The 144179-nt window shown below is 40.6% G+C and overlaps 4 protein-coding genes across 24 annotated transcripts in view; 2 read left to right on the forward strand and 2 right to left on the reverse strand.

Annotated features, from left to right (window-relative positions):
• The first annotated feature begins 1877 nt into the window (after positions 1 to 1877).
• On the forward strand, positions 1878 to 57732 carry nrg2a (neuregulin 2a). Of its 5 annotated transcripts, XM_071516001.1 has the most exons (11): positions 1878 to 2072; positions 12807 to 12972; positions 13632 to 13750; positions 38891 to 39011; positions 43839 to 43897; positions 47640 to 47663; positions 49875 to 49977; positions 50290 to 50413; positions 50577 to 50704; positions 50950 to 51171; positions 57075 to 57732. In XM_071516001.1, the coding sequence occupies exons 1-11, from the start codon at positions 1985 to 1987 to the stop codon at positions 57727 to 57729; spliced, it is 1809 nt and encodes a 602-aa protein (XP_071372102.1). In that variant the 5' UTR covers positions 1878 to 1984; the 3' UTR covers positions 57730 to 57732. The 5 variants fall into 5 exon arrangements, with proteins under 5 accessions (XP_071372102.1, XP_071372098.1, XP_071372099.1 ...); XM_071515997.1 differs by lacking the exons at positions 43839 to 43897; positions 47640 to 47663 and adding an exon at positions 43335 to 43411 and having other exon boundaries at positions 38864 to 39011; XM_071515998.1 differs by lacking the exon at positions 47640 to 47663 and having other exon boundaries at positions 38864 to 39011.
• Positions 57733 to 58046: 314 nt separating this feature from the next.
• Positions 58047 to 66820, reverse strand: slc22a6l (solute carrier family 22 member 6, like). The gene is made up of 10 exons (XM_071516004.1): positions 66416 to 66820; positions 66204 to 66307; positions 65792 to 65946; positions 65315 to 65483; positions 65059 to 65182; positions 64841 to 64956; positions 64513 to 64727; positions 64280 to 64388; positions 63516 to 63719; positions 58047 to 58095 (listed from the first exon to the last, which is right to left on the reverse strand). Exons 1-10 carry the CDS (start codon positions 66818 to 66820, stop codon positions 58053 to 58055), a joined length of 1644 nt encoding a protein of 547 aa, XP_071372105.1. The 3' UTR covers positions 58047 to 58052.
• A 3554-nt stretch (positions 66821 to 70374) lies between these two features.
• Positions 70375 to 88131, reverse strand: pygma (phosphorylase, glycogen, muscle A). 2 transcript variants are annotated; one of them, XM_071515983.1, is made up of 20 exons: positions 87793 to 88131; positions 85403 to 85504; positions 85146 to 85224; positions 84888 to 84991; positions 84525 to 84656; positions 84233 to 84344; positions 84046 to 84128; positions 82912 to 83055; positions 82575 to 82667; positions 82030 to 82176; positions 80698 to 80861; positions 80372 to 80486; positions 80099 to 80200; positions 79293 to 79440; positions 78960 to 79018; positions 78689 to 78830; positions 78164 to 78371; positions 71857 to 71991; positions 71427 to 71493; positions 70375 to 71250 (listed from the first exon to the last, which is right to left on the reverse strand). In XM_071515983.1, exons 1-20 carry the CDS (start codon positions 88033 to 88035, stop codon positions 71101 to 71103), a joined length of 2529 nt encoding a protein of 842 aa, XP_071372084.1. In that variant the 5' UTR covers positions 88036 to 88131; the 3' UTR covers positions 70375 to 71100. The 2 variants fall into 2 exon arrangements, with proteins under 2 accessions (XP_071372084.1, XP_071372085.1); XM_071515984.1 differs by lacking the exon at positions 85403 to 85504.
• A 40978-nt stretch (positions 88132 to 129109) lies between these two features.
• nrxn2a (neurexin 2a) overlaps positions 129110 to 144179 on the forward strand; it is a 91238-nt gene continuing 76168 nt past the window's right edge. For 5 of the 16 annotated variants that reach the window (XM_071516013.1, XM_071516020.1, XM_071516014.1 and 2 more), the window contains exons 1-3: positions 129110 to 129768; positions 136203 to 136252; positions 144036 to 144179. The exon at positions 144036 to 144179 is cut by the window's right edge. In XM_071516013.1, the coding sequence (XP_071372114.1) occupies positions 129110 to 129768; positions 136203 to 136252; positions 144036 to 144179 (853 nt within the window). Of the gene's footprint in view, positions 129769 to 133602; positions 133607 to 134320; positions 134333 to 134570; positions 134585 to 135216; positions 135231 to 136201; positions 136253 to 139859; positions 139882 to 141388; positions 141418 to 144035 lie in introns of all 16 variants that reach the window. The other 11 variants (XM_071516009.1, XM_071516021.1, XM_071516023.1 and 8 more) reach the window with 8 other exon arrangements.

Here is a 144179-nt window from a genome sequence, read left to right on the forward strand (position 1 = left end):
AGGGGAGAGGAGAGCAGAGGGGAAAGAGGGAAAGAGCAATAAGTGTTTAAATAGGAATGAATTAGGAGCAGCCACACACTGGACCTGATTGGCATTTGGAACCTTGGCCTCTGTTTGGCCTCTCCGGTTTTCTTGCCTCCAGATGAGGCTTATGCTATTGAGCGCGCTGACCTGTTGAGACATGACCCTTCTGCTGCCCCCTCCAATCCCTGCCGCTGCCTCCTCCCAAGCAGTGTCAAGAATTCTCGGAGGGCTGGACTGAGACAAACCCCGGGAGGGCCCCGCAGATGAGTCATCCACAGGGTTTTTTTAACCCACGAGTTTCATTCAGAGTCACTCAGCTGTTGTTTCTACATATTTTATTTTGTTGTCACTCAGCAGGACAGTGGAATTCAGTCAGCATGAAATTAGAAAAGCTTACTGCGACATAGCGGCTTCAAATAATACTGCGATCATAGAGTCGGAGTTTTAGCTATGTCAAAAGAAGGTAAACAGATTAGCCGCAGCATTGTTGTTGTACTTCTGCCGAAGTTATGTTTACATTAAGTATTGTTTCACAGAAAGCTGCGCAATGGTAAAAGGCCTTCTTGTTATCATAGTCAGGCAAAGAGTCTTGCCACTTTTAAGAAAAAAGACGGTGGAGAGGTTATTGTGCCACCTCTGGAGCCCCAGGTGTGCTCTTGCTGGCCTTGGATCGAATCCTGCCCCGACTTTCTCTCCGGTGTCTCCCTACTCTATCACCATTTCTGCTTCCCAACTGTCTGAACACATAGAAAATACTGAAGGTGAGTGCACTGCCCACTCCCCTTTCAGAAACAGAAAAACATCAGTATAACATGGGCCACATGATATCTCACTCCTGGATTTAACTTAATTGCAGAAGGGTCTAGTGTCACACACATAAGGCTGGGGCTCTGAAAGATATATGTGCATTTGTGTGGGTATAAATCCTTACAGCTGTGCAGAGCTGGTGACACCCGGCTACCAGCGACAGGAGAGAGAGAGAGATACAACCACAGACATGCTGCAACTCGCCTGTAGTACTGAGTGGGGGACTGATGGAAGAGGGAGGTGAGGAAGGGGAGCAGTGAGGAAACAGAAAAAAGGTGATTTTGTGTAATTTTCAAGGAGCAATCTCTGTCATGGGTTGCGATCTGACATGCTGCATTTCAAACATTTCTTTCGTGCACATAATCCGCAGAAACTGTGTTTTTGCTCGGTAAATCTGAACCAGATGTCATGTGTTTTGGGACCTCGACATGCTTAGTGTGTAAGACCCTCACATCAACCTGGCAAGGGCGGGTCTCCGCCTGAATTAGCTGGGTGGGGTCAGTGCAGGGGGACAACTTAACTGGTCTCTCTCCACTTTTGCATGGGTCATTTCAAAGCAGAAGATGCTCCAGGGTAGGGGGGACAGGCTTGGCTACAAGCAGGGCCAGGGAGCCTGAATGGGCCAGCTCCAGCTTTTTGTGTGGATTCCCTGGGACCAGTCCCTTTCAGTCCTCAGTTGCGGTTGCAGGGCCTGGAAGAGCCACTGCTTATCTGATAAATCCAGTAAGGGAACAGTTGATTGCCTTAAAGCGATGGGAAATGCCTTCTTTGCTTACTCCCTCTCTCTTCCCTCCCTCTCTCCCTCCCTTTTTTTCTTTCTCTTTCCCCTCTAAGTTTCTTGAGCTGTGTCTCTCTACCTTTCTCTCCCTATTTTTCTCCCCACTCCCTCCCTCCCTTTCTCTCTCTCTCTCTCTCTCTCCCTCTCTCTCTCTCTCTCTCTCTCTCTCTCTCTCTCCCTGTCACTACTCTCTCTCCCTCTACCCTGCTGTGAGTAGGTGGTTCCTTGCTGTAGTTGATTGGTGCGAGTCTATATAGGAGGAGAGACGCTCTAACAGGCTCAGAGTCTGGTGCCCGCTTGCCACACGTTCCCAATAGGACTACCTGTTTTTTTTCCTGTGTCTTTTCCTGAGAGGATTTACTTTCTTCTGACAGCATGTCGGAGGGCAAGAAGAGGGAAAGGAAAGGGAGAAAGAAGGGGGGTAAAAAAGGACAAAAGAAGGAAGAGAGTGATCCCACTAAAGGTAAAAAAAAAATGAAAGGTGGTTCTGGTGATTTTGGTGTAACATTTTATATGTTGTGTATATGTTATGTGTATGTGTGTGTGTCAGAGAGAGAGAGAGAGAGAGAGAGAGAGAGAGATTTGGAGAGAGAAAGAGAGAGACTGAGTTTGTGTTACTGTATTACGGAAGTGCGGGACAAAGTATCCCCTCGTCTTGTCAAAGCTTGCCGCCAGGTTGTCACATGGATGGGTTTCCTAATGTGGACAGCATGTAGAGGCACATCTGCTTTTGGCAGCACATTGGAAGTGCACTGGAGTGAAATAATATGGCTTTTGTGTAAAAACCCAAATAAAACCACTGAAACAAGCTCTGGACCGCACAGCACCAAAATACTATTGTATTAGGAACCCTCTGAAAACTGTCACTAGCTGTAACTGCTTTTTAAAAGTTTTTTAGTTGCTTTAGTATGCTCTGACATAAACCACAGTTTTAACACAGAGTTTTGTTTTAATGCTGTCAACAAAATAATTGTTTCCAGAGTTAAACTTGATGTTTATAGTGCTATACAATATTGCATTATGGATTATTTGTGATAGGTCATAGCTGAGTAACTGTTACAGTACATTTAGTGCTCATCTTTCCTCTGAACCTGTCGTGAGTCATCCAACATGAAAATGTATCTGTCTTTTCTGTCTTTTTGCTGGAAGCTACTTTGACATTGGGATAGCATGGCAGCTGCTTGTCTTTCAGAGTCACAAACGTAGCAATGTGCTGGCTCAGTGGTGGCTGCTACAAGCCGCAGCATGTCACTGTAGTCTGACCTCAGGTCATGGGGAAGCCCAACCCCCGTTTCAAAGACACTTAAAGGACAATACCAGGATTTTCGATATGTGGGTACTACGTCATTCCTGGCTTGATAGGAGTCAATATCTGAGACTGCATCTTTACACGCTAACAAGGTATTTGGTAGCCATTTTGTAAGGATTTGTCACTCCTATAGGCTTCCACATCTTACAAAGCACCACATTTCATGAAAATGCCAAGCTAAACTCAGTTGTGTTACTTTGTTTTTATAAGTTACTCCAAAATGGCTTAGTGCAACATGTGAAGAAGATGCTCTTGGTCGGAGGCTACATGGAGGTAGTTTTCAGAAAATAGGTACAAGACTGAGTTTAGCATGGCATTGTCAAGAAATATGATGTTTTTTGTAGGGCTTCAGGGTTTTGAAGTCGCACCAATTTGTTTTTGGCTTGGGTTAGTGGTCTGTGGTCAGTTTTCCTTTATGTTACAAAAACAAAGTTGAATATATAAACAATTAGCGAGTCCTTATTGCAAGTTTGGAAGTGATCTCCAAACATGTAAAATAAGCAGCTAAGGCTCCAAAATGGGTTGTCAGGAGAGAAAGAGAGAAAAGGAACGACACAGGTAGAGCTGTCTCTTCTACTCAACCATCGCACTATTTCAATGTCAGACTACTTCCTGTATTCGTACCTCGTTCATGTAATTCTTTCATGGTGGGTAAATGTATTTCTCTCACTTTGTGCACGTAGCACGTATTGATATTTTAAGACATTGTGCTCCATGCACAAAATTTAAGTAGATCAGGCTGGAAAGGAAGAGAGAAATGGTATAAAATTTTCAAAACTGATTGTACAGCCCACTTGACCTAATGCTCCAATCATTCTAGGTCTAGCTCTACATACTGATTGACTTATGCTTTTTCTGGTGAAGACATCTTATTTTTGCTGGACTAAGTCTTAAAAATTGCATTATTATTATATATTATATATACATATTTTGCAAACAATAACTGGCAAACTCTATCTCTATGCAGTTGGCAAACTAAGTACAGCATTACAGTCTAGAAAACATCTATAAATATGTATGGAAGTGCTCCATTTATTTGGGTCTTTTGGACAAAGTTCACTTGTGAGCTAGCCAGCAAGCAGGCAGCACTATAGCCCACATCTCTCTTTTTGAAGCTGTGTAACTTCACGTGCGGCCGTTTGTCGACAACCACAAATTGGTAAGAAAACAATAGTCCTCTCAAGCATGGTTCTCAGCGAAAATGTCTACTGACAGGTCATGACACACTTTTATTTTGAAAATACTCTGCAGCTGGGACTGTTGCATCTGCCAGTTTATGAAAGAATTTCCATTTGTTCTGACCTGGTGGGTCAGTCAGAACCCGCTGAAAACAAAGGCCATGAATCGTATTTGAACACAGCGTTATGAGTGCAAGTTATGCACCTTAGCCTGCTGAGCCACTATGACACCCCGTTAACTATTTTTGACAGTTACAAGGGGTTACTTTCTTTCACAATTTTACAATGCCAACAGAAATGAAATCACCATGTTTTGCAAGAAATTCCATCACAAACAGTTTTTTTTGGTGGGAGCCATAGCTGATATTAGTGCAGAAGGAATCTGAAAGTGTCATACGGTTTAGTTCCTCATCATTAGCGATTTGGAAAATTATTTTGGAATTCCAAAGGTCACCTGGAAAAAGTAACCAAAACCAGTAGGACAAACAAGGTAAATGAATGTGCAAAAGTTTCATTATTTTGGCTACTGGAATCAATGTTGCTATAGCAGCTTAGCTCTCTGTGTTTTGATAATAGGACAGGTTCAGAAAATTCCCTTCCATACTGAATACTGAAATTGGGGTTTTAGTTACCTAGGATCCACAAGCCAATATTTTTATCACAATAAAATTTGTTCATATCAGTCGATAACGATAATTATCACATATTAAATCATGATGTCTGTTGTATAAAGGGTACAGCAGCTATGGAGGAAAACCTATTTTCTGGCAATGGTGGAAAGAAGAATGGCCAATTGGTACCATTTTTTAAAATGTTCAAAGCATTGAACTGTACATTTATACCAAATTTACTGCTTTTACGCAAATCTGAATGGTTTGGCCTATTCTGTTCTAATTCACTTGGAGTAGGCTAATGCCATTTGTGATGGCTCTTGCTGCTGAGGAGCAGTGCTTAATTTGGGCCGGATCCTGCCGGAACAGGATCCGGCACCTCGCGGTTTTGGACTACCTACATTAGTTATTTGCGTGGGCGGGTCCTCTGGCACCTTGTTTTTTTGTCTGCCATGTTATAATCCCAATAGTTGACTCTTCCTTTCCCCTCCCTTCCAAAAACCTAATTGGCTCATTTCCATATGAAGACAGGTGATTACCCTATTAGAAAGTAGCAACAAGCGCACCTAATCACGTCACACGAATGAGCTGCTCTGCAGACTGTGTTATGGTAAACTTCAGACATCGTCATGGCTAAAAGACAGTTGAATTTGCTGTTCATATGTCCGCTGTGTGGACTATTTATTTGGAAAATTAGACAAGGTAAGCATGTTTTGTTTTTGTTTTTTTTTGTAAACGTGTTACAGTTTTCTGCTGGGACAGTAACATCTAAATTCATATTTGCATAGATGAAAACATCAATTATTTGGAGTGTGGACCTGTAAGTCCCACAGTTACATATGTGGGCAATTGCGCATGTTATGTTGAGTGTCCAGAAATAATTGGTAATATAATTGGTTGACGTGAAGGTCTGTAAGCCCCACATCAATGTGGGCATTTCAAAACCAGCGCGGTCCAGCTGAGTATCGCGTTTAGGTCTACTTCTAGCTGCATGGCACGACCATGACACGTTTTATTGCTGTCATTTCATTATTCACTGACATTGTTTCCTAAGGTCAAACCAGATATCCTATGACAGTATTTGTGTTGAATATTAATGCGTAACTAGGCCTACTCGAACCAGAATTTGCCTTGTAAATGGTTGAAGCCATTAGCCTATCAGTTTCCTTGATGTGTTTATGTGTGATTAGCATAGCTCACAGCCAAGTATGTGGGCATTTTGATGTTGTGCACAGCGCAGTTATAGCCTACATTCCACTTGCTCTAATATTGTTTCAAATGATGAAACAGATTCCTAGTAGAACCTGACTTCGTTGACACGGATCTTTGCCACAGTTTACAGTGCATGCTTCACTGTTTCTTGTCAGACTAGCCAACATATTTCCAACAGTGTCTTCTTCCTTTGAGGTAAGGTTAGGTCTCTTTATCCACTGTCACTTGAACTTTAGTTGCAAAGGACATGCATTTTGTTCATCTTCCTTGCTAGCACTACTCAATGTTAGCAACCAAAACAGTAGTATGTGTTGCTCTGGTGGATGTGTATTTTTCACTGTGCAACCAAACTCGCCTAATGGTTAGCTAATTGATTCATTTAGAATGGTAGGAATGTAGCTCAAGATGTGACAGAAGGTGCTAGGAAAGTCAAAGTACGGCTATTTCAGTTAAAAAGATTAAAGTAAAAGTGTAGTTTACTAAAGCAATACTCAAGTACTGTACTGTGGTTACATTGGAGCTCAAAGACAAATTAGTTTTTTTAGTCTTAAAGGAATAGTTCACCTAAAAATTAAAATTTAGTCTCACCCTCATGTCACGTCAACACTGGTGAGGTTTGTATGTCCACATAACACTCAGTGAGTTTGCTAGCGCAGCTCCATGTTAGCCTTCTCCAAAAGTGAAGTGGCTGGGAATTGGTTCTTTAGAGTTCCTAAAAGGGCAAAAAATTACCATAAACTTTCTCCAAACAGCGTAAGTCCTAAGCGTAAAGTGTTCTGAAGCCAAATGATTGCACTGTGAGTCCAGAAGTCCAATATTTATTGACAAATGTGTGTTGAAATATTGTATGGACAATATAACTGGCAACAATTATTTTTTAAAAGTGTATTGGTTTCAGTGGCCGACTACTGTTGAAATGGTACATTTAAAAACATTAAACCCATTAGTGAGCAGTAGACCATCAGTGTTACAGAACTGTGGACGGGGAAATACAAATGTCAAAAGTTGATTGCTGGAAATCCAAGTGTAGTGCAAAAGAACTGATGTTTGGCTTTTCAGTGGCTATTCGAATTTCTAGTCTTTTGCATCTTACACAGATGTTTTGTTACATTTATAAGTGTGCAGTGTCTGAGGACTATTCCCACATGCAAGGCCCGTTTGTCTGGTTGTCTCACCATGCAATGTGCCTTTTGACAGTGGGCAGTAATGTAACATAACATGAAAGTAATGTGGGATACTTTGTCTTGGAAAGAAAACACAAGGGCATGCCTCAAAGACTCCTTTTCCAACCTCCTGGTAGTAAAACAGCCATGTTAAGTCAATAATGCGAGCAATGCATTGTTAATTCATCGAGTGACTTTGTTGTTTGAACCTCTTTCTGGGGTGAGTTCTGAATTTTCCAACTGTTCCCCAAGGCATGAGCTGTTGACACGCAGGATAGGCTTCTATTCTCGAATTTGATTTTTATAGTCCGTGTCTGCAGCTGCCCCTCCGCTTCAAAAAGAGAGAATTGGGCTGTTGTTAAGGCAAGGGTTTATCAATGTTGTCTTACACTTTTTTCCACTTGCACAGTGGAAATGAGACATCCATTTGTCTTAAAGAGATTATTCTATCTCCGATTATAAGAACTATTTATTGGCTTGTTGGCATACACTATACATGCAATTAACATGTTTCAGTTCATGTACTTTCAGTTTTCACTGTATTGTATTTGAGTTGTGTAAATCAACCCGCTCTCATGATGCTGTTTGTTCACATCTCTGTCAGCCCAAAGATGGGCAAATATCTCACTGAGATATTCAGTGAGATAAGTTTCTTTCTTGTTGTCTATACTCCTTGGCACAATAATTAAGAATACTGACCACTTCTAACCTGTGGTCAGTATTCATCACTGATATTGATCAGTGGTGTGCTTAGTCCTGCATAAATAATAAAGTGGTCACATGTACAAATAGAGCTGTAAACACTTATTTCATCTGCTCTTAATTGTTTCTAGCAAAATGGGCTGTTAGAAGTCGCTGAGGTAATCCAAATATCTCTGCTCCTAGTTTCAATACCACACAGACATTTATGCCATGTGCAATGAATGTTCTATTTACAGCATTCTATTTTGTATAAGTATTCTCTTTTATTCTTCGGAATCTTCTGTTCTAGGAGGATTCTATTTTAAGAATTTTGGATGATGATTTCAATATTGGGATATTCATAGAGTCTGTAAGGATTCAGTCAGTGAACTATGAGATGTAGTCAGGTTATAACATTTTAGAAGTAATAGCCTATTTCATTTACTCATGAAGTAATATTTTATACTTCTTTTGTTACTTGATAGGAAGCTGTCTGTTTTTTGGCTATATAGTGATGGGTTCAATCCTTTTGTGTTACACAAATGAATGAGCTGAATTAGACAGACAGTGTTTAATGTAGACAAGAAGAAGAACAGAAATGTACTCACCATGTAAACACAATGTTCAATATCTGTATCTCAAAACTAGAGTGTATGGGTCATACACTCTAGTTTGATTAGTTTGACCAAGTCCCGTCTTAGTTAAAACTGCATCCTGTAGATGGGGCAGACCTTCATACACATGTGGTTTATTGGGTTGATGAGGAGTGCAATGTTTTGTTTCTGAAACTTTTCCAGGCAAGGACAAAGCTTGTTTAATTTGCTTGGCAAAGACCGAGCTGCGTCTAGGTGAAGTACTTAGCAGTTTTCTTTATGGTCTAACCTCATTCCCCCTGTTCTCTGACTATGACTAACAAGGCTTTCCTCAGGCAATCTATGCTGGGGTGAATCCAGTAGAGATGAGTGTATATATAAATCATGTACAGTAGTTCATTTGTACAGACTTGGTACCATGCGCTTCAGGTAACACATGAACTCTAGTTTACATTCAGTGTCTGAACAGGACCTTGATTAAAACGTGGCACATTCCTCAATATTATTTCAATCTTTACGCCAGCTTTTGTTAGGTCAAGGAATACTTTGGTCATTTGAGGCATAGCAGTAGGGTCAAGTTATGACCCTGTGGAAAATTTCAGCAGAGATTTCAAATAACATTTGTGCTGGCAAAAGGCATTTTTAACTGAAACAATTCATGAAAATATGTGTGATGAAGCTATCAAACATGCTACAGCAAATGTTATAGTATTCATGAATGTGCCATGCAGTTATAAAGCTCTGGGTCAGGTGTAATGAGTGTCAGTTGAATGACATGCTACCAAGTTTGAACAAATAAACTGCTGTACATTATTGTATTCTAAGTGTTATAATGTTTAGTTGATAAGGTTAAGCACTTTGCCATTAGCCTAATGTGAAAATTAGGGAGATGAATGGACCATGGGTCATTGTGAGGTCTGATTATTTTTACACAGCATGCCTCTTACATCACGTGCTGGATTACAGATCATTGGTTATCAGTTGCATCAAGAACATTGGGAGCCTCACATTTAGGATACTGTCTTGCTGTAGGCCTCTGATAAATCTGCACCATTTGCGGAACTGATTTTAGATCGCCAAATATATAATGTCTATTCACCCTATATAATTTTATGACTTTCTGCAAACCGCATTCATGACATTCTGCAAACCCAATTTCCCATTTGGGACAATAAAATCTTGAGGTCCGTCCTGAGGACAAGCTCATTAAGGTCACTAAGCACCAAGGTCCAAAGGCTCATCGGCCTCACTCCATCATTTTTCTATGTATTTGTCTAACTGTCGTGAGAATGATCACTCACCTTGTCCAACAGAGAGCTGCACAGATAAAACTCATCCTCCTGAAGCACTGTCTAACCAGCTAAAATGTAATTTTAGTAACAAAGAGCTGCAATTGAACTAAAAATAGATGCTTCTCCATTGATCTGTGCTGTATGGGAGCTATTCTGATTCTGACATTTCACTGTCTGTGTTTCCAGTGGAAATCAACATGCTAGCACAAAGACTAAGTCAAACAGACAGTTCCCTTACTGTATCTTGGCATAATCATGACAGCTTGAAGTGGCAATCGGGAATTGTGTTTGTATTTCAAAGCTGAAGCTCATTGGCACTCTTTAAATTGGGCAAAATCAAGTCTACTTGAAGTCAAAGACTGAAGCAATTGACATTGTCACTTAGCTGAGCAAAAAGTGGCAGTAAACTTCAAAGCTCACTGCTGTGAATGATCATTCTGACATTACTATACAAATGAGCTAATCGCTTAATAACAATCTTAGAAGTTATCTGGTAGACTACATCTCCTTCAGTTGGAGCTGTCAGACTTTTTAGAGAGACATTTTGACATTTGGTAAGTCATTTGGTAATATGTGAATACCCAATTTGTTTCCATGTTTAGATGCCATACAGAAATAGGGTATACAAATAGGATGATTGATTGTATACTTACAGAATATTATGGTCACAGTTCTGCTATTCAAACATTGACTGAGAACTAGTTTTGTGCCTGTGATGATAGGATCCATCGCTGAAACAGAGATGTGACCTCTGGCTCCTGTCAGGAGTATTAGTGCCAAGTGACCAAGGCTGGCAGAGCAGAGATTCTGTGTCAAGGTGCAGAGGATACACTGTCACAGATACAGGACAGAGCAGGCCAATGCACTCACAAGGTACTTGGCTAGAGTAGACAGGGCCATCTGCTTTATATCCATATCTACCAGGCTTTACCAGCTTAAAAAAGATGTCTGCTGTTTGTATGTGAATAATTATGGATGTGAAATACAGTGAGCTGAGTGGGGATCAGCAATAAGCACTAGAGACCTCTGCAGAATTAACACAGAAAGGTTCCCGCAAAACATAGTATCTACAGGGCAGAAACATGTATGACTATGACAATGTAAAGATTACTCAATAGGTAACTTATATGGTTTCCTGAAATTGAAAATCGAAATTACTTTCTAATGTCTATACTTGAGAAAATGGAAAAATGCATTTAATTCTTTTATTTGCCTTGGAAGAATAGTGCATTTTTCATTTCCCTCTAGTCTTATCATCTGAAAATTTGCACCATTTTTGAGGGTTTAACTAACTGATGTCTGAACTTACCACTGACTGAAGTGGTAGGCATACATAAGTGGCAATAATGAGCTTTGTTTGAAAGTGCTGTTGAAGAAGCAAACAATACTGTGTAATATTTTCAGCTGGAAATGTCTCACTGAACAATCAGATCTTCTTCAATCCTAACCATATCCAAAGACATCACTATTGTCCATTAAACTCCACAAAGAAAATGAGAAATGCAAGCATCACTCAGTTTTTCTTTCTGCTCAGACATATTGCCTTTACCAGGTCAGTGAAATAGGCCAATCTCTCAAAAAGGAGGACAACTGGGGATAATTTTGGTGCACCTCCATTTCAATTTAATTGCAGTCATTACCTATTGTATACTTCATTTTGCTTGTCATGGTTTGTTTGCCTTCGTTTTGCTGTCATCTTTTAGTGGTGACTGAGAGCAAACAGCTGTAATTTGGAGGACCATGCAGTTCACCACATACATGGAGGTCTAAATGTTTCACATAAGGGCAAAGAACTGTGAATTCTCTGAGAGACTGTGTGTGTGTGTGTTGGGGGGGGGGCATCTTGGCCAGCCCCCGGCTGACCCTTGTTCACCCCTTTTCTCTTGCTCCGCCCTCGATGAGTCTTCTCCTAAACATGTGTGCAGCTGTCAGCTGGCAAGTGTTTTAATCCTGTATTCAGACAATGCACACACACATCATTTCAACAGATTTTTTTGCCTCTTTGAGTAAAAATGTAACTAGTTTGAGACAGTGTTTCTTGTTGAAACTTAACGTCTTGTAAAACATTTTTAAAAACAACTTTTTTTCAAACAGATATCTGCCAGAACAATGTTATAATTACACTAATAAAGTTTAGAAATATAAAAAATAAGGTGTTCAAGTCTGAATACAAAATATAAACACTGTTTTTCACTATGACTTTTACGTTACATTCCTTGCATGCCGTCCTTCACTGACCATAAATGAGGACATGCTCTTTGTTTTGTTTTGTCCAGTCGGGACATAATGACTGATTGGGAATCCCCAAGCCCTTAAACTGGGGCAGTGGATCATCCAAAGCCAAAAGATTAAAGCCGAAGATGACATCTTTGTATGCATGAGATAATGAGGTGAATAATTACAAGCCTACTGTATGTTAGTAGAAATTCATATGGAACTTATTGAAGGTACTATTGGTTAGTAGTGAGGAGTTTTTAATTGTCAGAAGGAAACGTTTATTCTAACCACCACTTGTATTCCCTGACTTTGGTCATGAATTTCAAAGTGCAACTGTGATGACTACCTGGGGACTAGATTTGCTCCAGCACTTGTCAGGGGAAGATGATTGAACTATTCTGTTATGTGGAAAATATAGATTATCACAAAGGCATCACAAGTATTTTTTTCTTTTTTCTTTCTCTTTATATATTTTCATCACAACCTTGGTCTCATCGATATTGTCACAGTCTCATAGGCTTTTCTTGGTCTTGTTTTTACTAATTGCCAACTATCTTGCGAGTGTTTTTTGCATATATTTATGTTTCAGTAGTATTTTCCTCATCAGTTTGTGGATGTTTGATAAATACTGCTTTAGGTGTTTTTACAGCAGCAAAGCCAGGATGAGATTCAGCCCGTTTATTAGTCTGAGGCAAAGTAGATAATGTCTCTGGTGACAACATCTGGTGGTCACATGAGAGAGTTGTTGGCTCCGTCCATAGAGGCATGATTTGGCTCTACTGCTGTGTTATCTCTCTGTCTCTCTGTCTTTCTGTCTCACTGTTTCTCCCAAAACACAAACACATTCATCTATATAAACCATGCTAAACAGCCTATAGTCAAGTATAGGTGCATATTGTAGTTAATAACGTGATTTTTTTTCTCTTTCTCTCTTTTCTTAGCTGCTGCTCCAAAGTTGAAACGGATGAGGAATCCATTAATAGTGGACGAGGGAAGCAGGCTCACAGTTAAGTGTGAGGCCACGGGGAATCCTGTCCCCAGCTATAGATGGTTCAAAGATGGCAACGAGCTCAAGAAGAGCAAAGAGATCAAAATAAAGAACAGCCAGTGAGTATAAATCACCCATATACTGTAGACCTAACACAAAAAACGTAAGATAATTACAGATGAAGGTAACCAACTTGGTCGCAGCTTGGTTGTAATTATCAGTAGTTTGTGCCAATGCATTTATTAGGTGACTAGTATTTGAAGCTAAAAGTCAAATATCAACATTGAAATTAAATGAAAATATATTTTATATTTGGCATTGTATGAACTTATTTATTCTCATAAATTTCATTAAGTTAATTTAATCGTTTATTTATGAATCAATCATTGATTCATAAAAAATCATGAGGAGAAAAATACCCAACAGTGAAGTTGGTATCCTTGTAGAATTCATAGATTCTCAGAGTTTTAAGCTACAGTATAGTAGTAAAGCGTCTTACTGGTGTAAGGATATATTGACACAGGGTGGAGCTATAAAACCAAGGACCCTTTTTAGAACACGCTAGGTAGCTATAAGACTTGGTCCTGTTGTCTTATTGTAAGCAGTTATTCACCCTCAAAACTGCCCCAGAGTAACTGACTGAGCTGTTGCCATGCTGGGGCTGCCTGCCCTGTTGTCTGCCTCTCTGTCCCCCATGTTTCCACTTGTTGTGTTTCCATGCTATTTCCTCCTTGCCCCGATTCCCCTGACTCAGCTATGAGAGTGTTGTCTCCCACAGGAAAAACTCCAGAGTCCAGATCAGCAGAGCAAAACTGGAGGATTCTGGGAATTACACATGTGTGGTGGAGAACTCGCTGGGAAAGGACAACTCCACTGGCACTGTTAACGTCCAAAGCAGTGAGTATTGTGTCCTAAGCAACAAGCGAAGTGCCACAGTTTTACTGGCAGTGTTATTGTTGCCAATGTTATTGTAACTGTTGCCAATTGAGAGATCCAAAGGAGCCATCACAAACAGGCATGTAACAATGGCAATATGCGTGAAGAACAACTGTCCACACATTTGGGTGTTGCTCATTTATCAGTAGAATATGAGGTATTTGGAGGTAAATGGAATTTACATACAATATATTGTGTGATTTCTCACAGTTTGAGTTACTCAGTGCTGTGATTTCATTGTTGGCAGAGTGAAATCATATGCAATCAGAGATGCACAATCTCTTTGGCCTGCAATAGTACACAACAAAAGCAGCAGACAGTAGAGTATACAACCTAAAACATAGCTAAATATGAAAGTTGTACAAAACTGTCTAGTGTCTTCATAGTCTGTGTTACAATTTAACAGAGACTTTCTCAGTAGTGGTGTCTGTGCATTGCTGAGTTTAGCGAAGTAGCAGATGAAAGAGATTTGATAACAGCTGCTTCCATTTGGTGGGGTGGTGAGTTTGTGTTTGTTGCGAGTAGTGCGGGTAGTGAGTGTGGCTGCTGAGGGTAGTTTGTTGTCTAAGTGGAGGGAGCCAGTATGAGAAATGGGAGGCAAAATTCATGCAACTCTGGTTTTTGCCTCTTCTCAAGGGAGGACTTGATGTTATCTGGTGTTGGACAGTCAAAGAATTATATGGCAGGTTGTCTTGCACACATGATCCAAAACCTGCTTGATGTGCTTGAGGAGGTGCAGCTTCCTGCTGGCACTTTGAGTTCACCTGGTTGCTCCATCTGAAGTCTGCTGAATAATGTCTGAGGACTTTGATTTTCTGCAGCACTACCAAGGGGCTGTGGTGCTGATAGAGTGAGGTGGTGCAGGTGCTGTTCTTTTACTCAAAGTTATGTGCATGGCTACATATTCCTTTTCATGCTATTGCGGGTGGACCAGGTGTTTCATGCATTGAGCTGCTCCAGAAATGAGGAGGGCCACACTGTTGCAATCTGATTTCCAGCAGATTAATATCACCAACATGCTTCCACACCGCATTTGGAGAATCAGTGACAGCTAGAAATAAGATAGGGCCAAGGAGAATTCCTTGTGCCTCACCACAGTGGAGATACTCCCATTCCCTCTGCTGACCTTGACAGCCTGGCAGGTTTTGTACACATCCCACACTGGGATGGAAGGTAGCCGGTGAGGAGAAGGGGGGCCGAGGAGCTGAGTGGTCACTCAATGTCCTCGCATTCACATTCAGTTACAATAATCGCTCCCTCTGCTCTCTTTACATTTGTCAAAGCCATCTTTTAGTGCCATTGTTTAGGGTTAACAGACTTCAGTTGAGCAACATTATCAGAGTAGCAGCTCTGTTTCGATGAAGAAAGAGCCCATTGTGTTTTAAAACACAGAGTGTCTCAGTGGTTCAAACATGCTAGTTTGATTGCCAACTAACAATTGTGTAGAAAAGAAGTCATCCATCTTGTATTTAAATGAAGCTGAATGTCACCTCATTTTATTTTCTGACGTCTAAAAAGCTTTGGTTAAGTTTTATAGCCACACGTTTTTTCATGTTGCTTATAGGCATATATTGTGATTGCCCTTACTTGGCTTCATTCCAGTGTGGTGATGTGCAATTTTTTCCTCATGATTGTGCAATATTTAAAGGGTCAGTTAACAAAGATTTCAAGCTCTAGAAGTCACACAGTGCTCACATTTATGAAAAATTAATTGGATAAACAGTGATCACTGAGAGATAATCATGTTTAATGACTACTATAAATATACAATAGATCAGGTTTTGCTGTGGACCCTGAAAAGGTCGGGACACCCTGGTGGTACCACCTGGTCACCTGAGTGTGTAATGTAGGTCTATGAGCATGTGACTGGAGCCCATGAAACTCTAAATTATGATCTTAGGATGCAGAAGTGGTGATAATACAACAATATCTGAGAAAAGATAACATTGCAAAGCACTGAAAAGTGGGCCAAAAGGTAGTCATAATGAATGAAACAGCTGAGCAATTTAATGGTTCACTATACAACGTTTTCACCTCCTGGGAAAACTTGATATGCCCACATCTGGTGCAAAATATGAGTTACCTTTGATGACTGGGGTGTTAATAGTTGCATTTAACGTGAAGGCACATTTGTGCATGTTTGCGCTCATGTGCATGCATCTCATATAGACATTTGTGCGTCTGCGCGCGCGCGCACGTGTGTGTGTGTGTGTGTGTGTGTGAGTGAGTGAGCACGCATGTGTAAATGTATGTAAGTGCGTCTCTATATGTTCTTCGGTATATGAATATGTGCGTCTGTCAGCAGTGACGTTTCCTCAAATCTCTTCTCCCGGTTATTCAAACAATGGCATCACTGTATGTCCTATCTCGTGCCAAGATCAGTGATTCTGGTACAAAGTCGACGTGTGTGTGTGTCTGTGTTTGTCTCTGTGTGTGTGTCTACAGTACAAGTGTGTGTGTGTGTGTTTGTGCACTATTCAATAGACAAGCCCCATTGTGTTACAACAACACGCCTAGTTCCGTCGTGCTCCAGGGGAGAAGGCAAGACAGGGCGAATCAGGGGTGGTATGTCCATAGGCTGGGGGAGGGGCTCGCTCAAACTACATCAATGAAAAGAAATGGCAGCAATCAGTGTATGTTGTTGTGTTTATACAACATTGAGGTAGTAAGACTGAAATCAGCAGGTGTTGAAAAAAAAAAAGACATATTTCCTTTGCAGAGAATGTTTGTGATAATAATGAGCTGTGTTTTTGCTTTCTCAGCCTTTTCTTGTGTGACATGTTGGATTTAAAAATGTCTGTACAATCCACACATGCTATCTTCTTGGTTTTTATGCAGAGGATGTATGATTACCGAGGACCAAGGACTGCTTTTCATCCTAAGGTCATAAGAGAAATGGCTATTGTGGTAAAGGGCTGCAGTGGAGTATGCTTGCCTGCTGCAGTATGTTGCCGAAGCAGTATGTAGCCGCAGTATTATCTGTGTATGTGTGCCTTCTAGGGAGGGAGAGGGAGGGAGGGGACGGGTGCAGATGTAGATGGACAGAGAGAGCAAGAGAAGAAGAGAGAGTGGGTAAAGAGGGGGGGGATAGAATGAGAGAATGCATGACAGAAAGCAGATGGAGACATAGGGAAAGAGAGAGAGAGAGAAAGGGACATAGAGGATAAAGGGAGAGAGAGAGAGGGAGAAAGAGACAGAGTAAGAAAAGTATGAAGAGGAGGAAGGCGAGAGCCTGCTGTGTTGCAGAGGAGACTTTCACACCCATTTTAGAATGCAGTTAGCGCTTGCTAGCTTTGTCCGAGGCGCTTCCCCACTGTATCTGATGCCCACAGGCACCCAGGTGCTGCCTGGGACACCCAGTCTTTTTCTGTACCGCTGACAGTTCATCAGGCATTGTAGTACTGACATATTATTCAGGCATGCAAACAACAAACACACACACATGTACACATTTGTGCACGCAATCAGACACGCACACAGTTTTGCTGAAATCTACTGTATCTAGGTAATTCTGTGCGGCAATTGCAATCATTCGAAATGTTGGCTTTCATTCTGACATAGAGGGAGAGACACTGAGAGCTAAGGGTCATGGCTAATGAAGACAAACAGCACCAAGGCACAGGAGCATCATCCTAACCCCCCAGAGAGAGCCAATGTAGCACACGGCTGCCCCTGACCACTGTCTGTTCTGGTGGAGGCAGACTCTGGGAAAGCATCGCTCAGCTCCACCACATGGTGAACAGAGGCCACCACAACCCGGCTCAGCGGCTCACACACTGCATCCCCCTGCCAGCCTTTCACTTCTCTTTATGTCTGGTTTGTGTGTGTGTGTGTGTGTGTGTGTGTGTGTGTGTGTGTGTGTGTGTGTGTGTGTGTGTGTGTGTGTGGGTGGGGGTTAGTGGTGGTTGGGTGTGTTGTATGGGGGGAGGGGAGGGTGCTCAGAGGGCAGACAGTGGCAGCAGACTGAGATCTTTTCGCATTGCAACCACTGACCTAATTTCCCTTTCCCTTTCTCTTTAGTAGTTTTATTGTTTTGGAACGCTGAACAGTTGAAAACATTTCTGACAGAGTGATTACTCTGTTATTAAGCTTAAGGAATAGAACAAAATAAATTACAGACGAGTTTGAACATACACACATTTGATATGCATTGCATCAATTAGACAAGGAGTGCCAGGCCAACCCGACACACGGCTTTGAGGTGTGATGAAATAGGAGTTGACTTAACATTCCTTACGATGAAAAGCGGCATCTCAATTTATTGCAAAACTCATATGACAGAGAATGTTAAAGATGGGGATCATTGCAACTCACTATGAAGAGCAGAAGCATATGGCCCTTCATTGATATTACACATAATAGCGGGTCATTATTCAGTCCAGCCATCCCATATCAGTATTTGTGTAGAAAGACAAATGTGACACCCACCTCTAAGGAACATGGTGTGCAAAAAAAAAATAGGCGCTGTGTTCTGGGGAGAATCTAAACTTACAGTGAACTCCTCATGCATTTTAAAACAGGCAATACATAGTGGCTCCATGCCAGCCATGCAGTTTGCCAATAATATTGAATGGTTGGACTTGTGTGGGGATTATACTCATGTCACTTTGTTTGACCAGTAGAAAAGAAATGCACACTGTCAGCTGATAAAGTGCCAGTTATAATTATTCAGCACAGATGGTTGGATGTTCTGCTGAGTTGAATATTTTAGTTGCTTGCTATCACTGTTTCTGCCTTCAGACTACTTACTTAATGCTCCTCGCTCTCTTTAGAGCATTAGGCTGCATTTGGGCTGCTTTGAAAGTTTGGTACACGGATCAATCAGTGCTGCAATTTTGATGCTCTTTTTTGAATCCAGGAGGCTTCTTTCACATTTTTGCTTCTTTTTTTTTTTTTGCATTTTAGTCGGAAAAAAATCATTATGCCAACGTCAGCTTTGTGACTGTATGCAGAATAGTATGCAGTATGTGTATGAGCGAGTGTATGGGTGTCTCCTGGTGGTCTGGAATATCATGTGCTTGTTGCAGTTTCTGAAACAAATGCTGCCTTTTCCAGAGTGTTGTTGTCAGCCCCATGCCCAACCCCCAACACAGAGGACCAGGGACCATTTGTTGTCCATGTGGTCTGACCTCCACCCTGTAATCTGTCTGGCATGGTTAGACCGGCTGCCCTTGTGCAAAATGGTGTAGTGTATCACCGACTACAGTAGTACACATATTTTCTGTAGGGCCGGTTTGATGGAGCCACACTAGTGGAAGTTTGCATTGCTCCACGTGGCTTTAGATTAAGGCCTTCCATTCTCCTACAGGCTGCTGTGTTGTGATAAGCGCTTGCGAGGCAGCCATGTGTCTACAGGCTGCAGGTCACATCCTTAGGGGGTGCTGTGCACAGCTCCACTGAGAGAGTGTGTGAGCTTCCAGGAATGTGTTGATGGAAATCGCAGCTGAACATATGATTGCTCCAACCTCAGCAGTCATGCTGGGGCCCACCAGCAACAATTTTGTGCATGCATGCACGCACGCACACACACACACACACACACACACACACACACACACACACACACACACACACACACACACACACACACACACACACACACACACACACACAAAGGCACACACCTTTACATGCTTTCACTCCCCACACTGAAGCCAAACACAGTTGCCCCGCTCATAGAATGAACACTTTACTAACTAAAAATTACCTAATAACTATTTAAATTGCGTGTACAAAACATTAGGACCACTTTAACATTTAGTTGCACTGCTGCTTGTTCTCACAGCATCCTCAGTTTGTCGAGGCATAAAGTTTACAAGGTGTGCTACAGGCAAGCTGGTCCAGGTTGACTCTTACCATGGTTGCGTCAAGATGGCTGGTAGTGGATCTCTGTTCCAAATAGCTTGTTCTGTCTCATCTCATAGATGCTGAATTGGACTTAATTCTGGTGGCTTGGCAGGCCACTGCAGGAAGCTGAATCCACTGTCATGTTTGTGCAGCCACTCATGGACAATCCTAGCCTCGTTAGCATGGGGCATTATCCTGCTGAAAAAAAAAAAATCCATTTGTAGATGGATACTGGTTGCCATGAAGGGATGCACCCGATTGGCTATGATGTTTTGATATCCTGTGGCGTTAAACTGTTGCTCTGATTATCAAGGGACGCAATGTGTGCCAGAAAAACACACCATACACTGCCACCCCATCAGCCTGCATAGGCATGGCCATGGATAGGCAAATGTTTGTTTATTAGAAATATTATTCTAATTATATTCGTGATACTTCCAGAAAAATAAAAAACAGCTGAAAGTGATATGTGAGATCAAGTCTACACTGAATACATTTTGCATTTATTAAGAACAGAATATAATATTTGTCTTAATCAACAAAATGATTTGAACTTACCTATTAAAACTGTACAATAAATATAACTGAATATTGTGCATTGTGGCATTTGAGTTTTCGCAATGTACATGTGAATGTGTGAATCAATAATCACACATTCACCATAACCTAAGCTATTGCATAGTGACATTGCACATAGCTGCCATATGGTTGACACTTTTATGCAAAGTGCCTTGCAGTACCATGAGTGCATGCTCTCTCAGCATTGGTGGCTCTGGTGGGAATCAAATACCTAACGCTGGCAGTGTGAGTGCCATAATCTACACTCTAAGCCATACAGGAGCACAAAAATAGAATTTTAACTAGCAAAAATGCAAAACCTGATAAAGCCACATAGAGTATATTTGTAGGACAATAAGTAGAGCAATAGCAAGCAAAGATATAGTATTTTGCAAATGTTATCAACTGTTAGCTGAAATGGAGAAAATAGATTCTGATGTATGGAGGAAGTGAAATAAAGCCTATTACTGTGTGCATTGGCAGCTGTGTCATATTCAACTCACCACCAGACACACTTAACACATTTAGACACACCTATGCAGTTTGTCACTGCATCAAATTGCTTTCTCTCTGACTCTGTTAAAACTAGTGTGTCTAATTATTGTCGGCAATAAAGAAAGGAATTGTAACCGAGAAGAGTTTTGCAGGGAAATTTCCATTTCTGCAACATCATTGGTGAGATGAGATTGAATGAATGTGCAGAAACCACACAGGCCTGCTAAGGGCTCTGATTTCTCACTCTGACTCAATCGGACCCATTTTTCCAATAAATTTGTAGAATGGAATCATGTCATTTGGTTGTTTGTGGTACAAAGTATTTTATGTACTAAATATCCCTTTATGTAGCATAATATTTTTCATTGGCAGCTGTGGTACAATAACTGCTACTCGCCTGCTCTACTTACAATAGACATGATCAGAGAGGAGAAGACTGTTGAGAAGATTTTTATTTTGTTGTATTGTTGCATATTATTTAAGGTAGTAATTTTCTAATTTCCTAAACTGAGACTTTCAGTACTACTTAGTCATCATGTTGTTTGGACAAGTTTGGGGGCAAAAGGCGAAAAACAGCATGTTATGATACTTTGATTCATACTATGATTCATTCAAAGTAATGACTTTTAGAGGGTTATTTAATTACCCAGGATTCTAACACAAATAAAGCTGTACTGTACAAAAAACTGTGTTTTACTCACAGCCTCCCTCGTTTTCCTTCCAGTAAGTCTTGATATCTGTCCTACGTAAATTAAACATTAAGTACTACTTTGAACTAGATAAACATCCCTCCTTCCCTCCCTCTATTTCTCCCTTTAATCTGCGTAGTAAAAACACAACTTACTCACCCTGACTACGCAAATGACAAGATAAACTCAGCTCAAATGACGCTAAAGGATGTTAGTTGCGGCCGTGGCTGAATGTGAAGTATCTGTAAGCCAGTCAATGGCATTGATTGGTGTGGGTAAGCAGCAGCAGCCATGTCTGAGGGGAGCGGGCCCTGACACGTGCCAAGCGCTCTGTATTTACAGGCCGCTGGAGAACAGCTTGTCAGGTTCCCTGGATCAAACCCCTGTGCCATTAGTCATGCCCACTTTTTCAAAATTAGGCTCAGTCCTGACTTTCCTCTGAGGTGGCAGTCTGATCACACCGGCATCTCAGATTGGGATCGGACTTGCCAATTTATGTGTTGGACCACAAAATCTGAATCCGGCTCATTCTCTGTGGACTGGATGAAAAATAGGGTGTTGTAATCGAAAAGACTCACACACAGCACACATGACAGAATGTTGCTAGCAAGGATCATATGCGGTTTAGAAATGTTGCCAAATGACTGCTGGATAGCTGAATGTGCGCTATTTCAAATTAACAATGACGCAAGGAATTGATCCTAGCTGGCCTTGGCCTTTCGAAGCACTAACCACTACATTATCATTCTGCAAAGTATCACAACAAGCTGCAATCACATTCATGACTACAAGCCCCTTAGTTCTACACATTATTCATAATTGTCTTAGCTTCCCACAACACATGCAAATAAATGCAGAGCCTGAAAAAGGTCAGGTTGTCAGTGGTTAGCCCTCCTATAGAGGTGATAATTCAAATGTTTTAACTAACAGAAGCCTATTTTCTGAGCAGTCGCCCAACACTGACCACAGATAACCTAATAGTGTAATTCAATCAATCAATTAATAAATAATTTTCACAGTCCAACCTAAACTTGTATCAACTGTAATCAGCCTGTTTATAATTCTATAATTCTGTCTGCAAAACACAACTTCATAGCTTACTACAAAACAATTAGGGTATCAAACTTTGTACCTTACTGTATTTTGAAGTTCAACACCAACACTACCACGAAAAGAGGCAATTTTTGCTTAGTTCACTGACTAGTCACAATATCGTCACTACACCTACACTGCATTTGTTTTTATTTATTTGCATGGCTTTGCTGCATTAGTGGACAGTATCCGGTACACTGGGGAGATACAGGAGAGATGGAAAAGAGCTTATGTCATGAGCGGATGGACACCCACAGCATTGTAAACACACAGCGTGCGCCCCAGCCACACTGAGTCACCAGGATGTGTTGAACTGGAAAAAATCCTGACAATAATGACATTTTTCTTTTCTTTCTTTTTCTTTTCATCATCCCTTGAATAAATTCTGATACAGAGAGATTAACAGGCTTTGACATTCAGACTGTCTAATTGCCCTGTCAGACTGTATGTAATGTTACAAATTGGCTCAATCTATACATGTACACAGTACAGGACTGAGAAGGATTCGACCACTACACTTCAAATATCATCCAAAGGAATAATAAATCAAAGGGAAATATTAATTCAGGATGACTATCAGGCTGACTGGACCCTAGTTCAGTAGAAATTTCTGAGGCTCAGAAATACTAACATGAGACAGCAACACTGCTAGGTTGTAGCGCTTTTCAAGAAAGATAGCAACGCCGGCAGGTTGTTGCAGCCTTTTGGCATTTGATATTATAACTGCACATTTATTTTTTTAATTGGACATGTTTGTTGTAAGAATGTGTGTGATACAGATATTTGGTAACGCTTTACATGAACTAATAACACCTGAGCAAGACCTCCATAACCGCCGCAAGGCACATTCATGAATACTGATGCAATCCTCACACTATCAAATTTCATTAGATGTTCACATAGTATTTATGTCATTTGTGACACAGCAGAGGAACATTATTGAAAATTTATTGAGCGATCCTTCAGTTCCAACAACCCCAAGTGAGTATAGCAAAATACCAGTAATGTTAGACTCAATAGCTTTTTTTTCTTGGTCTTTGTCATGCCATCAATAAGAGTTTTGAAAATAGAAAACACATGTCAATGCCTAAATATGTAAGTAACTCATAGTCTTATGACGTGTTGGCTATATGTATTTGTTACTATGTTAGAGAGCGGGCATGCTGTTGAATCCTAATCAAATAATTTGAAAACACTGTTGAATCGCAGGATATATAGTAAAAGACACTGTCGGCTAGCAAGCTAAGCTAGTATGAGCTGGGATTGGAGCTTGTTTGTTTGGTAGCTAAAGCCTCGTTACTTTTAATTGACTATTATTTTCCATGTAATGTGATCTCAGGGTATAAGTGGATGCCTTCAATAAGATTTTTGCAAAAAATAAAGTGGTTGAAAATCAAAACACATCTCACTGCTTAGGTTATTCAGTAATCTAACTATGTGACATTTAAGCCCAGTGTGAATGGATGAGGATATTGCTATGTGTCTGGAAGGAAGCAGCTGTTACACTTGAAAAGCTGAGTGAGGTGAGCGGGGGTGGACATGGGGTTTTGCTGTGTGCAGGGCCGTGTTAAGTTTTCCAGGGCCCGGGACAAAACGTAACAATTGGGCTCTAAGAGTTAGGTTAATAACATAGTGGAAGATTCCCTTTGGGCCCCCTTAGGCTCAGGCCCAGGACAGCTGTGCTGGTGGTCCTTCCCTGACAGTGGCCTTCGCTATGCGTGACGGTGGAAGGTTGTGTGTTTCAACTTATCAGGAATCCACAGCTTGCCAAATAACTAACAAACACCACGTTGTATGACAGCATATTTAAAGTGGAAAAGTTACGGCCTGCTAAGTGTGACGTAGTATGAGCTGGGACAGCGACATGTGTTTTGCGTAGGTTTGTTTGTACTTAGTCAGTGATGATGTGCAGAACGTTACTGGGAAGTCCAGTAAATAGATCTAACACTTTGGAGAGGGGTCCATGTGTGCGCTATTGTTCACTCCAGTTTACTCAAATCCCGGCTCCTCCCATTAATTTGCATTTTTCAAAATGGGATGTCATCATGCTTTAAAGGTGTCTTTGGGCACAAGAGGAACATATACTTACCATTCCATTGCTTAATGCTCAGGAGTGCAGTACTATAGTTTGCCTGCCACAGCTGTCTCTCATCCTAAACCTCCCATTACTCCATCACACTGCTTCCTTTTGTTGGTGATTTTGCAACAGTATTCATCACATTATTACGTCTGTTGGGGTGAGCAAGTTCTTTCCTGAGCTTCTATATCAGCGTGGATTCACAGTCAGGAGTGTGGAAGCCATTGAAAAATACAGAATGGGCAGGACCTGCATGACTGCACGAAACCAAGGCCCATTGTGTGTGTCTGGGTGTAAGCGCAGATGTGGACAGTCATACATTCACAGTGAACTTGTCCTTTAGTACGAAGAGGGCCAGCATCATCTGCCTCACAAAGCAGCAGCGCTCCAATGCCCATTTTCGGGGACCTACAGAGTGTGGGTGGTGTGTGTGTTTTTGCGGGAAGAGGGGGCTGAGGCATGGGATACACACAGATACAAGTGTTGCCTGTCTTTCTGGGAACAGCGGGGGGAAAACCTGTATTCCTACAAGCTGGCCACTAGCTGTGAGCACAAGACCCAAATATGGAGCTACGGTGTGCGTCTTCTGAGTCTGGTAGAGGGTTGCAAAGCCTGCGCTTCTCTAGAAACAAGGGCCAGCTGTTGAAGATGAAGGGCAAATAGACTTGGATCCTTCAAAGTATGCTTTTTAAAGAGATGATCTGTGAGATTGCTGTTTTTATTTTATTTGATTCTATTTTTGGTGACATCTTTGTTAATAAGCTGTCATCGCTGTGGTGTTGTTACACTACACTTCATCACTTGGCAATCAAACATGGCCCGGCACTGTGACACCTTTCTCAAGTTTGAGTTTCTGTAGTTACCGGCTTTTTCTTTTCTTTCTCTTCAGCCATGGTGGCTATCACTGGTCATGCAAAGTACCGAGTTCTTCTATCTATTCCAAACAAACCACTGTTGCTGCTTCTGGTGTTCAGCCAAAATTTGTGTCCCGTAACATGTGTTTCCGCTGGTGGTGCGTCTTTGTCTCGATTCCAAGCCAGAGAAGAAAATAACAAAAACATTTTGGTTTTCGTGGATTGTTTTCCTGTGACATTTTTAAAACATTTTATGGGATTACAAGAACTACTTTTACAGTGGCAAAACAACACCACACACCGCGGACAAAATGATGACAAACCACCAGGGGAAACACATTTTTGAGGGGATACAAATTTTGGCGCGTTGGTAACGTAAAAAGCATCAATTCCCGTGTGCCAGAGGATTTTTCCCTGGAAAGGTTTACTCGATACCGAGTGTTTAGAACAGCAAAGTAACTGGGTATCGGTGGAATCACTATTGATTTATATCAATTGGTGACAGAGTGTAGCAAACTGGAAATTAGTTTAGATGAAAATGTCACAGATTATTACTTATTACTAACCTTTATTTGTCCAAGGAAGGTTAGCAGGAGTAAGCATGCTCATTTTCATTTATGCCCTGCTTCACATTCATACAGTTAACCACGTTCAGATTTTGGAGCTAAACACAACAACTATCTCCTACTGTTGGCCACTGAGCTGCTCGAATGGAGTAACTGTGTTGCCCAGTGACACTGCAGCAGTAGTTGTTGAGGGAGGAGAGAGTGTTACTACCCCTCCTTGCACAGATTTTCCCAGCTGGTCTGGGGGTTTCCATCGACCCTAACAGAAATGCACCAGTGTTGCTGTCTGTCAGGTGGGCTGGGACAAAAGGTGGCACCAGGCTGGGTTGCCATTCACTGTAAAGTAGGGTGACCAGACATCCCTGTTTTCCAGGGACTGTCCCGGATTTAGCGCTTTGTCCCCAGCTGGCACTATTATGGAAATGTCCCTGGATTTCCTCCTATCCTGACGACATTAGTATCACCAGGGGAGGGAGGTCTGGTGATTGGTAATTTTTACCACAGGACCATGGGAATTTTGTCCCACATCAGTATAACTTGAAAACACAGGAGTGATCCAGTGATTTTAATCCTGTGTGGATCAATGTGTGGATTAATCATTTGTGATTATTTCCCCAGGAGTAATAGTTACCAGGCAGATAACAATATGGGGCAAAAAATCTGACTGGCTTGTTGATGGTGATGTGGGACAGGGTCTTCTTGTGCTTGTTCCCTCCTGCTGGACCAGGTGCGAGCTCAATGATGTGACAAACCCAAGTTTCTTTTGTCTGAGAGGGGGGAAGGAAAGCAACAGGTACCCTCAGACTCATAGTCACACCAAACAAGACAGCAACAGAAGTGAGAACCACAAAGCGAGCCTGAGCTGCCTCTGAAATTAAGACAGAGTGGGGAACAGCCCCGTCTGGGACTCTGCTTCACAAAACACCATGTGTCACTTTGCTGCCAACTATGCACAATGTGGTCCCCACCAGCACCCATACCAGGACCCGTATTAGCACCCGTACCAGACCCTGCCATTCCTAAGTGCACTTTGCTTCTTTCCAGTGCTTGAGCAGCTGTTGTGCAATCACACACTGGGGTGCTCTTTGATTTCACTTCAATGCTGAGACGATTGAGGCAGGCAAGACCAGGCATATCAGCTATGTGGCTGGAAAATGGTAATAGGAGACAAGAATATAAAAGAAGACACACTGGTTGAGGTGGTGGCGGTGGTGGTGAAGAGTGGGTGGTAGATTAATGTTCTTGGCAGGCTCCATTTTGTTCATTTCTAAACATTCCAGTTTCAAATTGAAGGCCCTTGAATTGTGGATAATTTTCTATTGAAAAAAGCTTTAAGTGCACTCTCATTTATAATGTATTGTTCATGTGTCTTGGTAAAGATGTCATTCTGTTCTTGCCTCCTACCTACAGTAAACAGTAATTTAATTCCTCTTTGGTTATTTGACATCAGAATTCTGATCTCCCTTGCTCATTTTGAACTCTGTACAACCGCAAACTGCTTGAAGACATACATGCTAGATATTTGCATTGTTTGGGTGTGCCTATATGTGTGAAAGGAGGTGCCTGCTTGTTTTTTTGTTGGCGTAGGCAAGCTGAAATATCTTCTTACTTCAGATCCCGTGTACAAACCCACTTTTTTTACCCTGTCCTGTCCTTATAAGCCCCATCTCTTTCCTTAATTATTCCTATCTACCTCTTTTTCTGCCTCTTTTATTTCTGTTTTTCTCTCTGGTTGTTACATTTGTCTGTTTTCTTGTGCTCCTGTGAAATCTGCCATGGCTTTAAATTGATCAAATCTGAAATGGGAAAACATGTATTGTCCCTCATTTCTCATTTAATTACTAAAATTCAGATTGTAAAACATCAACTAATATTTCACAAATATCACAGCAAATACTTATATAGAGCAAATCCTCCTCACAAGCCTGTATTGTATGTCTGCAAGCACGGTTGAGAGAGAGAGATTTTGTTTCATTATTGGTTTAATTCATCTTGTGGAGCTCCAGTTTCTGTACAGCAATGTAATAAAGTAAGAATAAATGTAGAACTCCTACAGTGTAAATGACTAAAATCCACAAACATCGTATTTTTTTCTTGTCAAGCATGAATCATCTCCATCCTCCCTGCCCCATCCTCTTTCACCACATCAGACATGCACCCAACTGTCAGCGACTTCATGTTATTAAAATTTTAACCAGTGTGTCTTGTAACATACTGAAACCACCTCTTCTAATTTGATCTTTTGTGCTTTATCCATGTGGTGTCTGCTTATCTTATTTATTTATTCTGCCTTATTCTGAGAGTTTTGCAGCATTTCACAAGGATGTTACACATAATGGAATCCACACAAACGTAGCAGGAATGCATGCAGTATAAATTGGCCCCTAGTAGAAAGATAAAAGATCTCGGTCCCAACTGTAACAGGAGACATGTCAGAAATTTCCTGCCAAGAGTCGGGAGGTGAGGGGGGGCAGGGGGGCATTCAGGGCTTTTACACTGGTACATAAAACTGACTTGTGGAAAAGCGTGTCTGGGTGGCAGAGCTATTATACATACCACCCTCTTTTTATGTGTCTGCTTAAGGGTCTATACTTAAGTCGCTTATCACCATCAACTTTTTATGGCCTGAGTTTAATTCCTCTCATCTAAAAAGTTTGAATTATGATGAATTATATAATCTGATCGCAGAATGAATTATAGGCCCAGGCGGGAATTGCAGCACGGTGCCACCTACTGGCACACTACTCCTCACTACGACGTTTATTTCATTGATTATTTATTGGATTGAACGCTTTTCACTCTGAGATGCACCTTTGACACAATTAGTGACAGCTAAACATGAGTTTTACATGTATTCTGAGGCTAGAAAAACTTAGTTAATATTTGTAATATTTGAAAATACAGGAGTAGTGAGAGCCAATATTTCGCGTTATTACGGTTAAGAAAGTTCCAAAAAGCTTCTTTTGTATCTTCATTTTGAGTATGAATATCCCCAAAATTAAGATGGCTTGATAAGTTCAGGACTGTATCTTTACGTTGGAAAAGAATTTTAGTTTTGAACTTTCATATAAATTTCCCCTTTGTTTATGTTGCCTCATTTCAGAAATATATTACTCAGAAATGGAAGCTGTCTGCACAGTGTTCTTGCTCAGTGACATACTCCTGAACAGGGTATATAATTTATACATTTTATCCTGATAACTTTGCTTTTAAGAGTGAAAACACAAAGCCATAACAAAGACCAGATGGAACCGATCCACCTCTTCACCATGGGTTGAATAACTGCCTTGGTTTTCCCTGCGTAGAGTCTGTCTTGTGTTTGAGATGACTTCCCTGTTGAAGTACAATGCAGGAGTGAAAAAGATTAACCCAAGATGCAATAAATCATAAACATTTGTCATAAATTAGGAGTACATGAGTATAATTCTGCACCACAGACAGGCCAATTGAAAATGTATTTCATTACACAATTCAATGTTTGAGGCTGGTTTGTGAGGCGCAGCGCAGGGATTACGATTCAGTGTGTGCACTTTTCTGTTTGCTGCATATGCACAGAGGTGCCTCAAGAGGAAAAAACTGTGCAGTAGGGACCTCTCTTTTCATTTTTACGATTTTCCTAGAACCCTTTGGAGAGCGTGGAAAGACAGACATGTTTATGAAGGTTTCCAGATGGCCCTGCTTGCACCCCCAGCTTTTCTTTTCAGTTCTTGAGCCATGAAGGATTAATCAAAGTCAGTGGCAAGGCCTGATGGCTAAACACTGTGGCTCTCACTAACTCAGAGGAAACCTCTCTTCAGCCTCAACTCAGATTCAGCCCTTGGGCTACAGGACCGAGGAAAGTTGAAACCTGAGGTTAAAAGACCGAGCAAACTCACCTAAACCTTGGAGGAAAACGTGCAGATGAACGGACTCTGCCCCTAACTCTGTCTAGCAGACGATCTGATCTCCACCTTGGGTTAAAGGAATTTGTCTCCGTCATCTAGCCAGGAAAGCAGGGTTAACCTTGACCAACACACCTGAACTCTGGTCCCCAGTGTGAGGAGGGGGATTGTGCAGCTTGACTGTAGACAGACAGTACCATATGGCACAGAGCCTGACAAATGCACCAGAACAATATTTTGACAGTTGAGTCATCTATACATATTTATGCATTCTCTACTACATTTAAAGGATTTAATGGAGTTAGATGCTGACCATTACCCAGACCGTGGCTCTATGACTCATTGATTTGTCACTCTAATGCAAGACGAGTGGAAAATCTCAGTATTTTTGTGTCCTGTACTCTATGATCAGGCGAAGGCCTCTCTTTTGTCAACCATTTTTAGCCTCTCCATTACTGTCCTGCCTCTTGGGGATAAATGCAGATAAAAGCACCGTCTGTGGAAAGAGGACAGCAAGCAAGAAAGAGCCACAGAGGTGGAGACAGAACAAAATTGTACAATTAAAATTTCCAAATAAGACAAAACCTATTTTTGTTAATAATACAGCCCACAGTTGCCCTTCCTTTAATTATCACTTCAAATGCTAAATAGAGAATACAATCCTTCAGCTGTCAGGACTCACTGGAGCAGGCAGAACAGAGATCCAGTCAAGTCTCCCCATACTGTTCCTGAGGTGCAGCCATTCAATCGCAAAAGGCACTCTTTCAAATCAGCGGAGATATATAGTTTATACTTATTTCTTATATCAACTGTAGCGTAAATTACAATATTTACAGTATATGGTATAATGGTCGACAGTTGATCTAAAGCAAAATAACTTCTGACTCTGATCAGTTTGTCTGGAATGTATTGCAGATACTGTTACCATGCCATGAGCACACGCACTTGCTCCTGAGAAAGAAACACAACTCTTTTTGTAACAAAAACCTGTCACAGCAAAATAATTTCTTCTTCCTGGAATATACACAAGATAATGACTGTACAGTATGATACAACACAAATATGTGCTGTTAATAGAGGCATTCCAAATGAGCTTTGCAGGCAGTTACACGACGAAACACTCTGAAAATTAGAGTTCAGATAAGAGAATTTATATCTTGCGCAAGTAAACACAGGTACGAACAATAGTGCCAGCTTTCCCACTGTCAAGACAAGTATGAGTATGTGTCTTGATGGGTTGGTAATTGGGCTGGTTGAAATGTGCATGTGGTCGTCCATTAAAGCTCAATTTGCCAAAAGGTTAACATTCCAGGTAAATTCCATTTACCCATTCCAGGCTACATCCTCCTGCAAGAAAACCTCATGCTGAGAGAAAGCAGCATCATTGTTTGTACTTACTGTTGGATTGCTTTGCAGAGCTCATAATTAATTATGAAACAGCCTGGCAAATCAGCACCCTAGACCCTGAGAACAATCATGTGTATTTTTTTTTTAACATTGTAGGGAAAGCAATCAGATGTAGGCTACAAAATGCCTTACACTTGAATCAGAGTACAATTTAAGAACGCACATATTCTGGTTGATGTTTTGTATGCTGTCAGGCATGTGTTCAAGTTGTATTTAGGAACTGTTTTCGAAGGAATATGAGATAAAAGCATGGACGTATACAAAGAGCCCAGATAGCACCACAAGGCTAGCTAGCTAGCTAACTAGGCATATGATTATCACAAAAGAAGAGCAGATAAATGCAATACTGACATAAACCAATAGCATCACTGAACCTAGCATAATAACATGTATAGTCAGTAATTACTGACTATACATCTTCAGTGTTTCTTGGATTGCCCAAACATTACTTTTTAAAATCCATTCATAAATCATGGTTGCTTGTGGTTGTTCATTGTGACTGATGATGTGATCCAGTCCTTCATCTATGAGTTTTTGGGTGGTTGTAGAAGCCAGACATTCAATTACAGACATGAAGGCTTGGTTGGGTGGGATAGCCAGTTGAATTATGAAATGTAAAAGTATTAAGAGTTATTATTCCAGACCAATATACTCCATACAAATCTCAATACGTTGATATGTAATTGGTTAACCTTTCCCTGTGCTGTTGATGTATTTTTTGCAAACCAGTAGCCTCCACTTCTGATTTGGCATACATCTAAATCACCAATAGCCTATAAAAAGATCATAATAATATGTGAATGTAAGACTCTTTGTAAGAATGGTATGTGATGGTTATATATGCAACCCCGGCTCCCTGAAGAACATAGCTGCAGCAGTGACAGTCAGTTGAAAGAAAGCTGTGAGGACTGTTTCATGTCTTAGGTGTTATAGAATCAGCATAATATCATGTATAACATAAAAATTAACACAAGCACAGTTGTCACAAGTCACATAGTGTAGTCCAATAAACACAGTATCTTGACAAACAAAAGCCTCCCTAGAGTCAGTGATTCTCTGCTACTTGTTTTGACCTTTGAACTGAAGGTTTGTTTAAACCCTCAGATTACTGTTGGTGCACCAATTTTATTTTTATGTGTTGTGAAACAATAGGATTAGGAATTATTCCTCTATCAAAGAACAAAATATCTGTATTAAAGACCACGCTGTGGGCGTAGTGGGATTATCTTGCAGATGTGTGAAAATTCAGCAGGAGACAGTGTAGCGCCATAGGGCTACACTAGCTTGAAGGGTAAATGTATTCCCACAAAATACTATTGTAGAAAGACTACTGACATCCGACTACTGTTTTAAAGTACATCAAAAATAAATTCTGACTAAAAATTTAAAGCAGCATTTTCAAAAGTGATTTTGCAAGCTACTTTTACAACCATCCTATCTATCACAATGATTTCAGTATAATTATTTGTCCATGTCGTACATCCCTAAATGAGATGTTCTTCTGTTATTTGGAGTTTATGTGTATCTCTCACCATGTCACTAAATTTCTAGGCCTTGTCATTAGTTGTAATCTCAAGTAAACATGTTGTACAGCCTGCGTAAACACTGTGCTGGCTGAGCCAGAGCACCTCAGAGAGGACAGAGCACACACTCCCCGCTCCATAACTGGGTCCGGTGAGCACCTCTCCTTGTATGAACTGTGTAGTAACTGACAAAACAGTGGAGATTGGGGTGCTTTTGCTTTTGTTTCTGGGCAAATCCTCTTTCCGTTTTCCTGGCATGTTAAAGTGTGGTCAGCCTTAAGTCAAGGTGCCAAAGAGAGTTCTGCAGGTCCAATTTGTACTTCACTATATCTATTGCTGTCCATGCTTTGTTAGTAGAGATTGCTCAGGAAATTGCATTGCACATGGAGAGCATTGAAGTCATTTCATGTAAAAATATCAAGAGGAAGATAGATGGAGAAAGAAATATAGGGAAGGAGAGTGGGGGTAGGTGTGGGTGGAGGCTAATGATTTTGATCAGTTTTTAAATTGAAGTGAATAAGGGCATCTTTTTTGGTGTCAATGGATGTTCTTCCACTTTTTTTTACACAATAAAAATAAAAGTCATTTCCAAATAAAAAAAAATTTGTTAGAATTTCAATATTGTAGGAATATTTACAATTTATGTGCCCAACTATAGGCTTTAGCCATGTTTTGATACAATATGATGTAATGCGATTCAACAGTTTAATTTTACTTCTATAGTTTGGCAACTGGCTGGGAGAAGTATTCTTTAGCCATAAATCAAAGCAGTTATGTGAGAGAGAGAAAGATGTACATTTCTTCTTCACATTTTGATGACAATGACAACATCAATCACATTTGTTGATAGTAAAAAATTTGAATTAGTCAACTTAAAATAATCCTTTCAAACAGGCTATTGCTTATTAATAATGCCTTGATGCTATGTTTACATATGCAATGTCTTCGGTAATCAATTTTGTACAGACTGTACCAGCGAAAAAAACATCTTGATACCTTTTCTCGTTGCTAACGCTACCGCTGACTACAGGGACTCTCTGTCCCACAGCGACTCCATGGCGTCTCATGAGACAAGCATGAGACAAGCATGTTGACTCAGAGAGAGAGAAACACAACAAGTAACAAGGTTAGGTGCTAAAATAAAATAAAAAAGATACAAGTGTCATGTCGGAGAGAAGCCCGCATCAAGTTAGTTGCGATTCTCTCCCAACTTTTGCCCAATACAAGCTGTTTGAATTGATGCAGCCATACCTTGAGCCCGGCACATCGATGTGAATCAGTGAATTGTTCTACTCCAACTGGATGATGGTTTATGGACTGGAGGAACAACTTTAAGTGCAAACTAGCTAACTCCAAATAAGTGATCTCTCATCATAAATGATCATAGCCCCAGGACACAAATACTGTTACTATTATAATTCAGCACAACACTGCAAAAAATCTCCACCACTTAGTCTATTATTTAGTCCTAAAATCATAATTTTCTTAAAATAAGTGAAAAAAATATATGCCAGTGGGGTTAGATAATTTAACTTGTTTCCAATGCAAATCAACTTGTTTCAAGAATTTTGTAGAATCAAGTGTCATTTTCTTGATAGTAGTGCAGTGATCTGCCTTATTCTGACTTGTTTCAACATACTGACACTCATTTCTAGAAAACTGAAACAAGTGAAACTGCATTGCAAACAAGTGGAGTTATCTCTCCTCAGGCTGAATATGAGACTAAATGACTCATTAAGATGGAGTTTTTTTTGCAGTGAAGACAGAGAAAGTTATGACGAACATGCCATTAGCAACTGAATCACTAAGTAGCTTTACCTCCACCACCTCCATTTGTCACACATCTAGCTATGTGTATCTTATTTTGAAATACATGAAGGCATGCAAGTCGCTGGATTCCTGTAATTGTGCAGACTGTGATCATGTCCAGGATGTTGTATCATTTTGTTAACAATTTCCATGTGCTTTATAAAGAGGTATTGCCTTGGCCTGGGGCAAGGACATAAGACTGAACAAGTTGTACAAGACATGGGGTGCATCCAAAAACTTTCCTTGCTCCCCTATGTTCCACGTGTCTCCTACCAGGGAGTTATTGTAATCGGAGGACACAAAGAAAAGAAGGGAGGACAGCAGAAAAAAAGGAGAGGATACAAAATTAGGGCATCCTCTGTGCTCAGTGTCATAGATTAGATGTCAGTTGACCTCAGGCCAATAAATGTCCTCTAAAAGTAGCTTTTTTTGTCAGTATTGAGCTACATGTCATCAACTTTCGAGCAACTGAATCCGGAAGGTTTTTTTTATGCTTGGCAGCAGTGAAAAAAAAAAAAGAGAAAAAAAAGGGATTATGTTACATCTTGTTGAATGTTGCCAAGCTGTGAAACAGATTTCTTAGAAAGTTTTGAAAGGTGTTTCGATGGTGCACCACTGTCTCTCAGTGACTCTTTTTAAAATCTGTTATGATTTGTGACTGTTCTCGATATTATTACAATATATCAGCCTTTTTTGAGATACCATTTACATAGGATATTTTTATTTTATTTCATTGTTGTTTTGATATTGTTAGAGCTGCCATTGAACTTAATCTGAGATGTCAGGATGCCAGTCGTGAAGACATTACTCATAAAATATCTGTCTGAATACCAGATGAGCCCGTTTTCTGGCTGACTTACAAATGAGTGGGTACAGAAAGTTAGAATATATTTTCTCTTCAGCTGTTAGAGTGTGAGGCTTGCCATTGAGTAGATTGATGTTAAAATCGTCCAAAAGAAGACTCGCTTTATTTTCTTTGTTCATCTTTTTTAAGGTACATACAGTACATGGCTGTAATTGAATCTTGCAGTGTTGGAGTCATGTGACTTGTATAAGCAACATCATTGATTTACCAGGAGATGGATTTCAAGAAAGAGTGATCCAAGTGATCCATCAACAGAATCTGATTCGAGTGCAAGGTCTACTTATACTGAAAATCCTTATTTTCAAAAATAGAAACTCTATCAGCAATTGTAGATTTACCACACCAACCAACAAAATTGTACAAAGTTGTTGATTCCTCGCAAGAATTGAAAATTCATGATTATTATGATAATAATCTGGGTTTGGCAAAGAAGGCAAAGCCCTTGAGAAGCTGGATAGCTTGAAAGCTTAGTGGCTAGCTCTCGTTATGTCTATGCTACTACTTTTTCCCTTCCTCCAAAGTCCAGAAATGTGTCCAGAGGAATAAGAGGCGCCTTCAGGTTTTCCCAAATGTTTGTTGTTTAGGCAGACGAGCCTGATCTGCTGTTGGGATGGGTGAACAGAAGGCCTCTCCACCTGTAAGCAGTCAGATGGGCAGCAACACAAACTGAGATGTGGGATCCTCCTGTTTGGGTCTGAACTCAACTCCGCAGCTCTGAAATCTGCCCAGACTGCAGCTATTGTCCTCTCCCCATGTACACACCAACATTTCCTCAGCTGAATAAGAATTACAGACGTTCTTGACAGTAATGGAGAGGAATGTGCTTTCTCTGCGCTCGTTCCAATTAGCCTGAAGGGGGCACTGAGTGGTGTGACTCATTACAAATATTGCCCATAACTCTACAACGATTGGTCCAATCATCGCTTGACACATATGCCGAGTATAGGTGAGCAAAGATATCTGCAAAGGCATTTTAAAATTTACAATTAGCAGGCCCCACAAATGCTAAAAATGTCTACCTCTTACTCTGGCCATTTAATAAAAAAAACCTCATATACTTGAAACCAAATTTCATGCAAAATTGACCAAGGGAGTGCAACTGGTGGCCCTTTGAATATTTAATCAATCGCAGCAATGTTAATGCAAAGATCAATGCCTATGGACCCGTGGTGTAAAGAGGAATCTGTGACTTTAACCTAGAAAAAGCAGGTCATGGCCAATTAGAGAATATTTGGAGTTCTCAGAGCATAAGCATTAAGTGATGTAGCAGTCCGCTGATTACCTTCTTCAATGACAACTGGGTAGAATCATCATAAGCTTCTAGGATAAGCTAATTTGGAGCATTATTAACATAATCACCTGTGGAAACAAGAGCAAAGCCAAGCTGACTTTGAGTAACTGTAGTAAAATAATGAGAAAATAGGGAATCTATGAAGTTAAACAGGTTGAGGACGATCTGTAGCCAAAGCATCTTTGACAGCAGAACATCTGAATGGATATTAAATGGATGAGATATTAAAGGCTGGAGAAAAATCATTACAGTGTTTTGATAATTTTTGTATTAACAATGTATGCCATGAGATATGTGAACCACACAACTACTTTCAAGGTATTATCATTATAGTTGAAGACCCTATTTTCTGCTGTTTCTGTTTGGCGTATTAGACATTTTGGGGAACCTTTTTTTTCCTTACTGCTTTGTCTGTACTTTTATTCGCCAACATTTCTGTGTGAAGACGTGTGTGTGGTGTAAATGTAACATGAACCAAAAACAACAATGTCTTATTCAGGTTGTTCTCATTAACTGGTGAACTGGGAAATTTATCACGGCAAAGTTGACGGTGTTTGGGTGCCTTGTTAGGTTGGAGTCAGGTGAAGTCGGGACCAGTGAGACATGAGGTCGCAGATTCAGCTAATTTTCTTTTAATGCTTGTCATTACTGAGTTCTAGCCAGCCAATATCATGATGACTCAGGATTCAAGGCCAAATATGATACCTTGTTTTGACCACAATAAGTGAAAGGTCAGTCATACTGTCTAGTCATACTGTGTCATCAGACTAAACCAAGATTACCTCATGTAATGTATTAATCAGTTGTATGTCTGCATGTCTGCCAGTGTATGACGACTAGCTGAATGGCTAAGATGGGAAGACTCTGAACTCCAGATGAGAACCAGCCAGCTGGACTGGATGTTTGAAAGTCATGCAGTAGTTTTTGCAGAGCTGTGATATCCTCAACTTGGCATTTGATGATATTTACCAAAAATGTAGTAACATTTGTAGTTTTAGATTCAAAATATTGTGTTTGGAGTGAGTTAAGTGCTTCCTTATTCATTGTACTTCACAGACTCATATTAGCAAGTGAAGTGCAAATTGATGTCAGCTGTTTGCTTTGTTATGCTAACCAGCACGGACATTAACTTCTGTTGTTTGAGCTAAGCCAGAAGTGTACTTTTGAACTAGACAAAGCTTATTTTTTCAACCAGAGGAGGGAGTTGAGCTGACTTCCTCCACTGCGTTACAAATGGGAGTTGTGAAATCTTGTCCTCACCGTGGCAAAGAGCCTACTATATGTCAGAGCCACAGGCCTGGCTGAATAAAATCTCGGCGCAACTTCTTGTCACAACATTATGCATGACATGAATATTTGGACGCTGAAGCTGATGTATTGTAGTTGTAAAGGTCTTCCAAAAGAACCACAGATTGGAAACCTCTGTATGCCTACCAACAAGCTGTCACATCCTGGGAAGGTGCTAATAGCAATCTGACAGCAGGTACACAGTCGCAATCACCTCCCAACATCTGACATGGAAGTATACTCCTCCCTTCTCCCTTCTCTCAAGCCCAATCCTGCCACCGTGCACCTCTCTCAGCACTCGCCTTCCTTCAAACTTCCCTGCTTTCCTCCTGATAAGCAGACTTCATCCCAAACATATTATATCTATTCAGTCTGGGGGATTAAGTGTAGATACATGACATTTCAGGCCATTCCAAGGACCTGAGTCATTGCATAAACAACTCCTACGCTATGTCAGGGAAATATTTATCTTTGCTCATAGAACTTCTTGAGATAGTGTCAACACTGCTTTAGAGACACAATTAGATCTGTGGATGGAAAACAGAGTACTCACGAAAATACAAGTGTGTAATATGAGGAAAGTTGAGAATACTTGTAAAGATGCGAGCATATTCTACTGATAAAAATAGTGAAAGATGACCAATTCCATGACATCCAAGTGCTTATTAGACTAAAACTCTTTTTAGAATATGTGTGTGACCGTATATCATGATGCCTCTTTGTTTTGGCTCCAGACTTTATTTTTAGATCATGATTTCTTTGTCTTTACTGCTGTTTATAATGGAATAAAACTGACACTCCACCAATTATGATTAAGATAATGACCATGGTAGTGTGTGATTTTTCTGTGTCTTCCTCAGTAACCACAACGCTATCTCCAGGCTCAGGTCATGCCAGAAGATGCAACGACACAGAGAAGGCCTACTGTGTGAATGGCGGCGACTGTTACTTCATACATGGTATAAATCAGCTCTCCTGCAAGTGAGTAACCTCCCCTATTTCTGCGATTCACACAGTATACTGAATTTTGATTTTGGCTCCATTTTGTCGTCAGCCTCTCTTGTTTTATCTTCTGTTTAGAGATTCCCTCTGCCGCGGTACAGCAGCTTCCCCAGTCTCATTTCACTCTAGCTACACTCTTCGACATCCCAACCACAGTTTCCTATCCTACGGTTTATTTTCATGATTCCACTTCATAATGTTCTTCTTTCTTACAGCAACAGCGGCACATTGCATGAAAATGCTGCCAGCGCATCTAACTACCCACCTGTTGTGTTCATTTCTTGTGTATTTTAACGCTAATAAGGAGATGAGATGGTGGTGCGCTCATCCTTTTTAGTCATGTTTAGTGTACAAGAGGGCTGCACATTAAAAGCCTTTTCAAAATGTCATGAGTCACTGGTTTAGTAGTGAGCAAATATTTATGCCTGTTAGAGGCCCCCAATGAGGTAAATAGAATCATTGCTTACATTTAAGGTCCTTGGAAAGGGGGATCAGGACCCATATCTCCCGTGTCCCGCAGAAACCTTGTATTTCATCTTGTCAGGGAGAAAACAGGTTGATGTTATCATTGAAACAGCTTCTTTTTTTTTTTTTCTTTTTGACATTTGAATCTCCAATAGTTTGTCTTAGACCCAGGATCGTAAAACATTTTGTACACTCCTGGGGGATGATGTCCAGGATAAGTTATAGTTTTTAAATGAAGGAAAAAAAATAGATTATTTTCAGTAATGCATCAAAATGCATCAAACTTTTAAGAAGTAACTGATCTAAGATCTCTGGTCAAGTCACATAATTGCATAAACTTCTCTTATATCACTTGAAATACCTTGTATAAGAAATGGAAGTTATATAGAAGGGAGAAGGATAGAAGAAGGTTTATAGATCTATAAATGTAGAAAGTATATTTTGTTTTCTTTTTTTAATGGACAACATAATAGTGATTGGTCTGTAAATCAGGCAGATGTGCACTGAGTTTTTATGTCATCATTGCATTGTGGGAAATTATGTTTGTGTGGAAACTGTTCTCATTCACCAGGTATGTCATGGAACTGCCAAAAGCATACAAAAATACAAAATATGTACATTATTATTACATTATCATTTGGTACTGCTGTTAGACATTATTATGTTGTATGTTCTGCTCCATCATCAACATGCCATAAGTCCTTTGGCTCGTCTCATACGGAGCAGCACATTGGCTCGGCTTGTGCGCTCAGTTGGCCCAAGGAAGAATGCTCGACAAACAATGAGGACATGGCTGCAACAGCCATTCAATAAGCTGTGTACAAATTGGAGGCAGCAATAACTCAATTGCTGCAGCTAATTCACTCACGGCCGGGGCATGGGTCCAGAAAAGTTGGATAATGCAGTGAAGGCCTGCAGGGATTTGTTGCCCCAAAGCCATCTCATTCAATATAGGCCAGGCTTCAGTGGGTATTACTCACTGGCTAAACAAGTCCTGCAGACAGCTAGCCCTATTTTTATGCCCGGCTCCTTCACTTTGAAATATAAACTTTGTTTGGGGAAAGGAAAGGTTAACAAATGACCCAAAGTAGCCATTTCCTTGGCATGTAGATTATAGGACAGATGTGTATGCAGTGGAATAGCATGCTGCTTATTATCAGCCAGGTCAAAGCATGAAAAGCAGCGCAAAGGCACTTACATACCAAAGTACTCATCTAAGGTACCAAGGAAATTTGATTTTCAGTGGATTCCAGGCAGCTGCCCTTGATACATGTTAAATATTATCATACCAACGTTTTCAACATTAATTGAAAAGAAAACCTGAGCTTCTCTTAGATTATAATAAGGGAGTGTTTTTTTTTCCAGCCATATATAGAAAAAAAAAATCACTAGCCAATCATTAAAATGATCAATTATTGCAGATTTTGGTAAATATCTAAACTTATGTAAACCAAATTATTGTATGAAATTTGCCCACGTGCATTTTACAGTTGCATAAGTCTTGAGTAGCTTTCACAACGGATTATTGACCATTTTTGGCAAATGTCTCATTCGATAACCAAAAACGTGGTAGAAACTAAAAAATTCGAATCGTGCTTTAGAAGATCATGACCTTAATGTTTTTGCACACATCAAAACTGAATATTCTGGATCTATTAACCAGGCAAACAAACATTTTGCATGACATGGGGAAAAAAGTGGATGAAAATAGTGGATGAACACTGAACAATCCATTATATAGCTCTTGCTCATATGGGCCGGAAAAGTTTTATATCATCTCTAGTTTCAAAACTTTCATTAGACAAAATGCATAGAGATAGAGACAAAAATCCATTCTTCACAAAAAAAACCCAACATTCAACAAAGTGCAGTGGGAACTTGAAGCAGCGGGGAGTTTTGGTTCACTTCTCCCGCTGGGGCTCCACTACTCTCCAACGGCTCCTTTCCCTCGAAGAATGTAAGCACAAAACACATGAGAAAGAATGACTAGTGTAAAATGCAGAGTGTTTGCAAATACAACACATGCTAAAACTATCAAGATCTCTTCAAGAGTTCATTTATTGTTCTTTAGATTTAAATTAAATGTAATGTATGTGAAGGGCCCAGTTTGGTTTTTTTGTTTTTTTTACTGAAGATAGTTAAGTTTGCAGCCAAACCACACTGAATATTTGCACACTCATCCGATATTTAAATTACGTAGCAATAGTATTTCTTTCATCTTTCAACCAGTTTTCCTTCATCTAGGTGGTGCTATTCCCCAGTTAAACAAAATCACTCAGCATGAGTAATTTAACATTGAATGTCATAATACTCCTGGGAGGCTTTGTGTAAAACTCATAAATCATGAGCAATGACCTTTGTTGGACTGGTGGTTAAGTTGTGAATGAGAGAGAGTGGAATGTCGGTACCCCTAAAACACCAAGCTGGTGAGTAAAAAAAAGATAGCTGCACACTTCTCCTCCATGCAAAAGAATAAACCTTATCTTTTCTTTGCGTAGAGAGAAGTGTGTGGCTATGTGTCTGTTTTACTCTTTATTCCGACTTTTCTGACGGCCAGCACCTTGTTTGGGTGAGCGTTCTATTCTTTTCCCGCTCACCCCTAAAACACCAGCCCCACACCCTGATGGGATTATAATGAGGTACGACTGTTGGGCCCACCAGACACAATGAGTCTGCTTCAGAAGGACCTGGGGGATCTTTCCTCAAATATAAGCCTCATGCTAGAAACCTTGGGGTCGTTTTTGACTCTGACTTATGAGGCACAAGTAAAGAATGTTGCACAGTCATGTTTTTTTTCTAGTTGAGATTCTCCAAAGTTAAATATTTTTTGTCTACTCAGGACTGAAAAATGGTAATTCATGTTTTTATATCTTCTTGATTGGACTACTGTAACTCTCTATGCTCTGGTATCAGTCATAAAGCTCTCTTTGCAGTTGGTTCAAAATGCAGCTGCCAGGCTCTCAACAGGAGAAGAGATCACATTACCCCGATTTTAGCTTCCCTGCACTGGCTTCCTATAAAATTTAGAATTGATTTTAAGATGTTATTGATTACCCACAAAGCAGTACATGGTTTAGCCCCATCCTACATCTCTCTCTAAGGGAGACCGAGTCTCTAAACTCTGGAACGACGTGCCACTCGATATAAAGATAGACAAGACTGTATTATCTTTTAAGTGTCTTTTTAAGATCTGTTTTTGTAAATTCGCCTTTTATTGATTTGCCTTTTATATACTGTTGTTTTTATTGTTCTTACTTTCATAACTCTTCTTTTATTGTTTTGATTGTTCAACTTTTCCCTGCTGTTTTTACTATTGTTCTGTAAAACACTTTGACTGGCTGGAAAGCAATTTCTAAATGTTATATATATTCTAAATTAGAAAAGTGATATATAAATACAGATTATTATTATTATTATTATTATTATCATTATTATAGGAGTTAAGAGAGGACTGGTGAAGGAGACAGAATAATGGAAACAGGTCTATGACAGGGTTGCTGGAGCAGTTTAGATTATATGGACAGGTGTCACCAATTATCACTGATGAGCAAGTGAGTATTATGTGATGAGTATTAATGTACTGCTTCCATTTTCTGTAATTGGTGCCAGTACCAAAACTGAATACAGTCGTGATGAACAGATTAACACAATGGTCACTCCTGGAAGAGACACAGTAGTTGTGTGTGTTTTTACCTATTTCTCCCTAAACGATATATAATTTCTGGCTTTACTGTGACCTGAATCTGTGTGATGGGAAATCCATAGTATTCACAATATACATCCCCTCCTGTATTTTTTTATTTTTATTTTGTATAACACTTCTCTGCTCCTTCCCAGATGTCCGGACGGATACTTTGGCCCACGGTGCTTACAGACTGAGCCGCTGCGGTTGTACATGCCCAATCCTTTCAAAAGTATGTCCACTTGATATGAGCAGCTGAGAACAGAGAAAACAGTTGTCACTGGATTACCTCTGTGGACTCCTGCTGCCCCCAGTTTCCTTCCTCTTTCTCCTTCTCTTTCTCCTTCTCAGGTCGACACGCACTGAGCTGTGCACGACACAAAGTACACAATGGTGTCATCCATGGGAAACTCTACCTCTGCCGCCTGTAGTTGTGCTGTTGTTCTAATACTGTTTCTCTGCTTCTCTCCCTCCTCTCTCTCTCTTCTCTTTCTCTCTCCCTCCCTCTCTCGCTCCTCACCCATTTCATATACATATTCTCTCAATTTCACTCCACCCTTGCCCTCTCTCTTTCTGTTCTCTTCCTCACTCATCCATCACCCTCCTCCTCCTCCTCCTCTCCCTCTTTTTGTGGCTTTGTTTCTTTTTCTTTCCATCAGGTGTCCAAATGACTTTACTGGTGATCGCTGTCAAACCTACGTTATGGCCAGTTTCTACCGTATGTCAATTTCCTCTTCTGTCACTCTGTCAGACTGTCCTTGTGTCATGCATGTTGGATGTGGAGAGATTGCATTGATCGATTAGTTGTGATTGATTAGTGTCTCTACCGTCTCTGATGACTCATTCATAAGCTAGCGTAGTCGAGTGTAGACTGTTAACATGTCTGGTCTGCATGTGATATTGTATGAACTCGTAGTTTATTGCATGTCTACACTCAGAACAGAGAGTTGATAGTGAACTTGATAGTGACAAGTAAGGGGCTGAATTTGGATGCTGAATGGAATAGGATTAAGTCAACTGCATGTAACAACACAGTCTAATGAGAAATCCATTATCAATACCTTTAACTTGCTCAGTAATGATGCTGCAAACAGAATCATGTATGATGCTATTAGTGCTGATCCATGGACAGAAAGGCAAGACTGATCAATTAGCTTTAACTAATAGGCATGACAAATGGCTGATTCTGTTTGGTCGCACACAGACTTAACTGATGAAAAATGTTTGCTTAGGCCATTCAAAATGAATTTGCTGCGGAATTGGTCAGCCGACACTCTAAATGGCAATTTAGTTTCATTCTGTTTTATCTTGGCTTGATTGCCTCTATGTAGACCCACAAGATGTAGGATTTCTTCATAAAAATTATATTTTGAAAGTATGATGCATTCTAATACTCATGCTTCATTAGCATGTAGGTTATACACAAGTCAACGTGCCAAAATTTCAGTTGGCACCCATATAATTATTAACAAATTTGGCTTGATAGTAGGCACTAAGCTGGTACATGAGATGCAGTGGCTTTTTCACTATCACAATATCAGCCGATAACTCGCTTTCAGACCTTAAGGAGAGCCTCTAGTCTCTAGTGGCTTGATTGCACATTGTTAAGCTCACACTAGAACATTGAGCAAATTGCATTTGTTTTAACACACAGTGCTTCAGAAGTAGCAGCAAAAGGTTCTCTCACAGCGGAGACGCTGACTGCTCTCACAGATGTCCTTAGCACAAAGTTCATGCACTATACTAGAGCGCTGTGTCAAACAGCTTCGCTAGCCTGGGGTAAGAGAACTGAGCCCTGCACCACTCCACGTTGGCAACATCAGCAAACACATCCATCAACTGCAGAATTATACCCAGATTAGACGAAGGTTTGTGGAGAACTACAGCCTGACAGATCTTGCCCTTAAGCTTTTTCCCTCTGAAAAATATCCACATGGTCTGGAATAATGTTTCTTTAGGTTATCTACTTGTTACTACAGTCTTTATTGTTTACACTTCAGTATCACTTGTATGTTGACTGCTTGTAGTATTTCTTACGCAGTGGGTGACACTGAAAGGTGAGTATGTGTAACCAAGAAGGGCAGACATCAATGAAACATAAATTCCTATCGGCCTCTTCTCATCCAACAATTGAGATTTCATGTAGCTTGGACTTGGTTCTCTGAGGAAAACATATAATATACCAATCATAGTCAGTATATCATTAAACATGCTTCATACATTCCACGGTGTGTGATGGCCAAGAACTAATTTATTGCTATATTATACTGCACGTCTATTAGCATCATGTCTTTACAAGCCCATGTGGTTTTAGTTTAGTCTAACAAAACAGTTACAAAATTACTAATTGAATGTGTTTTTGGAGTGGCCTGATGCGACCTGCAGAGCCTCATCACTGCGGCCTGACTCGTGTAGCCTACACATAATGTTTACTGTATGTTGGCTCAGAGTACAATGCAAAAACCCCCATCTTAACTACAAGTAATTTCATCTCACATTAAGTCATAATGCACTGTGTTGAAATTACTTGTCTTTTGGCAGAGTAGACGGTGGTATGTGGGAGCTCTTTCCCTTCACTCACAGCTTTTTCTGCATTCTGTTTAACCCCAGTGCAGCTGTGCGACTGTATTTCCTTTCAAAGAGAGCATTGATTTCCAGCTCTCATCCAGCCACATGAACATAGACAAGGCTTTGATTACTCCGTTTATGTGCTTATACATTCAAAAGGATGAGCTGAATTTTTGTAGACCACACACGAGTAAAAGCCATTAGCATTAGAGAAACAAATGATGAGACATCATACATGAATATCTTATAAACTGCACACCACACAAAGCAAAAAAACGTCTGTCTTTACATAAAGCATTTATCTTCACCCAAGCCTTATGCCCCTAAAAGTTGCCACCCACCCATGACACTATTGTGGGAGGATCTTACATATAGAGTAGATATAGTAGGAGCAAATTCTAGGCCACCTGTAAACCATATCTAAATGAAAGGCTGTGGATTCAGATAGAAAAGGTGACGCCTCCACTCTATCCTAGTATAAGATCTGACACATGAAATTGATTGCAGAGCCATCCCTGTGCACCATTTCCCTCCAGATGGCCATTAACCTGTCTGTCATTGTTTCAAAAGTGCACATCCACCGTAGAAATCAGGTCCGTGAAAGCCACATCGCAACTGCAATAATGTAGTGGTGACTGCTCATTGCGAGAACTGAGGCACATCAGTGTAATGTATAGCCTTTAAAGTGACGATTACTCCAGCAGCATTTGTTTTTAGAAACCTACATAACTGCTGTAACGGCCTTCAGATAGTTTGCCTTATTCAATTCACAATTAATGAGAATGAATTATATTTTCTTTCAAAGGGCGCACAGCTTCCCTCAAACAAAAGCACACATGCACACACACACGCACACACATACACACTCATATACACACATACTAAAGCCTCATCCATTCCATATTTTAAGTCCCCACCTCCTAGAAGGGCGCCTCCCATCCCCAGAAGAGAACGAGGATGGCTTCAGCTCCTCAGCCATAAGGGCTTGGCTTAACAAGAGCATGTTGTCATAACAACAGCTGGGATTTGCTTCAACCCAAGTAAAGCAAGTGAGCTGCCAGAGGTATGGACTCAGCTGGTCGGCGCAGCCTCCCTATGGTCTCACTTTCCCATACACTATAGAATCCACCTCCAAATCTTCCAATTTAACATAATTATTCAAATACTGTACAGATGCACTCCTTTGCTAGCTGAGTTGATTCATTTGATGGCTGTGGAATGAAACTGATGATTTAGTATTCTGAGAGAGCAGAAAACTGAATGCACATGCAGGTAGTCTCAGCAGACGCATATATCCCCCATAGAATGATATTGGCTATGCACTTAATACATTCACGTTGGTCCTATTATCCATTAGGTGATTTGGTTTGATTATGTATTCAAATAGCATACAGGGAAGGTTTGTCTGCGAACTTGAAATGCCTAACAACTATCATCGGTCAAATGTGCAAAAACAGTTGCCTGTACTAAAGCATCATTAACATTGGACTGTGTTGAGACATGCAGTAGATAGAAATATATACATACAAGGGAACATCCACAATCACAGCAATACATTTTTAGTTTTGGTAGTACTAGTCTTAACTATTGGCCCAGAAATGAATTTACCCAAAATGATAGCTGTGTAGTCATGTAGTTGTATGCAGTGTGGTTTTGTAGACTGGTGTTGCATGCTGTGACTGTTTTCTGGCGTCTTGTCACTGAGGTGCTTGTTGAAAGTGGACAGTGTCTTACTGACCACTTTGTTATGACAATTACGTCTCAAGTGTTTGTTGTCTCAGTTGCTACAATGCCGATTTTTATTTGTTCAACTGTATGTTGGAAGGTGTCTCTCTCTAAATCTGTTCTTTTGTTTCTTTTTTCTTCCAACTGTCAACCCTCTGCAATGGCAGAGCATCTTGGGATTGAATTTATGGGTATGGAACAATCCATTTTGATTCTCAGTCTAAGCATAGCTACTAAATAGATGTCCTTCATTTTGACATGCTCCCGCTCCCTCTATGGTGTGGGCTGTAAAGCAAATAGTCCCTTGATTAACCAATCAATCTATCAATCAATCATACAGTAACTCGTTGGTCTGAAAAACTCTTAGTCAATGCAACTGATCCTCCATCAAACATTATTAACATGGATGCCTTCACCTGCAGCTCTCATGCATGTGCATTTGAGTTGATGATTTTTAACATAGAAACTCTGAAGATGTTCTTTCTTTTTAACTACCCTCCACAAACCACTTAGTCCGTATTTGAAATCAGTGATATTACACATGTGAACTATACTCCAATTCTACTGTCGCATGTTCCAGCCCAAATTAGTAAAAATCACACAATCAGTAGCTGGATTGTTGATATTCATGAGTTGCAGTGTGAGTGCTGCATACAGGACACCCATTATTCTATCTCACTCACCATAGTACATTTTCCATAGGACTGAGTTTAGGTTTTTCACTCCATTTATAGCATCTATTAAACCCCGTAACAAGCATGCTATATCATGTTTGTAGTTACCGAACGCCTTTCCTCGCTCTTAAACTCTACCTTTCTAAACAATCATCCATCTAGTCCCTTTAGTCCCATGCCTTTAGTGTCTGTCTTTTCCTTTCAAACCTCATTTTTTTCTTTTTTATTTATGTGTGACCCTGTCCCATTCTTTTTGCATCCTCCAATTACTTCAGTCTGGTTGAAATGTAGCTTAGAAGTATAAATAAATCTAAAGATCTTTTGTGTTGCTGGTTTGATTTATCCTTCAAGGAGTGGATGCTGTGGTATGAGCATGCAATGCTATATTTAGAACATACAGTCATGTTTTCTTCCTCTATCTTCACTTTTCCTCCTCCTTTTATTGTTGGCCCTTGTTTTTTGCTACCTTTTCCAGAAGAGTGCCTTTGAATCAAATAATGCAGTTGGTGAGAGTGCACAACTAATATTACAGGCATCTTGTCTGACAACTCATATAATTTTAGGTACATTTGTGTACCGCAAGAATACTAGAATATTAGTATGCCAGCATCAACATTGATTTACCTCTGTTGAAAATTTTTCATCACTAGATAACAACCAATAGTGGTGAAATATTACCCAGTTTGCTGCTATAAATAAACTGACCATGGTGATTTATTCATGGTGTCAGAAACTTGACTCAAATTGGCATGCTGATGTAAAATGGCTGCTGGTGAATGAAAGGACAGGGCAAGAGGAAACCTCAGATGGAAGGAGTTGTACAAATTCAATTCATTTTTATTACATTATTTATCACGGACCACGACTACCTATTTGCTCCATCACTCTCCCCAGGGGAAACAAAGGGTCCTGCTCAGCCTCACACAGGCTCTTGTCTGGAAAAGGAAAAAGGCTAAAAACATCAGCCAAGATTTCTCCAATTTCATGTTTTCATGATATGTCTATATTTTTTAAAACTCTTGTATTTAGCAAGATATTTATTTACAGTAAGTGGTATGGAGAATGCTCAAAACTGTACAGTATCATTATGAGAATGCCTGAGTAGCTATATAGGCTAGTTATACTATAAATGAGCAGAATGAGAGTATTGATCATGCAGGCTCCCTGATAGATTTATCAGAAGAAAAACAAGGAACCTTTAGAATTAGAGGATCAGATTTGGTGCAACTTGAATATTTTGACCTACATTTTTCCCCATCCAAGACAGCTGCATATGTTAGACCTTGCACCTACAGTATATTTTACATGGGTACAACACTTCAGTTTGCAGGTCCAATTAGTCAGCCATTTCAGTATCTTACACATTTTGCAATTTGTAGGAATTTAGAGAATAACACTGCTATGAACACATCAGTCTAACTATTGCTATGCCCCGTCCCCTGCCTACACCCCCCACCCACGCCGCCTTCTATTACTGCAGCATAGGGAGCAAGAGCATCTGTTGTATTTCTGATTACAGGAGAGGAGAGGTGTGATTGTGAGATGAGTTGTCAGGGAAGAGAAGCTTTACCCTATACACAGGATTTAGTCGAGGAAGAAATGTAGTTGTACTGTGCAAAAGTGGGAACTTACACCTTCAAGAGACTGATGTTTTTTTCCTGGTTATTTCTTACTGTGTGTATGTGGTGTGTGGGTGCGTGTGTGTATTTGTGGGTGTGATGTTGACAGAGGCAGAGGAGCTCTACCAGAAAAGAGTCCTGACAATCACGGGTATTTGTGTGGCTCTGTTGGTGGTGGGCATCGTGTGTGTGGTTGCCTACTGTAAAACCAAGTAAGTCATCCACTCATGAGTTATGAACACAATGCTTTCCTTTCAAATTGCTGTTACTACCTGCCATGAAAGTTTGCTGTATACTGCCCATAATATGCAGCGTATGTGGGAATAAGAGGGTTATTGTGTCTGCTAATTATGATCTTTTCAAATTATTATTCAGAGGACATTTAGGTAATACAGCTAATCTCATTGTTTCGTTTAAACCTGTTAATGTATGTTACATCAAGCAAAAAAAGCATGATAGGAGGTATAACCATTCCCTCTGTATCCTGTCACCAAAACAGAGAATGACTGAGATTTGCTCCACAGGAAACAAAGAAAGAAGATGCACAATCATCTGCGACAAAACATGTGTCCAGAACACCCCAATCGGAACCTTGCTAACGGACCCAATCACCCAGGACCAGGCCCAGAGGAAATCCCCATGGTAGATGTGAGTTTAGTGACCGGAAACGTAACTAAATATGTGCACACAGACACACACACACACACACACACACACAGCAGCGGCTTTATGTTTAGTTATGCAATCTAACGTCCCCTCCCCATGTGTCTTTCACCACTTACCATCTGCTGGATCCATTTTTTCATCACAGTACATATCAAAGAATGTCCCTGCAACTGAGCGAGTCATACGGCCTGGAACAGAGGGCTCCTTCCCCGGCAGCCATGCCTCTTCCAGATCTCACAACTCTTCCACACGAGCCCATTCATCAACTCACAGGTAAGCCTGCAATACGTATGTCTTTCCCATCAAATTGACTTACTTTTACGACTATATACTACTCACAAAACAAAGAGATAGTCAAGTGGTTAAGCCCCCTGCCTCTGGAAACACATGTGCATGGATTGAAACTCTCCTTTTTTGAAGAAAGAATAAAAAGAAGACTCACAAATAAAGAGAAACACCCAGACATAGACACAGAGACATGCTGGGGGGCGTGTGTTAACACCATTTTTGTTTGTCAGACATGAGGAACGGACATGGAGCCTGGAACATTCTGACAGTATCCTCTCTGACTCGCCGGGAATGATGTCATCATCTGTGGGGACCAGTAAATGCAGCAGTCCTGCGTGCATGGAGGCACGGGCCAGGCGTGCCGCACACTGTGGTTTCTCTGACCCCCATCGGCCGGGCCTACAGTACGGTGACTCCTTTGACTCACTGGGAGACTCTCCGCACAGCGACAGGTGGGAATAAGGCCTGCGTGGCTCAATGTGGCACTGGGTTTCTCATGAACATTTTGAGAAGCTTCCTTTCTCTGCTGGTTCTCTCTCAGCCTCGAGAGGCCAGTCAGGGCTCTGTGAAAGGCTCAGTGGGAAATGACACACAGCAGACATGATGATGAGATACGCTAAGGTAGGCAAGAGTGAGCAACAGTGCTTCTTCTAGGGAAAACTGTCTACATACAGCTATTGTAACGTTGTTCACTAGCCAGTAGTCTGACTAGAGGGTGGCCATTCATTTCCTTTAACATGAGCCATAACATGACAGTTCGAGCGCAACTGTTTGACTCTAGTTAATGTGCTTTCTAGACTTCCACAAGCTTTATATAATGACATGATGAGAATAAATGCCGTTTTAAGTTGCTTTTTTAAATGTCCAAGTTAAGGATCAAGGCTGAAAGTTGGTTTTATATTATTGGTAATATAACAAAGGTTTTATGAAGGAAGGGAATGCCGGCAGTGTTAGGTAGAGTGAGTCTGCCTTAGTAGACCCCGTAGTCACTTTACAGTCATGTCCAAAGAGCAATCATGCTCAAGGTCTCTGTACATCAGGGGACGTCCTGCCCTTCCCTTTATATATATATATATATACAGGTGCTCACTCACCTTAGTTTAGTCTGGCACTTCACCAAGCCTATTCGTGACTTCAGAAGGGCCTCCCACCATTACACTTATTCCCTTCCTTCATGGAACTTGGATTATATTCATAACCAGCCGCTCCATTTCAGTTAGGTCACTTTGTTCAACAGTAGGTAAGGTCATGTGCAATCATATCCCAACACGACCTAAGCAGTAGGCTAGAAGGAAAAGAAGGATAGGATAGGATATGACAGCATGTGCTGTGCTTGGGCTGTCATATTCAGATGGTAAAATCTAGTGTAAGCGTTAGAAGAAACCCAGTTTGCTGCAAAGCAAAGGTCTTTCACTGACATTCCTTTAAATAATGCCAAAGAATTGGCCATACCACTAGTGGAGTGGGTTCAGATATTTTAGGCAATTTAACCCTCATTTCATGTGCTGCCTCGACAGTAGCTTGCCCTGAACAGGTTTGTCAAAGCAAACAATCACACAAGTGCAAAGCCCAGGTGTCTTCCATTTAAATGTGCAGTGTGCACAGGACATGAAGCCTTCTTTCTTTCAGAGTCAAAGAGTAGAGATGAAAAAAACTCTAGGTCAAATTAACCAATGCTGTGAAGTTTAGAATTACAGACAGGATCAGTGTGCGGAGTGACCTCAGATCATCTGGAGCAATGGTGGTACAGGAGGGGAGAACCAACTGTGCATGTAAATCGCCTATCCTTTTGGCTGATGAAAGTTCCATAAGCAGTGCAGTCTTAAAGCCGAGTCCAATAGAGCGCACATAGGACTGGATTCAGACTTTTTTACACACACACTCCACTGCGCCAATTCCAGTCTTGGCGTTATGCAAGGGGTACATGACCTCCTGCTCCTGCACGATAAGTACTTGAGGTGATGAATATGTAAATCAGCACATGTCCACCTTCACATTATGATAAATAGATTCTGACTTCTACTTAAGTTCATTTGTATGCTCCTTTATTTACACACTCGAAACCTTGCAATGCCTAGCACTACTGTCGGTTTTTATGATGTAAAACAAGAAATCTGCATACTAAAAAACTCAAAGGACATCAAATATGATATGAATTGTTGAGTCAGAAAAACTTAAAGGAAATTAATTAGACTATGCAACGCTGGTGATTGGTCTCTGAATAATTGGAATGGTATTTAAAGCACATGCCCAGAGCCTCATAAACTCTCCAAAACTAAGCGAACAAGATATGCCTTACCATATATGTACTTTAAGGGATCATCCAAGGAGATGATAATACTAGGATGTATGAAGGATGCCAGGAGTTTAACAGGCGCTTAGTGTGCCCAGCATTTGCGCATGGATAGGGCCTCGGTTATTGAGCTGTGACGCTGATTTGCAGAGCCAGATTGCACAACCGACATCCCTCCTGTTTCACTTCAGGTAACAAGCGCCCTTTCCGTCCTGGCGACAGGTGCTGCATCAGCCGGACAGGGTGTCTGGGAATGTTGTGGGAATATCTCCGGCCTCTGTCTCCCACGGCCCGGTGCAGTTCTTAATGGCAATGTGCAGATGCATCAAAGAATATCTTGGCCAGACACTGATCCGCAAAGATGCACCATCAAGGACAAATTCCATCGTGTTGCTTTCCAAATGTTATCGGTGCCATCAACACTACGCACGTGACCATCAGGTCACACAAGAACAAATTTATAGGAACAGGAATGAACATTAAGTTGGTATGTGATGCATGATGGTCGTAAGTTTCATTGCAATGACCAATGCAATTAGAGAGTGACTTGTAGGTGAGTTGAAAGAAGTTGTCATTCAGATTTTCTTCTTAGATTTTAAACAATATTTTTCAGGTATTTTCTTATAGACAAAATACAAAAAAGCATGAATCATTTAAGATTTTTCTCAGATGTCTATTTTTTTTTTAATGTTTTATCCAATTAATGTCCCATGGGCATGTTGCCAGTTCAATCTTTGTGCACTGTCGTCCAACCCAAAACTGAATTAAAGGCGCACAGTATTTAAAGTCAACACATGAGCAGAAAGACATGAAAATGAGAGAAGTCCATGGCCTCATTTTCCACCATTCCAATGGGAAAGACAAAGCAGCCAATGTTTTGAATAGACCTGTGTGCAAGTGAAGGCACGCCCCAAATTGTGTAAACAGTCCAAGTCTGGAGAGAAACACCTCACATGTGCGCTTCTCAAGCTATGTAAGACTCCCATAACTTTATATCAGTGGTCTCCAACCATTTGCTATTGAAAGCCATGTGTATGCAAACTCTACACCAGCTGATTTAATTGATTAGCACATCTTCAACCTTGGAAGACAGGCCTCAATTTATAAAAGGTTCTTATGTCTTCGTTCATATGTTAGAATATGCAGTATATGATACGGAATAATGTCGCTAGCATCGTACCACATGTCAAATGTATGACACTGAAAAGAGTCAAAGTTTGGGCCTGAGAAAAAAAAATCACCCTTGGCCTGAGTCAAAAGAGAAGCATGAATAAGAGCTCCAAAGCTTCACCACACAAGAGCACAATTATCTCAAGAAGCCATGCTGTCTTGGGCCACCATGGAGCCACTAAAATCATGGTCAAGTCTTCCTGATATGCACTTTCTCCAGCCTAGGCTTAATCAGCTCCAAAGGGTTAAATGTGTAAAGCAAGCTTTTGGGTCACAGATAAGACAAATAAGAGCATCCAACCCCAGCTCCATATTCATCCCTCAGCAAGAACAAAAAAATAAGTAAAATCAGGAAATTGCTTTATAGCTTAGAGCTTATTCAGTAGTGATGCAGTCCTGGTTAAGGTTCAGGGGAGGATTAGGAATAATAATATGCTACCCAGTCAATTTACCAACATACTACAACAAGACCAATATAGTAGCAAACATGCTAACTACAAAAGGGAAGGGCAAATGCACAGGATAACAAAAGCAACAATAGAAACAAAATATAAGCCATAGTTCAAGTAAAAGTCAGCCTTAAAAAAGTTTGTTTTTGAAAGTAGGACACCGAGTTGGCTAGCTGATCTTGTCGGGCAGGTCGGTCCAGAGCCTAGGGGCCTGAGGAAGACAACTCAGTCACCCTTAGTCCTCAGCCTAGACTGTGGGGCTGCCAAAAGAGCGCTGCCCGAGGATCTCAGGCTGCACTTGGGCTCATATTGTGTGAGAAACTCAGAGATATAGCTAAGCGCTAGTCCAAAAAGTGTCTTAAAGGTAATCAATAAAAATTCCATTCAAATCCTGAATTGCACTGGTAACTATTGATGTAAGGCTAAAATGGGGATAAAATGCTGTCTCATCTTAATTCCTGTCAGGTGTGTCACTGCAGCATTTTGGACTAACCATAATCAGGATACTCTGCTAGGTAGGACAGGTGTAAGAGGGAGTTACATTAGTCAAGGCATGACATCATAAAATCATGGATCACAGGTTCCTGGTGATTAAAAGACAAGATAAGCTTTGAAAAGTCTGAGTTGTAAAAATGTAACCAAAAATCTGTCTTAACATGTTTGTACAGGCTTGGATTGGAGTTTGCGGTTGGACGAAATTGATACAGATTTAAGCACAGTAATGGGCTTAATAATAACTTAAGACTTATCTGTATTTAGTTGTGAGAAATAAGAGACCTTTGGGTTTGCTGATCATCAGCATAACAATGGAAACTAATATTGTGTTTGTAAATTATATGACCCAAGGGCATATATTGAGAAAAGGACTGGACCTAGTATATATATAGGGACACCACACGTAACTTTTGCCAATAATGACCTGGATTCCCCAATAGCAACAGTTCTATTCTGCAGATAGGAAGAATACCAGTCTAGCACAGTACCAGAGATACCAACCCAGTGTATAAATGCTCAAGTGGGAAAGAATGATCAACCATGTTAAAAGCACTAAGATCTGGAAGCACTAGAACAAAGAATTTTCCCACATGAGCCACTTAAAGCAAGTCATTCCTCACCTTGAGAAGAACTGTCTCAGTGCTATGAAGAGCTGTAAAATCAGATTGAAACTTCTCAAACAGACCATTACTGTTTTCAAAAGTAACTAAAAGTACCTTGGATGAGCATGATTGTGAAAATGAAAATTCAACTGCAGGTTTCACAAAGGCACAGTCCCCATGCCCAGTGTTGCATGAAGTTACCTAACTAAGAGGGAACAGTAGTTTAAAACCAAGTAAAATTCTAAACTAAATCTATGTATGTGGAAAATAATTTTTTCCAGCAAATATCTTAGTCACCAGTTCCAGCTAGCAAAGCAATTTCACATTTTTAGGTGCATTATTCATTCAGGGAAGAGAATGCCTGTGAAGCATTTTGGCTTTCTAACACAGCTGTCAAGAGCCGAAGGAGAAGGTGTGTGCTTGTTGCTAAGCAGCAGCACAATATTACTAAGGGACTGTCTTAAAGTTAGCAGTAAACAAGCAATGTCAAATAATATTTCACTTCAAGGAAACATGAATGAGCATGAATCTTGTAAATGGGATGTTACCCAACCTTTATGTTCCTCTGTGCCATCTATTCAAATGATTTCACATAACACCGGATACTGTAACTTGTAACTGTTACATATGTTTGAAATGCAATGATTAAGTTAGAGGAAATGTAGTCCACTGAAAGCTGTTTATCATAGGCCAACATTCTTGCCTCTGAATGGCAGCAGACTATTTTACACCTTTAGAGCCCCATTAAGTCACTGGGGTCAACAGACCATCTCAGGGGAGTTGAGGCTCTCTGATGTGTGCAATGGTTTTCAGCTTAACTCCTCCCATCTGTGAAAGTTTTAAATCCTTTAAACTTTTGTTTTGTTAGCAACTATGAAACTGAGAAAGGCTTAAGTGACTGTACAAAGTTCAAAGCTTTATTAGTGATCCAAATGCGGAGAGGAAGAAAATCCATTCTGAAATACTTGACATTAAAACCTTAGTTACCATTAGTACCTTAGATTCAAAGGTTTTGGATTGCGTGAGGTACTTGAAGTTTGTATGTTTGCCATTGGATCATTCAGGCGCTTGTTTCCTATATTCCACTGTGGCTCTTTTCCATATAACATGTGAAAGTGTAGTATTACACTTATCAAAACAAAAAAGTTAGTATGCAGGATGTATTTGGCCCATTTAATGGTCATGTACTCAGTGAGTTCGTCTTGATATCTGGCATAGTGACAAAGATGTGCAATTGATATTGAGTCATTATCCCTAAACTGCTGCTGGCACGGTCCTCCTCTTTCTCACCTCTGTTCTTTGCTCTTCTCTACTTAACTATTTCCTCCCCCTCACCTTTACCACAGATACGTGTCAGCCCTGACGACACCAGCCCGCCTCTCGCCAGTGGATTTCCATTACTCACTGCCCCCGCAGGTGCCTACCTTCCAGATCACCTCCCCCAATGCCAGCCATGCCATGTCTCTCCCTCCCGCTGTCCACAACCCCTACCCTCTGGAGGATGACCAGCCTCTGCTGCGCCGCTACCAGGTGCCCCTGCACGACGCCCAGTGTCAGGAGCCCTACCGGCAGCAGCGCCGTACCTATCTGAATGACAGCAGGGGCAGCCTGCCCTCCAGCCCCTACCGGCTGGCCGAGGACGAGGACTATGAGACCACGCAGGAGTATCTCTCCTCTCGGGAGCAACCAAAGAGAAGTGGGTCTAGCGGATCCGGGAGCCGGCGCTGGCGGAGATCCAGACTGAACGGCCACGTGGCCCCGCGTGGATACGAGGCGTCTCGGGACTACGGCTCTCGAAGCTGCCTAACAGATAGTGAGTCAGAGGAGGAGGGTGAGAGCACGCCCTTCCTCAGTATGCAGAACATGAACGCCGAGCCCTCCACCATCTACAGGCCGGTGGACAGTCGGACTTCTCACTCATCGGGGCGGCACAGTGGGCATGGGAACATGCATACAAGACTTACACACTCACGCTCCAAACCGGACAATACACCCCATTAAAGAGAGAAAATGAACCAACAAAAATCAATATACTATAGACCTGCATCTATAAGAAATATTTTTATTTTATATAACTGACAGATATTCTAAACAAATGAAATATTTATTTTCATTTTAGCAAAAGTTGTCTACTAGTTAACAGCAAAGACTTTTTATAGGGAAAACTCTATTTATATGTACATTTTGATTTACAGCATAAAAAGATGTGCCAGTTTTTTCACAACGTAAAAAATAGAGTAATATTGTGGTGCCTTTTGCTGTATGCCGATGCCAGAGGGCCAGTGGAGGTTTTTGTAGCCTTTCTTATATGGACGCCTCATTTTTTATACACGTTTATGTTTTTTTTCTCTTGTTTTCCTGTTTTTCCTTTCTTTCCAAGTTGCGTTCTTTTAGGAATCTAGCCCCACTGGAACATTACCCCTTCCATATCACGCAATATAAACCACTTCAACATAAAGTGTATGTTTACATTAATATGATTCGCCTGTAGGGTTTATGATTTGGGATCTATCTAATAGAACGCCTGATAAATGCAATGCAGATCCTTTTTGCCCTCTGACTAATGTCTAGAGAGAGAGAGAGAGAGAGAGAGATTGTGTGTGCATGTGTGTGTGTGTGTGTGCGTGTGCGTGTGTGTGTGCGCATGTAAGTTTGCTTGCATGTATTTGTGATTGTTAGATGAATTTCATTGTTTGTTGTGGTAACATCAGATGTGTGGGTCTACTGGGCGCACAGAGCAGGGTGTCTCAGTAGAGCTGACAGAAGGGAGTCTCACTGAACAGTGCTTTACCAGAACTGAAACCCCCAGCACAGGTGGATAGGTTGAGCTGCTGTAGGGTCGTATGTTATGCAGGTCATTGCTTGATGTGTTTACAGCTACTCTGCCCCTCCCCAACCTGCCCCAGTCAAATCCCTTGTTTCTCAGCAGGTTTTTTCCCATGATAGCCTCCAACTTCTTGGCCTGTCTGTCACTCTCATGAGGCCAACAGCCGGTGAGTCGCTTGGTACGGGGCTGCCCCTGCCGTCAGTGGCAGCGGCTCACAACAAAGAGACAAAACAAAAAGATTGCATCTGTTTCTCTCCACTCCACCCCTAATCCCATGCCTCATCATCCTCGTGTGTCCATTCTGTTTTTGTGGCCAGAGTTAAGGGCCACACAGTGTCTCAGGATTTCCACATGCCCCCCTTATACCCCGTTCCCCTTCTTCCTCAACTTAAGGTCTACCTAAGACTAAGGTTCTCAGATGTTGAGGGCCAAGATGTAAACATCCAGTCTACCAGTTCCCTGAACACTCCCATACAGAGAGAAGGAAAGCCAGTGGAAGCAGCTCAGTGGAGAACAGTACAGAACATACTAGACAATATAAAAGAAATAGCTGTGAAACTTTGGAGGATCATACAATGCAAAAATATGCAAACTTTCTATTTTGCTGTTTGATTACATCATTTTCTAAGAGGTGACTGTAGTGTGTTGTGTGTGAAAAAACTATGTGATGCCTATAGTGTAGAAGATGAAATAACATGATATAAATGCATATTTACATTAATTATTTTTTAAAGCCGTTATGCAGCCATCGCTCAGACTGTCAGCCTTCCTTGTTCACATACTCATGCTCATTGAATGACTGTGTCCATGAATTATTTTTATCACTTGGTTCAGACCACTCCACTTAACATGCACACTTCCAGTAATGTCAGATAACATCCAACTGTAGTGTCTCCTCCAATAGTACTGTGTACTGCTTTGTCTCGTTGACAAATCTAGTCATTTAAAAATTTAGTCCGTTACTGATAATAATTTTGAAAAGTAAACAGAATCATTTAAGCCCTCTGTCCTCCACTGAAGGAAAAGTAAATATTTAAAAGATGATTCTAGAAATGTCAAATCCATTAAAGCGATTCAGTGAGAGAGGACAGTTGATGATACTTCATCACTGTTGGTTATGTTTCTACTCTTTATTAAAAAAAACAACAGAATGCTGAATTATCAGATGATTATTGGTTAAAAAAATCATCTTAAAAAGATTGATCTGCAATCCTAACTGCTATATGGTAAACGCACAGTGGCACTGTTATAGAGAATGGTCTTTGGTCACACCTCACTTACAGATATTTCATTGAGTTTCTCACCTCTGGGTCTAATTTTGTATGTCTGAAAAATGCAAAAGAAGACAGTGCTCCTCTAGTTTAAATGTGATACTTCCTTCACTTTGCCACTCCTCTCACCCAATTGAGATGTTACCAGGTACGTCCTGCCAGTCTCTTCTGTTTTATTTTATAATCCCCCACCCCACCTGACCCCACCCTCGCTTGAAATGTTTGAACACCTCTCCTCTGCATGTCCTTGTGGTCAAGGTTAGATGGGTGCATGGTAAAAAAGCAGCAGACAATTATTTTCCAGTCAGTGAAAGTGTATTTCATTTAACATTCAGCAATAAAAAAAGAACCTTCCCCCATGTCATTCCTGAAATATGCTAGAAAAAAAGAAAAAAATGCGAGATTGTCATAGATTGTAAAATAAAATGAAAAATGAATCCACCTGTTCATATGAGAAAATAAATCTTTATTCATATCATTTTATGATGTAGTCATTTGTGTAGAAAGCTTTGCTGTGCATTTTAATTTCATCTTTTATCTTTGGCTTTAAGGTCTGATTGTCTGGCGAAATGCATACATGAACAGTCTCTCTCTGGAGTATATACACAGGAAAACTAATTTCTAAATGAGCTGTTTACTATGGTGACCGGGTGTTACAATCTTCTAGATATTGAAGTGTTGTTTTAGATCTAGTTTAAATCCTGTCAGTGAGATACCACTTACTAGTCTAGTATATGTGCAGTATTAAGGGTGACAACCAGAGAAATATGACACCACCAAGTACAGAGGTAGCTGGGTATGTGAAGTTGCAGTGAAGTGCCAGACACAGAAGCACATGTGCGCACACATGCACACACATACATACACACATTATTGATACCATTATATATATTAAAGTCATTTAATTGTCAAAAAAGGCTATAACTTCATTCTTCAATAGCAAATTATTTGTACCTCTGGTTTTCATTTTATGTCTCAGTTTATAGTTTTTCAGTTTATTTATATAGGTGTCATGCAGATATTCCAATGATTATCAATGACTAGATTTTCATTCCGAAAGTAAGTAAGTTCCGAAAATGTAAGCGATTCCTGTATTGTTTGGGTTTAGATGATGCACTACCATTACTACACCACTAGATGGTGCCACAGCAGCAAGACTGAGAAGGCCCAGCACTGATACCGCTGTACTATTGTGAACCAGGTTTCATTCCAACTGAACACTACACCAGATCATTTCACTGCTTTACTCCTCTCTGGTGGAAGGTGTGCTGGGTAGTGAAATCGGCTGCTGCAGTGTTTGAGTTGAATGAAAACCTGTAGACTCTTGGGTCACCATGGCACATGAGTGACAGCTAGTGGTTTAAACAATTAGCAAACCTACACATTCTCAAATTGACTTAATTTATCCACCTGTTCACTTGCATTTGAAACACTTCCATAAACACCACTTCAATATGGGGAAGTATTTGTGCCTCCCCCAAAAAATAAAACATTGTGAATTTGACCGACTACTGCAGTTACTTTAGTGGCTACCAGCATGAACTTGCAGCGGTTCACTTGCTCAGGGTCTTGCAGACATTGTTCACCCTTGCCACCCTCTTTACTGAGAAACTGGGCTCTGGCCCCCTGAATACTTTAAAGTCACTCAAGTCATGAGTTGTTTCCACCAGAGACCTCTCTTTAACCCTTTGATGCATACAGCACCTTCTTGAGAGTCAGTTGCAAAACCGCCTCTGTGGAGCTTGTTAGGGGTTCAGTGTCCTGCTCAAGGACATTTCAGCAGAGCGGATGCACTGCCATCTTGGGGGCTTGAACCAGGGTGCTCCAGTTGAAAGGAAGCCGGTCTAATCTCAGCTGCCACAACATGCATTTCACACTTAAAGGATAAGTTCCACGATTTAGGACCGGAGATATTTCGAAGATATTTTGACACACCCCATTTGGACTCATTGTCAACAGCAAGAGGCCTAGCAATGGGAGTTCACCGTTTCAACTGACAGCTGACTCAGGAGCCAATAGCATATTGTTTGCGGGTATGTAACACACAAATTATATATAGCTCCAAAATCGCCAAACTTATCCTTTAAAGATCAAATTTAAATATTCATCTGTAGAAAGGACTGATGTTGAAATGTTTGTGAAAAAGCTGTGAAGTGTTTCCCATAGGAAGCACTACATTCAAAAGCAAATGTAGGTCAATGATTAAATACTAATTTCTCTATACCTCAATATATGTCTTTCAGAAGTACAATCCCACGTTAAATCTTGACCAGTCAATCATCCGATGACCATATGGGTATCTATATATAAATGGATATCCATGATTCAGTGTGTCCATGAGACATGCTGCAGACATTCTTTAGCCCTCAAATAATGTTTACCATTATAAAGATAAGGGTCATTTTGACTTGGAAAACTTGTCAAAAGGTGAAAAATATAAACCCAGATTAGCTCATGAACATGTCTGCGAGAAATGCCTGTAATATAAAGTAGATACTTTTTTGTGTTAATATCTTCAAACAAATACCATTGCAAGACTTTTTGACCATTTGTATGCTTGTTAATATGATATGACATGAAGTATTTTTTTTTATCATTATTTTTTGTCTTCTATTAGAAAAAAGAATGATGTAGGTTCACAGTGGAAGCAGGGCACCATTAAGAGAGGCCTCTTGGTTGGTGCTGTGGGATCATTTTGTCCCACTGGGTGGCGCTGTTTTACTCGACTTGAACACTTCTCATCCTCTCCTCACTGGTCAGTCAGTCTTGATCTGACTAGATTCAGTTAGCCTAGCTGCCCATGCCTCAGCACATTAAAATAGGATCTATCTAATGGGATCTAACCAACCATCTATGCTTCAGCCTTCAGTTTCAACAGACTGTAAGGAAAGAGAGACGCAGCAGGCAACATAAGAATATTAGGTGCTGATTTTAATGAATATACATTGCATTTTGGTTACAAATATACAATTGTAGATAAATGACTGCGAACCTAAAGAACACAAAAGAAAACAAAGGTACAGTCTTAAACCTACAGAAGACTTATAATACAGCAATCATTCCGTTTTAACGGATGATATTTAAAATATAAAAAAGGAATTGGTCCACATATATAACTAATATGAAAGGTCCTCAAAGCTACTGTATAACAGATAAACACAGGTCTGACTGTTGTTTGCCACTATTCATTCCACTGTATTTGACCAAAATAACATAACTCCATTTGTCCCAGTAGTCATATGACTCAATGAACTCTTTATGCAAATCAAACAAGCAAACAGACCAGAGATAAAGCAGTACCCGCTCTGTTTTCATCAACAATATCAGTAGCATAGTGAATGTCCTCAGGTAGCCAACTTTAGCAAATTATCCTGGGTGTCTTGCAAGGATACGGCTTCCTTTTTTGGCAACGTTTTGGAGCTTCTCCCAGATCCCCTGCATTTAAAATAGAAAATGTTATTTTGGATACATCTGTGTTTTTCCTCTTCCACTGTACTGTTGCTTCTTTCTTGACTAGACCATAATGATGGGCCCTTTCCAAAAGGTTGTTTTCATACCTCCTATATGCCAGACGCTGTACACCATTGTTTACATTTATTTATTGATTTATTAAATTTGATGTGTTGATTTTTGGACACATAAGAAAAGCAACTTTATGGATAGGAATACAACTTGTCTCTGGGTCTTACCTGTCTTCCACATCTTGTATTGTGTCAGGTAGGGGTGAACCAAGTGTTTCTGGTAGAAATATTGCAGCCACCCCACTTAGGATTGGAGCTGCTCCATAGATTAAACCTGGTAGCCAAGCTATATAATCCCCAGCGAGAAGCACCATGGGTGCCACCATGGCCCCTACGCGAGCCGTCATGGACACCCAACCCATGCCATTCTGTCTGTTGAACAAAAAGAAAGCCCAACCATAAAAAACCATGCTGATAGTGCAGCAGTTATATTGTCTGTCCCTCATGCATCCAAAAGTCATTACTGGCAAGCTTTACTGATCACAAGTATTTGCGTCAGTGATGAATATCAATGTCAGTGATGGTTTTAAACAGTAGAAGTGGAGAGATTTATAATTTAGTGTGTGTGTGAAAACATTCATTCTCATTTGCCTAATTTTCAATAAATTTTAACACAGATGTCCTAAAATCAATCTAGTATCCATACCACAGGGAGTCCAAGAGCCCCTCAAGTCTCTGAAATCTTTTTTTTTCTGTTTTTCAAAAAACAATAGTAAAATCTTTCCTAAAGGTCATATAGTCATATAAAACAACCCCAATATATAGTCATAAAGGTCATATAGTCATATCCCTAAAAGTGGTTAGTTTAAAAATGCTGTCTATCAAATCAAATAGAAAATCACAACCAAACTTCAGAATTGTGAACCCAAGAATTTACATAGAAACAATTCATGACATCCCTGCTTGTTCCGCTCTTTAGAGAAAAGACTTACCGAATGACGGTCGGGAACAGTTCCCCAGCGTACAGATAGCAGCAGTTGAAGGAGGCAGCAAGGCAACCTTTACCAATCACAGCTAGACAGGTGCGCACAGTCTGTTGCTCTGCACAGTAATGAAACATCTATCAGATCACTCCACCGCTGTAGCAGTATAATACTACAGTGGTATGGTAATCATATGCTGTGTAGCTGTGCAACAGTCCGGCTTCACTGGTATCATAACATACCATAGGGCACCAGCAGGTTGGCCAGAATAGTGACTCCAGACAGGATGAGTGCAGCACATTGTGATAGCCGGCGCCCATAAAAACTCATAGACACAGTTATGACTACTTTAGCAGGGATATCAACAGCTCCGAAGATCACTTGGATTAAGTAGATGTCCACTCCAAACTTTTGCAGATCCATGGCAAGACCATAGTAGGCAAAACTGGTTGATAACCTAAATTAGGAACATATCAAAGGTATTTATGGTGTAATTTGATACACTTGAAAACTATCCCATAGTACTGAGTTCTCTATCACTGAGTTCTAGCACAAAAGCAGGGAATCTACCAGACAGCGCTGAGGCAGATGGTCATCTTCCTCATGGTGGGGGTGCGGAGCAGGTCCAAGATGGAGTAGTTGCCCCGTGAACAGGACATCTCTTTCTTCATGGACTCCTGCAGCATCTACACAGGAAGACAGATCATTCTCAATCCAAATTAATTTTTAGACATACCTGTGTACGCAGATAGCTGGTGCGGTGACACAAACACACAGCACTCCCTTACTTCAATGTCAATTTTATCTCCTTCTTCACAGCGTCCATTAACCCGGGCCACACTTTTAAGGTTCTTGATGGCTTGCTCAGACTTATTGTTCAGGACTAACCATCTGGCAGATTCAAGAAACCACCTGTAAGACAAATGTGCTTAGTTCCCTAAAATTCTGATTTTCAAATTTGAAATAATGTAACATCAATTACACTAGCTGCTTTGTATTTTGGTAACCCAACTTTTCTGTGAAGTTCAGTGCTCCACATCTCACCATGAGTAGAGGAAGGAGACGTAGAAGGGCAAAGAAACAGCCAAGGTTAACCATCGCCAGTCCCGAATGAAGTAGGCTATGGCTGCCAGGATCAACTGTCCCATTGTGTAACAGTAACCTGTCCCTGTGCCCACCACCGTTCGCACACGAGTGGGAATCCACTCCACAACTTGAAACAAGAGAATCACAGAACAAGAGATATTTTAGAGGTCTTAATATTGTTTATTACTGTGACTGTGAGCATGTGTTGGGATTAGCTGGCCTATTGCCCTCATTCTATGACCAATTCCAATAACCAAAGTATATCTCTCCATTAAATGTAACTCTTCTGTTCTGTTGTGTTCTATTGAACGTTATTGCTTAACTATCAGCATCGTTACTCATTTCAAAATTTGCCATTCTACACAGATTTACAGGTTTCATAGTGTTCAGAGTTATTTTTCACAATACAACACTGACTGCCTCCCACTAACTTACTGAGGGAGAAGGAGTTGAGCCCAAGGCCAGACAGAGCCATGCCACAAACGAACCGGAACAGACAAAAGAGGGAGAAGGAGGTAGAGAAAGCAGCACAGGTCCCTCCCACTGCCATCAGCAGGTTAGAGATTAGCAGAAGGATGCGGCGACCATATCTAGGAGCCAGGTGCATTTGTAAAGAGAGGTTAGAGCAGCCAGATTAAGGATATTTGTTGTCACAATACTTTTGAACTGTTACACATGAACAAGTTGGGACCTGCAGGACCTGCATGAACAAATTAAAAAATAAAACAAATTCTCAAAGACGCAACAGAAAACATACAAACACAAACTGTAACAGTGATATATGGCTGTTTTATATATAATAAATAACATACTCTAAATGTAACAAAAGTAGTATCTTGGATGTTACCTGTCTGACAGACTTCCAAAGACCATAGCTCCCACAAGCACACCTCCCATGTAGACGGTCTGTCCCATCTCCTTCAAAGGGCGCAGATCACACACCAAATGCCACTGACAAAAATTAAATACAAAAGACACAAGGAAACACAACATTTAAAAGCCTGCACCGTGTAAAAGGTTGACTCTAAAGCTTTGAAAAAAAAATGCATATAGTCCTACGTCGGATATGATTGTGGAGGTCATCTCAGTCATATTGTATGACCATCCATCTGTGCATCCCTGCAGGTCAATATCAAAACCATCCTCAGCATCTCTCTCCTCCTCTGGGCTGGAGGTCCCGTTCTTTTCCAGGAGGTGCCACTGTGGAGCAACATAACGCTGACACCTCTCCGGCTTCCCACTCTTGTCTAGTGGCACTGTGATCAGCAGGGTGTCCTGTGGGCTCAGCGGGGACCCGGACAGGTTTCTGTGTGCGCTGCAGTAGTGAGGGGGCACGTTAGCCACAAAGTTCTGCAGCAGGTTGTGACTGGCCATCATGAGGACGGGCATGCAGAGGAGGGTGACATGCAGGATCTGGAAGCGTCCTGTGCTGCCCACCTGCTCCAGGAGGTCACCAAAAGCCATAGCAGCGTACAACCAGATCTCAACAGGGAGACTCGATACTAATGTCACTAGATCCTGTTGTGGTCAGGTCCCTTTAAAACACTTGAACGTTCCGGTAGATGAAAACAGTGTATGTTGTTCTAATGGTGATGGATGTCTGATAAACACCTGTGAAAACATTGAGGCAAACACATCAAATACAAGAACTATCCAACAAGCATATTTTCATCATGCATTCATAGTTTTTAATTATTGCCATATTTGATAGACTTACCTGCTGGAATATTCCTCTCTCATTATATAAAAATGTACAAAAAAGGATGAGAACGCTGGCTCACAAAGTGTAACACTTTCAGAAAAAGAACCAACACATCATAGCATCCATTCAAGTGAAACCATGCAAAGTGTTTTAGAAAAGTTCCAGTCAAGGAGGGGAAAAAAATGAAAAAGAAGCAAAGGTGGTCTTCTTGCTGGAGTGAGTAATCAGCTCTCAAATTCCAAAGGCTTTTCTGAACTTTGGATTGTTAGTAGCGCAATTAAACCTCTTGAGGTATTAGCAGCTCGTTTCATTGAACACTGAGGTAGAATGTGAGTCCTTGCTGTGAAGCAACAATGCCTGGTTTTAAGTCTTTCAGTGCAAGTGAACTCCGACATCAGGACCATGCACAGAAGTACGCCTGACTTTTTCTCCCTTTGGATGGAGAGATACTCCCACTCTTTCTTGGTTACTCAGTATGAAGGACAGGGTGGTAGACTATGTGTGTACGTGTGTGTGCGTGTACGTGTGTGTGTGTGTGTGTGTGTGTGTGAGAGAGAGAGAATTTTAGTTTGCGTGTCTCAATTACTGACCGTTTTCACTATTTTGGAAGTATTTATTTATTTATTTATTTGTATGTTTTAGTTGTCTCAACAATGCCAAATTTCAAAACTCATAACCCACAAGCGCACATTCATGTCATTAATTTTTCATGTATCTACCAACATGGCTTGGTTTTTTGGATGACGAACAAACAGAGAAAAGAGACAATCAGCCAGTGAGAGGAATGACAATGATTAAGCATTTGAGATGCATTGCAAAAGATGCTGATCAATATTCAACCATTGGTGCACTGAAGCGCCTTTCTTATCTTCTGTCACCTTACGTTGTAAAACAGATTTTGTGGTCAATGAGTGACCATACAATGTCTGCCCCACAGTCTCCTTGATGAACTCACTTCATGTTTGAACTCGGAGTGGTGTGATTCAGCAAGCTCTTGGCACTCTGAAAGGAAAAGACTAATGGTCACATTATATAAGAGGGAATTATAATGGCTGAGGGGGGGCTGCCTAGCGTCTATAATTTACCTAAGAGAGAACCTAGGGGGAAAAGTAAAAGAAATACAATAGTTTTCAACTATTTCATATACGTCATCCAAATCACAATTACAAGCATTACATGAGAAGGAGTACATTCTTTTGTATGGGGATGCTGGAGAACATGTACCTAAAATATAAGAGATTTAGCCTGTTTTTGTCCTGGTGATTAGTCTTGAGGAATGTGTGCTGCTTGTGTAAGGACCAGCATGAGATGTCAGGCTGAATGAAGCTGCAGGTGCAACGAGAGAAATGCAAAACAATCCAGCCAACTTTTTTTTTTGCTCTCACACATCAATCACGAAATCATTGTTTTTTAAAAGTTCTACTCCTTCAGGGTATTTTGGAACTTGAGAGCCACAAAGTAAGGCATACATACAGGTAACGGCCAGAAAATGGGAAATAAGCATTTTCCAAGAATGCTTAAGGTCAACTTAAGCGGGAAAAAGTGAATGCTGATAACTACAAAGTCACAGTGAATGATTACCTTCATCCCAGACATTTGAACCATTTCTATGCTGATGGAAATCATCTCTGGGTGACCATACCTCCATCCACAGGACAACAGTGGTGAAGTGAAAAATGTGCTGAGCATGAAAACGATGCAAACCATTCTCTGTCTCGGTCACTAAATCTCAGCTCTCAACGCATTGAAGACTTGCAGGAGATTCTGAAGAGATGCCTGAGATAGTGGTTTCCTTTACCATAAAAAACCCCCCAAAAAACATAAAACAATGAAAGTTTCTCAAAAGAGAAGGGTCACATTCTTCCAAGAGATTTTCAGAGCCATGTAGACTCATACGTTGACGTTCTTTATGTCAGCAGGTATCCAGAGCTGTTAGATACTTAATGCATGGTAAGTTCAGACTTTAGACTGAGTTCAGACTCAAAGGCAAATATTGTGTAAACAATTGGGCTTATCTTATTGCACCAGTTAACCCTCAGTAAAATGCAGCAGTCACGTGGACAACAGTGACCTATTACATGCTCTTGTTCTGCCACAACCAAAGTGAAGAGATAAAACTTTTGGCCTTTGTGTCAGTGCACAACCAGGAATGTGACAAGGTTGATTGGGTGATATTTATGTTTTGATGTGTGTAAGGGGTGAAAGGGTTTACAAATCACAGTTCAATAGATAACTTTAGCTGTTATTATTGTTATTATTACTTTTATTATTATTATTATTATTTTGAATTGCATCAAATGGGCAATACCATCTTGAATGACAATTTCACCAGTGATGACAACAGTAGTAAAGAACTTAAGCTATTAGTATGTAATTTTTCTAAAATTATTTCAAGGGCATCCTGAATTGAGAGTCCATTTTTTTTTTACATATAACATTTCACCCTTGTGGGATTTTTTTTTTAAAAAGGCCTGAGCAGGATGAATGCAAGCAGGATGAATGCATCAAGGTAATGGTAGCAAATATGTGTGTGTGTGTGTGTGTGTGTGTGTGTGTGTGTGTGTGTTTTATTGTGGCAATGTTACATGAACATGCATACTGCCATATACTCTATGCTACATATAAGAATTTACCTTTTTTACATATGTAATGTAGGTTATATTATATTATATTATATTATATTATATTATATTATATTATATTATTATATTATATTATATTATATTTATTAGATTAGATCAGATTAATCAAATTTAAGTACAATACCCATGAGGCAACTGGACCTGCAGCAAGTAGTAATGGAATACATGGAAGAAGAATAGGCATAAATAAGAATACAGCAAATGGTGTAATATAAACACTATAAATCACTAAACCGACAAGCAGAAATGTATGAATGAAAATGTGACAAAAAAAAAAAAAAAAAAAAAAAAAAAAAATAGGATGTGTGTAGCAACAGAATTTACTGAGACTGTAACATATCAATAAGTCAATATAAAACAAGAGGCATATGGGAGTATGACACAAGACTATACCTTCCATACATTTTCACTTCACTTAACAGATGTAGATAATATGTAGAGAAGTGGAGATTTGTGAATGGAGGAAACCTACGAACAGACAAAATGACAATGTGTCTGTATGCATAGATGTCTGTATGCACTGTATGTGTTATGTCATACTCCAGGGCCAAAACCTGCAGGACAAATTTTGCAAGCTCATACTATGTTTACATGTGATGATGGAATGAAAATGGGCAGAAAAAGAATTTTGTATGTAGTTTAATTTATTGGTTTGGTGGTTTAGTATGGCTGGACAAAACCATTTGTAGATTGTTGCTGAGGATTGCAGGTCAGGTCTTCATTAGTTAAATTACTAAAATGGAAAAGGAAAAAGGAAGCCAAGAAGGAAATGTGCAGGTTGAGCTTCACTTCCTAGGATAGCCCTCTGATCTTACAATGGACAATGTGCATATAGCCTACCGATTACTCCTGGTAGAAACTAAACATTTATGTGAGGTTTTTGTTTCTACCACAGGAATAAAACCATAAAATCTTGATACAGATAAACTTAAAAACAATCAAAAACTGGTTGTCTAGTAATTGTATGCTGGCCATGAGAATACAAGATTAAAAGTGAATGGGAACAGCTGAATAAAAGGAGCTCAAACTGTTATGGTATTTAAGACAAAATTTATTCAGAATGGGTCTGAGTGGAAATACAAGAGTTTATATTTTTGAATAAAAAAAAAATATATCACCAGTAAACTCACAAAACCCACCACATAGCTCTTCTGTCCACTTCCACGGGAGCAAATTAGCCATTATTGACAATAACTAGAGCTTTCCCATTAAACCAGGCTTTAACTTGGCTATTGTGGGTGTGAGCTTGGCCAGTGTGTATGAGACAATGTAGTGACGCAGGCAGAAATTAAAACTAAAGCCGGTGGACATGGGGTTGACTGTTACCAAACACATATCTACTGGCATGTAAGTTAGGGATGGGGCAGGATTGGGTGTCTGCTGTCGGGCGGAGGGACTGTTTAGTGCTTGTCATCAGGGGCAGGGATCTTCTCCAGGGTGGGCTCCATGCCCCAGATCTCACGAGCGTATTGGGCAATGGTGCGGTCACTGGAGAATTTGCCACATCCGGCAATGTTGTAGATCACCTTCTTGGTCCATTCCTTGGGGTTCTGATGTGAAGAGGAGAACGGTTGATAAGAAATCTATAAGAGCCATCTTATTACCTTGGACTCCACCTTCATAATAGTGGTGATACTGCAACGTGATCTCATAAACTTTCGGTACATACATGAGAATGACCTTTACACCCAGAGCGTCCTGACAAAGTCCTTTATACTGTACCTACCTTGTACAGAGCATTGACTTTCTCCTGGCTTTTAATGTAGTCTTCATAGTCAGCAAACACCTTGAATCTGTGCAGAAAATACTGCAGTTTACTTACTGAAGAAATACAAAGTGATGCAGGGAAGATATTTCATAAACATTTCATTTTATGAACGTGACAGATGCACCTTGTATGTGCGTGTGTGTGTTGGTGTATGCGCACATGCAAGCGTGTGTGTGTGTGTGTGCGTGTGTGTATGTTTGTATGTTGTGGTGTATGTGTGCAGAGTATGTTTGTGTACATGCAACTGTGTGAGCTTTGTTTTTTTGTGTTTTTCTGTGAATGTGTGGCCAATATTTGCTTGTGCAAAAAGTTTGTGTGTGTGTGTGTGTGTGTGTGTTTCCTGTTTGTGCCGTTTGCCTTAGTTTGTTAATGTTTGATGTGTCTTTACCTGTCATGGTGCATCAGCATGTTGACAATTTCCTTAAACAGGTCAGGCTGCTTTGGGCTAAAGAACCCTCCAGCAATCTGGTCAATAGCTTGTTTCAGCTCAGGCAGGCGCTTGTAGTACTCTTCAGCACAGTATCTAAGCAAGACAACAAAAAAAAACATATTAAATTCTGCACTTTCAGAAAAAAAAGAAGGCACAACCTTGTCACCATAGTAACCTGTACATTCACATGAGAGTATTCAAAGGTCTAGCCAGTTGCCTAAACAGGTTTCCCATGGTCACACCTTTGTGCCTGAAACCTCTGCTTGGATGGAAAGAACCAGTTCTCTTGACCCAGGCTGCATGGATGGGAAGAGTGCTGTTAAGACAAGTGGTGACTGCCAACACTCGCTGAGAGACCGCAGAGCCGCAGTATACCCCAGGGCATGCAGTGTTCACCGCATTAATTACAGTTGTACCATCTCACCAGATGGACCTGATAACAGGACATAGCACTGTGTCCTCATAAGCAAAGATAACATATAGTGGCGTATAAAAACAGACAAGGAGCGACATTCTCCTTTCCTCTCCTCCCTTTGATGTGCCCCAATGGGATTAAATGAGGGTCATATTGTTTTTGAGCTCATGGAAAAATGTTTTGAGACTTGTAGTTGTATATGAACTTATTTAGATGTGTGGAAAAATTGCATGAATAAATGCAAATGTGTGAATGCAGAAAAAACAATTTGAATAATTCAATATAATTTTTGAATGTTTAAGAACAAGTAAAAAATCAAATGTGTGATTGGATAAGCAGATTTTAACAGATCAAATTTGTGAACGTGTGAGAACAGGTTTGTAGTTGCACTTCTACGTCTGTGAATAGGTAAAAAGAAAAGTTAACACAAAACTCAGTTCAGACTATTTGTGAGTCCAGGAATTTTGGCCCTTACTTTCTGTCATCTGATTAACCAGTGGGGATGCTCAGATTAACATGTTATTTATTTGCCTATCCAGTCAGGGAGCGAGTGGGGAGATCTAGAACAACATTTGTAGCTGCCAAGAAGCGATCGCCCGGGCATGTCTTCACAACCACATGTATGGAACAACACGGTTACGTAACAACACGATGTAACAAGTAAACACTCCTCGAACAAGTTTAATGCCAAGATAAAATATTAGCACTATCTTGCATTAAACTTGTTCAAACATTTTGTTTGTTGTTTACTTGTTATTAGTCCCATATGCCCCCTCCGACCTTGGACCAGCTGGCCACACACCCAGTTGTGATGAATGGGTTTTGCAAATTTCCAGAGACAATTAACTACTAGGGGAAGGGAGAGTGTATAACCTATTTGCCTTCAAAAGAAAAACTTGACACCAGGGTGGTTTAGTCAGTAGGGAGACCAGATTATAACCAGATGACCTGAGTTTAAGACCTGCGTCGGCAACCACACACCCTGCCAAAGTGGGAGGGGCTTGAATCTATTAGGTATCACATTATCTGTTAAGAATCAGAGTCAGAGTCCTCTCTCTGTGAGACAAGGATCTGCTGCTTGGAGCCCATGTAACCTGTCTAGTCCATGGCAGGCAGCTCAATGCGTTTCCCCACATGGAGCTAATGCAGCCTGAGCTTGACAGTGTTTCTGAAGAAACTGACTATGTTTCTGTTGACTCCCTGCTAGCCCAAAAGGCCATTTGTTTCCGAAAGAGCATTGCTCTACTGCACGGAGACCCATGAGCTCTCCTGCTGCGCAAATCCCTATTGACCCAGCTGCAGGAGGAAATCGGGTTCCTTTCAGGCTTCCATTGTAAATATCACTTGTTTGAAGAGGCTGTTAGACTCAGGCCATTTTCACACTGTTACTCTTTTTTTCATGCTGCCAGCACCTTTTTTTTTTTTTTACATAAAAGTCAATGGGAAGCAGCTGCAAGGCGGACAGAGAGTGGACACTTTGGAAAAAGTACTGCGCCTGGCTTCTTTTTAGGCAGAGCAGGCTGCTTTCTAAAGTTGAGAAATGTTCAACTTTTACATGGGACACACATGGCGTTGATGGCTTTTTTTATGAGCCGACCAATCACAATGAAGAAGTGAGGTTTGACTGTATGTAACCCAGCTAACAGTTTACGACAACATCAACGAGAATGAAAGAGTCAGCTGAGTCAGTTGACCGTGTTGTGGGAGTCTCTGGTTAGTGTCTGGGAGTTGTACCGTTTGCTGATAGTGCAGCTACTGCAACTCGTTATGCAACCAAAGTTGTTTTTTTATCAGCACAAACTGGAGTTGAGGTATTGCTTTTTCTACAAAAACATTGCCAACATGATCAAAGGCCACAGCTTTTCAAACTTAAAAGTGTACTTTTTGGTCCCTGGTGCATGCCAGACCAGAGCAGGAATTGACTGTCACTGGTGTTTGATTTGGCTCCATGCTCTAGTACGTCTTGTGCCCTGTAGGCATTTTACTCACAAACATGGCATGAACTCAAGCTTTCTACTCATACAATGAGCTATTTGTATCTCTTGTTTACCCAGCCAGAGGCAGATGGTTGTCTATGCAACTTCTGTCTCATTGTATTGTTTTGCTACAAAGCCTGTAGCAACAAAAGTGGCAGTTCTACCAGAGGTATGGCCGCATCTTGGCCATTGTTACCTCCGCCAAGGAGGTTATGTTTTCGGTGCCGTTTGTTCGTCTGTTTGACTGTTAGCAGGATAACGGAAAAACTACTGACCCGATTTTCATGAAACTTCGTGGAAGGGTGTAGCATGGGCAAAGTAAGAACCCATTAAATTTTGGAGCGGATCCGGATCCGACTCACGAACAAGCAATAATAGCATGAACCTTGGCGGAGGTCTGTGTTCTCTGAGTGCCCTTCTAGTTTAACAGAAAATCGGTGAAGGATGCCTGCTCTCTGGGCTTTTTGAACTTCTTTTCCCTGGAAATAAAGGAGCATTAAATAATTTATGACTGACTCCTATCGACCTCTATCAGTGACCAAGGGGTATATTATGGCCACACTTCTGACACACTTCAGTCCCAACTTCAACAGCAACCCATAGATGACCAGTCACTCTCACCGCAGCCCCAGTCCCTGACCCAGGAGCTGGGACCCAACACATGTATTGCTGGATCACAACCACCACCGAGAGTTTTTGGCTGGACCGCAACAGCGGGGCCAGCCCTACAAACGCGAATGTCTGTCACTGACTGACTGACTGACTGAGTGACTGAGAGATCAAGTTACACCATTGGTCGGCCGTGGCACGTGGCACATCATAGGATCACAGAGCCAGAAATTTCAGTTTCGTTTTCTCCGCCGTCTAGTTTCTCCGCTGAGATCAGGAGCCCGTTTCTCCCACACAGTAAGCAGGCTGACCAATATCATGCATGTAAGATGAAGCTAAAGTAGAATCTATACAATTATATCATATCACCGTTTATGTCGATGCATATGTGCGAGCTCAGTCCACCTGAAGCCCCTCTGTTCTGAGAGAGACACAAACAAGCATGGAGGTTTCATCACGCCGAGGACTTATTTCTGACCTTCCCGAAGTTTCCCGGGGCCACGGTTCCGGCCAGTGCCACTAGCTGGGCGCCGATTTGTTCCCGATGATCCGGCCGACATTTTGGCCGGGGTCCCGACGACGATGCGCCCCCGGTGTCCGGCGAACAGCGTTTTCGGCACCGACGGGTAACAGAGTGCCTGGCGCTTGGATCGGCAGGATCAATGCGGGCCGTGGGCGCGTTGGAGACGACAGCGGTGGAGAGAGAGACGGGAAGCGCTGGAACGATCAGTATGGATGTATGGACTATTAGCAGTATGTACAGTATGTATTAGCAGTCTACAGCGGAGTTAGTTACACCATTGGTCGGCCGTGGCACGTGGCACACTCATACACGGTCCAGCCATATACTAGGTTTTGACCTAGTCTTGTTTAAGAGGGTTTTCAATAGTGTTTCAAACTGCTCTGAAAATCATTAACACATCACTTGAGACTGGGGTTTTTCTTGATGCCTTTAAAACCGCTGTTGTGAAACCTCTGTTGAAGAAATCACATTTGGACTGTGGGGTCCTAAGTAACTACAGGCCCATATCAAACCTTCCTTTTTTAAGTAAGGTACTTGAAAAAGTGGTTTCTAACCAAATTAACAACTTTTTAAATGAAAACAACATTCTGGAGAAGTTTCAGTCAGGTTTCAGAGCCAACCACAGCACAGAAACTGCTCTCACCAAAATAGTCAATGATTTGCGACTTGCCAACAGGGTCTCAGTTCTGGTTCTTTTGGACTTGAGTGCAGCATTTGACACCATCGACCACAATATTCTCATAGATCGTCTTGAGAACTGGGTTGGTCTCTCTGAATGTGTCCTAAACTGGTTCAGAACGTACATTACAGGGAGGAAATTTTTCATCTGTCTTGGAGATCATGTATCAGAGAAACATGATCTAACTTCTGGTGTTGCACAAGGAAGCTGTCTTGGTCCCCTGCTTTTCTCATTATACATGCTTCCATTAGGTGATATTATCAGAGAACATAATGTCAATTTCCATAGCTATGCTGATGTTGAAGTTTTAATTCCCATATAAACAAGGTGACCAGAACAGCATTCTTTCATCTTAGAAATATTGCCAAGGTGCGGCCCTTCCTAACCCAGAAAGATGCTGAAAAGCTAACTCACACGTTTGTTACAAGTAGACTGGACTACTGCAACGCCATTTTCACCAGCCTCCCAAAAAAGTCTATTGCTTCAGCTTCAGCTTCAGCTTATCCAAAACTCTGCAGCTAGACTTTTAACAAAAACAAGGAAGCAAGAGCATATCACTCCGGTTTTAGCTACATTGCACTGGCTCCCAGTGTCCTTTAGAATTTATTTTAAAGTTCTTTACTTGTATACAAAGCTCTTAATGTCTTAGGACCGGCCTACATTACAGAATCCCTGCTGTTCTAATTTCCATCAAGAGCCGTTAGGTCTTCTACTGCTGGTTTGTTAGAAGTACAAAACCCCACTCAGAAGAAGATTGGGGATGCAGCCTTTTTTAACTATGCTCCTAAACTGTGGAACACCCTGCCAAAGAATATTAGAGAGGCAGGCTCTGTAAGCATTTTCAAATGACTGCTAAAAACGTATCTTTTCAGCTTAGCTTTTAAATAGCCTTCATTTTAACTGTTTCTGTTCAGAATCCCAACAGAGCTGACACGGGCAAGTACGAATTTTCATTGGTCTTGTCCGGGTAATGCTTACTTGCATGAGTGAACACTATATGTGGGGGGGACAGAGCTTTACCCTGTATGATTCTCATTCATCTCTGGATAGTGAGGTTTTTGACCAAGAGGAGAATCTATGATTCTCGTCTGCCTTAGGCAGTGAGATCTGACGTAAATATCAGATCAAGAGTAGAATCAGGAAGGACAGGGGAAAAGAAAATTAAAGAAAAACATATGGGTTCACTCACAATGTGCATCTAAAAGTGGGAATATTTGTTGTGTTCTTTTATCTTTCTATTTTAATTGATTTGATTCTTTTAATGCAATGCATTTTGCTTGTTCTTTTATATGAATTTTATCTTTTTATCTGTCTTTTATTTGCCTTTTATTGATGTAAAGCACTTTGAGCTGCATGTTGTGTATGAAATATTCTATACAAATAAGGTTATTTGTATAGCATATAAAGGTTATTATTATTATTATTATTATTATTATTATTATTACTGCACCTTTAATTGCCCGTTGAATGGCACCCATGTAGCCCTGTGTGTGGGGCCATAAGCGTGCAACCTGATTCTCATACTGCTGTGTTTGTTGGGAAGTGATTGTAAAGCCTCCTGTTTACACATTGTGGCAATCATGCCATCCAAATGGAATTAGTTAGTTCATGAGTATAATAACACCTGAGGGAGGGGAGAGCGGCACAAAGTGAATAAACCTGCACATGGCCCATTAAATGTGTCTCAGGGGGACTTGTTGGCCCTAAAATGGTAAAGACTTCAACCCCAGGTCTTGAGTGAAGCCACAGAGTATAAAGTATATAGTATGAAGAGTATAAACAGAGTTTATACTCAAAATTTAATGTTTAACCATACAGGGTTACAGCCACAATGAACCCAAACAAAAGAAGTAAAACTTTAACCCTAAGGGTTAGAACCATTTGGATGAGTGTTTGTAAGTAAACATATCGAAGTAGCTCCTTAACTAAGACCATGTAAGCCTTCAACAAGTAACTCTCTTTACCAGAGGAAATGTTTGTTTTCAGTGTAAGTATCACAAATCTAAACTGTAGAGGATATTCATTGCATCTGGTCCTCTTTCCACGTCCATAACATTTCTTACCCTTTCCTGTCAAGCGCATCAACGTCGTCCACCCTCATGCCGAAGATGAAGAGGTTGTCCTCACCAGCCTCCTCAGCCATCTCAACATTGGCTCCATCCATGGTACCAATGGTTAGAGCACCATTCAACATGAACTTCATGTTGCCAGTGCCAGAGGCCTCTGTGCCTGCTGTGGAGATCTGCTGCGACAGGTCAGCTGCAGGGATGGCTGGAGGGAGGCAGAAACAAAGGGTTAATGACTCTAGTAACTGTTTTGTGTGTGTTTGTGTATGTATGTGTGTGTGCGTGTGTGCGTGTGTGTGTGTGTGTGTGTGTGTGTGTGTGTGCGCGCATGCGTGATTTATGCTGTGCATCATATAGCCTCATTGAAGATATTAAAGTTTTCTAAACCAATCTTCTGCAGAGGAGGGGAAGAAATAGAGATGAGCATGAGAAATGATAGACAGACTGAGGAAAGATTAAGGTTGGGAGCAGAGAGAGAGGGGGAGGGAGGGATGGGCAAAGGAGCAGTGAATGGTCAATTACCTTTCTCAGCCAGCGTGACTCTGTAGTTCTCCAGAAAGATGACTTTGAGACGGTCTCCAACCACTGGGTCATTGTTGACCACCTCACCGATAGCTGTGATCAGACGGATGATCATCTTGGCAGTGTGGTAGCCGGGGGCAGCCTGCAAGAAAGGCACAGGAGGAGATCTATGAGTTTCACTAATACCTGATGCAAGCAGACATAAATTAAAGCGTACAGTCGTGAAGGTGGGGCATTTTTCTGTAAAACCAAGTTATGTGCAGTTACAAACCTTTCCACCGATCATGACAGTTCTTGGGGTCCACTGCTTGTTGGGCTCCTTCTTGATGCCTGGATGAAATAGCAAGAGGTTACAGGACTGAGGTGTGTGTTTGTGTGTGTGTGTGTGTGTGTGGTGTGTGTGTGTGCCTTGGACATGTTCACAAATTTTCTATTAAGGACCTATCCAATACGGCTAAATTATTGGCAAACTTTTGCAGTGGGAAACACAATCCTTAAATGTCCTTAAATCATTTTGAACATCTGAAATATTTTAATTTGAGTAACTCATAATTTAGCATAGAGGATTTAAAATTTGAAGATTTAAAAGGTGTAACATACTTACGGTTATAGTAGGTGATAATGTGCAGACAGTTGAGCAGCTGTCTCTTGTATTCATGGATTCTCTTAACCTGAATGTCGAACATGGAGTTGGGGTTGATCTTCACCTTGTAGTGCTCCTCCAGGTGCACAGCAAACTTCAGCTTGTTCTCCTATATTAGCAAAAGATAAACTTCATTACAAATAGTAATTTGGCACATGTCAGAGTTACAAGTTCAACTTCAACTTGAGTAGTTATTTGTATGTATATAGATACACATATGTAAATTTTAGCAGAGCAATGCTAAAGCACAATAAGATACGACAGAGGAAGACACAACATGTTTAAATCAATGGGACAGTGCTGCTCTGAGAGTTTAAAGTGCCACATGTATGACAAGTTCTAGAGTGTCATATAAGCGGATTCAGAATAGGGATCAAACTGGGGCAGAAGCTGCTGTAAAAACCATTAAACGGAGGCTTTGATAGACTGGTACCGTCTCCCTGGTCACAGAGGAATAAAAAGCTCTGCGAGGTGCCTAAGGTCTTTAACAAGAGCTTTTGAGCACTTTATGGAATGGTACAGTATATGTTCTCCGTCACAGAGACAGATTACTTAAAGTTGATTATGCGCCAGTCTCTCCAGCCGCTTGTGTACCTGAGTAGTTGGATTTACATACCAAACTGTAATAGAGCAAGCTAAAATACTCTCTATTATCTCTTTCTATCTAATATATATTCTTTCTATAGCTCCACTGCAGGTTTTGTGTTTATTCCAAATTGAAAAATAAACGGCACGGTTACGTTAAAACAATCAATTAGTTACGTCACCTGCTTGACTTTGGCGACGTCACGAATGAAAGCTTCATCATTGATGTACCTCAGCAGACCTCTCAGCTGGTCCAGGTCACGGATGAAGTCCTCACCAATTCTCTAATAGGCAAAAATTGAGAAACAGTGAAATCAGAATAAATAGCATTTTGGGATCCCTGATGAGGCATTGCTTAAAAATGTTGACAGTAGTGTGTGTGTGTGTGCGTGTGTGTGTGTGTGTGTGTGTGTGTGTGTGTGTATGCAAGTATGTGTGTATAAAATACTGCCAACCTCAGCGATGACCTCAGCCAGGCCGGGGTTGCACATCACCAGCCAGCGGCGAGGAGTGATGCCATTGGTCTTGTTCTGGAACTTCTTTGGCTCCATTTCATAGAAGTCCTTGAAACTGCAAGCAGAGTGAAGCATCGCATATATCAGGACAGAAAGATGATGCAGCAGCCTATGAAATGATAGAAGCTGGGGATTTGTGAAATAGCCAAATATTAGATGCATCTAATAGCTTATGATTGCATATACGTACATGCATGTAGTTTGGTGTTAACTGTGATTTACAACAAGAAGGATTAGAGGCAGCTGTGTTTATTTTAGGGACGTACATTGTAGCTTTGAGGATGTCAGAGTGTATCTGGGCCACGCCGTTGACAGCATGGGAGCCTACAATGCACAAATGGGCCATGTTGATCCTCTTCTGTCCGCCTTCCTCAATGAGGGACATGCGGCGCAGACGGTCATGATCACCAGGAAACTTAGCAGCAACATTCTGGGCAGATGAAGGGAAAATGAAATAAAAAATATGTTAAGGGTTCTATCTTTCACAATGTTGTTGTTTGCTGATTCATAGAATTTCACTATAGTGCTCTATATGTAAGTTTCATTTTCAATTTTTTTTTTTTTTTATCTTGCAATGGCAAAAGTATGAAGTGTGTTTCTTTTCATCTTGACTTCTCATAGTGCACTGCACACACATTCAATTCAATCATTATAATTATTATAAAGATAAGACATAAGGAAGACAATCAACAGTAATTATGAACCTGGGAAATGTTTGTAGTTCTGTCTGTAGTTTGGAGGTCCATGGCTACGTGAGTCCATCTTATGTAAACTCATCAAATAATATAATTTCTCCCATTCACTTGATGCATATTTATGATGACCTGGTCTTGTAATTTACTTTATATAAGAACCAATCACAGCTCATAGCAAGCAGTATAGGTCCGTCTCTCCAGTTCCGCATCCTCATGATGCCAGTAGACTGAAGAAAGTCATAATATTGTGCAGGCCTAGCAGACCTATCTTATACTGTATATCCTCAAGTCAGAAACATTGCTTCTTCCCATCTTGGATGATAAGCAGGGATGTGGGAGTCCTGGGGTAACTTTAATTTACAGTCAAGCAATTTCTTTAATTATTTTTTCTCACCAGATGCAATGAAAAGCCAATCACAATAATTCTGTTCAGTAATTCATACAAATTCATAGCATTTAGGCCCCATACTGAGCTTTGAAATGATTGCTACCATTGCACTGGGTTCTACTCCCTTTCCACGATGGGAATCTAAAAAGTCAGAAGTATTGTACTTCTTATTTTCTGGACTTCTTCATTCAATAAATGTCAATAGCTTCCCAAATCTCATATATTTTGGCACTCTGTTGCATCTAAACAAAGCTCTCTCCTTTTTAAAATGGGTCTCATATTGGTTTTACAAATATCAGTATTTATGTTCTCTGTGCACCTTGTATCCTCCCTTGGAAGCATCTGAATTCACTGATTGCACCAAGCTCCACAGTGTGAAGTCAGTGTGAGGCCAATAAGAGTACAGACTCTGTGACCGTATAAGTGCTTGACCATAGAGGATTAACATTTCTAGCATCATGTGCATGGCAGGGAAGCCACAGGAATCAGAATGTGTTGCAGTGAGCACCACTAACCTCCAGGTGGCGGCGGTTGATCTCATAGACAATTTCCAGGTGACGGGGCAGCAGGTGAGCGAACAGGTCGATGGGCCAGCGCTCCAGAGCCTCAGGAAGAACTGTGTGGTTGGTGTAGGCACAGGTACGAACACAGATGCTCCAGGCCTGAGCAGCAGCAGGGGGGAAAAAATAAATAAATAAAAATAAGATAGAAAAATCTGTGATTATAATGTGCACAGTGATGTGAAAATAATAATTATTCAAAACAGAAATCCAAAATTTGAGGAATACAACATAACAGAACATAACATAACATTACATAACAGTATGCAATATCATTTAACTTTATGGTGGTGGTAAATCTGTTCTATAGCAAACACTAAAATGGTTTGTTGCCCCCTGCTGTTGTTGTCCATGAAACACACTACTGCAAAAGATGCAATGAAAAATGTGTCATCGTTTAAAATGAGAACTAAAAAAAAAGACTGAATATGAAACAAAAGAAACACTATGAAAAATGATGTGTTCAATTCATCTGTTATTTCAGGGTTTTTCTTCCTCACCTGGTCCCATGGCAGCTTCTCCTCATCAACCAGCACCCTCATCAGCTCAGGAATAGCCATGGCAGGGTGAGTGTCATTCAGCTGGATGGCCACCTGTATGTGCAAGACATTCAGTGACTTATTAAAAGACAACACAATATTGAATTATTGAATAAAAAATATTGAAAATGCCATAAAATAGCTGGCAAGTACATTTCAACCATCTTCATACGATATAGTAAAATCCACCTACAGTACAACCTGCTCAACTCACAATTTAACTAAAGCATAGACGGGACATCAGGGGAAAATCTTTTCATTTTTGACAGAAACTATTTTGCTGAGTTCTTCTCCTCACCTTGTCAGGCAGTTTGCTGAAGTCTGTGCGAACAATCTCCCTGGAGCCAAACTTAGAGACCTTGAAACGACGGATGATGTCTTGCAGGGTGGCAGACACCACAAAGTACTCCTGCTTCAGACGCAGCTCCTTTCCCTCAAAGAACTGTGGATGAAGACACATATTTGTCTGTTTCTGTTCTGCATGCAACCAGGAAGAATATTTCTTTTTTGTTCATAAAATGTTACATTTTGATGCATGGGTATTATAATTATATATAATAATCTCTTAATTTCAATGAAATAAATATTAACCAAGCCTAATATAGAAAGAAAGTGGTGCAACAGGTAGAGCTATATATGTAATATCTGCAACATAATAATCAGATAATAATAATCAGATTTGTAGAAGATAATTATATAATTATTTTGGCAAATGGTTAAATGGAAAGGCAATGTGAAAAAACATTGACAACATTGTTCATACAAATACTTAACAGAATAAAACAGCAGATCATGTTGTTTTTGGATTATTCACTGACTCTGCTCTTCTCACTGTGACTTCTATAAAGGGGCAAACTATAATGGACAAGACTCTGATCGGTTAGCGTTTTCACGCTTTTGTGCGCAGCTCCAGTTGAATTCAAACAAACCTGGCATGCCAGGTCAGCCATAGCTTCTGAGCCTGCTCTCACTGCACAGAGGAGTATTACCAGAATTCACTTGAGTTAAAGCTCAAATTAGATGGTTATCTCCCAAATCCTGCTTCTTGAACTATCCCTCGGGAGCCGGCAATTGGTGGTCAGGGCTTATGTCAGATATAAAAGACAGCTTCAGAGGCAGCTGAAAAGAGCAGCCAGTGGCTCTAGCCGAAGACAAAGGACACCAGTTGGGGCCCAAATTATGGAAATCCATTCCTTAACTAAGCTAAGATAGCTGCCTTAATGTTATTATATTATGCTACAGCTACTGTATAGGGCAGAGTTAGGAAGCCATACCATCCACAGCTCTTGATAACCCCAATGACATACCTCAACTGTCTCCTCTAAGCCAGGTTCACACGTTCATGCTCACCTTTGGTATTTGCACAAAGGACAAATTCTCCCATGAGTGTAGCTTTGGTAAATTAGAAAGCAATTTAGGCCCAGTTTCTTACATTGTCGTTGGGATACAGCACACGGGAGATGTTCTCAGCCAAGTTTCTGTCCAACACAGCCTGAATGTAGCCGCCAACATTGACTGTTAAGGAAAATAAAATACATGATCATACCTTTTCAAGCACTTTTTCTCAACTTGACAACTGTGACAACATTTAAAACCCTTGGTCTCTGCCAGACACGTACAGTCTTTCAGGTTGAAGTCACAGGGGGCCTTAGCAGACCACAGCCTCATGGTGTTGACAATGTTGTTTCTGTAGCCAGGGATAGGAGTGTCATATGGGAGAGCCAGCACCACCTGCCAAAACAATCATAAGAGGAGACAGAAGCTTAAAATAGCTAATAATATCTAAATCGCCTGATACCATCACCTCTCGTACAGACATGTTTATATATACATTCACAGGTGTACAATTTAATATACAGCGAGAAAAATAAATACTATTTTTATCTGTGTATATTCAACTCCTATTTTCACCTGAGTGTCAACCCATTTCACACCATCAGGGTGATGCTCGGTCCTGCCATAGAAGTTCACTGGACGCATGTACTCAGGGCGGGCCTTCTCCCAGGGGTTGCCATAGCGCAGCCAATCATCAGCCTCCTCAACCTGAATATCATTGATACAGAAAAAACAATTCACTAGGTCACTGGATTCAGCTGAGCTATAAACAGAAAACGATCCAGCAGTAGTGATTTAAGGTGAAACCAAAAATGCAAGCAGCATAATCCAGATGAGAGGTGCTATTATTGCTCATAGTAACAAACGGATTGTATTAATTCAGCAAGATAAAAAATATGAAGGGAGTAGTCATCCCTGAAAGTTGATGAAATTTCTAACCTGCCAGCCATTGTGGATTTTTTGGTTGAAGATACCAAACTCATAGCGGATACCGTAGCCATAGGCAGCCAGACCCAGAGAAGCCATGGAGTCAAGGAAACAGGCTGACGGCCAGGGAGAGGAGGACATGAAAAAAGCATATCACCCTTAGACTAGCTCAGCTTCTATATGAAACATTCATGAATTTAAGTCAGACAACAGGAGAAAAAATCCTCAGATTTGAAAAAAAAAAAAAAAAAGGGGAGAAAAGGTGCTCACCAGCAAGACGGCCCAGGCCGCCATTACCCAGACCGGCATCTTCCTCCATGTCCTCCAGTTCCTCCATGTCAAGACCCAACTACAGAACAACAGAGGTTAATGCTGAAGCTAAAACCAGCCTTTTCTACTGTAGTTCAATTATAAGAGGGATAGAGTGCTGTTATCAACACTCAGGAAGGAGCCATGAGCCTTTATGTCTATTTTCACTATAATAACCAGATTTTATTTGGACCTTTGAAAGCGTGTCTTTGTCTCACCTGGTATGTGGCCTCGTCACAGGCATTCTCCAGCGCGAGGTTCACCATGGTGTTTTGGAGGGTACGGCCCATGTAGAACTCTAGGGAGATGTAGTACACACGCTGCAGTTGGGGTTGGGGGGGGGGGGGGGAATACCATGAAATAACAATGAAATAATGAGTGTCAAACTGAATGTACAGCCATTTATATTTAATGGCAAAAAACTGCCTCATGAACAGTGGTGTAACAGAGATAATTCTGTGTCGTTATATGAGACAGAGTTGAGTTGCGAGGGATTAACATTTACTGTCAGTACAGTTCCCTAGAGTAGCGTGATGGGTACAAATTTGGCGCTGAAAAAAAAAAAAACCTGTGAAATGATCTAGCAAGTGTCATGATAACATCCACAGAGTGTCAAGGAAATCTTTAGGTTTCATGATTTAGCTTCACAGTTGGGAGTATAGAGAAATGTGCCACCTGAGCCTGGGTTTAGCCTTTGCCATTTAGTGTTTTTCTGTTTTGACATGGGGGGGGGGTGGACACACTCCGAAGAGGTAAGGGAAAGGAGAGGAGAGGAGAGAAGGGACTGGGGGACAGATAGCTTTGGGTATTGCATAACAGCAGCATTTCGGCCAGGGCAAAAATAGCTCCTGTAGAGGTCGCTCTAAAGGTCAGCCTGAGCCTGATACCCAGTCATTGTGAAGTCTGGACTCATAGCGGTTCAGATGGATGTGTAAAATAATAATAAGTGACAGAGCCATATCACTAAAACCACTGGCCATCATGATCTCTTGAGTATTATGTTCCAAATCTTATCTCGCTTCCACTTAAACCGTTGTATGATCCCACAATACTGAAAAAAAAACAACACATATAGACAATGTGATAAATAAACCTTGTTGTGGCAACAGGCATAGAGGGTCATTCCTATGCTGGACTATTTTTGTTTTTGAAATTTTAATGTAATTTGAATGTAACACAATCCATTTAATCCATTTATTGTTTTAATCAATTTATTTTATGTAAAGCACTTTGAGTTGCATTCTATATATGAATGGTGCTATATATGTATATAAACGCATTATTATTATTATTATTATTGTTATTATTATTATTATTATTATTATTATTAACAGCACCGTTTTATAACTTTACGTGATCATATACACAAACTCTGAACGGAGCTTAGATGTCCTCCTTCCTTTTCTGTTTTGACCTTTGAGGGAATCACCTTTAACCTTTCAGTCTAGAACACCGGAACAAGGTGATAAAGTTAGAAGGTCAGATGGTTTCTGAGTTTGAGGTTGCATCCCTCCCACTTTTGATCACAGAGACTCTAAAACCTCCAATAGTTTAATGCGTGAGGTTTGTGTCTCCCAGCTGAGATGAACAAATATATGGCTTTGGCACTAATGTTGTAGAGCAGTGATTCTCTCTCTGTGGCGATTTTCCTCCAACGTTAAGAAAAACAAAATAATCACCTTTATTCAGTAGTTATTAATGATCTTATAAAGAAACGTAAGTTAATGCAATTGGGGTTAAAGTTTAGTTCTGTTTGCTGTTTGATACATTTTCCACAGTTCAATTTGCTCAGAGTTATAGCTTACATGACTCTTCGTTATAGTTTATGTGACTGTTCTGAACAAGACTGGTTTGAACTTATAAACTCTGATGCCATTAGATTAGATGCCCTGCTCATATGACACAAGTATAGGCTACGTGCTTTACGGTCAGGCAGGATGGGAACAGAAGGTCATGGAGAGTTTTATGTTGCAACACACTATAGGCACGTCAGCATGCCACCACAGTGCTAAGACGCTGTTGTGAAGTTTAAATGTCATGACATGGCATTACACTGACATCAGACAGCTCTTACATGAACATAGCTGTGCCACTTACACCAGTTGTCTAAAGGCAGCCGGAGGTAATCTCCCTACTTGAAACTGAAACAGCATTAACACTCTCGCCCTCATGGAAATGGTTTGTAGCCATTATCTAATATTTGTTTAATATCGTTAAACTTGTGAGAACACAGGAGTCATTCAATGAACAGCTTGGATCCAGGTTGGCCTATAAGTGAGAGTGAACACTATGTATTGGAAAGGGCATCAAGACCAGAGAATATAGTGCAGTGTTCATGTAACAGACCTCCTTAAATGTACTGATAAAGTCAAGTATGCTCTTAGAGCAAACATGACTGGAAACAACCTCCACACTTGGGAAAACCATGATAAGCACTATAATAGCCACTATGACAAATCCAAAACATGATGGGATGTAGAGTATTATGGCAAAAATGTTTCCTCTGCATGTGAAAGTAATTGATCTATCTCTTCATAATAATTCACTTTACTGTAAACCTCTTTGTGTGTGGGAGTGTGCAGTTGGTTCTGCTGGTAATTTAACTTACTTTGGGGTCTTTCTCGTAGTAGTGCTGCTGGGTTCTGATCCACCTGCCAACCAAGTGGTCACGCACGGTGTGGGCAAGAGCAAAGTAGTAATCCCTTCTCGTTGCCACATTTCTGTCCTTGACCAGCGTAAAGTGGAGATGCCTGTTGAAATTTTGCTTCAGATCTGAAACATTTTCAACGCCGGCAAGGCCTCGCACTGAAATCTGCTTCTTCTTGTCGTGGTCTGACAACGGTTTTGACATGGTGGCACAGGTTTTGGCAGTTCAGGGCTCTGAAACTGGCTACCTAGAATGTAAACAGTGGGACAGCAGGCACACACCACAAGTTCAGACACACAGCAAGAGAGGCACCCACACCAGAAGGTCATGTTCAGCAATTTAAAGGCATAACTATGAATATTGAGTAGAGGGCGGAGCATGTAGCATATATTGGGTAGATGGGTGGGGCATATGCTAAGCATAGAAGTCATTATTATTCAATTATGTGACACAAGTATACTGTACAGGCATGACGTGACAGCTTAGGGGAGATTGAGAATGGTTGTTACACTTTTACCTGAGTTCCTCTCAGTACCTCAGAGAAAGTTTTTTATTTACATAATTCACATCTACTACTCTAATACTCTGTCTACTTCATTACTCAATGCTCAGTGGTTCTTTCAGTTTTCCAGTTTGATCTGATCAGAATTTATATAAATTGATCATTCTGATTCAGAATTGTTTTTGAATTTTTTGAATAATTAAATGAATAGTAATGTTTTATTTATCTCCTAATTTATTGAGGCAATATTGAAGCTGTGAATCTTCCTATACAAAAAAGTGATAATAATTAGTATTTTTTCAAATTTGCATCATGTGTTTGTATCCTCTGTCATTATATTACATTGTGCATGTATTTGCCTGCTGTTTACGGTCCGGAGCCCTGCTGGTTCTCATTTTAGCTGTACAATAGGAACTGATTTACATCAGGGACGCCAGATGAATGCAATTATCGATCTGGTAGAATAGAAAACCAGCAGCACTCTGCATCACGAGGAGGTTTGAACCACTGGCTTAGAGGAATGAATGAATATAAAATTTACAAAGCTGACAGCAATGATCTGATTGATGCATTATTCATAATTTTAGATTATTTAATTTAGAATTACTTGAAATAAAATCATAACTTCCACTTTTTCTATTCTCCTTTTGTGAGATGTTATTAATTTTGTGCATAATTATTGAATTACCCAGTGTGCAATATTCCCTCATATGAAATGGGTAACACAATCTGGTGATGACAATATCCAGCAGCTACAGTAGCTAGCTTTCTTGGCAGAGCTGGCAGGACTGCCCTGACCAGCAGATGGCAATGAGATATTACATGTGAGGGATGCATAAAAATGTGTGTGGTAAATCCAGCTAATTATCATATTGCACCATATTGATATTAATTTGTAAGTTACTGCATTACAGGCCAGTTGCAGTAAGTATTTTTGTCATTATCAATCTGCCTTTCAGACATTGAGATATGACAATGCATAATGGCCTGCTGCTGCTCCAGTCAATTGGTCATCAGCCTCCTTTGGATCAGATCTAACCAAAGACCTTGGACTGGCCTGGAACCAAGACAGCAGTATTGCTCCAATTGACATTTCCATGCTACTGTATAAACCACTGTGTCATTTGAATCTCACCCTTGAAATGTCCCTGTCACGTAGCTTGCCAGCATCTTTCTAAGAACTAAGTCGTTTTTAACCACCGATCCAGAGTCTGCATCTATTCATCACTCACTCCTTGCCTGGCACCAGCCCCTGAATCGCTTTTTATTGTTTTTTGATTTGATTTACACCATGGGGGGTAGGAAGACGACAGTGGAAACAAAACATCACCAATACTTTACATGCAGAACATTTATCTTCTATGCGTTTGCCATACTCTATTAAAAATGTTACAGATGGGCACATGCCCATGCAGATGCAAATATAATCTACCTACATGTACATGCATGCACACACACAATGTAAAATATAAGAGCATGTACACAAAAGCATGTTCGATAAATATGTATACACACATTCTGGTCCTACCTCCCATCCACCCGCTACCCACATGTGACTGCGACTGATCTCCCCACCCTCTCCCTCCCTGCTTCCTTCCCATTCCTATGTAAGCACAATGATTTTCTAGTGTTCCCTTTATAAGTCATGAACAACAATGAAAAACAGAATAAAGAAAATAAATAAATAAATCATAAACAATTAAATAAGAAGGAAACACATGAAAAATAATTGGTCATGCCTCTCTAACTTGGTATTTGTGTCAAACAAAGTTGTCTATAAGAAAGATCGTGCCTTTTCAACTGCCTTAGATAGGGCCTCTACAGTTTGACTCGATGCACCACGTGATCGTGCAATTGACAATTCTATTGAGAGTACATCCAAGAATAATAGATGCCAATGACATGTATTCAAAACATTTGGGGCTAACTAACATTTTCTTACCTGCTGTTAGTCCACATTCTTCTCTGATGACTATTTAAACTGATGGAAAAGTCATCGTTTAACAATATGATGTTTGGAAGACAGGGTATACGGAGACCCACTATCTCAGATATAGTATTTACAACTTGCCTCCAAAAGGAGTTAACACCTGGGCATTCCCACATCATATGAATATACTGTATGTACCAATCTTGAGGGCACAAGGAACAGACTGGGCTTATAGTTATTCCAAGTTGACAGCATTTTCTTGGTGATAGATAGAACCTATGAATGAGTTTGTAATGAATTAATTGATGATTATAATTAGGGTTAGAGTTAAAGAATAATGAAGTTGAAAATGAAATGGCCATTCAGTCTGAATATCAGGCAGCATCCCTCCAACAGACTGGAACCATAACAGACAAAAAATCAGCTGAAGAGGCGACTAAAACCCACTCTATTTTCAGTTATCACTCTGGCAAGCCAAACTATCATGAAGTCCTGACCTATAAATAGTAACTCTGACCCAGTCCCAAAGGCCATGATATTTGAAAGGCATGTCTTGTTAATGTCAGCAAGAGCCGGCAGACAACACTAGTATCTTGCTATGAACTGAGTAGGACCACAGCGTAAGGGGAAAGGCAGTGTTTGCTGAGCTGTTCCCAGTGGGATGCAGCATTGTGTGCTTATCCATTATCTTGTTAAATGCGGGTGCTGCTTTTGGACTGAAATTGGCTAAAAGCTGGTTGAAATGGTAACTGTTTCTTTGGTGTCAAGATGCACTGGTTTATTCAATGAATGCTGACAGGAAAAGTATTCGGAGTAAAGTTATCATGTCTTCCTAACCATTTGCCATTCTGCATTGCATGATTGCACAAGATGCAGGAGGAAGAAATCAAATAATGCTGCTGTCAAGCACAACAACAGTTAGGCAGGCAGCAAATAGAAATCAAATTCAAGCAAGAGGTGGTTGAAGTGGTTGGAGACACGTCTTGGCCAAGCCTGCATCATTTGAAGAATTCATAGAACATATATAATTGCTGCATCTATCCTGTCCGTATGTTCCTCCAGAGCAGAGGAACCATCAAACCACAGATGACAGAGATTGAAGCTGACATGCCCCTGATTTGTCCATTATGATGAGCAAATTATGTTCTTACATGTCTAGTGGCTGTTCTGTCAAATGGTAAATCAAAACAATTTAAAGACACTGAATGCATTGCCTGATGGAAATGATGAAAAAAAAAAAACATTTCTTATGACAGTAGTAGTCTAGCTGTCTAGCAACTGAACCAGGTACATGTGCCAGTACAACGTGACCAGCAAGCTTTTGTAAAAACAAAGCAGGACAATGACAGCTGGGATGAAGATTTTTAGAGTGATGGTATAGATAATTGAGCAGTAAGGGGGATCAATTTCTTTTTCTATGCATCTGTCTGTCTGTCTATCTAACTATCCATCTTTCCAGGAAATACAGCTTTGTTTACCTGATCTCTAACTAGGGAACGGCATGGATTCCTATGTATGCCTCACAAAGTGCTTAGCATTACATTTTTACATTTCTTACATTTGTCTGCTTGCAGATGGGATTCACTGATAACTTTTTCTACTCTTATACTTACTGTAAGTTGTTCTGGATAAGTTGGATAAACTCAATGGGAACAACATAGACTAAATGCCTAAATTTTATACACCTTTTGCAGACAAATGGCTGGTAGGGCGACATGCACACAAAGCACTAGATGTCCAGTGCAAAGAGAATCCAAGGGGCAAAAATTGTCCCATCCTGGGAGGGACGGTCCCTCTTTTGCCCTCTACTGGCTCTCTGCAGAACAACTTGAAACTCCACCCACCTCAGTATAAGTCAGTGAGACCAAGGCCCATCTCCTATGTAGAAAATGTACAAACCAATGCACTTCTTTCTACAAGAAGTTATAGTTGCAATAGCTTATTTCATTTCTTCTAATGTCTCACCTAATGCTGATTTTCAAATTACTGTGCCATTAGGAAGATATTTACATCAATTTCAGAGCATGTAAGGGGGCGTGTCTGCATAATCCTGTTCGTGTGATACGTTCAAGACCACTGGGAACTGGGAAAGGTCCCACTTGGAATTTCCTACTTTCTGCCTCAAAGTACTCAAGTTGTTGAGGTGGGAACAAAATGGACGGCCGAAAGAAAGTTGTGTTTGTTTGGCTGCTTTCAGAAAGTCAATGGGTGATGTCAAACGCACTGTGTCCATTATTTTCTACAGTCTATGTGAGAATCGCATTTCCCACTGTCATGCCATTGTTTAACAAAGTGTATGTAAATGTTAAGTTACCCAAAATATTATAACTGTCAGTGTTGTGGTGATTTATTTGACTACCCTTTGAGAAAGCAGTAGGTAAACAAGGTATCTATTTCCTGGAGAAAATTAAGTCAAATAAACCCTGATTTTAATGAATGCTCTGATTGGTCAACAATATACATATTTATCGAGGTGCCCCATTGTCTGTCAGACTGTATCCAGGGACAATGTGAAGGGCGGAGAGAAGAAACACAACTGAGACATTATAACCTTGGTGGTTGGGAAGAGCAACGTACAGGCTTGTGCAAAAGGAGAATTATCTGGCTATTTGCAAATTCTCACTTCTCTCGTTGTCTTTAACAACATGCATGTTATTTTTTATTAGATTACTAAAGTTTAGAACACTAGATGGGCAAAAAGAAAAGGATCTTATCTGTGTGTGCGGGTGAGTATGGCAGAGACTGAAACAGAAGGAGGGAGAGAGAGAGATTTCCATGTTGATAACCGTATGCTTGTACTTAATATGTGGCATATAAAATATTTCATGATTTTCACTGTGGGCTTTTTTTAACTTTTTAATTTACTTTAGCACTGAATGGATGCTTCCACTTCAGTCATGATGGCCAACAAAAAGTGAGTGGGGTTAAGCATGTTGACGGGACCATGTCTCCTCAACTTACTGACAACTGGCTATGCATAAATGAAGGGTCTAGCAGTTATAACAAGTTACATGAAAAAACATCAAAACTGCAAAGTCATCATCAAAGACTGAATTGAAATCATTGCACAGGATCTTTTTGTCTTTATAGAAAGGCAAGTTACCTTGGTCCTGAGTGCTGTCCTGTACTTTATATGGGTAATTTATGTAAAGATAAAAAGGTAATTTAGTTGAAGCACTTCAGGTATGTGTATTAGATGTATTTAGATGTATCTGAAACCTTTCACACAGAATAATGCATTACATTTGCATCTGTTACCTCCCACCTCCATGTCCTAAACATCATGTTGCCATGCCGTGTGCAATGCGTCAGCCTCCAATTTTCCACTGACACCCATTTTCCTTTGGTCTCGGTTCCAGTGTGTCCTTGCATTTGGCTAGCCTGTGATTTCTTCTTCTTCCAGGTGAAGGAAGGAATGAAAATTTCGTTTCCACGGCAGGAGGGCTCAGGGGGTTGGCTCCTGCAGGAACAAGGCAAAAAAAAGAAAAGAAAGAAAGTTGAGACTGGGCAAAATCTTGTAAAAATGTGTTGTTGATATGACTGAGTTCACTTGAGGTTTCTTTAGTTCAGTACAATGGTACAAGATAACACACCTAATAGGTAGCAGAGGGCATGGTTTGGAGAAATCCTTCCAGCACTCAGAGTTGTTGCCCTTTGAAGGAGGCCACACCAAGGAGTCAAATTCAGACTACAAAAGAAAGTAAGTATTTCTAGGTATAGTAATAGCTAGAATAGCCATATACTGTTTTTAATCTTGTACACCCATCCACACTCATACATCACATGGAAGACAAGGCTGAAACTGGCCAAGCTTAAAGCTAAGCAGCTGAATAAATACATCTAGAAAACGCAGAGATCTGGCTATAATTCTCTTGTATTCCGTCTCTTGCCTGATTTACAGCTTGACTCCCAGACGTTTGCATTGTTAGACACAGTCTGTTGTTGGGAAAACTGTTTCTCCGTCTTTGTCTACATCTCTAACATCTCACCAAAAGCTGCGGACCTCTTTAAGGCAACACACCTATCGGCACACATTCATTTCTGCCTATGATGCAAGCGCTTGTTAGTATGTCAGTGATTTATTATCAGAATATATTAAATTTAATGTTGACTGATACAGTTAAAAAAAAAATCTGTTTCACTAACTTATCAAATTTGAACCCATTCAGTTAATTTTCATACACTGTGACATCAATCGTCTCCAGTTGCCCTGAAATGATTTCTAATAGTGACAGATAAGATAAGCATTATTGTTTTTTGTGTAATATAATTTGGTGTGTAATGGGGAGAAAAAAGCCATTTGATTGCATCCACACTGAGCATTTCTGTTGTGTAGAGTTAATATGCCATCGTGTTACCAGAATATCAAACATCTGATTTGCATTACATTTCTTCCTGGAAATAAATCATGGCATTATCGGGTCATAGGGAGCTTGTTTCCTAAGTTCAAATCTTTATCTTTTTCTCTATCTTATTGTTCCTGCCTGTGAAGCTGCTGCAAATCTAAGGTCAGCATAGGAGGAATAGTGTCACCTGGTGGTAAATCTTGTAATGCCCCAATGATAATCACTGTGTTCACACAGTAAGTCGACTGGAGAGGGAGAAATACTCCAAACTGATAGAGAGATCAGAGAACTGATGGACAGGTTGTAACTAATTAACACAAGGACAACTTTGGATGTTGAGTATCACCTAATAGGCTATACTACATAAATCTTACCTAATACAAACATTCACTGTAATCAACTATCTTTTTTTTCTCGCAATCTTTTGCCAAAAAATGGAAATACTTCTCTATGAAAATCACTTTAGAATTATCTCACATAGCTGATGCTGAAATCTAATTTTCTCAGAGAAAGGAGTTGTGGGAATCAAGTCATTAAAATCCATTCTTTGTCTCTGTTTAAGACAGCAATCATTTTAGAAATTGCCTCAGTTTTTCCTAACATGTCGATAAAATGGCCAGTTACTGAACCAGGGCATTTATCACCGGCGGGGTCAGCTGTAACACCTTTATATGCTGTTTTGTATAATTGTTCATAGAGATTTTGTCCTACACAACCATTTTTGGATTTAATATATCTTGAGTTGTCAGTGATTAAGTCACAATATTAGAACATGCCATGGCATAGACCAAACTCTTCTTGTCTAAAATATGTGACATTAAAATAAACATGAAAATGAAGAAATTATATATTTCTTTTTTCTAAAAATATTTGATTGATGGAATCCTTCATTAGTATTATTGGTACAATATTACTCATTAGAATTAATTCAAACTGAAACAGCTGAAAAGATCAAATATTAATAAAAAGCGAATTATTTTGGCCATGTTGAACCAATGTTCAACATGACCTCTTGGAGCAAAGCAGTTTAGATAAATACAGTGTAGTTTGTAGTTAGTTAGCTACTCTCAGCCTTACTACACATGAGACATTGTTTACTTGCACTACACTTTTGCTGCTTATATCTTATCTGAGTTGTTTTTAGTATCAGCAACTTAATTGTGCTGAGGAAACTACTTGAACTGCACTACAAAGTGTAGCACAAGTAATTCACAAACTACTGGAAAGTTGTCAGCTAGTTGGCCAGTGTGCTTTAGATGCAGACAGAATAACTTGCAGTTATTGTACCCCAGAAAGCAGATTCAAGTCCAGACTTTACTGGAGTCCTGAGGGTTTTCTCATAATGTGGTCGTTGTTCAATATTTTATTGCAATCATGGATCTCAGCCCACCGGAGCTCGGCTCCAGCGGCCCAAAGCCCGGCACTCCTGCTTAATCACACAGGACAGAGAACTTCACCCTGCCTCCTTGTGGACTGGAACTGCTTCAAAGAATGGTCCAAAAATCAATAATTGACATAGAGAGGAGACTAAAATACACTACTGTTTGGTGAGGTGGTTTTGGGGCAGAAATACAAACGACATGTTGGTCTGTTGGTCAGGGAAAGCAGTGTAGTTGTCCCTCAAGTTGGCATACATCCCTAAAAGCTAAGGCTACCGGAATGGTAAGGTAGCTAGTGACAGATGGCCAGAAATGACTGAGGCCTTAAAGCAGCCTCACTTTTAAATGAACAGAGGTCACTTGCACTACATTGCTGTTGTCCATATCTTTTATGCATTGTTTTGAATGTTAACAGCTTTACTTTTGCTGAGCAAACCGCTTGAGCAAAACAACAAAAATACAGCATGTTCATAAATTGTACCTATCAGCTATGACAAAGCAACATGCTTGAGAAACAAACCCATATTAACCCCTTGCATGACTAAAAATCATTCACTGACAATCCAAGCAATTCAAAGCATTTCAGAAGCTTTAGCGTGGAAAGATTAGTGCTAGTAATTTTGCAACAGAACTCTATTGAAAATTAGCTGGGAGAAAAAACTGCTGAAATTGTGCACCCCGAACTTGAAGCACTGCATCAGAGGCAGGACGGTTCAAAGCACACACTGCATAACTTATTCTCTGTTAGCTCGTACCATGTACTCTGTGCTGCTGGAGAGTAATACAGAGCCAAGCATAGTCACAGCTGAATCATCATACAGATATATTCAAATGCAAAAGGCTGGAATGAGAACCTGACAGTAAGATAAGAAAAAGCCACGCAAGACAGGAAATTCAAATGACCAACCTAAGGCCAAACTTCGGCTCTGTGCCACCAGAAAAATCATCCATGGGCATTTAACCTCCCAAAAGTGTCTGACCTTAGCTCTTCAAGACATGGTCTGAAACAATCCGCATGTTGTTTGGATTGCAGTAAACACCGTTGCTATGTGACTGTCAGGCAGATTTGATTCATAGTAGAGTTGAAGATGATTGCTGGACATCCTTTTTCACAGCTAAGTAACTAAGCAGCTGAAATTTGGCTTCAGGGTGGTTATTTGAATTTCCTGTGTGTGTTTTGTGTCTTTTGCAAACTCACTTAACCCTCCTGTTGTGTTCCGGTCGAATTGGACCGATTTACAAGTTTTCTCTCTGAAAAATGTAGTTCATTTAATCTGATTGTCATAAGGTTCCATGACTTTGTCCACACAGGGCATCTGAACACACAAAATCAATTTTGATAATTTTCATTACATTTTGGATGTTTTAATTAACTTTTGTACACCTGTGGTGTTCCCGGTCAAAAATGACCGGTCATTAGAAATGAATGAGTGAGACTACAATTAGTGTATAAAATTGAGTTCAGGCACATGCCCATTCATCAGATGCATGTGTGTTTGAGCACACACACACACACACACACACGCACACACACACGCGCACACACACACACACACACCTCACTCCCCTTCTTGGCTTCCATGGCAACCCCCACGGGAACCTTTCCCCAATAGAATCTTTCCCCCACGGGAACCACACCTGTTGGCATTCTCACAAACAATCGCAACATGGTTTCAATAATATATAGAACATTTCTCGCAGCTCTGGTATATAAAGCTTTTTTGAGGCCTTGCTCACAATTCATTCTGTGGCAGCACAATAAAACAATATACTGTATGTGAGGCTCTTGATCTTATTTTTGATCATGACACTGGTGAGGAGAAGAGAGGTCAGGAAACTGACAGTGAAGATGCAGTAAAGTTTTCATGTGTAGTTTTGGGCCTATGTCCGTTCTTTACTAATAAAATCATACCGGTCAGTTTTGACCGGGAACACAACAGATGTTATTTTGTGCCACTATTTAAAAATTTGAAATGGTTTCAAAACAAATGTCCTTGTTAAACTTTGACACAAAATAGTCTGTGATAAATAGCACAATATGTTTCATCTGAGTATTTGTTATAGTCAAAATAATCCATACATTATGCTTTTTTTTACTCAAAAACGAGTTGTATGAGCTCAGGTCAATTAGGCCTACAGGCCATAAACAGCAACTAGAAGTTCAAAACTTGTAATCTTCACAAGAACCTAAGTTGATAAAAAGATCTAACACAACATTAGGTGATAATATATGTATTATTATGGATTTATAATCAGCTACAATGGGGCGGTCATTTTGGACTGGGAACACAGAATTCATTAATATGAAACGAACACAACAGGAGGGCTAAAACATCAGTTTTTGTCTTTAATAGTTAAAATAAACATGTGTTGTTGGGGTTTTTTTTATGTATATATATTACATACATACATTTTACACAGTAAAATCGTCAGTATTAATTTAACTTCCCAGTGTTAATAAGTATTTTTAAGTGGCAATTATTTTGAGTTGACAAGTGTTGATTGGAGGGTTCACTCATGGACCTGAAATGCACCCCGGGGTGGGTGTACAAAACTATCTACAAGTGTTAAATGAACTCTGATGGGTGTGGACTTACATAATATAAACACTGGCATAGTGCTGATTTTTAGCACTGATGATTTTTCTGTGTAGCTGGTTAAAGTATTCACCCTCTTTTACTCACTTGGGCTGAATTGTCTCACTGGCAAAAACATTTCAGAACATTTATTATTCATACTTCATCTTCAGATTCAAAATTGCTCTGATTTTATCTTTCTCACAAGGAAGGCTTAGGCCTATACCTTCACTTCATCTTAATGGGATTTTAGGGAATAAGGTGGGTGAGTTAAATGTCACCCGTAAGTCACACAGGCTGTATCAGTTTAGAGCCCTGACACCCTAAAATCCCATGTACTGAAAGGTCCTGGGACTTCCTGACAAGAAATGCAAAATAGAGTAGTGTTAAAAAGAAAATACATTTGATATGTCTAAGTATAACCTAAAGATGAAGCATGAATAATATCTGTAATAGGCTATATGTAATCCAAGTGAGAAAAGGGGGTGATTGGAATTTTACATGTTCATGTATCACATTTCTTGAATTTTCACTCCCCTTTTATTTAAAAACATAGGCCTACTTCATTTTGTAGCACAACTCTTACTATAGTAATAGTATTTTATACGTATACTAAATACAAATATCACTGCAACTAAAAGTCCCTGTAGGAATATTTTAAGAACATTACCCTGATGTTTTTGCCTATCAAGCTACATAAACTGTTGTTACTATTAATGTAATAGGGGAGACCGGGGATGGTTGTAACACTTTTGGTTTCAGCATCTATAACTCAGTGGTTGTTTCTGCTAGATCGCTCAACTTTGATACAAGCTACACCCCTAGTTGTCTGCTACAAATAAAAGCCCTTTAGACATCCACAGTAACACAATCACAGATTATGTGAGGTAATGTCAAATACAAAGCATTCCACTGTTACAACCATCGCGTTTCACTGTTACATCCATCCCCGGCTAAAACTAGCTGGGGATGGATGTAACATCACTGTGAAATGTATACATTTTAATGAAGAACGTTTGAATACACTTTTTCAACAAAATAAATGAAAGTGATAGTTATTTTTTCTTAAACTTAGAAGTTAAAATGACCCTTCTGTAACATTTTTAATATTTCAGCATTTTCAAAACCTAAAAGCTGTTTTGTAAACATAAATGTTTTTTGTTCAAAGTCACACATTTCTTAGCCTAACTTTTAAACTAAAAATCTATTTTGTTACATTTTCAACAAAACCTTTTTTTTTTATAGCACAATATGTGTGTGTGTGTGCGTGTATGTGTGTGTGTGTGTGTGTGTGTGTGTGAGTGTGTATCTGAGCTGATTGTGTTGAAAGCAATGTTACAACTATCCTGATCCCTGTCAGCCATTACATATGTAGCTAACTGTTTTAGCACGGAGTTAGCATGAAATTAAAGCATCAGATTTAACTAGAGAGACAACTGATTGATACTATTTAAGTTAGTAAATGTATCTACAACACTAAGAGTGCTAACCAAAATATTAACTTGAACAGAAATTTTACTTTCTTACCTCAGAATCAGTCAGTGGTGTGAAATCCTCAGTGTTGGGCTTCCTGGTGGCTCAGTGGTCTAAGGTGCATCCCATGCACATGTGACATCCTGGGGTCCAATCTGGCCCAGGACCTTTGTCACATGTCATCCCTCTCTCTCTCCCAATCTTTTGAATCTAATAAAGGTGAAAATGCCAAAAAAAAAAGAAACTTTTCCTGTGAGCTCAAGTGGGATGTGGACACATACAATCACACCACCTTAACTCATTCCTGATTAGTCAAACAGCATTACAACTGAAAGACACGACCATTAACAACACATTTGTTTTGAAGGGGAGAATAAGGGTAACAGAAGTAGCCTAGTCTATTAGAGAGCGAGGGAGGAAAGGGCTTTTTGTTTTGTTTATAGGAGGGAATGAAGAAACATACAGGCAACTTGTCCACAAGAAACCACGCCTGATTCATTTAGCAATTCAGTGTTGTACAACTAACCACCTGGTAACACCATCCCCAGTCTCCCCTAATCCTCCTTTACCTGAGAGTACAGGGTGAGCTTCAGAGCAGCACGCCAGCAGCTGGGAGTCTTGCTCAAGGACACTTCGGCAGGGCGGGTGGTGTGTGTGTGTGTGTGTGTGTGTGTGTGTGTGTGTGTGTGTGTGTGTGTGCGTGCGCGCGCGGGGCTGTGGAGGGGCGGGGGCGTTGGGAGGTTGAACCTGTGTCTCTCTAACCACTAGGTCACCCTGCCGCCCATTAATCAGATGGCTACACATATGTTGGATGCTCCTTAATATGAACTAGCCTAGAATAAAAGAGGGGGACATATCTCCATATGTGCCCACTATAGGTCGTAATTTTGTGGGTAAACGCCACTTAATCCTCCATGGCAACGCTATTGTTAGTTTGATAGGGAGCAGGATTGGTCAACAGCAGCTGACCGCGCCCTCAACCCATATAAGCTACCTACCAAACTATTACCATCAAGTGTCGGGGGAATGACGGCTCTGCTGCTGCTCTCGGTGCGGCGGAGGAGAGAAAGCATCTTTGTCTACAGCGAAGGTTTGGGCTTCCCCGCCTGCCGCCTTTATCGGTACAGCAACATCTAAAGATCAGCCTATCCTTGTGAAGACAGAGGTCGCATTCATCTGCCGCATTCATCTCTGCTCAATTTAGGATTTTTTTCTTTCTTTCTTTTTTTTTTTTCCCCTTGCCTGGCTGGAATAATACAAACCTCGCTACAGTAGGCTATATCCATGTGTCGGATCGCCGGATGATGTCCAGGTAAATGACACCGCACACCTCCGAGACAGAAACGACCTTATGAACGCAGGGAAATATCTTTAAAGCGTGTTGCAGTAGAAAGCTACAAGATAAGCCGTGGTGTGTTTTTTCTTTCAATGTCAGTGGTCTGGGATTGTTTGTATTCCAAATCAGGGATTTTAGGCTATTGCTCACCAATTATTGACACTTCTCTGGCGGTGGCTGTAGGAAAATTCCCTTCCTTCATCTATAAAAAATCAGATATTGAATTAACCTTCTTTGTTATGCTTGTTTACTGTCAGTTGAGGTGGGTGAGGGAGAGGGATGGTTTCCAAATTCAACACGGTAGCGGATGAGGTCGCTTAATTGCGTGCCGGAAGACATGCCCCGTGGAAGGGCTACAGCTCATACAGTGGTGGCTTTCCCTTACAATACAGGCTGCAGCTCCAGCAGTATAACCAGCAATATGGCAAAGAGATACATAACCTATTGTTTCCATTCGCCAGATGTCACTCGCTGGGTAGTTTGTTTTTTTTGGGGGGGGGTTTTTAACATAAAAGTGAAGTAAAGGTGGTCTTTGAGTCATGCAGCACGGGCCTTTCTCTCAGAAATGCTATTGGTTATTTATATTATTGAACGGAAAGGGATTTCATTCTCTATGCCAAAGGATGGGCAGTTCAAAGATAGATGAAAGGACAGATAGACAGACAGAAACAGTAGTTGGCCTTCAAAGACAAACAGCTGCAATATTCTGTACCTCATCACCTCCACAACAAAGGCGGGTTCAGCATCAGCCATTTATTCTTATCTAGAAGTGGTGACCTAGTAGGAAAAGGTCTCTTAAAAACAACCCCACATCCACCCCCCCTAAGGAATAGAGCAGGCTACATGGCCAAAACAGTTGACAGGGCAAAATCTTTTGGGGTTGACCATTAAGGAGGTGCCATTACTCCAATTCAGACAGTCTGTGCTTTAAATGTAAACTGTTTTGCAAAAGATGAAAGATTACAAATGTCAGAACAGTTCTCCACACTAATGACTTGCAGCATTGTGTCTCATCAGTGGATGAATGTGAGTGAACACACAGAGACAATCCACGCAGTAATTATCTTAGTTGTTGGATTGCATGTGTAAGGGGATGTAAATGGTTTTATTATCATAAAATTGACTGTTTTCTTTATTGTTTTTACCATACTAATGGTGACGCTGTATTTTTTTTGTATTTTTTAGATATTAGACTACTTTGTTATTTTACAGTTTCAGATGGATGGATTTATACCTATGCACATGTACTGCCCTTCTTGCATCTCCTGAAAAAAATTGCTTTGCAAATTCTACTCCAAACAGCAACACAATGCATTCTGTTTCTGAGTTCACTGGGTGAGGGCAGCTGAATTATTGGTATCCACAGAATTGGCAAGGGAGCCACTAGCTCTGATTAAGTCCCGTACAACCGAATTAGGGGACCACTGCTTACTATTGTACACTACATTTCAGCACCACACTTGTGGACAGCACACAGTGATGTGTCTCAGATCCGTTGCACATGCTTTCAGTGCCATTTGCTGTTTGGCTGCACTCTTAAATCCCTACTGGTTGAGCCGACAGACCCAGTTAAACGCTATTGCATTTAGTCAGCCAGTTGGCTTCCTAACTGAGAGCCACGTGGCCGACAATGAAGTCTCAGCTTGCAAGGCTCAAAACATGAACAATGACAAACTTGTGCAGCGCTGAGCACGACTTTTTGCACATATAGTGTTATTACAGTGATATCCTCAGGCTGCAAGACAAGAGCAGGGTGTGTCACAGGCTTGGCGTTTTTCTTCTACTATACTGCATGTTATTTTCCCTGGTCGTGCTTCATCGTTTTATATTTGCACCTCAGTACATTCCACGTTTCTTTTTATCCTAACCGGCTCTATTTGGACACATAACAGGCCATTGCCAAAGTTATACTCAGTGCACCCCCATATTTGTGGTGTTCCTTCCGCTCTGTCTTTACCACACTTGTATTGCTACGCTCTGACTCAGAGTGCATCTGTCTCCATAGCTGCCTCGAATGAGATTTAGCATTTTGGGTAAAACAGTGTTATCATATGAAAAAAGAAAATAGTGTTACACTGCTGCTGCTACTACTACTGTGATCCTACTACTCCACCTGCTACTACTACTAATACTATTACTATTATTACTACTAATACTACTACTACTACTACCGCTACAACTACTAGTACTACTACTAGTACTACTACTATTACGACTACTACTACTAATATAGTCTTACTTGGAATTTAGCTACATGATTCATTATGCTACTTCAGCTTAACATTTAAACTTATCACTCTTGTGGCCCTTTTCACTTGAAGTTGCTAGTTAGGGGATTTTCATATTAGCCTGGCAGCTGTTAGAGTATGAAAAGAAAACAGTGTTTGTTTGGAATTAGAAAGATATCTCACACAAAGCACCAGCCAGTATGCAATGAGAGATGGATGATGGGATGACATGAGGGAGGGGACGGCTTGAAGTAATGACAGGGCAAATTTGAAATGGTGTGCGTCCGTACGGCTGTGTCACAGCTCGATGGCTTCGGCAGGCATACAGGGGAGTTGGAAGGTTATAGATATTGCGTGGCATTGCAAATCGTGTCGCTTCCTCTCTATCATGCCCCATCAAGGTCATATCCACAGACTGAAAGTGGTGGCCCTGGCCTTTTCCACTCCTGGCTCTGGCAGAGGAATGGGGCCCGCGGACCACTGCTGCTTCTAATCAGGGCTGACGCGTGACTCAGTTGCATGCCAGCTGCACAGCCAAACAGGGATTATGTCCCTGGATGGTGAAGACAAAAAAAAAGGTCACTGTTGAGATCTTTGTTTCTCTACACCTTTGGCGAGCTGGGGTTATTTATTTATTTGTGTGTTATCTCCAATGAACTTTGCTTAAATAACTGAAATGAAATACTTAAATAACTGAAATCATGCGCACAATGGCATACGAGGCATACAGCTGGGAGCAGGATAGTCTGGGTTTTGACACCAGCAGCACACTGCTGGTTAAGTTACCATCTGGGTCATTGTGCCACTTTATTTGAAAAAAAGAGTAGCTAGAAGGATGGTATGAAAACCAGCAGTATTATATTATTACAGTCCAGGCGTGGACATTGAAAACGACTGGAAAAAAAACGGCATTTACAGTGGCAACTGATTTGGAATGCTTGATTGATATTGTTATATACCTGCGGAATAATAGTCAGTGAAATTGCCAGTCATTTTCACAACAGGAGGGAGGTGGAATGGGAGGGAATGGGGGCTGTCATTTTCTGTAGGCAGAATTCTCCCCAGGATGCAGCATAAGTTGTACAAGGGAGCGTGTGATACTTGGAAACACGGTGATAACCATGTTTGTGAAAACCCGAGCTGCGCATCAATACAGACACATACAGTAGAGCTACCAGATATATGCACTCATCTTTTTGCTTGGACCAATGCTGCCATTATACAGAGCCAAGTTTCTTGTGTATTTTGTTCATCATCATTATTATTATTATTATTATTAGTTATTTATTTTGCTTTGATGCGGAGATTAGATGTAGTTTGAGCTATGCATTATTACCAGGACAGTGTCAAAACTCCGCCAAGTGCAAGCGCAATTCGATCAAAAATCCTCCTTAGGTGCACGGCCAAAGACTAATATATGAAGAAAGAAAAGCCAGCACTCATAATGTCCTTTTGTCTTTTAATTAAATGGGCAGCTATAGAGCACAAACGACGGACGTTTCAGCAATGAGCCATCATCAGCGTATTACCATGAACATTGACATGAACAACACTGTCCATAGCCAAAAACCAGAGAACCAAGACTCAAACTTGTGATATCATCAGTTATGAAGTCTGGATCCGGTCCATGTGATGATGAAAAAGAGCAGAACATCGGGGTGTTTCTTTAAAGATAAGGATACATTTTCTGGTAGTTAACCGACAATGTTACTATAGAATAAAGTTCATTAAAGCTCAAGAAAGTGTTCTCTCAGTCAACAAGAGCAGTTTGTCTGTGGAGCAGCTGCAGTTTTTATAACTGATTGCATCCCAAGGTTGACACTTTTGATGATCACATCCTTGAGTTTTGTTTTTAGTCTGCTGGTTTCTGGGCGTAAGAAAGAGTTGTTCATGATTACAAACACTTGAGTTGGCTGTCTTAGAACACCGTAATAACAAAGGAAATCTAAAATTGAGTTGTGTTAGTTTTCATAATCATAAAGTTTAATGCACACTGCTATAATAATTTGATTGGTATAGCATAGAGGAAAATGTGTTCTTAGAGTGCAGATAAAAGCCCCTCAAGGAGATATTTATAATAAGCATTCAGTACTAGACGTAGGATACATGACCCAGCAGTTTAAAAAAGCAGGTTTGTCTTATAGGACAAAACTATTCCGTCCAGGCTTCTTTTGCACATTCAGAAGTGTTGCATTACATTGCAATTGTAAGTATTTCAGCTCATCCATCGTTGTTATTGTGTGACAGCAGGAGAAAGGGAAGCTGAAACTGCGCTGTTAACCAAAATGTGCCCAGGCAGCATAATCAGTGCCCTTAGAGATACGAAACACAATATCACCCTGTCAGGATATACATTATGCAGTTACAGTGCTCAGAAGATGGCAATACAACGAGGGAAGCATTTATATTGGCCCACATCTGCTACACATAGTAAAAATCTAGAGATGGTAACTAATGTCAGCTACTCTATATGCTTTACTTGAGTGCATTTTATGAATAACACCTCCTTTTTTATTTTATTTTTTTGCATTTTTTCATCATCATTTGAATCTGCACTTTTACCTCCAAATGAGCAATAGATTAATTAGCTGTTCCCTCCTTTCACCCAAGTAAGTTTTTATTTTTAAACATGACAGTAGGCCTATTTAAAGTTTGTTAGCCATTTTAGTAGCTACCCTGTAAACGTCCTTGTCAAAATACCATCAACACCATATAACATTTTAAACTGTATGCTGAGCACATGGAGAGATAACTTCAAGATAAAAGCAATGTTTTCCTCTTTAAACAGCAAACCTGTATTTACCTTCACTTAAGTTGAGGTGCAAGGTATTAGGAATTTAAGTTGAAGAATTCTTATTTTCATTGCTACTGAACAGCCCGGCCACAATGCATTACATGCTTGGCAAATGAAAATGGAACAACGGAAAACTAAAATAAAATCACCAATAATCTTTGCATATTCAGGGGAAATTATGGAATTTATTCCATCGCTGCATGTAATCAAAAAGTCATTTTCATGCTACAGTATAACACAACAAATGCAAAGTATCTTCTAAAGAATTCATCGCTGGTATACAAACCAGTGTTTCAATCCATATTTTCTACAGGGACAAACTAATCTTCCTTGGGAAAATCAATGACAAAAATATCAAAATGAAGTCAAACATCAGCGTTGAAAAAACATGTGCTATTCAGGAGAGCATATCCCTTTGTAACTAAACACACATGTCTTATAGCTGACATTACTTAATCTACAGTTAGTTTGGCACCAAAAAAAAAAAGATTTAGACCACATCATGGACAATCATTAAAGAAACTTGTCCACAGTTGAATCAATAACATGAGGATGGGCAGGAACTCACTTCAGCTGACTGTCAGCCTGACAACACACAGATGGATCACTTAACACAATACTCAGCAACGGCAACTTTGAAATGAAAAAAAAACAAAAAACAAACTATGAAGCTATCCAACTATTGTAAAACAAGCTATCAGGGCTGAGGTTAAAAGAGCACAGTCTCATATGCTTTGCTGTGTCCTCCCTTATCGTGTCACATTAAGGCGGGCTGCAGATTTACATGGATGCAATCGATCAGTGAGTGGCATATCAGGCTGGGTGTGAATCAAGAGATTTTTAGCAGCTGTCTGGCTGTCCATCCATCATGCTGATCTCTGCTGTGCCTGAACCGGGCCTGTCACACTTAGATGGCCAACTGACTGCAGCATGGGGGGATGGTGTGGTAAACACTGGAATAGTCATTTATTTCAATTCACTCTCCCTGTGTCTGCCGGCTTCTCTCATGGGGGAAAAGATTCATGCTAATTCGTTATAGTACGCATTGGAAATCTCATCTAACGCTGCATTGCAAAATCAATCTTATCCTTGTCCGAGGCCGCATCATCTGAAGCCGTTTGTCTCATGTGTCCTCCTACCTGTGTGAGGAGGCTCCATGCCGTATCAATGTCAGCACTCATTGGGCCTTAGTGGGGCTCTCTGATCCTGGCCAAGAAGCTGTTGCCCAATATTCTCCCAAGCTGTTCTGTTGCATCGCTGGGGAAGAGGAGACGTGTGTGTGTGTGTGTCTGTGTGTGTGTGTGAGAGAGAGAGAGAGAGAGAGAGAGAGAGAGAGAGAGAAAGAAGCTTGCTTGCTCCTACTATCTTTTTTGTCTGGTGGCATCTTCCTCAGGATGAGATATGACAGCACTGGATGATCTAATCATGGATGTCATAGCATAGCTGCTTATTAACTGAGATTTCAAGGGCAGACATTTCCATCATTAGGAGTATGTATGGGAGAGTGGTATGAGCAAGTACAGCTGAATGATGGCTCCTGGGAATGTCAGTGAAACACAGTAGCGACTAGTTGTCTCATTTAATTTTTGGGGTGCAAAATTTTAAGTATTCTCTTTATATGGGGCTGTTTTATAGAACATGTATTGCACTTTAATACACACTGTTGCACTAGAGGATGCTTTAAAGGAAATCGCGGTGGCAATTTTAAACTTCTTGGGAGTTTAAGGGAAAGTGCTCTCGTATGAAAGTCGCTTGAGTTTCTATCAGAATGCTTGTTCATACGTTCTAACTATCTGCACATTCCGAATCCCGAAGCAGCGGTTTGATGGATGTGAAAATTGATGAAGTTTCACAGCAAGAGAAGGGCTACATTGATCTTTGATATCTGTAAATGGTAACTCTCATGGTGTGTATTTTTCTCTCGATTTCTCTTGGATCAGTGTATGTTTTGACAGTTTACATTACGTGTTGTAAAAAAACATATTTCAAGCGTATCAAGCGTATCGTAGTGTGAATGCAAGAGTGCAACTGCTTCAAAATATCATCCTTCAGAAGTTCCAGGGAGCCGCCCGATGTCAGCTGATTTAATAAATGTCCATCAAAAAGTATCCCACCAGTCCATCAAAAATATCAAGGCCATCAAAAAGTCCATCAACACATATCAAAATGGATTTTAGATCATCTTTGTAGGTAGAATTTTGCCATGCTATCTTTTAAGTTTTATTATTTGAGAGAAGGAACTATAGCTTCGTTGTTGAAAGGGATTTGTTGTTGTTGATTTGTTCTGTTTCTGTGTGGACCATGGACCTGATCCGGGTACAGGATTGAACTGGTGATTGTAGCAGGTTCATTCTGCAGTTAGCAAAACTGTGTTTTATATCACAATGTTTGCCTCGGGGACCTGTGGAAATTGCATTCTTGAAGAAATTTCAGTGGCAACAATTGTAGTTATGTAGCAAGCAGATGTACATTTTGCATCTACTATTTACACTGACTGACGAGAGTATTGCACACACTACAATTTACACTTGTAGGTAGTGTTACGTAGTTAGCTACCTAATTACCTAGCTTGCTGATTTGTGAAACTATCAGCTGTTACAGTATTCGGTGCTACTGAGAAAATGGATGAAACTCCTGCTACAGTTTACATCCACTTACTGTATACAGTTTGTTGGTTCTGCCTGAGTCTAGTTCAAGCTACAGTGCCTTATCTGTCCACATTTATCACACTGGAGTCTACAGGTGCAGTAAAAACACATCTCTCTCCTCTCTGTGTCTGTATCTCTGTAATTCAAAGAGCTACATCAGCATGACAAATTGGCAATATGTGAAGAAAAACAATGACCTAAATTGAAATAATAAAGTGCAATAATAACTTTGTTTATTACACGCGCACGCACGCACACACGCACACACACACACACACACACACAGACCACCAATCACACCAACAAAAAGCAAGGTTTTACAACATTTTGTTTGAATTTGGTTATTGCAGCACATTTACAATATAAACATATAAAAAAGAGCTACTTTTATGTCACTGAGAAAATCACCATGTTTTTTTGCAACATAATATGTGAAGACAGTACAGGACCAAAGATCTCACTTTCACCACCACAGATATCAGAGTATTTTTTTCCTTCTCTGGAAATTATGCAGGATATAAATCATAAGGATAACAGCTGATGCAGGGATATGGGTTATGTTAACGGTCAAGAAGAGGATCAAGTGGATGATGAAGACAAGGATAATAATGGCTGTGATGATAATGAAGACTCTATGCCGGATGGCAGGGGTGATGAGGCTGCTGATGCAGATGATGATGAGGATGGTGATTGCACCATTACATCAGATGAACTTCCTGCTGAAGTTAAAAGCATCCCATATATGGGAGAGCATCTGTGGGGAAAAAAATGCACAGAGAAAAATCACCACTAAGAGACGAAGGAGGATTTCTGGGGAATATTAGAACAAGGATTTCTCTTTCAGAAAGCAGATGCAGAAGCGGTGACTCACCACAGGTGGACATCCCAGCAGGAGCACCAGATTTTTACTTACCATGTTAACAATGACAATGGCCAGCTGCAATTAGTCTGTAATACCTTCATTCTCAATAATTACAGATAACATCCAAAATGACCAATTCATCAGCTCCCTCAAGTCCAAACCCCCTCACCCCACTTGCAGAGGAAGACACAAGCCCAACAAGAAATACACATGGATGTTATCTAAGAGCGTGTTAGGTTTCAATCCACACATCGGCCAATATAGATGAGAGCATGGCGGCCATAAAAGATGCCTGTCCAATGAACTTATCACCAAAAAAATAAGGACTGAGAAAAAGAAGCATGGTTTTACAAGACGTATCTTTTCAAGCTGGTGAAAGAGAAAAATATGAGCTTCATAAAGCTGGGAGAAGAGGAGTGAGTGTTGTTTGCAACATGACATACATTTGAAGTCGGCACATTGTCAAATAAAAGATGCGGATCTCACTGCTGCATGATTTGTCAAGAGTGGGAAAGGCGTAAAAGGAGGGCTGAGAGAGCCTGGAAACACAAGGCAAATGCCCAGAGAAAGCATGCTTCAACATCAACATGTATCAGTACACTAGGTTGACTTTCAGCAAGTGATCATGCTTTCTTACATGCCGGGTGTAGAGACTGCAGTCTTTACCGAGAGAATCACAGCATACCACAAAACCTACAGTATGTGACAAAAAGAAAGGTGACCCAAGGGAAGAGGAACACCATCTCTGTAGTGTTGCAAGAGGATACTGCTGAGAGAAATGTAGTTGGTGGCATCAGCCTGTATCACCACACTGAAGAGCATGCAATTTACTGGGCTGATAATTGCATGGTGCCAAATTAAAAATTGAGCACTGTTTACACTACTGGCGCACAGAGTAAATGGCAAATCTGGTTAGGGGGATGTGATCGTCAAATACATTTTATATGCGTTCAAATTCAACATCAATTTTGAGTCTGGTCCCACCTTCAAGAATATTATCTGTTTCCACCATGGGACAGAAAAAGCCATGAAGAGGCAAACTGGAGCGTCAATCCTTTACTTCTGCAAAGCCATTACTGTTTGTCCTCGAACTCAGGAAGAGTGGAAGTGATGAAGATGAGAAACAAAGATGTACTCAAATGGAAATGTGGCCGCTCAAAGCCAAACTAAAGAAAATCTCTGGAATGAATACACTCCCGGTCCCAAACATCTTTAAAAACAAAGCATTATGCCATGTGGTGGATGCTATTATCTAATGCTCCTTTATATACCATGAATGGTTTCAATTATTTTAAATGTTCAATTTTAATTTAATTTTGCCATGCTCCACTCATTCGACTACAAAAGAGAACCTTTCTGAAATGTTATGATTTAAACAAGGTCTAGTTCAAGAAATCTGCACTATAAGCTGGCAAATGATCAAATAAATAATTTCAACAGCTTGACTTTCTTATGAAAAATGTGGACCTCTCCACTGAGCCTCCAAAGCTTTGGGCATGAAAGAATACCTAGAGAAGAGGTTTTAAAAAAGGACATTCTTGTCAAATTACTTCCAGGCACTTCGAATTAAATCACAAATAAACTGTCTTGACTGCTGTAAACCAATATCGCAAATTACATGAAACATGATTCAGACCTTAGACAGGAAAAGGACCTAAGACTCAGCATGAAATCAAGAATGATTTAAGTCAGTAGCAAAAAGGTACAATGTTGAAATTCATAAATGCTTGCTCTACTTTTATTTGCACAGTTGTAATACAAATCACATCACATTAAATGGGTTAATTGGGTTAATTAGAGCTACAATATGCATCTGTTCACCTTTAGACAGTAAGTGTGTTCGTCCTGCTTGCAAAATGTTTGCCAAAACTCGGCAGTTTCTGTCGTCTTCCATTTGGACCATGGTGCAAATAATGTCTGGTGTGAAAACAATTTGGATAAAGATGAATATGACGTGATATGATATGTCCAAAGTTTTGTTGGTTCACGGCAGGCTGTTTGGGTTGTTTTTTAGGGATGGGCGATTCTACATTTTTTGGAGTCGTTTACGACTGACTCCTTGTAATGGAATCGATGGAATCGATTCTAAATCAATTCTGATTCCAAATTAAAATCAACACAAAAATTGAAGTTTTACGTTGGTTGGCATTCCACCAATGAGCCTTGAATTTCTCCCTCTCCCCTCCCCCCTCCCCACTTGTTGTGAAATGGATCAGACCAAGGCAGTCAAACACAGATTAGTATAGATAGGCCTAAATCAGAATGAATATATTACAAATTCATTTAAATAAATGTCTACAATTCCAGAGTCAGGAGTCGACTCCGATTCCATTAGTAGAATCGACGTGATGGAATCGAGAATCGACTCTTTTGGAGTCGACTGTCCATCCCTATTGTTTTTAGCCAAATTACAGCTCAGAGGAAAGATTTTGCGACCCACCAATCACCCCCGACTCTCCCTCATCCATGTACTGAAAGAGTGTCTGGTTGTGTACCAAAGCTCCAAAAATCACTCCTCCTTTCCTCCGCTACCTCCTCCTTTCCTCGGTGACCCAGAAATTGATGTTTGTGCCACCATGCTGCTTGCTGCTCCAATCATGGAGGAGACGAGAGACATCCCAAAGCTCCAAAAATCACTCCTCCTTCCTACCACTACAGCTTCCATGAATACGTGTTAAGACTACATAGACCCACTGTATAGCCCAATTATCAAATGAACATCGACAGGATGGCAGCGCAGGCAAAATATGAATGTGACAGTATTTTGCTCTGGGTGTGTATAAAAATTGGCTAATAGGCACACTGTAGGCTTGGGCTACATCGGTTATGATAGGGCCCCTTCATTGATAGCAGACGTCTTGTTTTAATGATGGAGTACCAAATAAACTGTCCCAAATGGCTCCACTTTCCCTCCTCCTCCTTTCCTCCCTTCCGTTACTACCACTCCTCTCCTACCCAGTTAGTAAGTGGCGTGGAGGAGAGGAGGAGCGAGGGATCCACCCACAGGTTTATCCTCCCTAGGAAGTCTTCTCAATGTTGGAGGGGTGCGGGAGGTGGGGTGGAGATGCCACAATGCGACATCGTTGACAAAACTTTAAAAAAAAAAACATGGCAGGGAAATTACCAGCTCATAAATATGACTACAGTTAACATACCTTACAGTTAGTCAGTGCTATCTTCTAACTTGTGACATCACTAGTTCACATCAGCAGCTTCATGTTAATGTGCAAGCAGTGCATAAATTTGGCTGCTAATTGTATTGTGGGTTTGGGCTCTGTCAGTTATCATAGGACCATTTCATTAATAAAAGACGTCCATTTTTAATGATGGAGTAGCAAATAAACTGTCCCAAATGGCCTCCACTTTCCCTCCATTACATGTTCCCCTCATCTCATCAAGTTACTTTGTAGTAGCAGAGGAGTGGTAGCGAGGGAGGGGAGGGAGGGAAAGGAGGAGTGAAACAGCTTTGGGACATTTCCACTGATGTAGTGTTCACAGCAGCTGCAAAGTTTGCAAACTCTATTGAAACCTGTCATTGTTTCTGTTGTCGTAAAAGATGAATCTTTCCGCCTCAGATGAAACGTAAATACAGGCCGTACATTATCCCATCTAATGACCCTGGAGCCGCCATGTTTGTTTTTGTTGACAGTGCCACCTCCCCACCTCCTCGCACAAAAAATTCCATCTAATCACAATGTGGTCAGAATGCAGACGAGAACCCATATAAGTACCAGATGTAAATGCGAAGGACATGATCAGGTTGTTCATTATCTGGATAGCATACTGTGATCTGTGATCAGATCAGATCACATTTTAATACCAGGAGTAAATGGAGCCTTAGTTTATCTTAATGTGATCAACAAACAGCTGTTTTCAATTTTAGAATTTAAATATCTCAGCTTTCAAAGTCAAAATGAAATGATAAATCACCTCGTTAGCTCATGCCATTTAATAATAAATGCCATAAAATGTACAATATTTTCTATTTTCTTGTATTTTTACATCAAAATACCATTACTTTTACATCCTTGATAACTGTGTATCTTTAATGGTTACCTCATGCTGAACCAGGAGGCATACATAAAAATTCCAACCAATAAAACCATTACAGATTTTTTAACAGTCCCACCCCTCTGCACCCCTCAGACAAAATGCCTTTCTCTCTCTAACTGATATTCCATTGGTTTACACTTTTGAATGATCCCTCTCCCAATATCTTGTTTCAACAGGAAATACAGACGCTCTCAAAATGTCGTCTCATTTGCTGAATCCCATTTCAGTGGTGTGTAAACTGCAAGCCCTCACTCCTCTCTGAGAAGCAGCCTCCGTGTGATGTGTGATGTATTATGTACGTCATGTGGAGGGACAGTCACACAGAACGACTGTTAACAGGGACGAAGAGTGAGCCGCTATAAAAAAGAGAATGGAACAGCATCATACCTTTGCGACTTCATCCTCTGTTGCCATGGAGAACACTATAAAAGAATCTTTGCTATTGATCAATCCAGTCATGTGTTTGTGTATGTCAACAATTTGAATAAAATATCCTTCCATTTGTAGATAGTTTTGGCTCCACTCATATTCACCATCAGTCAAGAAAATATTCAACATTTTGGGCCGTTATGGGAAATCCAAATGAAGAGACTGGCTGAAGTCTGTAACTGAGCAGACTGCATCAGAGGGAGGATAATCGAGGGGGAGGGAATACTTATATGAACTCCATTCTGTGAAAAAATGAAATGGACAGACATTCCAAATGGGGGTATTAATACATCTGGGTATAGCAGGGGATTCCCCCGAGTGCCAGGTGAGGAGGCAACGCAAAACACATGAGCAAATGAAACGACATAATGTCAAACAAATGAGATTCAGCCATCGTGACTTCAAAAACTGTGCAGTGCTGTTCCTGTGTGACGTTTCCTCCGGTAGACCCACTTTTAGTACAAACCAGAGTTGTTGGATTTTGAATTAAGATGAATGAATTATCCTCCTATCACTAAATTATCTCCTATTAAGCTGTCAGTTAATGTAACATGGAAACAAACTCAGAAGAAAGATGCTTCTTACTCCTTTAGGCAAAACCAAACATATTTTGGTTTAAACTTAGGCTATGTCATATATTATGACATATTAATCATGCATTCATATTTTAGATTTGTATACAGTATATATTAGGAGTGCATGATATTGGAAAAAATATTGTGATTAAGTTAATATTTAAATTGGGATTTGAACTACAATATGATAAACATTTACATCTCTTATTGTTAGAAGGCTAAAAGCACAGATTTACTAGAAACAGATTATGAGAATGACTATATCAGCATATCATTATAACTGAAACCTTTTACTGCTCTAACTGGATGAAGCACTCAAGTGCTGAAAAATACAAAAAATGAATTTAAATAGTTCAAAATATTTTCAACAGCAATACCTCTAATAATTGCAATATCATTAATATTTCTATTAAACACTTTTCAAAACGAGGTTAGCTGCTATTTAACAAGGCATCACATGTTGAATCTGAGCATGGGTTGTACTTTAACTGGTTTTGTATGCTGTGTATTCTTGATACTATTCTCTATGGGATTGTTCTAGATGTCATCACTACAACTGTCCAGCATTTTTTGCTTAGTACCTGAGTTTGTGATGGGAGCATCCCAGAGCTTTTTCACTCCTCCCCTTCCCTCCCCTCCCCTCCCTCACTATCACTCCTCTCGTACCAGGAAGTAACTACTTCATCATCAAAACTGGACGTCTGCTATTGATGAAGTGGCTGTCATAACTGACATAGCCCCAGCCCACAATATGCCCCATAGCCAGTTTTTAAGTTTTTATGCACACCCAGCACAAAATATGAATGTCATATTCATATTTCGCTTGTGCTGCCATAGGCTATACAGTTAGGTCTATATAGTCTTAACTCGCATGCATGGATGAACCTTTTTCCTCAGCCTAGATTGGTGAATGAATTTTCTTAGTGGGCCCAATTCAAACAATTGTGGCCAATCCTACATATCATAATCCTTTATACTGTTATGTTTCCCTTATGTTTTTTTCAAGTTTTGTCAATAATGTCATATTCTGGGCGTGATCACAGTGAGGTGAAAACGTGAAAAAATATCCAAGGATCAATATCCAGGTCACAGTGTAAAGACGGAGGGATTTTTGAAGCTTTGGGATCCACCTGATATGTCTGCAGTCTGGAATCCAACCTACTGCCAAACTACTAATATGGAATTCTCTTTCGGGACCAAATCATCCTCTTTCATTTTTTACCAAGGACTTCCCCTCCTCAGTGTCATCCCTTTCTATCATTTGGCTGCTTCTCTCCTCCACTCTTCTGGCTATCACTGCCTCTGTTGCTTCTGATTGGTCAACAACTGGTAAGGAGGCTTCTGATTGGCCACCAAGTCAACATCAGTTGTGCATGTGCCTAGGGCATGGACACTGCAGAGTGAGATTCTCCAATAGTCACAGATCAGTCTAACAAGTTTGATCAATTGGTTTTGTGTGCAAGAGATCACTTATTTTTTAAGTCACAGCCTCTTACAGTTTTGATATTGCACATGTCCAAAACACAATTGTATTTTGGTTAATTGTGCCCTTATGTATATTTTGTGGGGGAAGCTATAGGGAGGGGCCCTCTGTGGGGAGATAGAGGGGAGAGACAAGGTTGAATGTCAAACGGAAAAGTTTTTATTGCCAGCTTTCCCAATACAGCTTGAGGTAAAATATACTTAAAGGAAACTCTTCTTCCAGGCTGGTGAGGTTTCAGCTGGTTGAGGCGTCACTGTAGTCGCTTCTTTCACAGCACATAAAGAGAGGTTAATCCAGCCCAAAACCCACCAACAGACGCTCACTGCAGCTGGTGTTGTAGGCGCCCGGCAATCAGTCCAAGCAGCTGCAGCTGGGCCAGACTGGGGTAGCAGCTCGTTAGAGTGATCCCACGCAGCTGAGCCTTCGCTCGGTGGCTCTGTCCTGGGTGCTGAACTGCAGGCCGCCATGGGTGGAGGGAGGGTGCTGTCCTTGGCACCGCAGGCCTCCAGGCACAGTGTCGGGGCCTGAGTGACAACCCCCTGCCGCTCCCTGCCCGCTCACTTTATATAAATATCCTGTTTATATATCCTGTTTCCAGCGCAGCAGAATCCATGCCCAACCATTTTTCACCATTTTCACTACACTCACCATGTTTCAATGTGTCCCGTTATTTTCCTGTTAAACAATTTTCACAATATTTTTGTGTTATTAGTGCTTTTTAAATTTTGATTTCACAGGTTTATGTTCATGGTTTAGCCTCATAAATTAGCATTATTGTACAGCCATTGAAATAGTGAAAACAGTTTGAAATCTTTTTAAGGATGTAGGTATATTTTTATTAACATTGTTGGTCCTTTCTCTAGCATGACAATGTGTGTGTTTGTGTAGTCGTACTGTTGTGAGAGCAGCCTGCCTCCTGCTCTTAGAAATGGCCAGTTGTCATCAATCTGTGATTGCTTTCACTCAACTAAGTTTTCTTGATATCATAAATGGTGTACTCCAGGATTCAGTTCTTTAGTGCTATGGTCAACACTATAAATGTAATGTCCTCACCTTTCAATAACTTTTCCTAAATATTCTGCCTTTAAATTCCTGTGTTTTTAGAATTCTAAAAAATCTTAATTAAAAAACGAATCATAATTCCCTAAAATCAAATGATACTATCATTATTTGAGTGGAGGCATATGGGAGTTTGCAGATCTGGGTGGATAAAGAATAAAGTTGCGTCAAAGTTGTGAAACATGTTGTTGAAATACTGACTAGCGAACAACATTGTGAGTTGGCCAACTTTGATAGAGATAGCTAAGGTTAATGGTAGCTGTTGGTGTTGAAGACCTTTTAAATCAGTCCATTTTTATTGCTGTTGCAAAAAGGCCACCATCAGTAACGCACCATCTTGCATCCATTGCATACATTCAATATGCTGATATGTGATTATGCCAATATGTCATCATACCAATATGAATTTGTGCTGTACCTATAACCCCTGTATATGGGGGGAGGACATAGAATTTCTAGAATTTATTGCTCACTGTGACAAATGATGTGTGTGGGCTAATTAGATGGATGTTGTGTATGGAGGCATTATATAGCCTTACGGGGGTGGAACAAAGGAATGCTCCTTGGCACCCTGTGGTGGTATGGTGATCACTGAAGGTGCTCGTCGTGGAGTGGAGTGCCTGGGAGGTGTTGTTCATGACAGCATAGATTTTTCCTTTTTTCCAAAACTGGATCTAGTGTGTTCAGCCTGCGGGCAACCCCTGAGTTGATATTGCCACCCCATGAAATAGTAGCATAGAATATGACACTGGCCACAACAGACTGGTGGAACATGCACAGAGATTTGTTGCACATGATTTGAAAGCCTCACCAATTTGCTTGAGTTAGAACAGCTCTTTGGTCTTATCGATCTTTAACAGCAGGTGATTCTTCCGGCTCCACAATACAAACCTTATCATAGAGTCATATGAGAACTTCTGTAGGTTGCATAACTTGGAGTTGTATCTGAAATTGGTGGTGTAGAGGGTGAACAAGAGAAGGGACAGTACAGCACCCAGGGGAGCCCCCGTGTTGCACACAACTGCCATATTGGACACACATCCCTGGATGCACACAAACTATGGCCTGCAAGTGAGATAGTTTATGATTCAGAAAACAACTGGGGCGTCAATCTGCATCTCCCTGAGCTTATCCCCCAGTCAGAGGGGCTGGATGGTGCTAAAGGGAAACCAAACATAGAGACTACTTTTCAGGTTAGACTGACATCTGCTGGTTAAAAAAAAGTATTGCAATTGCAATCTGCCATTGGCTGGTCCATGACAAAACAGGTAACCTATATACATCACAGGTAACCAAGATCAGCAGCTTGCAATTAACCAGTAGTCAGTCAGACCTGAAAAGTAGTCTATGTGTTAGGCTTCCCTTTAAGGACCCTTGAGAAGTCATACAACATGATTAGAACCATGTTGCCAGCCATATCCAGGTGGGAATAGGCCCCCTAGGTAGATGATTGCATCATTCAGTCCGATGTGTGCCTGATAGGCAAACTGCAGGGAGTCCCATGAGTTTCTCACTAGAGGTCCAAAATGGTATGTGTCTGTCTGCCTGTCTATCTGTCTATCTCTCTATGTCCATGAAGGACACTGGAGAGGCCAATTGCCTTTTCTAATCTTTCAGAGAACAAGGGTTATGCATGTATACTGTCTCCTGAATGACATTTATTGCACATAAAAAAGAACAATAAAATGCATGCTTAATCTAAACTATAGATTTAGAGGCAGGGTTACGTCCTGTAACCAGAGGGCCACAGATCGGATGCCAATCTGTCCATCCCCATTGAGTTATCTTTAAGCAAGACACAGATCCCTTCCCACTTCTGCCTTCGCTTGCACTCTGTCGTGACACTGTGTAATTCCTAAAACATAAAAATAGGTAGATAGATATGTAAATGATTCACTACACACAAAAAGACAGCAAAAAAGCATAGCAATGCTGTTTTTTTGTCTTTCTTCAGCTTTACCAATAATGAAAGCATAAGCTGAAAAATGTTAGTGAGCAGCAAAAAAAAAAAATCACATTGGAGCTACCTTGGAGGAGGCAAAGTGCCGAAGTAGCAACCCATATCGGGGCCCCGTCACAGCTTAGTGTGATGCCTCTAATCCAAAGTTTCCATCAAATGAGAAGGTCCCATCATATGTAAGCTAAACCAGCCTTTGTCCCATATTATATTATAAATAGTAATTTTGAAATTGGTACATTAAAAGTGTCTATCACAGTTGCAGTTTCTTCCATTTCTGAATAATACGCCTCATACATCTCTGTTCGTTTTACATGAAATGCTTCACAGAGTTTCTACAGACTTTGTTCTAGTTGTGTGAGATGTCCTAATGAGAAGATACTTTTTTCTCTATGTCTGAATTTGTTACTTACAAAGGGCTATGAACTTAAAAAGCATAGAACAGACTGAGTTATAATAAGCCAGTCAGTGATATGTAAGCCCCACTTTCTCCAATCATGAATACATTTAATATTGATTAGTACTTGCCCCTATAGCATGTGTTGCAACCAACCAGATGTAGATATCAATATGGAGCCCTTGTGGATCAAGGTCCATGATGATTGGACAAACTGATTAAGTTATGACAGATTTTTTCATAAAATACAGACCCTTGCAAGTTCACTGGTTGATAGTGGCCATGTTGTTTATCCAATTGGGCTGGAAAATAATGCAGCAGCCTGTTGCTCCAGTTGAAGTTAAATTCAAATGTAGTCCGGGTTTACGCATTACTAACATTTTAATGGTTGCACTAACTGAAATAGTTCCAACATAGACATAAGTTACAACTTAAAATCTACACCTACACCCTATTAGATGTAAAGTCTTTCATAAAATAGTTGCTGGCATGACAAATCAATTTGATAAATGGGAAAACAAGTGGCAAATAATACACAGTGGTTTACATTAGCAACATGAAATTAGATCACAAAACTTATGAAGACTCAAATTTTAGCTAGCTAACAATAAAAAACAAAAATTCACCCTATAAGTGGTAAGGGGGGTTGCATTAGTTGTAGCTACATAACCTTTACCCTGTTGAAATTAACAGTTACATCACTTGTTGTCACTTCTTGTCTGCATCATTTACATCTAATTATAGATTTATGTCTGAGGTTGCAGTGGCAGACTTCACTGGTCAAAGAAGCACATGACCCCCTCCCAAACCCATTGCCCTTGGAATAGGATATAAGATAAATTCCGACAGCATCCTGAGGTTTAGGTTAATTTGAAGGACCCCTCACTAAGGTCAAATTATTAAAGACTATTTCAGATTTTGTTGAATAAATGTAAATGAGTAAATGAGTAATCAACTATTTTTTTTTAGTATATTCCGTGTTATTTGTGTGACTGAGAGGGTTAGCTCATAACATCTCTCTATACCCTAAAAGCCTTTCTTTCTCTGCAAAACAAAAGGTTTGGTTACAAAGGACACCTCGGTTCTCTGAAGGAGACAATGTGAGACAATGGGAGTAGTGTCTTCGTCTGTGATTGGGTGGAGCTCTTCTACAGGCAGAAAAGATTGGACAAGACCTATCCAATAAAAGTGTGAAGAGGTCCAGCTAGCTGCAGCACAAATCTCACTCACTGGGATTTTCTTTAAACAAGGCCCATGACACAGCCATGCCTGTGGTGGATTGGGCCCGCACATTGAATTGGGTGGTCCTTACCCTTGCTCCTATAGGCCGTTGCAACAGTCTCCATAATCCTTATGAAAGAGGCTGTTTAGAGAGCGCTTGTCCTCTGGCAAAACATATAGAGAGCTGCTCACTCTTGGGGAAAACCTGCGTTCTTTCCATACATGTATGTAGCAACAGACCCAGGGTGTTCAACCTCCGCTGTTCCTCTGACAGGAAGGGTGGCAGGTGACAATAAGAAAGCTCAACAGCTGGGCAACAATAACCATGAGGTACTTTGGGTACAAGGGGGAGAAAGGGGGAACGATGAGTCGTGACGAAATGTAGGACGGTGTTTTTGGTTGCTGGGCAACCAAACTAAACAACCACTCCGGATATAAACACACTTAACCATGCCTTTGTATTCCATAACAGCCTGGATTCTGCACCAATTTTGCTAGAGACAGAGTGGGGAGCAGCCAAGTAACCAGATTCCTGACATGGTTTACATACTCAGTTTTCCTGCATGCATTGAGCTACGCTGAGCACTAGACACATCCCTAGACCAATAACATTATGTCAGGGTGCAGATCATTTAAAAAAAAAAGGGACATGGCCAACCGAGGCAAGAGATATAGCCTGATATTCAGACTGAATGGCCATTTCGTTACCACTCCATTATTCAGTCTGACATTGCCTCCATGTTAGCTGTGGAGGGTGTTGATGTATCCAGCCGCTCTGACATTATTTTCAGTTACACTGATGCTGGGTGTATTTAGTAACTTTACCAAGAATGTTTTTGACAAAAATATCATCTTTGCAAAGACAATATGTTGGTTAAGGAATTATTTCAACAAATATTATTATGCCGAAATGCCAATGAAAACTGTTGCACGAATCTTCAAACTTTAGTCCCGCCCACAAAGGCACTGATTTGCCCGATCTTTTTCCGAATGAATAGAGCAACGCCAGACTCTCTGAATTGCTCAACCAAATCTGCAGAGTGGGTGGGTCGTGATTCAGGAGTCTAAAACCAGGCTACAAGACAGGAGAAAAAGAAAAAAATGCTTAGTACAGTAAGATAGCTAACCTAGCTGGAGTAACCAAGCAATAGTTGACACAGAGACAGTAAATAACTAGATGGCACTCAGTAGAGCACATACCTCCGCCAACGCTATGTAATTATCAAGATATCCCAGTTCCACATCTCAGATTTTCACCAAAGGTTAATAATTTCTTCCATGCCCCATTACCAACATGTTTCACATGAGGATATACACAAAACATTTTCATGCCTGGACCTGAAATGGGACATGAGATCTGCCTGTTCAAATTCTAGCTACTTTTAAGCATTTCAGCCAATTATCACAACACCACATGGCCAATCAGCTCTATATCCGTTCAGTGGCTATTAGGGCTGTCCTTCTACCACTGGACCAAGTTTTGGAAAAAATAGCAGGGTGGTTATGTCTAAACTGGAAATGAGCTCCCATGCTTTTATATTCCTTTTTGTGAGAAGCCAAGCCCACCGTCAAGCCCCCTTTGGCCAGTTGGTATGAAAAGTTCAAAATCAATTCTTCCTTGCCCCATGACCAACCATTCACAACTTTTTGACGTATCTTTCCAAAAGACAAACAGACGAAATGGGGCAAAAACATAACCCCCGTCCAACTACACAGGTGGAGGGAAAAAGAGAAAAAGAAACCAAACATACCAGATCCAGATGAGATGAGCAAAGTAGGTTAGTAACTGGGAAAAAGCAGAGAGTATCCTTAAAGGCAAGCATGTAAGCATTTGACTACAGTTAGAACACTCAGGCAAAATACACATACAGAACTGCCACAGTGGAAAATAGAAGTATTATTAACTCTATTATACGAGACCAAAAAGTGATTGTCTTACACCATGCATAGCAAAGAGCATACAATTACACAGACATGCACATCCCATTGGCATGATAATACATAACAGCTTATTATTGCCAATGTTTGTTGTTTATTATAATTGTCAAGTTAGCATAGTTTAGCCAGTTGAAGGGACTTACTCGTCAGTCATTTCCCCTCTCAGTCCAGCTGATGTCTTGCTCTTTCGCCAGTTTATCCTGCTGATTGTACAGAGGAATGGTGTACAGAGGAATACAGAGGAGTCGCTGCTGTCAGTGTGTGTTGAAAGTTTGATGTTGAGTAAAACAATGATAATCCCTGTTCTTCAGTGTCAGCCATGGATTCAAGCAAAATCTGCATGGTCCCATTCCCTGCAGCATATACTCTCAATCTCTGTGGGCAAGGCTGTGCAATGTCTGCACATGCACCACCAGTTACTGTTAGCCATTGCCCCTCCAGCCCCTCCGTCCTTCCCCAGTGTAGCAGCTTAACTCGCAGCAGCAGCTTGTTCTTGCCTCCTTTGCAAAATCTCTTCAACAGTGGATTGTGGGTCATACATGAATGACTGAAGTGTGGACTGGAAAATGTGGTTGAAAATGTTGTTCATTACATTTTAGGCAGCGGCATTGTCAGCTTTTGGAACTAAGCAGATTTCGCTTGCTAACTGGCTAAATTTGCTAGCCCTCAACAACCAATTTTGTGCACTTCCATAACAAAGCTGCCCTCACCCCTGAGAGGGGAGAGGCATGGAGCAGAAGAGAGACATCCTCTAACAGTTTTTTCAAAACAGTAGTTTTCAAAATCACTGCACTAGGATTTGTGACATAATTTTGACACAGCAAATCCTGAAACCCAGACTTAGGAAAACATAAATACCCAAGTAGAGTTTGTGTTTCCAATTGGAAGCACTTACATTCTCTCCAAATGTATGAAACGCTTTGTTCACCTAAGGACCTACTTTGACTGTTGTTTTGTGGTGTTGTCTTGCTTCAAGGGTTGAGCAGACCTCACCCAGCTACAGAATTTTAAAATTTATGCTAAATGGTTTGGGGTTAAGCTTCTTTGTTGCCAACAGCGATGTAGGCTAATGATTGACTGGAAAGTGCTTTGAATTGGTTGCAATGACTTATTTTTATGTGGCAAGCTCTCTTCTCTCAATTTTGCTCTTTCAGGGGTCAACCCCAAAGGTCGATACTGTATATCCCGGTGCAGGTGCCATATTTCCCTTTCGGCCTGTGATAGAAGATCCCTGCAAAGGGGGAGTGGCCATAGCGTTCCACTCAGCAGCACCATTGTGCTGCCAAACCGACCCATATCATTTCTATTACCTGAGCGTGGATTCTGAACTTTTGGCTCCCCCTGGATAGTAGGGATGGGTCATGAAAAACAAATATTGAAAATTCATTTGGGGCGGTATTGACCTTTAGACTTTATTATGATTTTTTCAAAGTATTGGGTTAAGTTGTTAAATTGTTGTTTTTTGTTTTTTTGTTTTGTTTTTAACAAAGTGAACTAAGTATATAGTGCACAAGCTGAGTAAGAGCAATAGCTGTGGACTAGGGCTACATGTGTTATTTAAAAGCCCTACATGGTCTCTTTCGCATTGCTTTGTCCTCATCCTGGGGTAGCTGCTTTCAATAGCAATTATATCAAAGCCAAACAAAATGCCCTTTTTTAAAATAGCTGAATCATCTCAAAAAGCACCCAGCTTTTTTACAAGTGGGAAAGATGGACTAAGCAAAACTAGCATGACAAATGTAGCCCTATGGAAAAATAGGCCTGTGTATTTTTCTGCCACTGCTCCGCGTGTTAGCCAAACAAGTTCCTGAGATATTTTGAGTGACAGTGAAATTGATGGGAGCAAAAATAGAGGGGGGGGATAACTGTGGAGTGCACAAGTGGTGGGAAAGTTAAAAAAGAAAGATAGAAAAAATACAGACAGTTTTTGGTGAGTTTTTGTTAGTGTTTTTCTTGCTTGGTCATTGGACCGTGGATTATTTAAATTAGCTCTTCAACAATTCTTGCCCTGGATTGTATGGATGCTGAGGGCAGCAGGTTGTGATCATGAGTAAGGCAGCTAGCTTATCTAATTAGGCTAATGCCACCAACTGACTGATCAACTGAGGTTATTTTGCTGACATTAGGGTGTATACAGTTCATGGGCACACACTGTTTCTATAGGCCCCGAGTGCTTAGGGACTGGGTTAATCCAGTTTAAAAGGGTAAACTGGTGTAAGAAGGTAAACTGTTATATTTGGTGAAAGCAGAAATTATTTTTATTTAAATTAAAGTCAGTTAACCTGTTGACAAGTGGGTGGTATGTGTAATTTTTGCTCAGTGTTGACATGGGCACAGCGTTATGTTGAGGTTTGAAGCTTATTGACAACGTCTGATAAGTACTCTGAGGTATTGTACTACAGTAATAGTTCAGAGGTAAAAGTACTCTCAGTGGAGGCTTCACGCTATACAGGAATCAGCTTAATTGACCACCTACACTGAGAATCCCAAACTATCAAACCAACCACCCTAGCCAATGAAACTCATTCAGAATGGGGTTACACTGTGTGCAAACTCCTCAGAACTGTGAGAATCTAATACGTACCAAAATGATTGCTAAAGATATGCAACTGATCAGTACCATAGAGCAGATAATTATTTTTGCCCATAATCTACTTTAGCCTATGTCAACCATAAGAAAATAGATAGATAGATAGATAGATGGTCTTTTCCCACATTTAGGTCTTACAACCAGGTCTCAGAACATGAGTTGCTTAATGACTGTATGTGGTAGTTGCTGCACAGCTGAATCATGTGAGTGAAGCTGTGAATTTACAGGACCGCATGCCTCCCTGTCTGTTTGCATTTGATACTACCAATGTGTTGCCTGTCCAAATCAACACACTCATCCTGTATGACTCAAAGGAAGTGTTAGAAGGCCAGAAATACTGTATACAGCTGCAGGTAATTTATGTGGGACAGGCTCCGAGAGACTATCCACACACCATTCACTACCTGACCCTGGCAAATTGCTCCCCATCTTGAGGGCAGATTTTCTCCTAGCCTGGGGAGTCCTGATACATTGGGGAGACTTTGATTTCTCTGCTGTGATGCGCTCTTCCAACTTTAGTCAGTAAACCCAACTGTGGCAGTCCCTCATCACCAGGAGACCCAATAGAGACCATAATTTCCAGCAGTCTCAAACACATCTTGTATTTCACTTTATGGCCAAGATGAATTCAGGCCATAGTTGCCTGAAATGCTTTTACTCATGAGACAGAATTTAGTTTTAGACACAGAAAGATTATGTCTTGCTTTGAGACAAATGAGCTTTTTTGGCTAAAAGGGAGAATATTTAGTGTCTCAGAATATGTGCAGATTCCCCTTGCACAATCAATTGCACAGGATGACAGGTCGCCAATTGTACCTTGTCGCCTGTCTGTTGGTGGCCATCAGCCAGGGAGAAACAGTACAGGTTCACCATTCTGCCAAGCACTGGTGCACTGCTTCATGTCCCAGCACCAAGGGTGCTCCCCTGCCTATGGCATGGAGGGGCTTTTGGGATCACAGATATTGCAACGTTTTTTTGTTGCTATAGCTTGTTATGTGTTTTCCTTTTCACCATTCTCAGCCTCTGGCCTGAATGTGCGAAAACAAACTTTAACATTTGTTGTTTAAAAGGATAGTTCACTTTTTTGGGAATTTGGTTATTTTAGCCTACTTACCCAGAGTCAGACAATCTTGTGGATTTTTATGTCTCTGTGTGCAGTTTGAAGGTATGGGAACAGTTTGTTCAATTGCTGGAAGACTAGGGGATCAAGTAGCAGCTCCTCTCAAACCTAGGGAAATAGACCTTTTAACTTCTCCAAAATGGATGGCTAGGTGTCGCTGGGCAACCACCGTCAGCCCCATAACTCTGCCCGTTGCCGGGGTGCTTATGAGGTAATGACTTGAGCTTAGGGCAAGTGAGGCAGCCCAGGTCCTTAGCTTTATCCATTTCCATGAGAGAATGAAATACTCTGAGCAGAACCTTGGGCTCAGTGACATCCATGTCCAACTGAAACAAGGGATCCCCCACTCCTCCTGAGCTAACATCTCTGAGCCCTACAGGTTGGATAGGAAGGGTTCCAAGTGCTGTTGGTTCAAAAGTTTGAAGCTGAGGGGTCCTGTCATCAAAGCGAGTGCAATGGGGGCACAAGCCAGGTTCTGACAGTGTGGTATTTGTTTCTCTCAATAGAGCATGGACTAGTATCCTTTGTTGTGGGTCCAGTGAGCCAAAGTGCCTGGATAGCCTGCAAGCTGTTTAGCAAGTGCAGAGAATAGAAAAAGTACCTTGTGGTGAAAACTAAAGCATCTGAAGTAAATTAGTCCAGGGCACTAATTCCCCAGGCGAAGGTTCCTTGAATAAACAGGGTTGTTAGGGTTAGCAAGGGAGGCGTTGCTGACTAGCAAGTGAGAATCAACTCATGGAAAATTGCTTGTAAGTACGGAGGTGGCAATGATGTTCCATGCACCATAAACCATTGCAGAACATCCAAAGGTGGGTCCTTCATAACACTTGACCTCCCAAGAGTTTTGAAGAGCTAAGGAGTGGTGGTGGAGAATCAACCCCAAAAGTGTCAATTTCCCGACTTCAAGAAGCTTGAGAGTTAAGGATGTCTCTTGGAGTGGACTCTTGGTATCTCTTGATTCTGCTTTTTTCACCAATTATTATTTTTGTCTGCACATAATTGGTTATGGGGGATACCACTTGACCCATTGTTAAGCTGTTTGACATGAAGGCTGGACTTCTCTGTTTGCTTCAAAAGGGAGCAGGGATTGCATTGTCTAGTCCTCACTCACTGCTCTGTTGGATAAACTGCCAGTGTATACTATGGCTACCTCCATAGTGTACATCCATAGAGCAGAAGTAGGCAAACACGCAGCCAGGGATACTGAGCTGAGCATGGATTAGAATGGTATGAAGGGGATAGGGCATGAGATTTCTTAATTTGCGTGAATTAGCTTTAGGTTATTCCCTCACAAAAGACTTACCACAATTTAGCCTATTGGATGCAGAGGTCTCAAATGTAGCTTCCTATGCTTTAATCTATAGTAGGTGAGGAGGCGATTCCAGTGACTCCCATGATTAAACTTAAGAAATTTTGGAGTCGTGCACCACTACTAAATAGTGAAGGAAAGGATGCGTAGAGGAGGGGGGTGGAGCGCCCCTAGTGCTGCCCAGTCCTTTCTGCCTGAAATGCATGTATAAGAACTTCAAGCCAATTGCTTATGAGGATGTTAATCCCATTAAGTTAGTTGAGTCGTACAAAGTCGGCTGAAAAAGAACTTGCCTTTTCTGCCCTGCCAATGCTGGATCCCGAACCCTGCCCCTTTAGGAAGGAAGCAGTATAAAGCATTTGTAATGATAAAGCCTCTATATCATTCTCTTTCATCTCCACATTTTCCTCTCTGCCATTTTAATGATTTGTTAGATTGTTTAATTATTTTTGCCATGTGATTTATAATAACTAAAGATTATTTAACATTTCATAGTGTGTGTATGCTAGAATGTCAATAATCTTTCCAACCATTCATTACACATTCCTTTTTTATGTCTTAGGATGTTGGGAAGCTGAAAATGATGGAGGCTGTACCTGTTTCTGCTTGGCTGTGTGCCTAGCTAACCCATGGAGAACTGACAGGAACACTGCTGGATGGAGGCCAAGATTCTGGATGGAGAAGACGAGGAAGCACAGAGTATTGCGGATCAGTTGTTGTGTTTGCTCTCTTTCTCAGCCAATCCAAACTAGATGCAAAGTATTCTGCAATGTGCCTCATTTGTTCACTCTTTCACATGTCACCCATGGAGAGATGGCAAAAAGAATCAGGCTAGACAGGCAAGGCTAAAGAAACTTACTTCCTAAATTTGGGAGGCATTCTGTAGATTTTACGGTGATAACACAAGAATTTGTAGACAGTAGACTTCCTCCACGCAGCTGTGTGGGATTCATATCAATTAGAGACCATAGAGGAGGGATTAGAGCCAGTAGCTGAAGATAGTAAGCGTCATGGGGAGGTGTGAAGGCCAGGCTTCGTGGTCACTGTTGTTAGCTGGGCTGGTGCTAACAGTAATGGGGATGGCTTTGGAATATGAGGGGGTTCCTGGTCAGTGGACACGCTATGGCCAGTGGGACGCCAGGGCATCAGGTGAGCTCAGCTTTATTCTCAAAACCAACATCAGCAAAGCCCTGATGCTCTACCTGGATGATGGCGGGAACTGCGACTTCCTGGAGCTTCTAATTGCAGACGGGAGGCTGCAGATGCGCTTCACCATCCATTGTGCCGAACCGGCCTCCCTGCACACAGAGACGCGTATCAACGACCTGCGCTGGCACCGAATCCTCCTCTCTCGAAATTTCAGAGAGACCAGGCTGGTGGTGGATAACGAAGAGAAAGTGGCTGAGGTGAAGTCCAAGAGGAATGAGATGGTGGTAGCCAGTGACCTCTACGTAGGTGGGATCTCACCAGATGTGCGTCTGTCTGCCCTGACATCCAGCACTGTTAAATATGAGCCGCCATTCCAGGGCCTTATAGCCAATTTGAAACTGGGGGAGGCACTACCAGTGCTGTTGGATGGTCAAGGTGTTCATAGTGATTTGGAGTATATATGTGCCACACACTCTCCCTGCAGCAACAGAGGCCAGTGCTCCATCCACCAGGGAGAGGTCCTCTGTGACTGCACCAACACCGGCTACAGGGAGAGGTACTGCCAGGAAGGTGAGAAAAATATACAATTGTTGTTATGTTTTTGCTTTTTGCTTTTTTTTTTAGGGAATTCTGTGGAATTCTTGTTATAATTCTTAGCCATTATCTGAATAGATGTGCTGCTGTCTGTGGATGTTTGGGGGGTTTAGACATTTTTTTAAGTTATATGCATGGTGTTGATTACATTTGCAGTTAAAGCTCATATTCCACAGGGCTTTAAACATCAGTTTTTGTAAGTGGAAATATACGGTGAGTGAAACATTATCATGATATTAGGGCTGCACGATCACAATTATTTCGCTTAATTTTGTGATCACGATAATTAATCATGATTAATTGTCCCAGTTTCAGGAAACAAAATATTTTATTGCACTTTTGCACTTGAACATATTTTAACTTTTTCACTCAGTATTTTTCAAAGAGCAGCAGCCAGAAAGTCTTATTTTACTCTTACTCTTATTGTGGTCCTTATTTATAAAATTAAAATAAGATAATGAGATAGATAAAACTAAATGTTAATAAATGTGACTGAAAATATGTATGCATAGCATGTAGTGTGACACTATATTTTACTTACTGTTTTTCCAAAGATGTTGTAATGTTTCTCTCTTTCTTTCCCACCGAAGCTGTCTGCTTCTCCATCTTAACTTTGTTTTGGTCACATGGTGCACATTGGACATTTAAAGGTTGTGATTGGTTATGTGTAATGGAAGTACTTGATATACCACACCAGGACTTACAGGGGAAATGAAAATACAAACCGTTTAATATTTCCAAATTACACAATCATTAATCGTGATATACAATGATCTATGATTAATTGTGCAGCCCTACATTACATTATTGTCAGTGGCAATTTTTATAATGGCTTTATAGTTCTTACGCATCTTGGCTGCACCATCACTAGCACTAAAATGTTGGCTTCCTTACAGTTAGCATCAACTTATAAAATGACCAAATATCTTATTCCAACCATATGGCAATGGCAGTAGTCACACTGAGCTCAAGAGAGTGATCAATAAAGCCCACATGAAACCGCTCCTTGTCAAAGTATACCATGGCAGTACTTATCGTCTGATGTTTGCATCAGGTTTAGACTCTCGTCTCAGCAGCCCCACGTTATCTTCCAAGTCACAGAGGATAGCCTCTGTCTGAGGAGATTGGGTGGCTGTTTTCCCGTTCAACATGGAGACATTTAATACCAATGGAGTGTCATTTATAGCATGGCTATTTTTTTTTATTTTTTATTTTTTCTGGAAAATCTACACCAAGAGCAAACAACAAGCACAGAACTTGGCAAATGAAAGTGAGCTATGGTACCTATCTATACCTACATAGAGGGGAAAAAAGGTGAAACTTAAATTTCAATTTCAATTTAATAAATAAAAATACTACAGATCATAAGAACTAATGGTGATGGGTAGAATAGAATACAATAGAATACAAAGGAATAGAATACTTGCCCACCCAGGTTGGAAAGCTGTTTTTGGCTTGAGGCACGGTTAAAAACAGACACAGCATGATTCATCAGTACATATATGCAATAGGCATAGGCAATATAATAAGACTGTGAAAGGTTTATTGAAATGTTTTACTGTTTGTTGTCACTGTAGTAAATACATTGAAAGCGAATAAGGCGAACCCTATTTTGAAAATCTAGCTGTTTTTGCTGCTACTTACCTCATATTTCTTCAATGGTAAACACAGAAAGCTGCATGTTACTGGAAACTGTAGAATTGTCACTTTCATTTGAGAAACACCTCAAATCCCCACCATGCTGGCTCTATTGCTCATCCAAACAAGACCAAGTGTGCCAGTGGCTGGGCCATTTACTGTGGTGAATGGACTGTGTTTATAAGAGTTAGTGTCTATGTTTAATGTTCTTCTAGCACGGCTAAATGCACAATACCAGAATGATAGCAGAAGTTAAACACTTCCACCCTACATCTGGTGTTTTTATGCTAACTAAAGCTAACTTAGTAACAAACCATTGATAAGACTAACCGACATGGATAATACAATGGTACTGTATATCACTGATAAACTGACTCTTAATGTTATACAGTGTGAACATTATTGGCAATATCGATTCAGTAGTCAAAACTACACACACGGAAGAAACAACCGAACCTACTGTATGTTTATGCTAAGCTAACGAAGCCAAAAGACCCCTTAAGGGCAGCAAGCCAGAAGACAAAGCAGCACCTCACGCCTCCACTGGACAAACCATGTCTGTTGTCATCGCAGGCCCTGGCTGGTACATGTGCATTTCAAAGTGCTCAACATGTTAAACTTGTTAAACTGTGATTACACTTGTTAAACTATGAGACAGATCAAATTTGTGCCCAGCCAAAAACAACCTAAGTGAAAACAAGCAGAGGTCAAGGAAAATTTGAAATATTAAATATATGGCATCTGTAAGATGTAATTGTCTCAGTCTATATGCACATAATAGGATTCATTTTATGGAGATACTGAATGACTGGTAGTGGTTTGATACTTAACATCCTGCTGTCACTAATATACTAAATATTGTGTTTTTCTATTTTTCTCCTACAGCTGTCCAGAAAGAAGTAGAAGGTAAGACCACGTCCAAGACCGTTATGTGATGTAATTATATGTTGCTCTTCACTGTAAAGGATATTATCACAGCATCAGAAATATGGGGGTGGCTATTGTCAGTTTGGACTGCAGTTCTGACAACTATAACAAATTGAGCTGAAAGGAGATATACTTTCACTGGTCATGAGGTCAATCAGAGAAGAGCGCTTAATGTGTTGAACGTTCACTGTATATATAATCAGTATACTCAAGGTGACTGAAGAGGTCTGCAGAGTAAGTGGGTGTCAGGCTATTGGGGAAACATTAATACACTGCAACACAAAGAAAATGACTGTACACTTTACATAATTAGATGCGTTGCATTGTTATTTACAGCTTCTGTATTTTTCCTCTCTTCAGTACCATATGTTCCTCATGTAAACTAATGCTTCTTTGTTTGGTTCTGTTTACTGTTAAAGTATACCCAGTCTCTGCCCAAAGACTGAATCTCACTGAATGTTGTCTTAGATGCTATGTGCTAAGGTAGATATTTAGATTTAATCCAGATATTGATGGCAAAAATGCCCTGGATATAACACGACTGCTTACTATGGCCTTGACACCAAGAGCATTCATCAAATTGTAAAATGATTTGCACCATGTGACTTCACAGTAATGGAAATGTTTAAATAGGGTACCTTAGAAATCCTCTTCTTAATCATTAACCTATCTCTTTTCGCAGGAAAAGGGCAATTTGTCTCATTATTGGTAGCAATTAACTGATCACAATTAAACAGGATTGGTCTCTAATGAGATGCAGGTACTGCACAGGAAATGAAGATTGAAAATACAAGTGAGGAGATACAGTTTTGTTTGGTCGGCAGCAGAGCGAGACATCCATCTCCCCAGTAAGGATTGCTGGTTCTGGTGAAAGGGCAGCCAACAGGCTCAGGAGACCAGCACTAGGTGCACTGAACCACTGCACATTATAAATCACTGTTACTGACTTGAAAAGCACCAACCTACGCACACCTGCTCTCTGAAATCCAGGTTTGACACTTCCATGTTGTGTAGATGACTGTGAAACAGACTGGAGATTGTAAAACATCATCTGCATGAACAGTATGGTCTTGTAACACAGCTGTGCAGAATAAGTTCGCCTGAATGTAGGATGACTTTGGCTTTACGCAGAATAAATAAAACTTAAATGCATATATGATATTAGATGTAATATTTTGATAAAGATGGTAAATGCTTTGGTAGATTCTTAATGATAAATACAGCACACAAGAAAGGCTTGGTTGAGGGCTATATAGAGATCTGTGGTTACATGATATGCTTCAGTAATAGGTAATAGGTTTCATTTCAGGACTATTTCCAAAAACAAGCATTAATCATTCTTAATACCAGTTGTGATGAGCAAAGATGGCATGGCTATGCTCACAGCAAAAAGGCAAGCATTATTAAATGACATACTGCAAAGAGAGCGCATCAGAATCTTTATTGGATTAAAGCTTTGACATGGAGACAATCCCCAATGCAGAATGCATGAAAACAACGATGACAGTAGGAAAATGACACTCACCAGATCCCTTCTTTTTTCTCTGTCCTTGGGACAATTCAATGTGACATGCCGCAGCAAGTCTTTATGGTCCTTACCTCGATGGAAATAGACACGTCTATGCATTAGCTAAATCGCCTCCTCCCCCCCAAAGATGGTAAAGATGGTAACCCATATGCTATATTTGGTCTTGGCCGGGGTTTTAAGTGGTGCAAGAATTCTCTTTATTTGACATTCTGAGGAACTGCTTTTTAGCGGTGACACCCTTTGGATCAGAAGTGCACGGCAGGTGAGTCCTCAGAGTTGTTCATGTATGCAGCACGTAGACTCCTGTCTATCTGTGCGGACAAAGGCCACGGTGGGGCATGCTCTGATGCCAAAAGAGTGCAGCATCCTCTGATGTTTTGTGAGCAAAAAACAGGTCTGTGAAAGAGAGATAAGGACAACCACCTCACACAGCAGATATAGAACAAAGAGAGAAACCCCTCAAACATATAGAAAAGCCTTACACAAACACCCACATGCAAAGTGCAGACATATTGTCCATTGCTTTGTTTTGCTGTATTTTTTTTTTCTCAGATTTTGCGTGTTAAGTGTCAGCAGTCAATAATAAGATACTAAGAACTATGGTGAGAAAACTAAAGGGATGTGGCACATGACAAAGCAAGCATAGAAATCTTCGAAAGAAAGGACACAGCTGGCCCTAGTGGGCTTGCATCTTTCAGCAGCAGTGACCTTGGTCTAATCTCTCATTACAACAGGCTCCATAATACTGTACTTTTCATGGAAAAACAAATTTAGCAAATCCTAATCCTCATGCAATGGCCTTTTCTTCTTAGATGCTTGCTAATTAAAGTCACAGTAATGACTGAAAGGTCCTTGGACATTTGTATTTGCTATTTGGCTTTCTTAAACTAAGGATAGCAATCTCTGTCTCATTTGAAATGCTACCTAAATTTAATATTATGTGCTAATACATAAATACATATGTATCAAAATTCATCAAATGATTTAATCTGTGTTGTCTTAACTATTTTCAAATGTTCAAACTGTCACAAACAGTTACATGACAAAAAAACAAATCAAGAGGATTTTTGTTCTTGCTTTAGCAGCCTCTCTGACAAATGATTACCCTTTTGTGTATTTATGGAAAACGACATTTTCATGTCCTCACAAATTTATTGGCAAATATGTTCTTCGGCATGGTGTTTCCACTTCACTGTCACATTTAATGTTGAAAATAATAGACAATGCTTACTTTTTCACAGACTAACAGGCTACTGAGACAAAAATTCAGGAGAAGTGTCAAAGAAGAAATACTAAAATTTTACCTTCACTCCAGGAAAAACAACTGAAAGTAAAGAGAGAGAGAGGAGGCTTGGTTGGTCAACATCATATTACGGAGAAACACAAGCCTGTTACTATGCCAACACAGAGATGGTAGCACTACAGTACACTTCAATGCATGACATGTTTCATGTCTGAAGCAAGGTTTGACTGTTCAAAAGGGTTCTGGAAAAAAGTATGGGGATTTTTATCACAATAAAAAAATGTTGTTTTGTTTTTTTTCAGCTTTGGCAAACAGTAAATTATTTTACGCTGTATAACAGTGCAGAGCTCTTTTGAATATTGTCTTTGTTTTCATTGTGTCTGTCATAGGTTCACCTTGCCACTCTAAATAAAAGGTCAATAGATGTAGAGGAGTAATGGCATGTGTATGCACAGCAGCCAGTTCACTAATAAATGACCATGGTTCTAAATCCCTCATGGAGTGTCATGATGAAATGATCAATAACATTACAACCTCAACGTCAATTGGCCAATTTCCTCAAAGAGTCTACAGATTCCAACCAGCTCTGATTAGCACAATGTGCTTTGTCAGAGTGTCAGTTCTTATATATTACAATAATTGTTATGGTTTGCTCCGGAACTGGTCCTTTTCAATCCAAATAGAAACCTAGTACAGTCTGTTTTTGCATAAGGTGTTTGCAATGAAGATTTTATGTATTGGATAAATGAGAATAACTTAATTATAACAAAAATACGATCTTCAAAATCTGTCTACATCAAGTAAACATATGTGTTCCATTTGAAAAAAAGCATCTGTGTGAGCAACTGCCTGTATGGGTTGCACCAATCAAGATGTTTTTTTTCTTATCTTGCTCCCCCCCCCCCCCCCCCCGATGTTTGTCTGTTTTTAGTTTGATTTCCCCTTCTGTTTTACTTTGATCTCTGACATCCGTACCTACCCCAGGATGTCTGTCACAAACTGCAGTCCAACATTGTGACAATGCTTTTGTTTTCCCAAACCTCTTTATGAACTTCCTGTTTTCGTATCCTTTTTTCTGTTCTTTCCCTCAAGGTCTGGCGCACCTGATGTTAAACCGCCAAGGTATGGGGTCTATTGGTTTGCTTTACCTTCCCAACCACCTGATCACAACATTTCCCTCCCTGCAATCATTTTAGTTAACTGTGCTGCACTAATATTTCCTATCCTCTTTCTCCCATATATTTGCCTATTCGTTTTTGCTTCCTGTCATGTTATGCTCACTGTACTCACTCAATTTTTGTCCGTCAAACCCTTGTCCTGACCACTGACTGAGCTACTGGAACATCACCTTTGACCTCTGCAGTTTTTCACCAAGGTAATGCATCTATGCTCATAGCCTTTCTTCGGCTTGGTTTCATATGGTATTTTCAAAGGGAATAAACAGGTGTCGAGAGAAAAGGTATCTCATGCCAAAGAAGTCCTCAGGCCACAGTAGTCTTCTTTATGTCATATTTCCATTCAGTGGAAATATGTTTCATCAACAAATAGCTTCTTTGAATGTTCCAAGGTTACCGCACTGTTATTTTTAAAAATTGTTTATTTGCTTTTCCTAAAATCTGAAATATACAGTAGCATATTATGAGAGGAATTCTTTTTTGCCTTTGCTTCCTGCCAAATTTATTCATGGCTGTGTTGGATGCATTCATCTGATTTACATACAGATACAGGATAGTACTGATTTATCAAATTTCTGCCCATTTCAAGTGGGAAGCAAATAACATTGCCTCTAAATGCCATCTAAAACATTCTCCAGAGTCCTAATTTTTATCCAAGTTATCTATCATCGTGGCAGTAATTTTGGTGCTGTTGTGTTACATGTGGATTCAGGAAAAACACATCTCAAATACTGATAGAAGTTCATTTTTGTTATTTTTGCCTATGTGCTCTTTTTGCAGGAAGAGACTCAGGAAGAGACTAATCTGTGATGTCCTGCCCATGTTCAGAAATAGTGATTGGGCTGTGCAAGGTCAAAAGATAATGCTGCTCAAGCTACTTCAGTTGATGTGCTGTTAAGACTATGCTGCTGCTCCAACTGTCTAGCAGTGAAGAACTAATGCATCAGTGTAAAGCTACTGTGATGCAAAGCCTTGGGGAAAAAAAACACACAATGCAGTATTAGGATTTTTAGGGGAAATCATTTGCACATTAGTGGAAAGGAAAGCATTAGAATTAGCTAATTAGCAAAAATTTGGGAATTCACGTCTTGACTGTTGACAGGATGGGTGGCACTCAGCTACATCAAGTTTATTCTGTTTATGCTTTGGATGATTATCAAATCCAAGAATGCCAAGTTGCTACTTGTGACCTTGTGGAGAAAGTCCTTCCCAAGTTGTCTTGTAGAGAGTGAACTAATGTGCAATCAATTAAGACGCACAGCTGTTCAGTTTCCCAGCTGTTTCAAATGGCTCTGTACTGTAGACTGTAGCGCAGCACAGATGTGATGCGTTGTGCTTGCAGTGAATCTTGGGGCTTCCCATTCGTTCTCGTCAGTCAAGTCATCATCCGATACATCCTCGTCTGGGACCTAAACTTCCAGGATCTTTATCCATCCTCCGTCCTTGTGTTCTTTTGTTTAGGAATCGTGCTTTGGCGGTCAGATATTGTGTTAAACACATCATGGAGGAAACAAAAACGTACAACATATTAAGAAGGAGCCTTTGTCTTGTTGTCTCGTTTGTGTTTATCAGATCTATAGCTCTATTCCCATAAGAGATGCATGAGAGCCTACATATTTATGTTACTGTTTATTGTCAGCAATTAATTTGGCAGAATGTACATAAAATTCACCTCCCTGTCTCCATGGCAATCAGTATTGTCTCTAAACATAGACTCTTGGCTTTCATGACCCATTCTGACAGTATAACAAAGTGCTGATCGTTTTTCTCCTCAGCAAAATCTTACTTAGACCTTTTTTCTAGAGCTAAAACATTAATCTCTGGTTCAAATGCAAACTAAACATTAATATGCTTTCAGCGTTCTAAAGATTACTGATTTGACTACAGAAACACCCTAAATTTATTTCACCGTTACAGCTATTAGTGACTTTGCAGTTTCATAGAGATTAAACTCAATCTGCATTAGCAGCATTTCTCTTCATGGTTTTGATCACAATTAGTGCTGAAACAGTCGAAGAGTATTTTAATATAAACTGTATTACTATAAACATCACTATACATACTGCACAGACTTCAAGTGCAATAGCAGTGTATTTCAGTTTTGAAAAATGCCATTTCTGCTCCCATAGAAAATGATTTGGAAAAGAAGGAAAAATTGAGTGTGGCATTTCCCTGGGTTTTCTTGGGTACATTTTCTGGTTTGGAACTGATAACACTAATATAGAGGTCATTTGGATGGAAAGGCTCAAATATTGTACAGTATGAGTCCACAAAGTCATTCACCCATTCATTATAAATTGCGCAGCTCCAGGCTGTACATCAGTATGACATCATAGATTAGGGTCTTGGTTCTGCGGTTACTAGCTTTGGGACAGAGATGTTCATGTTCAGAAATAGTGATTGGTCTGTACAAGGCCAAAAGATAACATTATTCCATAATACAAGCTCCTTCAACTGATTGGTATGAGGCTAAAACTATGCAGCTACATGTACTGCTACTGCCTCACCCGTCTAGCTGTTAAGACCCTCTACTGCGGTATAGTAAAGCTACAACATAAGATATGTAGCAAGTCATAAGTATGTCCCAAAGGCCTGCCACAGTGTGATTTGTCATGAAATGAGGAGTAAATGTAATTGCACCATTTCATGCATCAGTAAAGGAGAAGTAGAGAACAGTAATTGATTGTTGAATGAAAATTTATAAAAATAACACTCCAGGCAATTCTCAGGCAAAGCACAGCTAACGTTAGTAACACAGCACATTTTTTATGATTTCATGGGTATTCATATAAAAAAAAAATTTCCAACCATTTAATTTTCTTTCCGAGTTTTGTTATTGACTTTGACAACGCTCAGTCTGTCGCCTGGGGGGACACTGGAGAGGTTCAGTCTGTATTTATTTTGGCAGCAAATAATTCCACAATCCAGAAAGACAAATCAAAAACACACCACCATTCTCCCTTTCAGGGATGAGTCCCACCGTCTACAAAAGAATGAACAGCTTTTTCAGGCTTCAGGAAACTCAGATGTGGTTGTGTGCCCATGTGCTTCAGTCCCAGCATTCTCTGCCAGCGTCTACTGAAACACACAGATATAAAGGGCGAGATTAATCAGGCACAGGTGTGCCTCGCTGACCGGCTAGACTGTTCCTGGCTCTCCCCACCTCCACACCAATGCTCAATCGCTGCCCCGCCTGCCACATACCCCCATCACGCTGGGGTGCGTCCAGCCGACAACCGACTCCCCCGCCCCTGAGCGCGAGAGGAAGTCAGCAACTGCCATCTGTGCCCCCGGCCTATGGACCACTTTGAAATTAATCAGCTGTAAAGCCTGATACTAATGAGCGCTCCACACGTTGGCATTTTTCATGCGGTGGAGCCGTTGCAACACGGCATGATTGGAACAGAGGGTGGAACTGGTGGCCCAGGAGGTAGTAGCAGCAGGTGATGTCCGCCTATTTGATTGCAAGACATTACTTCTCTACAGTGCTTTATTTGCAGCTAATATATAGCACTGGGTGGTCCCTTTCTGGACTCATGCTGCAATGGCTGTCATCTTATCTATCTGAGGGCAGACTTGCCCACAGTCCAAGTGGTGCCCCAGATACCATAGCGCCCTGCATACAATTGCACACTTCTTTGGGTTGGCCATGGGCACCGTCCGCCTCAAGGACTCCAGGAGAGCCCACAGGGGCTGCCAGCTGTCACTATAGATGATGATGTCATCTGAATAGGCATCTGAGGGTGCAGCACCCAGTCCATGTGTCACTGAAACGTAGCAGGTGCCTTGAATAGCCTGAAAAGAGGTGTAACAAATTGGTACAATGCATCGGGAAAGGAGAAGTCAGTTTTCTCTTTGTTCTGGTGACAAGAGAATCTGCCAGTAGCCCTTGGTCAAATCTAGTGTTGGGTTAAAACGAGCGCCGTCTATCAGGTCCAGCAGGTTGTTGACCGTGGGCGTTGGATAGGGATCGAATTTGGACACAGCACTAACCTTGCAGTAGTCCACACAGAGCTGTATAATTCAGTTTGGCCTAAACAACTTTTTGCTTTATGTTTAGGCAAAAAGTAGGGGCAGGTCCATACCTTTACCCCTGGGGGAGTCTCTATGCGGTGAGTATGAGGAATTGGCTGATTTTCTGGTGCCAACTCATCTCTCCCAGTCACCATGCTAGCCAGAGACACAGGGACTACCTCATTCCAAGTTTTGAGGAGATTGAGATTTTTATCGGGTGCCTCACCCCTTTCAGACCGTACTACCTCATAATCGACATTCCCTACCTGCTGTGTGACGCTGAATGGCCTTGCCACTTGCAAAAAAAATTGAGATGGAAGTGAAGAGTAATACAAGCACTTTATCTCCCGCTGAAAAGTGTCTCAGCTGAGTGCTTCTGTTTTACAGGCGCTTTTGACGTTCCTGCGCCTAGAGCAAATTTTTTAGCTAGCACTTTAGAGCTAGCACTTCTGTCCCAGCTTTTAAGGGACCCCTTGTGGGTCCAAACTAATAGAGGCAGAGGAGACACAAACCTGGGGAGATGTAAAGGAAGAGAGAGAGAGAGAGAAGAGGAAAGAACAGCAAGGTGTGACAATGGGAGAAGCAGGAGGAGGGGAGACAGGGTGAGATCGTTGGTGCTGGCCAGAGCCCAGTATGGGCTGCTCCTTTTCTGGAGCTCTGGGCGTCCTCCTACAGTCATTTGCAGGGAAAGATGCTTCTCCATCATGGCCATGGCTGCAGCCCATTTAGAGGGGTGGTGGTACTGGATCCAGTTGACCGAGGCTTGCAGAAGGTGCCGAGCTGCTCCAGCACCGTCTGTTCAGCGATCTCCTTGTGTAGATCCTTGGCTGCGGCCACTTCATAGGCGATCCCTTGAAATCGTTGCCGATGTCCATCTGGCGTCAGGCCGAGTAAGACCAGGACCGCCTTCTTTACAAGCTGGTATTTATTGTGGCAGCAGGCTATGGGCTGTGAGCTGCACCTCCCAGGTGAGCAGGGGAAGCAGACATACGTTCCACTCTCTTTCAGGCCACCCACACACCACCGCTGATCCCTCAAAGACCTCCAGGAAGGCTTCTGGGTTATCCGCCTTTGACATCTTCAGTAGGGAAAGCTGGGAAAGACAGGAAGCCGGTGGGGTAGATTATCTGGGGGGAGGCAGTGGATGGAAGCAGACTCCTCAGGAGAGTCCTGTCCTCGTCCTGAGCCGCTCTACCTGCCACACTAAACAACAACACTTTTCTAGGGTGAATTTATACAAACAACAAAGGCAATATGTGGTGAGACTGACATAGGTATCTGATAATTGACCATTATTTTCCCCAAGGTGTTTAAAATACGCTGTAGTGATAGTGATGAAATGTGCTTCCACTGTAAAGAAGTCCGACTATACCAGCAAACTGGGCCAAATCACTCTACCGTTACGTATAGCAGGTAGGCCTATCTCTAATCACACACAATTTTAGGGTTCTTAGAAATGTTTTGGTTTAATGGTTTTTGAAACTTTCCATTAACTACAGATTTGCAAAAGTCATACAACAATCACCACCAGAATGTTCATATTTTTAATGAAGCGTGCACTGTCTGTATTCCTCACTGATTACCAAGTTGAAAACTTCACACAGGTTTTCTAAAAATTTAGCAGAACAACAAAACTCATAAGATTTATTTTTAAGATTCTGAAGACAATTTTGTTTTCATGCAGTGTGTGTGTGAGCCTAGATTATGTGAGAGAGAGGATAATGCTTTGGCAAACAACTCTTTGTACACACCCGCAACAAAGAATATGTTTTCCACACCATTTACAAAACCAGGTCCTAAGTGTTAACCAGTTCACAGGATATGATGTAACCCTCATGCTATTTGGAGTGAGCTCTTATGAGGAAAACTTTATTGGATATTAGAGAAAAAGGGTAGTAGGTGAGAAAATGTATGGCTTTAGGGCTTTAAGTGGACACCTCCCACATACTGATGTTTTGCTGAATTAGGTCCACAGCACCTCTAGAAAGCTCAACAGTAATTTTGGTTTCCTTGGTGTCCCATAACCACTTGTCCTTCACTCTCAGCTCTGATCAGACCTGTACTACCAATGACAAACAAACATAGGTTAATGGCTGACTATATCAGCTTGAAACAGCCCACTCATGAGTTTTAAAACCGCATTATATCATACAATGGTCAACAATACTCCTAACTGTGGTTCAGTGTAAAAGAACGGTTCGATATCAAACGTCACAACCTTGGAAATGTGTATTTCACTGTTCTTAAGATTAAGAATGGGCTCCAAAATATGTAAAGCATGTGTGTGCAAGGCCTTAGTCTCTTAGCTCTTAGCTGGAGTAAAATACAGCATCATTCATTTATTCATTATTCAGTATTTAATAGGACAAAGACAAAACCCACAGGACAAGTCAACAAAATCACAACACAACATTCAACATAAGTACAAGCAGTGGGAAGTTTTGCAGCTGTAACTTCTCAGATCAGTTTACAACAGTTTGCTACTATTTCAATTCAAGTGTCTGCCAGTCTTCATTTTTGATTAAAGTGTCTCGATTTTCTATTTGCATCTGCTGAGGTTTTGTTGATTCTCAAAATATATATTAGGTATCATAATTATTGTAAGTAGTATTGTATTTGCAGGTGAGTAAGGGCTTGTTAGTCAAATTTTGGGTAATTTTATCAGTTTTCACGTAGGTGTCACATTTATTAAATGGTGGATATCTTATTCTCTTGGTGAGTGAATTGAGCTTTTGACAGCTGCATGCCCTGAGGGGATCCCCAAGAGTAAATCTGAGCCCTAATGCAAGGGGAGATGCATTAGTTCAGTTTGGATTGTGGTTCAGTTGAGGATGTGCTGGCTGAAAATGTATGACGGGCCAGCCCAGGCTCACAGCTCACAACCCTTGAATTATACACTTGTGAACAGAAATTGTGCTGTAATGATTTTTTAAAAATCTTGTAATATAAGTTAACTTTCACTAATGCGGCTTACAGTTGGCTATGGTTGGTGAATAATGTCCAAATCAGTATGCTTGTTAACATAGCTAGCTAGCCTTTTCTTTGTCCCCAAAAGAATATCAACATTCTTCTCCCAAAAAGATCAAAGGCTTCATCTATTGCTAGGTGGAATCATGAGTTGCATCATTGCTGGTTGAAGTGGGTATCGCTCATGCAATGTGAAAAGAGACTTTGTATCAACTGCACCAGACCTTTGACACCAAGAGTGCATTGATAATGTTATTATTGTTGCATGACGTAATGTGCTGACCTCGAGGTCCAAGGACAATGAAGCAGACAAAGAACAACATCTTTTTCCTAATCGATGGCTAAATCGGCTTTAGCCATCGATGGCTTTAGATTTGGACAGCTGATCAAATAGTCGTGTTGGAGCTGTTAGCTCTTACTGTACATTAAACAAATGTATTGGAAATCCTTCAAGCCAAACAGAACCAAGTGTTCTCTCAGGCAACAGGCCCGTTTACAGCACACTGTTCCATCAGAATGCAGTGATTTCCTAGAAATTGCAAATTCAGCTTATGTAGTGATAACCTCTACAAATAAACATCCTGTTCAAAATAATTTTAATGTTTATGGGATAATTGTTGAATAATACCACATATTTTCCACTCATTTTAGTTCAGTGTTAGTCACCAACGCATATCAATACAGCAGTGATTATAGATAAGCCACACTTCTGCCTGATGATTGGAAAAAATGGTGTTTCTAAGATGTGTCTCTTCCCTTCTTAGGGCAGGAGGAGTCAGTGGCCACCTTCAAAGGGAATGAGTTCTTCAGCTACAACCTGTCTCAGACACCCATCCAGAGCAGTTTGGATGAGATCACGCTGTCCTTCCGCACCCTGCAGAGGAACGGCCTGCTGCTTCACACGGGGA

This window comes from Centroberyx affinis, unplaced genomic scaffold, assembly GCF_046629955.1.
Source record: "Centroberyx affinis isolate AG114_WGS23_722 - 3 ecotype Tasmania unplaced genomic scaffold, CSIRO-AGI_Caff_v1 ptg000390l_1, whole genome shotgun sequence".
NCBI classification, from domain to species: Eukaryota; Metazoa; Chordata; class Actinopteri; order Beryciformes; family Berycidae; genus Centroberyx; species Centroberyx affinis.

Coding starts and splice junctions, on each gene's coding strand:
- slc22a6l (XM_071516004.1), bottom strand. CDS start 66,820: ATGGCTTTTGGTGACCTCCTGGAGCAGGTGGGCAGCACAGGACGCTTC. Junction 65,947..66,203: donor TTTGGAAGTCTGTCAGACAG/GTAACATCCAAG, acceptor CCTGGCTCCTAG/ATATGGTCGCCGCATCCTTC. Junction 65,183..65,314: donor GTCTCCTTCCTCTACTCATG/GTGAGATGTGGA, acceptor TTTGTCTTACAG/GTGGTTTCTTGAATCTGCCA.
- nrg2a (XM_071515997.1), top strand. CDS start 1,985: ATGTCGGAGGGCAAGAAGAGGGAAAGGAAAGGGAGAAAGAAGGGGGGT. Junction 49,978..50,289: donor GTTGCCTACTGTAAAACCAA/GTAAGTCATCCA, acceptor TTTGCTCCACAG/GAAACAAAGAAAGAAGATGC. Junction 51,172..57,074: donor GACTCTCCGCACAGCGACAG/GTGGGAATAAGG, acceptor CCTTTACCACAG/ATACGTGTCAGCCCTGACGA.
- pygma (XM_071515983.1), bottom strand. CDS start 88,035: ATGTCAAAACCGTTGTCAGACCACGACAAGAAGAAGCAGATTTCAGTG. Junction 71,992..78,163: donor GATGCGCTTGACAGGAAAGG/GTAAGAAATGTT, acceptor TGTCTTGCTTAG/ATACTGTGCTGAAGAGTACT. Junction 71,251..71,426: donor AAGTCAATGCTCTGTACAAG/GTAGGTACAGTA, acceptor TCTTCACATCAG/AACCCCAAGGAATGGACCAA.